General features: G+C 38.9%; 1 protein-coding gene and 1 long non-coding RNA gene across 2 annotated transcripts; both read right to left on the reverse strand.

Moving 5' to 3' along the window:
- Nucleotides 1-27,977: 27,977 nt before the first annotated feature.
- Nucleotides 27,978-102,679, reverse strand: LOC145795772 (uncharacterized). Its single transcript, XM_082880673.1, has 5 exons — nucleotides 102,315-102,679; nucleotides 30,606-30,876; nucleotides 28,968-29,111; nucleotides 28,592-28,650; nucleotides 27,978-28,413 (listed from the first exon to the last, which is right to left on the reverse strand). Exons 1-5 carry the CDS (start codon nucleotides 102,677-102,679, stop codon nucleotides 28,404-28,406), a joined length of 849 nt encoding a protein of 282 aa, XP_082736799.1. The 3' UTR covers nucleotides 27,978-28,403.
- A 31,134-nt stretch (nucleotides 102,680-133,813) lies between these two features.
- Nucleotides 133,814-139,986, reverse strand: LOC114307374 (uncharacterized). The gene is made up of 4 exons (XR_014335256.1): nucleotides 139,580-139,986; nucleotides 138,330-138,881; nucleotides 136,671-136,789; nucleotides 133,814-134,085 (listed from the first exon to the last, which is right to left on the reverse strand). It is a non-coding gene; the product is annotated as an uncharacterized LOC114307374 (long non-coding RNA).
- Nucleotides 139,987-144,179: the final 4,193 nt, after the last annotated feature.

Below are 144,179 nucleotides of genomic sequence, written 5' to 3' on the forward strand. Positions count from 1 at the left end.
GCCATGACGCGGGATCGGTTTGCCGGTGCTGTGGAGACCTCGCGTTTCCGGATCTTACTGGAGGGCCCGGTCTGTCGGGCTTGGTACCTGGGTGAGCGTTTCCTACGCCAGACCCTAGGGTTACCGGATCAGATAGTCCCGGTTTACCCTCCCGCGGACATGAGGGAGACCGAGAGGCTCACCACCGAGCAGATGGCCGATTATACTATCGGCTGGGAGGCGACCCGCTTTAGAGGCATCGGCGACTACCGAGAGTACGTGCAGATGTACCTTATGCGACCTCTGAGCGGCGGCCGTCGAGCGGAGGGAGCCAGGCCCGTGGCGCCAGCGGCTGGGGCAGGAGCGGGAGCTGGAGCAGGGGCTTCGAGGAGGGCTCGAGTCCGTGGCAGGGACGGAGTTCAAGGAGGACGGGGGGCTGGCTGGCCCACCCTGCCCGCTGCACTAACTTTCCGAGGGCAGGGTGGGGCGACCTATCAGATCCCCTTCGCCCCTCCGCCGGCTGATCACGAGTTCGTCGGCGTCCCCGACTTGCCTCCGGTATGTATTACTACATTTTGTACAGTCATTTCAATTCAGTTTATTTGATATTCCACAGAATACTGATGCATCTGATACTTTTGCAGGCTTCTTCTGAGTATACCCGGCAGTCATTGGCGATGAATGCCTCTATGATGGGGATGCTTCAGCGGACTTTTGATCTCCTAGCCCTCTACAGCATTCCGGTATGTCCTTCTGACACTGGCCTCAAACCATTTATACACTGCTTCACATAATCTGATGCACGGCACAACACCTGATACACTGATCTCACAGCATCTGATACACTGCATACACTGCATTCTGCACTGTACTCTACAGTGATAAACTGCTCACGGCATTCACACACTGTACTCCATCACTGCATTCTGCACTGATGAACTGCTCACGGCATACATACATTGTACTCAGACACTGCATTCTGCATTGATGAACTGTTCACGGCATTCTCACACTGTACTCATACACTGCATTCTGCATTGACCGACTATCCACAGCATACTGATGCATTTGTCTTTTATGTACTTTTCAGCCTCATTTCCAGATTCCCATGGCAGGAGGTGCTCCAGCTGGACCTTTCGTCCCCGCCCGAGGGAGAGATGAGGAGGGCAGAGCGTTCCCCCGCACCAAGGCGGGGCGCACTCATATCGGGAGCAGCTCGCGAGCTCCAGTCCCAGATGATGATGATGACGAGGAGTCAGAGGCGGAGGCAGAGTCGGAGGCGGAGTCATCGGAGGAGGAGATCGGAGGCGGTTCTAGCTCGGGTTCTGATGACGATGCTGATGATGCTCTTGGACCTTCGTCCAGGAAGAGGACTAGGACAGACTGATGGCCCCCCGGAGTGCTCGTCATGGATACAGATTTTTTTTCTTTTCTTGTACTTTTCTCTTTTGTTGGTAGTTAGATTACCTTGTACTGCCGCAGGCAGGTTTTTTGTTTCCAAAACTTGTATATTTGAAAAGATGATGAAATGAAACAGGCTTTTTATCTGAAAAAGTGTTTACATCCGTATATCTTTTTCATTTCATACTTTGCATCGCATCACACCATACTACACCTCAATATAAATGAAATTGATTGGTTGTCTGAAAATTGAACACTTGCACTGTAATAATCAGATAACTAAACAGCCAACAGCAAAATAACCCAAGCAACCCACTGCCTGATTCTGGACACGCAGCCCTTACTCTGTTGGGGATTAATCTGCATACAGCCCATAACACAGCATTCGGTTCATTCTGCACACAGCAAATCCCAAACAAACAGCCCAATCTGACAAGACGGCCTACGGAGGTGAAACCAGCTAGAGTTGAAGCACAATCGAATGTAGAGAATGGCACAACATTCTGAGCATAAACGATTAACTTTCGGAAAAGGGGTTTTCTTAACCGGGGTATCGAGCCTACAACTGAACACAGCGGGGAGGGCTCAAACAAAGAGGTACACGACCTAAAACACAACGAGACACGCTCGGAAGAGACCTAAAATGAAGGTTGAGGTAAATAAAAACAAGGGACACGACACACAGACGCGTTAACGACGACGGGGGACCTCAGATTACGAGGAGCAAGTTTCTCTGGGTATTGTTTCCCACCCTTTTCTCATTTGTGATTCTCACATCACTCTGGCACTCAAGCTCGGTTTTTTTTTTTCTTAAAACCCTCTGGCTCGCTTTTTCTCTCAACTTACACCTCTCTATTCTTTATTCTCTCATTTTTCGTCCCTCCTCGAGGTGATTAATGGATGAATAGAAAGTTGCGGATTCATACCCGATGCCACTAGCTCACGGCTATTTCTTCTGGTGGGTGGAGTGCCCTCCTAGCAAGTACGTCGATGACGGGGGAAAGACAGAACGCCTGACTCAACTGTGCCCCTAGTTCATCATTTTGACCATTTTTTTTTTTACTAAAATAGTTTTTGATCAAGATGAGAGTCGGATTAACGTACTCGTTCGATTTTTGATTTGAAAACTAGGCAAGTCAGGCTGTAAGCACTGAAAATTTTCCTTTTTTGGATCCAAGAAAATGGTCCAGTTTTGGAAAACGAAATAGTTTTCGAGAAAATAGTCAACTTCAGTAAAAATTTTCAAAAACTATTTTTGCAAACGGCTGATGCTCAACGAGCATGAAACTTACTCTTTGAGATGTGCAACCTCAGATTGGAGGCAATGGAACATTGCCCCTGGCTTGAAGAACGCCGCACGGCAACGGAAAGTTGCCCCTGGTTTGAATGGCGGCTCATGACGACTCGTGACAACGGAAAGTTGCCCCTTGTTTGGATGGTGCAGCAGCAGTCCGCAAACAGTCTTCATTGGTGGTGGTCGAACTCTTGGACATAGAGATGATGAAGACAGTTATAATAGATATATGGACACAATGACCTTGGAAGGTGTTGGCGACTAGACTTTGGGATGAAGTCAAAACCATTGCATGGACTGAGATGCTATAAAAGCGTTGGGGGCTGGACTTCATGATGAAGTTGCCTACGTATCCCAAACATGGGAATCAAGCCTTACGTAGTTCCGGTTAAGGTACACTCGGGTATTTTAACCTTCACTCTTCAGGCTCTAACTTTTGCCAAGGTGCCCGATGCGGGTTTTCGACCTTGCGAGCTTCTTTTTTTTTCATTTTCTTTTGTTCATTTCTTTTTCTTTTCTTTTCCGCATTTTTTTCTTTTCTTTTCTCTTTTTGTATTTTTTTTGCTTTTTTGTGTTTTTCTCTTGCTCTAACTTTTGCCTGGGTCGCCCTTCCGGATTTTCGGCCCAGCGAGCCTCTCAAGGGTAAAAGTGTAACAAGTCCATGCCAAATGGTTTTTGAAGTTGAAGCTTCTCTGTATCTAGGAGAACAGCTGTTGTAGTGATTTGTAGGAGAATCCATCATGGCTGCTCCACGAGCTTCTTCCGGTGAGATTTACTCTTTTGATTCGACTTTGGTGCCTCTTGCTCGAGGGCTGCTTTAAAACCGGCCACACGGGCCTTCTTCGACAGTTGACCGTTCGAATGTTCCGGATGAGTCCGTGTTTCAAAACAAACAGGTCGAATCTTGAGGCTGAGAGCGATCCTAGGCTGCACAATCTCAAGAGCAGTTCCACACAGGTCTTCACAGGGCCGTGTAAAACATTTGTTTTTGAAAGTTTTTAAGAAAGCGACAAATCGCTCGCGCCGAAGATAGTGCGGAACCAATCTGGATCAAGCCAGGGTCCTTCCCAGTACTAACGCCGACAAGCATGGTTTCAATCATTAAAAGGCTTGGCACGCCTCTCTTTCCCTCAAAATGATCAAAATTTTGCAAAACCCGAGGAATTCCTTCCTCTTTGTTTTTATCACCGCAGTGTTAAAAGGGGGTTTTAAAAAACTTAGGCTAATGCAATGAGTTTGGCGCACAGGAGAGCAGGTGAGATGTACTGTCAGCCCATTCAAGTCTTCTGGCACAATTAACTTATACTGGAAGCAAGCATGAAAATGAGATAGCCACAGCTGTTTCATTCAGATCTGTTGGTATAACTGGCCCCTCGGCGGAAACAGACTCAAAAAACAAAAACGGGTAATTACAAGACAAAACGGTGTTCGAGGCAACAACCCCAGAATCACCTGGTATTCTATACAAAGGGGGACTGACTCGATACAACAAGACAGGCCCTTAAGCAAAAAGACTGACTCAAGACAAAGAGACAGACTCAAAACAAAAGACTGACTCGATACCCAAGCCAGAATTTACAAAACTAGCATTTACCGATGCTCAAAAATGCGTGCCAGACGCCACATCCAAAATATGCCGAATGCCGCCCGCAGGTGGTTCACTTCACATACTTGCAGTATCTGTGTCCTCAAAATCCAGTAACTGGGTGGTAACGGACTTGGCTGAGGTGGGCGGGAGGATAACCTCGTTGTCAATTAAATCTTGCACCTCATGACGGAGGCGAAAGCAATTGTCGGTTGCGTGGCCTGTCTGCTGGTGGTACGCGCAGTACAAAGCAGCATCATGCGTGGCAGTGAGATTCTTCGGGAGAGGCCGAGGCTCCAAGGGTTTAAGGTGTCCCCTCTCGGCAAGGATCTGAAGTGCCTTAGACAGAGGCATGTAGAGAGCATGAAAGGCCCTGTGCCCTCGGGGCTGGTATTTTGGAGTCTGAGCGCTTTTACTAGCCGCACAGGCGAAAGGGTCGGCAGGCGCCGCTTTGGCTTTCTGATCTTTCCCAGGTGTAGGGGCGGGAATAGGAGGAACTGTTCTGGCATGACGGGGCCCATCCCGATTTTCCGACTGACTTGAGCTACCCTCAGGTGGAGTGGGGAAAGCATCTTCCACAGTTTTTGCCACAACTGCGGTTATCTGTTGCTTGTTCATCCCCCCGGCTTTCAAAGCCTCGACTGCCCACAGCAGTTGTTCGATGGGATCGGCGTCTACCTTCGCTTTGTCTTTTCCCCTGGCCTCAGCCTGATCGAGGGTTCGGGTTGATGTTGGCATGTCATTGCCATAGTTGGAGGCCATCTCCGGTTGGCTAAGTTCGATCACAATTCGCCCCAACAACGGGGGCTCCTGGGGTACAAAACTCCCGGCATATGGTGCCGCTGGAGGTGAAGTTGACATTCCGTAGGCGAGATCCGCCACAGATCTCTGGAGATCACCTATCATCCCCATTAGTTCAAAGGTGGTGGGCTCACGAGCCTGATACAACTGGGGGGCCCAGACTGGGTGCACGACAGGCGACCTGGGAGGATGTGGCATATCCATGTTGGTCTCACTTTGCAGAGTGATCCCTTGATCTAATGCAGTCGTCATAACCACGAACTCCTCTGAATTCTGCGTCGTCATAAGTCCTGCCTCAGCAAGGGGGGAACATTGGCTATTCTGTACTAGCTGTCCGAACTGAAAGAGACAACAAACAGCATTTCAGCCCAAACAGATCAAACACGGGTGTAGCTGAATAACTGCACTCTACTGCTGATCACTGTTCCCCAGAATCACTATTCCCAAAACTGAGCTGATACTCGCAGATAACTGATTCTCAACAGTACTGATACTGGTGCCCTCGGGCCCGATACTCAAACTTGCAAACTGATATGTACTTTCCTGTAGAGATACATTCTAAAAGCACATAGCAAGTAAAGAGAGCCAAAACACCCTTATGTTGGGGTAGGGTTTCCTTGTCCTATTTTGTCAGGAGCTAGGGTTTCACTACGCATGCAGCGGTTTTCAAACAACCTAACATCGGGTAAGCAACCTGTCCTAGTTTGGAATGGTCACTATGGATTCCGAATATGCACTAGGTCGAATGGTCAAAAAGGGTGCCCCGGTAAAACCGGGGTTTGTGTTCCCATACTGTCAGAGCCCATAACCGGTCAGCCTTATGGTCATGCCTTGACAAGACAAGCCTCCAGCAAACCGTTCAGGAATGGCAGATGGCAAACACTGTGTTCCTAGGCGCACCAATGCACATGCAATGCAAAGAAACACATAAGCGAAATCAAAATAGGATATCACGAGTTCGAGTCAAGCTCTCTAAATTTCCCCAGCAGAGTCGCCAGAAACTGTAACAAGTCCGCGGGGGCCTCATGCTACAGTTCGGACTCTATTTGGTTTCGCGGTTCTTAATCTTGAACCAAAGAGTCCAAATCCGGAAAATCGTTTTGAGAAACAGATTTTTTTGAAAAGAAGTGCCAAACATGGACTGTTTTTCCAGATACAGAGTCGCCACCTAAATATTTTTTTAATGGGGAAATTTAGGAAACCCTGACTCGGTGCCGAAGGCCACGTGTCCGTCATCACCGGAGTTGTCTTGGCTCGAGAGCTTGGGTATGATCGGGGAAGGTCAGCTATGAGCACCCCCTTTCGCCCGGTCCGAAGACCGGCCTCTACTAACCGTGATATCTGATTTTGAAAACGTTAGGTGTTCTTATTCCGGTTATTAGCCTAGAATTACTATGTTATGCGCACAACAAACAAGTATAGACTAGATTGCCTAATTTGGAAATAAGCATTGCATATCCGTTTGTTTTGAAAAGTGCTTTGGAATTTGCTACCCGCAAGTAGGCTAAAACACGGATTTCAACGAGTTTTTCCAACTCAAACAACCCAACCCTCACCCACAGGCATTCAAGCAATTTAACACATAAGCATCTAGCCACATGGTAGGCATGGTATTAGGTTAACATTCACACGCATGCGAGATGCTAAAGCATAAATACTTACAATGTACTCCATGCCAAAACAGTAAACTAGTTAGCAAACATGCATGCCCTAGTTCATGCTGAATTGACAAATGCAACACACACATGATGCACTTAGAATAGGCTCAGCTAACCTAAGCATGGCATGGGAAATGCAGTCAATTGATGCACGTGTTCAATTTGGAATTGAAGTACAAATGCAGTTAGCATGATGTACCGGGCCTAGTGCATGCGAGACGAATGTATGGATGCACGCATGCATAGCATAAGGTATGCTAATTTAAACGTGCCCTAATCTACCATCATAAGCAGGTAAATAAAAGGGAAGAAAGACGTGAGGTTGGAAGACATACACCCACCCACACACACTTATTACATAATTGCCCTCGCCCGGAGGGACCAAATAAATATTACAAATTAATTAACTACGCAAGCTAATTAAATATTACAAATTAATTAATTAATTAACAAATTAACTAATCTAAACTAGGAAAGCAGTAAACCGCCTCGGGAGGAGAGCCAGATGCAGCGTATGCTCAGGTCCTGCTCGGAAGTGCACCGCCATGCATAGTCTGCCTCTGTTTTCCCTGCTCTGCCTCTCTGAAAACTGTCAAAGTCTCAGGGATGCCTCTCTGGATACTGGAAATCACCACCGGCTGAGTAGAATACCTACCGGCAGTGTCATGTGGTCACCGGCACAAAATTAATCCATCGGCTGGTGATTCACTGCTGGTCGGCAATGTACACTGCCGGTCGGCAAAGAATGCCTGCAGAACCTGCAACTCACAGCAGCAGAGGACAGAACTTGCATGGCAATACAATTCAAACATATATGCACCAATCATGTCTCTTATCCTGGAAATGACTCAAAAGGGCATGTGTCTCGATTCTCGGACCACCAATCACGCATTTCCATGCATGATGGCCCAAAGAATCAAGTGTGCAACTTTCATGTCAAATGAAATGCAAACCAAACAAATGAACCAAGGCCCAATTCCTATCACCAAGTCAAGGGATAAGACATGCATGCAAGATGCAATGCAACCTAGGCATACAAGCTAAAGATGCAACATGGCATGGCAAGACACTTATGCAAGCATACAAGCAAACATGAGGCAATGCAAATGGATGAAAAGATGGACTTATACATGATTTAGGCAACTCTAAATAGGCCTAAAACAATGGCCAAAGTGACCAAAATAAAGGACTAAACACACATACACACATGCACATGTTAAAGGGCCAATGCTTAGGCGCAAAAGAGGGACTCTCAAGCACACTTGGAAAGGGATATCATGGACAATTAGCATGCAACATAAGCTCTGAAAATCATGCTAAGATGGTGTCAAACCAAGCAAACAAAATAGACCAAGCATGCAATAAATGGCCCAAGTACTTGAAGCAAGTCAAAGGGGCTTGAACCATGGCTAAGTCAACCAAGCCTCACAAGGCTAAGAGGACTTAAAATAGGTTCAAGACAGACCTAGACCAGGCAAAGGGGACTCTTAGATGGCATCTAATTGGCCCAAATTCAAAGTCATGCACAAATGCCAAAACATGGAGTATGCTACACAAGCTTTCAAAGCATTAAAGATGCATCTAAGGCAAACATATAGGCATGCAAAGGGGACTAAAATGACATGAAGGATGGTTCCAAACCACCAAATCAATGCGAAAATGTCATGCTATACATTCACATACTTAAAGCCAACAAGCCGGAATGCAAAGGGACTATACTAAGCATGCCAAATCCGACCCAAACAACTATGGATAGACCTAAAACATGGCAAAATATGCACAAAAGCTTCACAAGACTAAGCCTAAAACATGCTTGAACAAAGGCTAATAACCTAAGGCATATTAAGGCAATAACAAGGCATTACATGATAGGTATGCTAAGCATGCATGGTGTACCAAAACCAACAATAATCAGAGGCATATTATGATATAATAGGCACAAAAAACAGCCAAGGCATGATCAACATGAAGCTTAGCTAGGTGCTCCCTCAAGAGGCCAAAAATGATCCATTTCAAGGACAACAAGGAGAGGGGCTGGCCCTCCCCTTTTGGAGACTTCAAGGCACCATCTTCACCACTGAAATCCCTCAAGATTTCAGTGGCGAAGAGGCCCAAACACCAAAGTCTCGAAACTTGCACAAAATGGCTCAAAATGGGGCCTTTCAAGGCCTAAGAGGGGTCAAACACCCTCAAACCACAAAACACTCTTAATAAACAATCAAGAGGGTTAAAAAACAGAACTTTTTTATGTTATACACTAGGCACAAAAACAGTTCAAAGATGGGTAAAAATACAATGCAAAAATGGGGAATAGGACTAGGTTCTTACCCTTGAAGCCCCCTTTAACAATGATGTTCCAACAGCTCCTTTTAGGTTGAAAACAGCTCCAAAACTTCAAAACCAACCTCTTAGAACCTCAGTAGCTAAGTGAAGGTGAAACACTATGTGTTTGTGTGCAATAATAAGACACAAACACAATTTAACACACACAAGAGGGAGATATAGAGATAGAAAGTGTATGGATTCTAACCCTAGAACTCAAAACCCTAAAAATGGCTGTCTAAAAATATCTAAGGTGCCTCAAGTCTCTCCAACCCTCAAGCCAAGAGAGAAGACTCTCTCTTATAGAGCCTTTTTGTCTTGTAAAGCTTACAAGACAAGCTTCTAAAGAGAGAGATCCCTCCATACACGTGTATGGAGGGGAGCCAAAAGCAAGAAGCTGTGGCAAAATATCTGCAAAAGCAGATGCACAGTAGTCGGCCGGCCAAAGATGCCATTTTGGCAAAAAATAGTGCCGACCGGCAATATACATTGCCGGTGGCAGCAAAAACCAGCTGGTGGCCTTTAGCCACTGCCGGTGGTGTGTAGGGATGCCTCATAAGGCATTCCCTGCCCCTCTAAGGCAAAACACAAGTGTTTGGTGTAAAACCAGACACTAAACGGTCGAGTTCAAAGATCCTGAGGCAAGGCGCGTAGCCGAAACCTCCAGGAACTCCGAACGAACACAAACATGGATGATCACCGAGTGTTCAAATGGTGACGTCCAAGTCTTGAGGACGGTCAAAAATGGGATGTCTACACCTATATGCACTAGCTGCAGGTTGGACACAAACAAATACAGAAAATAGTTCGAGGAAAGACAAGAAAGATCAGTACCACAATACCAGCCTAAACTATAAAACAACACACCACTCTTCAAGGTCCACCCCTCGCAGCCCACAACCCATGATTTAGCTAGACAGTAACCTCAGCCAAGGCAGACTATAACCTGTTGAAGATGATGAACAATCTCATTGACTAAGTATACCACAGCTGGGCAAGAGGATTTGATCCACAATGCAATCCTCACCTTGATGGAATCACACAAACTTTCAACATCAGCCTAAGCACTATTAAAAAGACAGTCATTCCTTTGCTTCCATATGGACTAAAGCACAGCCAGAGGAACAACATTTCAGATTAACTTCAGCTGCTTTGACAATTTCCAACCAGGCCACCAATTGAGTAGGCTGCTCATAGACCCAGGTGTTGCCCATTGAATACCCCACCATTTGATAATATTAGACCAAATCCTCTAGGTAAAAGGACAAAGCAACAGCACATGGTTACCACTTTCTACCTCCTCATTACAAAAAATACAATTCACAGTTGATCCAGCATTTAAAACACCAAGTTTTTGCAAATAACTAGAAGAGTTAACTCTCTCTTTCCATGCTAACCAACCAAAAAACTGAACCTTGGGAGGAGATACATTCTTCCAAATGAACTCAGCAGTCTTGCTATTAGCTCCATGACCCAATTGACTCCATCTATAAGCTGATGCAACCGAGAAAGACCCTGAGGTATCTGCAATCCATCTCAATACATCCCTCCTACCTTCCCTGAGAGCCAGAGCTGTAAGTAACATTGTAGTCATTTTCCTCAACTCCTCCACCTCCCACTGAAACAGAGACCTTCTGAAATTCAGATTCCACTCCTCAGTACCAGTTCTTCTACTATACACCAAGTCCACAGATTCATCATTTCCCACTGTTACAGAATATAATCTAGGAAATACATCTTTCAAACAAACATTTCCAACCAATTTATCCTTCCAGAAAAGTGTTCTCTTTCCATCTCCAATAACAAGAGCTACGTTATTTTTGAAAAACGTTCACCAGATCAGGCTTACCCGAAGGAAGCCCCAATATATCTTTCCAGATCAAAGAGCACTTGAGATGCTCCATAGGTTCAGGCCACCATCCCCTCCCAACCTCATTATACTTGCTGCATATCACTTGCTTCCATAGGGTTTTATCTTCAGCCCCAAACCTCCACCACCATTTTAGGAGAAGATAATCATTCATAAGCCTGATTCTTTTAACTCCTAAGCCCCCTTGACTTTTACTTTTTGAAATCTCCCCCCACTTTACCAAATGAATCTTTCTTCTAAGTTCATCACCTCCCCATAAGAATCTAGACTGAACTCTATCAATTTCTTTTGCAACCCCTTTTGGCATCCTAAACAAAGATAAGTAGTAGATTGGTAAACTAGACATCACTGACTTTATCAGTGTTAATCTACCTGCAAAGGATAGAAATCTCCTCTTCCAAAAAACTAGCTTTTTTTTGCACTTTTCTATCACAGGTCGCCAGAACCTTCTTCTCCTTGGACAATCCCCTAATGGCATCCCTAAGTATTTTAAAGGCAGATTTTGATGTAAGCAGTTCAATTTGTCAGCAAATCCTTTAGTGAGGTCCTCACTAATGACAATCCCACACACCACGTTCTTATGGTAATTGATTTTCAATCCTGAAAGCATTTCAAAACATCTCAGAATCCTCTTTACATTCCCAATTTCCTCTCATTCTGCCTCACAAAATAATATTGTATCATCTGCAAATTGAAAATGGGTGATCACAAAATCATTTGAGCCAACCATAATCAATCTCAGTGTAGAGCTCTACCCAAAAGAATATTCAGACCTTCAACTACAACATTAAAAAGAAATAGAGATAATGGATCACCTTGTCTAAGACCCCTTTGAGGAATGAACTCAGATGTTGGTGATCCATTGACTAATACAGAAACTGTGGCTGAATGCACACACTCTCTCATCCAACTGATCCATTTGGCGCCAAACCCAAAATTTGCAAGCATAGAGAAGAGGAACTCCAGTTAATTGAATTATAGACTTTCTTGAAGTCAAGATTTAATGCAATGCCTTTCCTATGCTTCTTCTTCCAACCGTCAACTATTTTATTTGCAATCAACATACCATCTAAAATACTTCTACCCTCAATGAAGGCTGATTGAGAATCACTAATGATCTTTGGCATTACATTCTTGATCCTATTAGACAAGACCTTTGCAAGAATTTTATACAAAGAGCCTAAGAGGCTAATAGGCCGATAATCATTAAGACAAGAAGGATTTTCAGATTTTGGAATCAAAGCAACAAAGGAACTATTAATTCCACGAACCAACTTAGAGTTTTTGTGGAAATCTTCCATGAATTGAATCACATCCCCCTTAACAATCAGCCAACATTTCTTAAATAACATCAAATTAAAACCATCCGGATTAGGTGCTTTATTAACTTCACACTGCTTCAAGGCTCTAACTATTTCCGTTTTTGAAAATTCAGCTTCAAGTGCTTCCCTAACCTCTGCCCCCCTAATGGATTTGTAAGGGCCAGATAAACTTGGCCTTCTTGACCAACTTTCAGCAAAATGTTTCCTAAAATGATCCAACACTGCAGCCCTTATGTCCTCAGGATCTTCCAAGACAACTCCATTCACATTAATTGAACATAAGGCATTCCTGTTGTAACGAGAAGTAGCCATAAAATTTGTATTTCTATCTCCTTTTAATGCCCAATTCACTCTGGACTTCTGCACCCATATCCACTCCACCATTCTACTCAATTTCCAAGCTTCCCATTTTGCATCCTTTCTTCAAGTTAACTCTGATTCAGATAATGAACTTTCTTCTGTTTTCAATTCTAAAACATGTAATTCCTCCTCAAGGAGTTTGAGCTTAGATTCCACATTTCCAAACACCTCAACATTCCATTGTTTCAATGCCAATTTAAGTGCTTTGAATTTTCTAAGACATTTGAAACCACTCTAACCCTCCACAATGGTCTCCATCCAAACTTTTTCCACAAAGGCTAAGAAACTAGGGTGGAGGGTCCAAGCAATTATGAATTTAAATGGTTTTGAACCCCAATCCCTCTCATCTTCCATGAGAAAATAGGACAATGATCAGAGACCCTTCTTGGTAGCCTCTATAGCCTCTTTAGTTTGAAATTGAACTTATTCATCCACTCAGGATTGAGCAAAAATCTATCAATCCTACTCTACTTCTCATCAGCCTGAGAATTACATCAGGTAAATTTCCTCCCCAACATTGGAATATCACACACTTCTAGGTTGTTAATTAACTCATTAAAGTCCCTCATACCCTTATCTCTCCTATAGCAGCCCTTCCTCTTTGATATGCACTTAACTTCATTAAAATCTCCCCCCAAACACCAAGGTTTTTCATACAATAGATTCAATCTAACCAAAGAATCCCACACACTGCTCCTATTGGCACTATGATTTGGACCATATATATATTAACTATGACACATTCAAAACTGAAATAAAGGGTACCTGACAAGATGATGAAGTTCTTAGTGAAACAACAGTCCACCAATTGAAAGACATCTGGATTCCAAATGTATAACAACTCTCCAGCTGCTCCCATTGAACCTACTTCCATGAAATCCATATTTTCACCATGCCAAAGTGATCAAACAAACTCCTCATTAATTGATTGTTTTTTAGTTTCTTGTAATAGCACCATCTCCATCTTTCTTTCAAAAAATAGATTTTTTATTTTCCTCCTTTTAGCAGTCTTACCTAGCCCTCTTACATTCAAGGATAATAACTTTATTAAGGAAGCAGATACAAACACCAACCCACCTTGAGATACAATTCAATCTGCTCCCCTATCCCTCATCTTCATCTTCTTCTTATCCTTTGCTTCCAGCTCTATTAGTTTGCTTATCACTTCCTCCTCCTTCCCATCACAATTGAGCCCCAGAGCGTGGCCAATTTGAAGTGTTGCTTCAGCCTCATTTAGCAGCAATTGCTCAGAACCTAATTTGCTTGCCATTAATAGTGAGATTGCCACAACAGCTGATCTAAAGATAGCTCATTTCCTCAAGTTCAAAGAAGATCCTGCACCAAATTGAAGAGGTCCTTTTCACTTACCATGAAATTGAACAACTCCTTTAGCTTTCTTCTTGTTAGCTTTCCTTTTCTGAGTTTGTGAGACAGACTGACGTAAAACCCCACTGTTACCCCTTTTTGCAGCTCCAACCTGCACTTTCTTACCACTTGTGGCTTGTCCCAAGTCTCCCTTTATGGGCTGCACCATCATTTCATTACTGTCAGATAAGTTTTAGGCCCCCTTCAAATCTTGGGCCTTATCTAAACATATTTCAATATTGAGCCCAGGTCTATTAACCTCAGACCCACTGATGCTCCTCATAAAACCAGGAGTTACAAATTCATCCACAACGTTTCGGTTGCCTCCATTTTCAATCTGCATAGAACTCTCCACTGTTGTAGCAGTCCTGCCAAAGCATGCACCCCCAAAATTTGTCCTTCCAATGCTGTTGTCAGTCTCTGGAACCACAGACATGCTTAACCACCTATCTTGATTATCTATGTCATTATGCTTTACAGGCCTTAGCTCAGACCCTCCTACTGCCATGCCACTTTCCTTGTCCAACTCACCTACTACTTGGCCCTCCACCTGAGCCACATCATCCTCCTGATTATTCTCTGCCTCTGGCATCAGAGGAGTGGATCCTCCATTAGAGCTGTGACTATCTCCATTACTCTACATCTTATAACACTTACACTGTTTGTAGACCAAATTCGAGATGACAATCTACTCTTCACAAACTTTCACTGGATAAAGCTTCCCCTTGCAGCTCAGGCGAATAGTTTTGTTAATGGATTCCATACACTTTGTGGCTATCCTCACCTTTCCATAGTGTAGGGAAAGCATTCTAAAGGTATCATCATCCAATCCAATGACTTCCCCCCACAATTTTCCTATACTACTGAAAGTGTTGCTGCTCCATAAATTTAACGGTACTCCAAAACATGATAACCAAATGAACCATTCCTGTTCAATATCCATCCCCTCCTTCCATTCCTTTATCGACTCGCTCCATTCATGTATCCAACCCTCCATGGACTTCAAACTCTGTTGCATGCCTTCCACTGAGTCAAAAGTCATGACCATGTCTCCACCACCTCAATTTCTCACCTGGATACTTCTCATTCCTCTACTTTTCAATTCTTATTTAAAGTCTTCCGCATCACGCATCAGTTTCAGTCTAACAATTGCATTGGTATACAGCCACCCATTACCTTCTTCAAAAGCCTTTATGATTAAAGAGGAATTGGCTACTAGCCCTCTGCCATTCATAGCCTGCGCATATGACTTTCCCCCTTGTACCAAACCAGAAATTGCCCAAGCACTACCTATATTACCCCTTCGAAATGGTTGTGCTACTGGCCTCTGCTTTATTTCCGTACCTTTACCAAAATCTACAACTTTTACCTTTAATGCTCTTTTATCACACCAGAGTCCATGAGCTTTCTAACATGCCATCCTGGTTGCTATAGAGCAGCCATAGCGTACGAATCCAAATCTTGATCGTGTCAGCTTCCATCTTTTGTTTGGGATGAACACATCTCTCACAGCCCCAAAGTTAGAGAATAATGCATACAGACTTTTTGGACCCATAGATTCTGAAAAATCATCCACAAATAGCGTCTGAACAACGTCCTCTCTTTCTTTGAACCTATTTCCTTGTCCACCATGTTTGCGTAGCACCAGCCTGCATTCTCCCTCACACTCTCTTGCTCTATTTCCTCCATCTTGCTTCTGTATCTATCACAAACACATTTGTATCCCTATGTACGTATTATCAAAGGAGAAACCCATCTTTGATTATTGATGTGTTACTTTCTCACATTGAACACACACAATTTCTCCCAGTTTTTTTATAATCAATGCAAAGACTTATAATAAAGCCTTTCCAAAGCTCTCGAGGCCTGAAGTATTTTTCTTATAAATATTAGTGGCTTTTGTTTTTGTCATTTGTTATAGAAATTAAAAGTACAAGGTTTAAATTGATCAAACTAAAATTATGTTGAGCAAATTAAATTTAACTAAAACTAAAAAGGCCAAGTAATTTACCCTAATTTTTATTATTATTATTTCACATCCAAACACTTAATTTAGCACAGTAACTTAAGTTTTAATTGGGATGGCTAAAACTTTATGTTTATCTTTTTAGAAACCATGGAAGAGTGCTCTCAGAGTAATTGAGGTTGCACTCGTAGCAGCTGGCAATGCCTGTAACATTATGTGAGACATATCCACTCCAAGCAAATTGCCCCTATGGAAGAAGTTCACTGCTGGAAATTAGACTTATAGTGGCGTTTAAAAAACGCCGCTAATTGTTTTTGAGGCGTTTAGTACCAAACGTCAAAAATGCGGCCGTCGCTGTAGCTTTATGACCCTTTAAAAGCGTCTCCATGTTAGTATAGCTAATGTGCTGCATAACGATACAATGATGTCACACTTATTTAGCGACGTTTTAAAAACACCATGATAGATCTTTTTATTTTAAAAATATAACCGTTGGCATTATTTAATATTGGCATTTAAAAATGCTGTTATAGCTTCATTTGTTTTTTTAAAAAAAATTGTGCTAATTCTGAGATTTAACTAAAAAAAAATACCTATAATAAAGCTCAAAAATATTCAATATATTGACTAAATTTAGGTAAACAATATTAGTACATCAATTCATACTTCTCAATATGCAAAAATATTTCAATTCCAAGATGAAATAAAGTTAAACTAGTGGCTAGTGATAAGTTGAAAGTTATTACAAAACAGATCGACACAAAAATGCAATTCAATTTTGTTACTGAAGGATTTATTTCTACCCCGGAAATTTATCACTATAGTTAGTTGGAGATTTCCATCTGCACCAACCAAGAAAACAAAACAAATTGGACAATATATGCAGAAAGAAACAAATTGATAGAATTAACTATCGAGAAACATACTTGGGAAAGTAAGTAGTACTTGATGCTCCATAAAACCGGCAGGTGTCGGTGACAGAGCCCACTATAAAGCCCTGCATTGATAAAGGAAAAAGATACAGAAGAAACCATCGTTAGAGTGAACTTCATAAGTTGCAATATATTATTAGTAAAAGCACAAAGTAAAAGTAGTATAAAATAATTCAAGAGATGGAAATCAAGTGTACCTAAAATATGTAAAATTAGGAAGCTATAACTCACATTAGATTTGGACCAGGCCAGATCCAAGACATCACTAGTGTGGCCATGAAATTCTTGCAGTGGCAACTCCTCAATCTGATGAATTTTTGATGATTTTTTTTCCACCAACTCCTCAATAACTCCCATCCTCTTGTTTTGATAATTTTTTTCCACCAATTCCTCAGCAGAAACACAATTGGTAGCAAATCTTATAATGGTCATTTGAATCTACAAAAGGATGCAATATTAATGAACAAAAAATTAGTCTTTATTTCCTTTCCCAATAAAGAAAGGGTATCATATCTCTGTTTTATGAGTTCTCTTTTCAAACATGGTATAGTGAAAAATGTGTTATAACACCAAAAATATGTAAAATAAATATGTAAAATACTAAAGCATCTTACCATTTTGTTTGCTTTCTCACACAGACATGGTTGGCCCTCTTTGACCACTCAAATTGATCCCATTCACTTGTCCAGCTATCATAATGAAAAAGCATAATTTGAAAATCCTCAGAAAACTATCAAAAAATAATATAAGATTACAAACCTCTACTTGCAACATCATAAAAATAATACATACACATAGTGGAATGGTCCATTTGTGTAACCATTTTAGCTGCTGCATCAATGTTGTTCCTCTTATCCAAACCAACTGTGAATGTTACCAAGTATTTTGGCTTCATTGTCAAATCATGAAAGTTACAGAACATTCTCCAAAAGATAATTGGAGTTATGAGAGTAGTTACACACATGCCAAATCAATGGAAATGTCATAGTATGAGACAGTTTCTTTTTGCACTTATTCCAATTTTTAGTATTTTATGATGTGAGGGTTTCTCACTCTCTTGTCACCAACAATGATAAGCCAATTAAATCTACAAGCAGCCAACCCAACCGTACCAATCTTAACAAATCTAAGCATCACACATTAAAAAATAACCAAAACCTGAAAAGTACAGTTTAGCAAACAGGTTCCACACAATTTCAAAAAACGATGATAAGAGTACTATCCATTAAGCCTTTGACAAGAACATCTCAAAATGAGAAAACTTTAGTTAAAGAATTATTTAGTAGAATATGCCATGGTCTTAGATATGTGATGAATTTTTCATTTTTTTTTAATTTTTTGATATTTACTCGCTAAACAACAATGTCTACTCTATTAGGACTTCCAAAATCATATATGGTCATAATTGAGTTGGAGAGTTAACAAGAAATTAAAAACTTTACAATGATAAAAACCAATTCCACCATCTAAAATAGGTAAATAATTGCAAGCTCCAGCACCATAACACAATTACTTGTGTTGAACAACATACCTCACTGGGTTCACCCCATAACCTTCGCAAATAAAAATCGGACTGAGAGACCACAATTGCTGGAGGTAAAGACTCCGCACCACGAGGATTTGTTGGAACATATATCTGGGAGGAAAACCAAACACGAACAGGTTATCAACCTAAGTAAAAATTAAACATGAACCATGGGAACACATTTTGTTGTTGTAGCAACTGAGAAAAGATATGGGAAAAGCCTGTTGATCTAGTATTTCCAGATAAGCTATAACACAAATTGAGAGGGAGAGAGAGAGAAATCAAATACCTCGTGGTAAAACTTTGAATTCTCAACAGGTAATTATAATAGTGAAATGGAAATATAAGCTACAAAGACTAATTCTCAACAGGTAATTATAATAGTGGAAAAACCTCCTGATACGTTCAACTATTACACAAAATGTAAGCAACACAAATACCTTTGGACTCTGTTATCAGCAGCTTGTCTGCAGAAACTACAATAGTTTAAAGCATCATCATTATATCTCATGCCAAAATGATATAATTCTTCAAACAATGTGTGCATTGGAGCCTAATAAAACACCGATAACTGAAAAGCATAACAAGACCTTCTATGCTTACCTCTTTTCTACTCTTCAGAAGCTACAGAACATTGCCTAAGATATCTTTTATGGGCCCCACCTTTAAGGAAACCCATCTTTTTGCTTATATGAGGAATTACAGCAATAAAATTTGTCAGAAGAAAGAGGCTAACAAATATTTTGATACATGGACTTTTTAAATACAAAAGAACAAATTTGATTGCTAAATAATCAAAGATTATAAGATATAATTTGCAATAAACCCATTTTTTTAATGCATGAATCTTGTGATAGTTTGTGAAAGGTAGATGAAGATCTAATAAATGTTTAAAATTGATGAAGTACACGCTTAAATATAATAAAATTAGCAAAAATGTACCTCGAGAGAGTAAATTGCAGCAGGGAAGCTTTGCTTCTTTATTTGCAGGAATCTTAGCCCCATTTTCCATGAAGGTACCTCCATGCTGCGTTCGGCAATAGGGAACCCTTAGAAAAAGTGAATATCTCGGGATCAATGCTATACACAAACATACACTTGTGCAGAAACGATGAAGTAAAAAAAAGGGAAGTGCAAAAAATTGAATGTTCCCCATTGTAATTGTTTTACAGAATAGTAGTAGTTTGAACGTTGATCATATATTAATGGAATGCCAATGTGTGACCTTTAACAAAAATAAGAGAATTGAATCCAGAATAGTTCACTATCAACTGTATTGAAGCACCACAACATTGAATCCAGAATTTATAATCATCAGTCTCCTTCAAAATGGTGTTGATGATCTATGGTGAAGCTGTTTCTAATGTCGAATTCTATTATTATGAATCTCACTAACTTGTACACCTGGAACTGGTTTGCCAACAGTGCCTCCTTTCCTTATGCCTCTCAAGGGAATAGAAATTGCCATCACAAACTACAATTATCAAATAATTAAAAAAACAAAGCCAGAATATCTGCAAATAAATAAAATTTTAAATGCCCTTCCCCTTGAAGCCTATGGCCTGCAAAAAGGACTTCATGCAGACAACTAGTACACACCTCAGTCATACCATATCGTTCTAAAAGGCGATGTTTAGTTATGGTTTCCCACTGTTGCATGGCAGGATAAGGGAGTGCAGAGGAGCCACACATTTGGAATTAGGGAAAAAAATAATTAGGCCATTGTTTCAGCATTCACCATTCTGTTCAGGTATAGCTATATAGAAGAACAAGAGAACGAGATTGTACGGAACAGTATTACACAATAAAAGAGTTACAATTTTATATCAAGAAAATAATATTTAGAAAGGAAAAAACCACGTAATATTAATCGAGTATACATAGTTGGAACCTAAGAAAGAAAGTGTTGCAAGATGATTACCATGAGACGCAATTTGCTCGCAGCTGAGGCAGAAGTCTCTTGTAATTCTGGATCCATTGCTTCATAACCTTGTATCAAATCGAGTATACATAGTTGGAACCTACATATTACAAAAAGCATTGCAACAATAACATTACGACAATCCTACGAAATCTGGAATCAACACATTGTGGGCCATAATGCTTCATAGTTTTTTTAATTAAACTATTACTTTGTCCAAAGTGTTCCCTTATGAGAAAAAACCAAACCAAAAAAACCAAAAAAACAAAGTCCCCAAACTGGGCCATAGGTAGTGAGAAAATTGGCAAATATAAACGACAATCACTGAACCACACATAACATAGTATTTTAATTCATGCCATAAAATACTCGACTTACTACCGTAAACACATTTTCAGCATGAATTTGTTGACTAATAATTTTCCAGAGTAATGAAGATAGTAAACGACTACCTTGACCACATCGGAACTAGTGAAGATAATTTTCCAAAGTGACAGTTGTTCAAAGTTAAATTGACATTTTCAGCATATAAAAATAGATTACTGATGTTGGACAAGTGTGATGAACACTCTCTTACAGGCACCAGCAACAACGAGGGCTTTTTAGGGATGAATATTGTTAGTCCTTTCGTAAATCATGGAGTTTTCTACATTTATAAATGGAAAAGGAAACTAAGAGTTTGGGGTTAAAAAACACATCAGGTGTACTTTACCTCCTCTGTGGTGGGCATATCAGTACCCTACAAAGGCAAAAGCACACAATGCATTGGCCGGGACATGGATATTGTAAACACCCCATTTTTTACCGTCCTCAAGACTTGGATGTCACCATTTGAACACTAGGTGATCATCCATGTTTGTGTTCGTCTTGAGTTCTCGGAGGTTTCGGTCGCGCGCCTTGCCTCAAGACCTCTCGACTTGTTTGTTTTGTGCTTGGTTGTACACCAAACACTTGTGTTTTTGCTTCTGAGGGCAGGGAATGGCTTGTTGGCCATCCCCACACCTCACCGGCCTTGGCTTGAGGCCACCAGCTCTATTTTCTTGCTATCGGCCAAATATTTTGGTCGGTCGGCAATGTTTTTGGTCGGCCGACCATTTTTGTTGGTCAATCGGCCATATTTTCCAGTCGACCCCTTTTCATCTGCTTTTGGCAGATATTTTATGCCAGCTGTCACAGCTGGCATCCACTTTCCCCGCCCCCCTCCATACACGTGTATGGAGGGATTTGCCTCTTGTTTAGCTTCACTTAGAAGCTTGAGGATTTGAACCTCTATAAAGAGGGAGCCCCTCCTCCCTCCTCCCTCCTCCAGGTTCAGAGAATTAGGGTTAGGAAGTTTATATCTATCTATCTCTATAATTCCTTCTCTTGGCCTTTGTGTGTGTGTTTTGTGCCCTAAAGTGACTTTTGTTCACATTATTCCACACAAACACCTAGTGTTACACCATCCTTGGTTGCTGAGGCTCTAAGGAGTTGTTGCTAGGGTTCTTGGGCTGGTTTTGATCCAAGGAAGGTGCTAGAGTGGTGTTCTTGAAGAGGTTCTTCAAGGGTGAGAAACTACCCTCTTTATTCCCCATTTTTGCACAAGCTTTTAACCTATCTTGCATATTGTTTTAAGCTTCGACTATAACTGATAAAAGTTCTGATTTTGTGTGCTTTAGAACTTTGTTTAAGGTCACTTTGAGGTTTGGGGTTGTTTCCCCCCTCCAAGGCCTTGTTAGGCCTTGTTTTAGGCCATTCATTTTGGCCATTGTTTTGGTCTTTGCATTGCTATATTTGAAGGCAGACTTCAAATTGTTCTCTTCGAAATAATTATGAGTCATTTAATTTGTTGAAATCTTGCAAAATATAGTTCAATTACACAACCAAGAGCTCGATGTCTTACCTAGTGACGTGAATTCTCAAGGGTTGAAGTTAAAGTTCTCTAATTTCATAATTCACCGACGATCATCTTTTACATCAGTTTGGGTTGGAGGTTGCGCACAACCATCTGTATCTGATCCTTCTCGACCGGCCTGGTGGTCATCATAAAAGCTTTGGCCCCAAACAGGGTGATTTTTATTTTTATTTTTATGGATATCTAAAGGGCCCCGAAAAATTATTTCGCCTTAGGCCCCCGAAAACTCAGGGCCGGCCTACGAGATTGTTGCCGTAATAGATGAGGCTTCAGATAAAAACCCTTCTACATTCCTAACAATGTGCATTTTAACATGTCAATGTGAATATTCACATTGTCAACGGGCCGGGCTGCTTTCAAATTCAATTGCATCAAAGCAAATGCAACATTACTAAATGAACTTTGTTGTGATCCACCAAGAGACTCGGGAGAACAGTAATATGGAGTTTATGATAATTATATATCATCCGGAGCTTGAGTAATCCAATCAAAAAATCATGATAGAAAATAATGTCACTGCTTCGAAAAAAATCCTTCACATGTATAATCTTATGTATCATCTTCCAAATGCAAACATTTTTTTTTAAATAATGACATATTTTTATAATTCATTCATTTTATTATTAATTTAGTGATTTTCTTCATATTGTGGTTTTGAGGTCCCAAATAGGAGAGGGTTATCCCCTTTCCATGTTGTCTTTGATGCTTACATAAATGGCTTGTGTTGTAGCATGTTTATAGCGACCCCGGTCTTTTCTCTTTAAATTATTGTATCCGGACTTAGGTTCCGTGGATCCTGTCATTACTTATTGGTTGTTGTTGTCCTTTAATCTCTTTGTATTTGAAGTATAGGTTGTGTTGGACGGGTCTGTTACAGGTTGGTTGATTTTAGATGCCGATAGGTGATGCCCAGATTTTGGCCTTCACGCTCGAGCGGAAGTTTTAACGCTCGAGCGGTCCCTTCGTTGTTGCTTCTCCGCTCGAGCGGGATTTTTGACGCTCGAGCGGGATTTTCCATCTCCCAGTATTTTGCTCTGCAGTTCTTCCGCTCGAGCGGTAGTTTTTACGCTCGAGCGTGATCCCTTGTTTTTGCTCCTCCGCTCGAGCGGGGAGTTTGACGCTCGAGCGGGTGCAGCGCCTACAAAACTTCTGGAAGGGTGCAATCGACGCTCGAGCGGCTTTCTTCACGCTCGAGCATGATTCTGTGTCTTACGCTCGAGCGGGGCTTTCTACGCTCGAGCGTAGAGTCGATTATATCAGTCCGTGATTTCACTTTTTGGATCACTTTTTGACCTACTTTTCCTTCATAACCTTCTAAAAACCGCCCCTGGAGTGTTTTTATCTCTCTCTCTCTCCCTCTACACACCTTCTCTCTTACGATTGATCTACTTAGAGTGAGTTTCTACCTTAGATCCTTTATTAAAAAGTTAGAGTAAGTTGAGGGTTTCGTTTTAATCTGAGAAACTTGGGATTTGGAGCACGTTGGTCTTTGGTCTTCATCTCCATCTTCTCTATACGGATTATTTTCTTCGAGGTAGGGATTTCCTACTCCATTCTATAAGTTTTGTTCTAAGTTTTTGGTATTTTGATATGTTGGGGATACTTTGGTAATTTTGGGAAAAACCCTAGTTGTATTAATAAATTAATTTGTATAATTAATTTAAGGGAATTTGGTTAAATTCATGAAATTGAGGAATTCATTGATTAAATGGTGTGGTGGGATAATTTAAACCACTCGCCTAGTGAATTATTGTTATATTTATTTCCAGTCTAGAAATAACTGTTTTGGGCTCGTGATTGTTGTAGACATTGCATGTGGATTAGGAATAACTGAAACTAATCACATTGGTTAAGTCATTAATTTTGACTATTGCATTAATACAGAAAATACGTGTATTGATTGAGCATTGCATTTGCATACATTGTTTTGTGTGGGAGGAGATAGGGGATGTACTCCACGATTTAGGGGAAGATAGGGGATGGACCTCTAAACCGGATTTTTGTTTGGGAGGAGATAGGGGATGGACTCCATTAGCACCATTTTTATGTGTGCTTATTATATTGAAGTGTTTTTACATGATTATTGATACAGCACTAAAATGTGTATCAAATGGGAAGTATGAAGTGTTTTGATATGAGCATGAGTCTCGTTTGTTTTGTTGATATTGGAAGTAATGTGAATATGAGATACAATTCACTGTTGTAAGTTGGCCAGGTTCTGAGCCATGTTGATAATAATGGAAAGTGAAATGTGTCTTAGACATTAGTGTCATGAGACTGTTTAATGATAAAATTGATTATCTTAGTTAACCATTTATTGAATGCTATAGCTTTATTCAATGCTTATATTTGGTTTAGTATTTTTCTACTGGGCTGTGGCTCACCCTTTATGGGAACATCATTTTCAGGTTCAGGTGATAAGCTACCTCCACGGACTTAGCCTGGAAGGATTTGATGTTTGGGATTTTGAAGACTTGTCTTTAGTTATATGTTTTATTTTGTTATTTTTGAGATTTCATGTAAACATTCAAGCCTAGGGCTTAACTTGTAAATGAGTTAGTACTCATCCTTTTTGTGTCCAAGTGTTAGCTTGGAAAGATGTAAGCCCTTAGGGCATTTATTTTGATGTTGCAGGATGTTACATGTGATGTCTTTCAATAAGAATACTCTGATGAATAACTCAAATGATTCATTTTCTTTTATAAATGCATGTTAATGTTATGGTTATTATGGGTTTATTTTGAGGGCGTGACAATGTTTGCCTAGCTTGTTTTAGCTCCATTTCAGTATATATTAGGCTTTGTTTTGCCATGATATAACACTATTTTAAGTTGATTTAGACATGCCATGTATGCTCCATACACTTGTCTTGTAATCCCATGTTTTGGCCTTAAACATGCGTCATGTTGTAACATGTGTTTTTAGCATGATTTTGGCTTGGCTTCAAGGAGTTTTTATCCATGTTTTGGTATGCTTAATGTCTGATTTTGGTTGTTTGAGTCATCCATGACTTGCTTTGTGTAGCTACCATGCAATCTAGCTTGAAGGCTTTGAATTTTGAACCCCCTAGCATGCATTACTTGGCTTATTTCAGTGATTTGGAGTCGTTTACCATGTCATTTTAGTCCATATGGCATGCTTGTTTACTTACATTTGATGCTCCTTTAATGCTTTAAAGAGTTGTTGTTTTATGCTCCATGTTTGGACCATTGTGTATGCCATCATGTGTAGGCCATTTAGATGCCATCTAAGTGGGTTTTTGGTCTTGATTAGACCTGCCTTGGGACTGTTTTAGGTCCCCATGGCCCTTTGGGGTTTACTTCATATAGTCTTGGTTCGAGTCCCGTGGCTAGTTTCCAAATTTTGGGCTTGGTTGCATGCTTTGCTTGATTTGTTTAGTAGGTTTGGCACCATTTCTAATATGATTTCAGAGCTTAAATGTATGCCATTTGTCCATGTTCATCCTCTTTTAAGTGTTCTTAAAAGTCCCCTTTTATGCTTAAAGTGATGGGCCATTAGCATGCATGTTTGTATGTAGTTTTGTCCTTTATCCCTTAGCATTTTGGCCATTGTTTTGGACCTATTAGAGAGCTGTCCTTCTTGGTGTAAGTCCATCATTTGCATGTTGTTGCATGCTCTCCTTGTATGTTGTTGCATACTTTGCTCATCGCATGTCGTTGCATGCTTAAGTTGCATTTTGCATCCTTGTTAGCTTGCATCTTGTCATGTATTTGATATGTTGATTACATGCTTGCATGTTTGCATGCTTGTTCACATGCTTGAGTTGTTTGCATGCTTGTTTGTATGCTTAGGCTGCATAGCATTGTGTGTGCATTGCCTTGCCTCTTGATCACACATGATAGAGGTTAAGGTCCCTTGTGTGTTTTGTGCGTTTCATTTGATATTAAATTGCACGCTTGACTTTTTTGGGCCATCATGCATTGAAATGCGTGATTGATGGCCCAGGGTCGAGAACCATGCTCCTCTAAGTCTCAAACATGCTGAGGAGGGTAGTAGTGCATAAATTGCTTTGAAAATGCATCGCCATGTTCTGTCTGTCCTCTGTTGCAGCAAACCAGTGTTCTGCAGGAGGAAATGGCCGGTTGGCAACTTTCAGTGCCGGCCGACTACCAAAATAGTGCCGGTGATCCCATTTTTGGTCGATGACCATAACTCCATGGCCGGTGTTGTTTTCTCTTGGTCGGTGATATCCCACTGTGCTCAGGGAGTGATACTGAAGCTTTCTTGGGACTTGTGAAGTTTTCAGAAGTACAGATCAGTGTAAACAGAGGCAACATGAGCATGGCGACAAATTTCCGAGCGAAGCCGAGCACTCACACATTTGTTCCTCTTCCCGAGGTTGCTTTACTGCTTTCTTAGCTTAATTAATCTGTTTAATTAGTTAAGTGTTGTGTAATATTTAGTTAGCTTGTTAGTTAATTAATTTGTATTATTCTTTCGGTCCCTCCCTCGAGAGGGCGCAATTGTGTAATAAGCGTGCGTGTGTGTGATGCATGTCTTCCAACCTCCAATTCTTTCTCCCTTTTACTTAACTGCTTACAATGGTTAGTTCTAGGGCACGTTTCAATTAGCATCCTTATGCTATGCATGTTTGCATCATTCATCAGTATTGCATGCACCAGGCTCGGCGCATCATACTAACGCATTGTATTTAAATTCCAAGTTGAATACATGTGTTGAATTGTCACATCTCATATGCCATTTTAGATTAGCCGAGCCTATTCTAGTTGCATTTTGCCTGCGATGCAATAGCCATCTTAACATGGATTTGGATCATACATTTGATTACTAACATATTCCTTGTTTTGGCTCGGAGTACTAGGTAAGTTTTTATGCTTTAGCATCTTACATGAGTGTGAGTTTTGCCATGATAGCATGCTTACCATAAGGCTATATGCTTATGTGATATAACTGCCTGAATGCCTATGGGTGAAGGTTGGATTACTTGAATTGGAACAATTCATCAAATCTGCATTTTAGCCTACTTGCGATTAGCAAACTTCGAACCATTTCCAAACAAACGGATATGCGATGCTTTATTCCAAATTAGGTAATCTAGTCTATACTTGTGTGTTGTGCGCATCACATAATAATTCTAGCTACTTAACCAGAATAAGAACATATATGTTTTTCAAAACTCGATATCATGCTTAGTACAGGCCGATCTTCCGATCGGGCGAGAAGGGGTGCTCATAGCTAACCTTCCCCAATCGTACCCAAGTTCCTGAGCCGAGGCAACTTTGGTGATGACGTACATGTGGCCTTAGGCACGAGTCAGGGTTTCCTAAATTCTCCCAAAATAAAACATTTAGGTGGCGACTCTGTATCTGGCAAAACAGTCCATGTTTGGCACTTCTTTCTTAAAATCAGTTTTCCAAAACGATTTGCCGAATTTGGACTCTTTGGTGATTTATCAATCTCATATTGCACACTGTGAGATTAGATTAAGAACCGTGACAATTTGAGTCCGAACTATGGTAGCAAGGCCCTCGGGGCGCGTCCACAGATACCTGATGTAATATTAAAGTACAATGAAAGACAACGTATCCACTCCAGTTACAGAAAAATCATATTTACGCATGTGTTGTTACAATGAAATAAAAATCAACAACTACTGAATGTTAGACAACAGCTAAAATGAAATCTAAAATCCTTATCATCTACGAAGATAAAATGAAAAAAAACACCTTGACCTAATCACCCGGATGAACAGATGATGGTACACAGCTTTAAGCATAAACTATAACAAAATGGCAGAAAATTCAACGCGACACTGTGGATCTTCAAATTCCATTTGTCAAAGTGAAAAACTGAGAATTCAAACTTGCTTATAGAAGACAAATTTCAATTGATTGTCTGGTTATTGGTTTCAAATTAAATAATAGTATAAATAAGAAATATTCATAGTTTGAAAAAAGTACCAAATTTACCACACAACCAATAAGTACAGAGAATACACATGTAGTTGCCTAAACAATCACAGTAGTTATCAACAAGAAGTTAATAATCTAAAATGAGATCAAGACACTAACCTTAACAAGAAGGCTGCGGAACCTTGGCTTAACCCAACCCACCCATTTTCCTAACTAATCTTGATCAGAAGCTACAAGACATATTTTGACAAATTGTGTGTACTTTTTTGTATACGGAAAAGGCTCAAATAGGCATGCCCAACCAAAATCTGGTCTCAGGATATCCTGCAATGCCAAGAAAAAAGATAGCTTAAGCAAATCCATATATGACTAATAATAAAAATAATAAAACTACACTCTCAGATTCCAAAAATACATCACAAACAACCATTGAAAGTAGTTATTAGTAAAAGGTACAAGAGATATTATAATAATGATATCCATTTAAAAAAATGAAAGGTACCTTCTCCAGCTGGTTTCATCAATGTTGCTTAGAAAGAAAGGGTTGAGTATGTCCACATTCTGCAGATCATAACATGGCAAGTCAAATCTCCAGCAGGAAAAAAAAAACACAGAAAAAGAACAAATAATGCACAGAGTTTATATAACAAGATTGTTGAAATACTAATTTCCAACATGCTGATGAAAAGAATGAGGGAATTTATTAAAATCAGCACCCAAAAAATAAAAATAAAAAGATCTCTTGACAGGTATAGTTTTAGATAGAGAATTCTACATACATGAGATCCTTGTGTATATGCAGAAACAACTGTAGGAACTAACTGTTTTGAAAGATTTGGTTCAGCATGCATCACACTCAGCTCAGGAACAATCATGACTTTAAGTTGAGCATATGGAAGATCAATTGAAATCCCATCAAGTTTAAACCGCATTAGAGGAACTTTTGCATCCTTGACGCAGTGGACCTCAGATACTTCTGATTTGCTTGTAAGCATGTTGTGTAGAACAACAAAAAAATCCTCCTGCATGGTTCACAAGATAACAAGTCAAGAGATACCACCTACACAATATCATATATGATGTATACGAATAGGAAAATAAAAAGGCTTACTGTCAAAGTAGCGAAGCAAAGGCCAACACATAAAGCATCAATATCTGACTCTGAATTATGAACGTGAATAGAACCCAAAAAAATTAAAAAATCAGGTGAGAAGAAGGATGTGTAAATTTATTTTTCCAAAATTTCCAGTTGCCATGTTTCCACTAGCTGTATTTAGGCTTTTCCTCTAAGAGGAACCCTTTATATGTAAAACAAAAAAAATTAAAACCATATTCAATTGCCATCCTAGTAAGTGATAAGAGTTTAGTGAACATTTGGATGTAGATTTTCCTGCTAATGCCATTTAGATTTCTCCATGGAACAGAACCCCTATGTATGAGGAAACTTACAACTACTCATTGCAAACCTATTAAACACCAAGAAATTATTAGATAATAAAATCACAAACCAGATCAGTCATCTTTTATCTTCCAATGATTGTAGCTAGATCTAGTCGTAGTAAAAAAAAAAAAAAAAAAAAAATTTACAAAATGAAAATGTTTCTCTACATTTACGTGTCAATTCTAGTCATTTAGCTACTTGCAAGTTGTTAATAAGTGAAACATAGTATCATGAATTCCCCCTCCCCATCTATTCCTGACAATAAAAAAACAAGGAAACAAAAGAAAGAGAAAAAAAAGCTTTTTTTTTTAACAAATTAAATGAAAGAAAGACAGCTATACATAAGAGTTCATAACACTTTCACACTGATTCACATTGACATTTTCCTCTAACCAATCTATGTTGACACTCTGTGTGTGAATCCTTTTGACAGAATCTTACTCTTCCTCTTCAAGCCCCCAATACATGTGTGTGTGTATGTGAACAACTGGGAGAGAGTAGACTTGAAAAAGGTTTCCTTCACATTATTTTCCCAAGAAAACAGAGAAGAATTTTCTTCTCTCTTCCTTGTACCGTGCTTCTTCAAGAGTCCAACTCACCAACAACAATGGAAGCCAAAGACATCAAAATGGGAAAGAGATATAGGCTGTTAATTCAAATGTATTTCAAAATCACCAATATGTTCACAGGTAACTCAGGATTAAGCTGGAAATAAGGATTTCAAGTTTGAATAACTCAAATTACAAAACTGATTCAACACTATTGACCGCCAACTATAACTAGATTAGTGGATCATTGAACATAGCAAATTCATGATAAACCAAGTCAACTAGCAGCATCAAGAACATCAAAACATTTCACACAAACAAAACCTCAATCACTGAAACAGAGCAATACTATTGCATTACAGAATCAAAACTTGGCAACAACCAAATCAACAAAACAGAAGAGGGTTATAGTATATACATATATATATAATCACTGAACCAACAAAAAAAAAACAGAATCACTGAATCAGATTTACGATAGTCATATATATATATAGAGAGAGAGAGAGAAAGGGGTAGATCCGAACCTTTCTGCCTTCTCTCAATGCCTCTCTGTATATGCAATGCCTTGATCTGCACAAACAAAAATCAACAACCAAATCAAAAGAGAGACCTTCGAAATCGAGAGAGAGAGAGAGAGAGAGAGAGAGACCTTCGAAATTGAGAGACAGAGAGAGCTTCGAAATCAAAATCGAAATCGCCGAGATGTCATTCTGAGATAAATCACGGAGCTGAAGCAGATTTTGAAGGATTTCATTGGTTTTTCTGAGATTGTAGACGGCAGTGCTCAAAATCGAACTTCAAAATCGAAATCAAAATCGCTCTGAGAAACTACAAGATTGAAGCCATACGGATGCAGATAGGTTGGCTCTGAGAAATTTCGAAATCGCAATCGCTCTAAAGAAAAATCGAGAGAGAGCAAGAGAGTGAGAGATTTGTGAGTGATAGATTTGAACTAGACGGCGGTGGGTTTTGAAAATAAAGGTTCGGAGTGACAAAATAGGGTTTGTGGGGAGACAGGATTTGGAGGCACTTCAAAGCATCTTCTATTCATAAAATGGGGTCGTTTTGATTCATATCAAATGCGACGCTTAAAAAACGCCGTTAATTATTAGAAAAAGTGACGTTTAATAAAACGTCGTTAAATCCCTAATTTCTTGTAGTGGTTTATGGTCTTAAACCTAAATAAATCAATACTTTAGTTCTTAAATTTTAGGTCTATGAAGTGAAAAGAACTCAAAATGAAAAAGTTAAGAAAATTTAATTTTTATTTTATTTACTATTGCACCACAGATCTAAGCTTTAAACACAGTTTGAGAAATTGCATCTTGTATGGTTTATACGCATCTTTTTCTATTGCATGGTTTATACGCACCTTTTTCTTTTGTATTTGTTTGAAACTTTTTTATTTGTGAGATTGTTCGGTTTATGGCTTGTCAAAGGATTGCGATGACTTCTTTTATAGGAGAAATTTACGAACTGCACTCCTAAAAGATGCATATCATAAGTGAATTGTGATTTTCTATGGTTAAGAATGTTTGTGATGCGTATTTTGCTACTTTGTGGTAAAGTTGAGTTCAGGAACGGCCCAAGTGTATGCCATTGGCTTGAGCCCCAAGTTGATGAAGGTTCCCAATGCCTACATATGTAGTTATTATTGTTTTGATAAATTTCATACCATTTGACTACATAAGGTATGAAAAAAAGCTTGGGATGAGTTCTTCTCCATTTCTTTATCTCTTCATGCTTATACTTATTCCTCTTTTGGATTTTAATTCGAATTCACATCACGATAATCCAAACCGTCTAACTCATAAATCCTACAATAAAAGTCATCCATGCAAATATCAATTTCATCAGATATCTATAAACACATAAACAAATCACATTTTGTTTTATAAATAAATGACAAATATGATTGTAAACTCAAATCATACATTTTATAAAATAAAATATGATTTGTAACATATTGTTGCCTAATAAAATTGATTTTTACATAAATAACTTTTATTATGAAATCTACGAAGTAGATGGTTCGAATCATTTGTATATACCTGGGCTATAGCACAAAAATATATATATATATATATATAAGTACGAAAAGATGGAATATGGATGAACGCTTATCCCAAAAAAACTCTCATAAGAGTAGTTAAAAGGCATCCTCTATTCTAATTATAAGTACTCATTGCTCTTGTATCTAAAGAGAAAAGCATTGATTCTTAGTTTTTGTATTATAAAACCTTTCCATAAACTTATAAGAGTAGTGTTACATGTATCAATTAGTATTGTGTTTTTTGCAAATCTGATTTGGAATCTTCTAATCATATTTTATTTCTCTACTCTTTTGCGTGGAAGGTGTGGGTAAGCATAATTGAGTGGTGGGGACTGGAGTGGGTAACACCAGATTCAGTAGAATGTTTAATACAATGGTGGTTGAGTTGGAATTTTAATAAAAAAGAAAGGATGTTTTGGAGATCTATTCCCTCAGCAGTGCTTTGGTCTGTCTGGAAATGTAGAAATGAGTGTATTTTTTCTGCTAAGCATCTAGATTTGGTGGAGTTATGTGAGACAATTAAGGTAAGGTTAGCAATTTGGTGGAAATCACATAATTCTGGGTGTCTTTATTTTGTAAATGATATTGTGAGTAATTTTCAGGTGGTGAAACAAAGCTTATAAATCAGATTGGGTGTGAAGATGCATGGGTAGTAGGAGCAAACGCCCTAGGAGAGTAACAGTAGTATTGTGGGAGGGTCTGGTACATTCTCTATTCAGCATTTCTTCAGTAGGGTGGGAGAGCAGTAGTATTATTCTGTCATGGAATTGGTATGTAATCTACACTGTCCTGTTGAGCAGCAGCTGTAGCAATATGGGATCAGTTTGAAGAATTGCTGCTTTGGTGGGCTGGGGGTTCGGGACTTGTGTAGACTCGACTTTCTTCGCGCGCCTCCCTTTCGGGGAGGCGCGAATTGGTCTCCTACAATTTGGACTCCTGTTACGGTTCTGAATCTAGTCTCACAAGTGCAATGTGAAACTGATAAACACCAAAGAGTCCAATCCGGCAAATCATTTTGAAAAATCAATTTTAAATCAAATAATGCCAAAACTAGAATGCTTTGCCAGATTACAGAGTCGCCACCTAAATATTTTGTTTTTAGAAAATTTAGAAAACCCTGACTCGTGCCAAAGGCCACGTGTCTGTCATCACCAAAGTTGCCTCGGCTCGGGAACTTAGGTACGAGAAGGGAAGGTCCTGAAATGAGCACCCCCGCTCGCCCGATCAAAGATCGGCCTCTACTAATCATGATATGTTGTTTTATAAACACATGTGTTCTTATTTTGATTATTAGCTAACTTTACTACGTGACACATACAAGCAAGTATAGACTAAGTTGCAAGACTTGGAACAAATCAACTCATGTTTGTTTTTGAAAATGGTTTAAAAGTGCCACTCGCAAGTGGGCTAAAGCACGGATTTGCCACCCTCAAGTGGGCTTAAAACATGATTTGCCACTTCGCAAAGTGGGCTTAAAACTCACATTCGTCGAATTGTTCCAATTCAAACAACAAAGCCTTCATCCACAGGCATTTATGTTGTTAAGCTCTTATGCAAATAGCCTCATGGCAAGTTTGCTAATCATGGCAATCACTCACACTCATGCAAGCATGCTAAAGCGTAAAACTTATCGAGTACTCCAAGCCAAAACAAAAGCTAGTTAGAAATATGCATGCTCCTAACTATGCTAAGATGCCTAATGCAACACATGCAATACGCAATTAATAGGCTCGGCTATCTAAGATGGCATATGAATGCAACAATTTGATAACATGCTTTGAAACACGTATTCAAATAAGTGTATTGAAATGCAATGCAGTTTGAATGATGCGCCAAGCCCGGTGCATGCAAGACAAATGAATGATGCAAACATGCGAGCATAAGGTATGCTAATTGGAAATGACCTTAAACTAACCATCAAAAGCGGTAAGTAAAAGGGAGAAAGAAGTGGGGTTGGAAGACATGCACACACGCGCGCACGCTTATTACAACATTGTACCCTCTCGAAGGAGGGTCCGAATAAATAAGCTAACTAGCTACACTAATTAAGCTAATTATTACAAAACAACTAATTAACTATTCTAAGCTAATTAATTACAACATAACGAATCTAATTAACTAACTTATTCTAAGCTAATTAATTACAACAAATGAAATTGAATAACTAGTTACACAAACTAGTTATGATATTACAAAATGAATTAAATAACTAACGATGCTAAACTATTTAAAATAGTTTAAATAAAGCGAGTAAAAGGCCTCATAGGCAAGAGAGACATGCATGCTCAGTTGGCTCCTCTCAAAAATCCATCGCCATGATCTCTGTTGCCTCTGTTTGCACTCGCCTTGATCTCTGAAAATTGAACCAATCTTCCAGACTGCTTCTGCCTTAACTCAGATACTCTTTTGCACAAGAATGGACTGGTGGCCGGTTGGCCACAGAAAGTGGCTGCTGACCACCTTAACTGGCTGGTCGGCTAGTCTAAGTAGCCGGTCGGCTACTGCAAGTGGCCAGTTGGCCACCCCTTTTTCCAAGCTTCTGGTTTCGCTACAACAGAGAACAACAGAGGCACAGCAATGCATTTTGCAGGGAATGTGTGTACTACCACATTCTTATCATTTCTCAAGCTCAAAGGAGTATTGCACTTGGCTCTCAAGCCACCAATCAAGCACTTTCAATGCATGATGGCCAAAGAACCAAGCTTGTACAAGCTTAATGAATGCACAAATAAGATTCAAAGGGGCGCCACCCTATCATGCATGATCAAGGGTGATGGCGACCAAGAAATGTGACACGTTTCATCACTTTGAGTATGAAATGTCCCCCATTTCTTGTATTTGGATTGACGTCTGATCCAAACACATGCAATGCAACACGAATGCTTATCTTGTTCATGTTTTACTTTGCTCATTTTGTTTACACATTTTAGCATTACCAAGCCATTCTTTAACCGGTTAAGTCCAAGATGATTGTCCTCTAATGAGAGACGGGTCAACCAAAGGATGGTTTAAGACATGAGAGAGATCGTGCATTTGGCTAGGAGGAACCCTCATAAGAGGGTTAAAGCCATTGAGCGCAAGCTCTATCTCAAGCTTAAACACAATCATAAGGTTAACCAACCCTCAAAACAAATGGAAAAATGAAGAAATGAGGGAGGTTGTAGACTTTTTAATGCTGAAATGGCATGCTAAAGACCTTAAATCATGCAAGCAACACATGCATAACATGCTAAGAGCCAAAAGCATTAAAGCTAGTGAAGAGCATCACACTAGAGGCATGCAATATCAAGCTTAAATGACCAAACCAGTTCTAGATATAGCTTAAACATGCCAAAACAGTGGCTAAATCATGCTGGAATGGTAGCATAGAAGGCGAGAAAAACATGCTCATGTGTTGGCTCAAAAACAAGGCTCAAAGCACAACTCTCAAAAGCAATGAAAGAGTGAAATAAGTGAGAGTGTGACAGAGCTATACACACTGAAATCACATGCTAAATGATGCTAAAACATGTAATCAACACATGCACAACATGTTAGGGGCCTTGAAACACAAAGCTAGTGAAGCCATTTACACTATAGCTATACAAAGTAAGCCTCATATGACCTAGAAGGCTCAAAACAGAGCTAAAGCATGCTAAATCAATAGCAAAAACATGCCGAGATCAAGTCTCAAAAGGGTAGAAAAACATGCTCACATGCTAGGCCATCTACACATGCAAACATGACACAAGGAGGGGAGGCCACCCCCTCCTATTTTGGACCTCAAAACACACTTTTTGGCACTAAAATTCCCCTGGAATTCAGTGGTTAAAAGGCCAAAAAAGTGTTGCTTGAAAAGCTTTAAAATATGGCTCAACACTTAGCAAACAAGCTACAAAAGATGGTGGACCACGCCTAACTCCAAAAAGACCTTAAACCACCATTTTTAAACCTTAAAAACAGAGGTTTTTGTAGTTGAAGAGTAGGCCAAAAACCACATGCAAAGGTGGCCAAACAAGCAACCAAAAATAAGCTTAAAAGGGGTTAAGCCTATACCTTTGAAGCATAGCAACAAACAACCACTTTCTGAGCCAAAACCAGCTTTGATAGCTCAAATAAGACCTCCAAAAACCTGAGCTACAAGGTAGTCTAATTTAGTTAAGGGGTTGTATGCAAATATGTAGAGAAAACTCACTTTCAAGCACAAAATAGGAAGAGAGAGAGGATTCTAGAGAGAGAGGCAGAAATTTTGCTCACAAAATTCTATCAAAAATTGTAGAGAGAGAGAGATTTTAGAGAGAGAGGCTCTCAAACTTTCTAACCTCCTAAAATGAGAGATATGGCCTCTATATATAGCAAAATACAAGCCTTGGTCGAAATATCTGCAAAATAGACAGCTGGAGCCTGTGGGAGACAACTGGAGGTAAATATCTGCAAAATATCTGAGTTTGGGACATTAGTGGCCGACAGGCCACTGTTGGTGGCCGACCGGCCACTTTTTTGGCCGACCGGCCACCCCTGGTGGCCGACAACCCACATTTGTGGCCGATAGCAAAAATCTACTCTCCTTCAAATGGCCATATCTTCTTCGTCTGGACTCCTTTTCAGGTCATTCTTGTGCCTAAATTGAATCCCCAAAAGTCTTCTTTCCAATGGTGGAAGCCTCACATCAAAATTCCAAGTGTGCTAAGAGATATGCCTCTTTTAGTGCAGACTGCTCAGTTTTGGTCCTCATGGATTGATGCCTAAGTGCTCCTCAGCTATTTTTCTTCTCTCCTCTCTCATTTCTTCAACTCCAAATCTCCAAATAAGGTGTTTTGAAATATTTTTCAAAGAGTTCACCTCTCTTTCATTCATTTCTACTTTGTCCTTGCTTGGTTTACCGAAAAGCGCAACATTTAACGAAATGCAAGCCTCGGAACATCGTAGAAACTCTTTTTCAAAGATTATTTTGAAAAAGAGAGTTTTAAGGTCTAAAATATTTTGGTCAAAATGGTTTTGGTCCAAAAAGGGATGTGAAGTTGGGATTTGAAGCTCCTCTTGCTAAAGAAATCGAATCTTTGCACTGCACATCTTTCATCACCAAGTAAACAATCAATAGCGCCCAAGTCTTAAGGGCGGTCAAAAATGGGGTGTCTACAACATGGTTTACTTGACGTGTGGTGATCACGGAGCATCAGTGCTAAGGATTAGTGGTGTTTTTTATTTTTGTTATTTTTTTGTGGTTGTGTTTTGGTTGGTCGCTCACCAAATTGATGCGATGTTGCAGATGATTGGGCTTGTTCTACGGTGTCAACCTAGTTGGGATCATATTACTTAGCTATGATGCTTGTGCACCCATCCTTTTTATTGATGTATGGTGTAATTCATTATTCATCTGTAAAATTTCTCTGTGGCTGATCAACAAAAAAAAAAAAAAAACTAGTGTATTAACACTAGTTATGACATTATTATTGACTCCACTTATTATACAAATTACAAATACCAAAAATATCTTAAATTATGTCACATCATTAATTGATACACTAATAAGTATACTAATTTGTGCATATTGCATTACTCAACCTATAAACTATTAAAAACCTTTCCGTAAAACCACAAAAAAAAAAAAAAGAAGAGGAAAAACATAACAAAAAATTTAAGGTGAAAATTTCATAAATGGAAAAAAATAAGAGTATCTACTAGCAGAGAATGGTTTCACAAGGCATCCTCCAATCTAATTATGAGTATTAATTGACCTTATATCTAAAAAGAAAAGCATTGATTGCTTTCTCAATTTTTGTATAATCAATGCAAACACTTATAATAAAATAAACCAATAAACTAATTAAAAACCTTTCCATAAAACAAAAAGGAAAAAAAAAAAAAAAAGGAAAAAACATACAAAAATTTTAAGGTGAAAATTTCATAAATGAAAAAAAGAACAATAAGTCTACTAGCACAGAGTGGTTTCACAGATAGGACTTATTTTAAGTCCTTTTTAAGAAGTGGCTTATAAGTTAATTTTTTTTGGTTTATGTAGATCACATCACCTATCTACTTTTTATATTTTCTTGTAATTAAAAAAAATAAAATAAAAAGAAGCTTATTTAGCACTTTCCAAAGTAGGTCTTAATAAATTTTTGGTTTTTTTAGTTAAAATATGAAGTAAAAAAAATTAGTATGTTTGTGATTACTTTTTGACTTTTTATGAAAAAATATGTAAAAGGTACAGAGAAAAGAGAATCTTTGACTTTTTGGTATAATTTCTTTGTTTTTTGATTTTTCAAAACATTTTGAGTTTTAGACTAAAATTAAATGTTACCAAACAAGGCCTAAGTAGTTACCCATGTCAGTTGCAGATCCCATTTTCCACTCTCAGTTTTCCATTTAAATGCAAAATTTTACACAAACTCAATTTTAATTATAATAACCAATTTTATACGGTCTCTATTTGTGAAATACTTATTTTCTATATATATAATTATAATTTAATTATAATGATATTTGAAAAAAAAATAATTTGTCTCGATATATACAAATAAATAAATAAATAAATAAGACAGAATGTGCTTAATTATGTGCATCACATGGATCAAATTAATTTTGATTATATTTTTTATTTTTTTCTATCTTATTGATGTCTTAATATTAATTTATATTTAATTTTTTATTTAACAGTAAATTATTTATGACAAAACATTTATGTTTACTTTAAATTTTATATACCTATATGCAATATGTGTGAATAATACAAAAAGAATATTAAAGAAAAAACATCAATACTCTATATAATTAATTTAATATATATCATATAAATTATTATATGATAATTATATTTTTATAGCACAATAGAATTAAAATTATCAAAATAAACAAAAAATTTAACTAAATCTGTGATGCCCCAAAAATGGAGAATATCAAGAAATATATTAACAAATAAATACATGGTTTATCTAATGTTATAAGTCCAGGAAACGTCACTAATAAGTTCTTTAGTCAACAACCAAGTAAAATCTGAGGAATGTCGGAGGAATATTATAGTCTCCCTTCAAAGTCCAACCACCTTAGATAGGAAAACTATTGTAGCTTGACTTTTCATGCTCCTTTCGGAAGACGACTAGCCCTACAGTTCAGACTCCCGTGGTTTTGAATCTGATTCCACAAGTGCAATGCGAAATAGATAAACACAAATGAGTCCAAATACGACAAATCTTTTGAAAAATAAATTTTGAATCAAAATGCCAAAAATAGACTGCTTTGCCAGATATAGAGTCGCCACCTAAATATTTTTGAAAAATTTAGGAAACCCAAGACTCGTGCCAAAGGCCACGTATCCGTCATCACCAAAATTGTCTCGGCTCAGGAACTTAGGTACGAGAGGGGAAGGTCATGAATTGAGTACCCCCGCTCACCCGATCAAAAGATCGACCTCTACTAATCATGATGCGATTACATTATATTCTCTTATTCCGATTATTAGGCTAACTTACTACGTGTTGCACACAAGTATAGACTAATTTGTAAAAATTAGAACACTTTGATTTCATGTATGTTTGAAAATTATTTTGAATATGTACCCCTTGCAAAAGTGATTTCATGTGCACATTAATCAAAAACATTCTAATTTAAGCAAAAAGCCTCCATCCACTGGCATTCAAACAATTATATAAACTAAGAATTTAGCCTCTTGGAAGTTATGCGAGACATGACAATAACCACATACATGCGATATGCTAAAGCAAATAAAAGCTTACCCCAATTCTCGAGGCGAGCCAAAAGAGAAACTAGTTAGAAAAATACATGATCCTAACTAATGCAAATATGCCTAATGCAACACATGCAATATACAATTAGAAGTCCGGCTACTAACATGGCATGTGAGTCAAGTTAATAGTATGCGATTTAAACATGGGGTTGGAAGACATACACATTATTACAACTTTCCCTCACACAAGAGGGCCCAAATAATGGTCTAGCTAAGCTACTTAACTAATTATTACAAACCAAATGAAGTAAATTAGCTACTCTAGCTAATTAAATGGTTACAATTCCAAATTGAAAACTAACTAATTAATTACAAGTTAGAATTAACTAACGAATTACAACATGAATACAACCAAAAGAAATAACTAAGCTAAGTAATTAACTGCGCTAACTAATCAGCCCCGGGCAGCGAGGAATGCTCATGTATGCACGGGGATTTCCACCCGAAAAAGTCTACTGTTTTGTTGTCAGAATACCTCTGTTGCACAGTCAGAAAATTACACTGTTTTTTCACCTCAGCCTCTAGGGGTGGGCATGGGTCGGTTGCGGCCACGGAACCTCCAATCCGCCATCCGTCCACCAGATTGGCGGATTGGAGAAAATCAATCTGCATCCGTCCGCCAATCCAGCGGATGTAGATTAAGCGGATTGGCGGTTTGGCGGATGGATGCGAATCGGTTTGGCGGTTTTAAATTTTATAAATTTTCAACATAATTCAACTTGTGCACTTCCTCAAAAAAAAGAAGAAGAAAGTATTACAGTCAATGATTTTAAAAAATATTACAATCACTGCATGCCTCATCCAAAGTAAGAAAATTTGAAACTTTAGAATATTACAATTACTGCATGCATCATCCACATACTACAATCACAGCATGCCTCATTTACATAAAGTATTACAATCTGTGGTTCTTAAATATAAAAACAATTCATACCACCAAAACCATGAACAGAGCAGTAGTAGAGATTGTATGTCTCTGTATTGTTACATCTATATCTGTTTTTAAAAACAAAAACTAACCAGCATATATCATATTTTCTATTTATTATTTTTAGAGATAGATTTAAAAGCCAAAAAATATAGATAAATAATACGTTTAGTTTTTTCAATTCAAAAAAGATATTCAAATTGAAAACTTTTTTTCAACAGAATATTTAAACTTTTTTTTTAATTGAAAACATAAACAGAGTATTTAAACAAACTGAAAACACAGGGTATGTTTGGTTTGAGTTTGGGAGATGAGTTTTAGAGATAAAAAGTACGAAAAGTTGTTTGGTTTGGTTTTTTTCAAAAGATGTTTTGGAAAATTATTTTGAGAGAGAGTTTTGGAAAAAGTGATTGATTTGATGTGTATGAGAGAGAGATTTGTTTGGAAAACTTGTAGACCAAACAAGTTTTGGGAAATTTTTTTGGGAAATTTTGTTTGGTTTGATTACTTTTGAAAACTTAATTGTAGAGAATTTTTCCCAAAAATTTTTGGGAAACACAAACCAAACAAGGCCACAATGTCTTATAAATTACTAGAGGTGCTCGCGGTTTGGCGGTTCGGTTGCTGCCAAAGGAATCTCAAATCTGTCATCCGTCCGCCAGATCGGCGGATTGGAGAAAATCAATCCACAACCATCCGCTCATCATCACGCATCCGTCCAAAATGCGGCGGATCGGTTCGGTTCGGTCGGTTTTGGCGGATTGGTATATCCACTGCTCATCCCTATCAGCCTCTGCTCTGTTCTGTGACAAAAAGGTACTGCCTAGTTTGACAAAGGTGGCCAGCAGGCCAGAAGTGGTGGCCGGCCGGCCACTAATGCTTGGTTCCTCCTGCTACAATAGAAAGCAAACAGAGCACAAACAGAGTATTCTTAGGGGATGTTTGTCCACCCTACCTCTCCTTATCATCAATCAGCTCAAAAGAGGGATAAGCTTAATTCGGGAGCCATCAATCGACGCAATTTCATTGCGCAAAGACTTATGAACCAAGGGACACAATTTCAATAAATAGTAAGAAAAGATCAACAAAACCTTCTCCCTATCATGGATTGATCAAGGGAAGTGGTTGACCTTGGAAAATTAAACCATTTAATCACTAGCAAGTATGAAATAACTCAAGTTTCCATGTGTTCAATTAATGTCAATTGAACACCAAATTGCATTATTATCTTGCATCTCTTTTAGTTCCAATTTTATTACTCCATTTTAATTACCATCTATTCATTAGTCAATTAAGCCCAATAATGAGCTTTAAGTCCACTAACGGAAAAAAGCATCAAACAAAGAGTTTTTTTGGGCATGAGAGAGACACCATGTCGTTGGTAATGCACCCCCAAGGAGATTAAACCATTAAACACAATACCTCTATCTCAAGCTTAAACAAGCAATTGGTTTGAAACTACTTTCAAGGCAACACAAGGAGCTAAGAAATGAGAGACGTGCAGAGGTGATTAGAGATGAACACAAGTATGGAAAGCAAGAAATAAACACTATCAACTCAAATAGATTGGTGGCTAAGGCCTAAACCACCAAAACTATGAGGACCATTACACTACAAGCCTACAATACAAAGCATGAATGGAACAAACACATAAAAAAAAAATCCTAAATAAGGCTAAAAAAGAGCTGGAATTGAATTCAAAAGAGCTAAAAAAGTAAATTACAACATGGAGCAATTTTAGCTAGTAAGCAAGCACAAGGAGGGGAGGCTACCCCCTCCATTTTTGGGACTTCAAAATGTGATTTTTAGCCTCTAAAAAACTCTTAAAATCAGTGGTAAAAAGCTCAAAAAAATTGGATAAAATATGGGAAACACAAGGGCAAAAGCCTATGAAACAAGGTTCAAAGAAGGGTGATCCACCCCTCTACCTTTAATGGCTTTCAACCACAAGTTTCAACCCAAAAATATAGGTAATAAACAACTCAAAAATAGCAAGAAAAGATGAGAAAGTGATGGTACAAAAGACTTAGAATGTATACCTCTTGAAGAGGAATGATCCCTTGAATTCCAAAACCACTAATTCCACACTCTCAAGTGTTAAAGTGCAAGCTAAAGCACCTCAGCCAAGATCCCTGAAGGTTTGGTTTAGAGTGTCTAGGCAAAGGCTATGTAAGTTTCAAGGGAGAGAGAGAGAGAGAGAGAGAGAGAGAGAGAGAGAGAAATGTAGAGAGAGAAATATTTTTCAAAACTTTTTGCTCTTCAATTTTTTCTAACCCTCAAAAAATAGAGAGGAAATCATCTATATATGGAAATATATGAGACCACCCCTGAAATATCTATACAGACACGTATAGAATGGTGCATGCATCTGTGGAGACAACTGGCACAGCTAGCAAAAAGATTTAAAAAATTACACAAGTGGCCGGTAGTCCACACCAGTGGCCAGCTATCCACACTAGTGGGTCTGCAGGTCCTAGGATGTTTAGGCTTGAAAAACTGTTGTTTTGGTCCAAAAACAAGGCGCAAGGTTCGTAGGGTTTTGAGGCTCAAAGTCGAGGCTTTCTGCCATGGACTTCAAGCATTTGACAAGCATACACATTCATCATTGAGTGATCAACCAGTGGCACCCAAGTCTTAAGGGTCATTAAAAATGGGGTGTCTACGACTATATTTTTGACTGATCTTAACAAGGTATTAACACAAGGTCTACATAAGTCGACAAGAAAATAAGGGATAGATAATACAAAAGATATGTATAGATATATAAGCAAAATAATAATTACAAATCATGTCTAAAATACAATAGGAATTTAACACTTACAATCCCAAAACACGTTTAAAAAACTAGTTTCTAATTCTCCTAGGGTAGGCATACGTCTTCAAATGCTTCAACTTCGCCTTCGATCGGCTAATAGTCTTCAATACCTAGCATTAAGTGCCATGAGTTTTGAATGCCCAGTAAACGCACGCACACCCCGTCCTTTTTTTCCAATCCAATACGCACTAATGGCATGATCATAATATATAGTGGAAGTAACAATCAAACAGAGTTTATATTTAATTTCAGTTCTCAAGAATAACGGCCAATCAAGTTAGTTCTAAGCAACTCCCCGCAAAATGCGTTCTTACCCAACCACTAACACTGGACATGGGCAATTTTAACTCTCCCTTGGTTAAACAAATATCAATGCATTACTTATTGCATAATCACCTGCGTGTCCCTTGTCACACAATTATCAATGATACCCATGCACCTAGGTTACATACCCAAGTGGTGACATCACGGTCTGTCCCAAGGGAACGAGTTTCCAATGATACTCTCCCTGTGTGAGACCCTCATACCTCCCAATTTCATTAAGCAGCCAGAATACCTCCAGTGTCATGTTAGGGTTCGAAAACACACTTGTGCAATACTTAAACCCCGAATAAGGAACACATCTCACCACTCAATACTTGAAATCAACATTTCATTATCTCATAAAATTTACCTTAGTGATCGAAATCCAATACCACCCTTATTGAGTTTACCGTTATATTAGGTGTATTATGTTAATGTTAGAACAACAATCGAAATAACATTTGCTACACAAGTATAGGCATTTTAGGATAAAAATATAAAGAGATACAACCAAAAATACATAAGATGTCATACAAAAGCTTGAACAAACAATAAGAGGCACATTCAAACAGATAAGAGTATGAAACTACTAAAATTTACAAATTTTCATATTTGATTTACTTTAAAGATAACTATTAAAATGGTATTTTTAGAATTTTTTTTTTCTGTAGCACTATGTACTTCCTGTTATAATGAAATTACATTTGACTTTTTGATTATCTTGATTGAGAACCTTCTTAGTCGATATTTGAGCCTTGGTTGAGGTGTTACCATAGTGGTTGGGCGAGATTGAGTCAAAAACTCCAAATTCAAATAGTTATTATTGAGTAGTCTTCACTCTTTTATCATTTTCTCTCTCCACACTTTGAATCTTGATGTGAGGCTCAAACCATTGGAAAATTTACTTCCGAGGCTTCAATTTGGATACAAGACCGACCCTAAACGGAGTCTGGACGAGAGAGTTATGCCTGTTTGAAATTTACAAATCTATGCTTTGAGCATAGTGCGCTCGAGGGCAACTTTCAACCCTCGAGTGTACTACGCAGAATCAGGTCTTTAAAAGTCACTTTTTGGGTCAAATCTAATCACTTTTCACTCCACTTTCTCTCTCATTCCACCATTTTTTATTTCTTAAACTTTTTAGGCATCATTTCCTCTATTTCTATACATCTTTGACCCTTAGTTCCATATACCAAAGCGTACAACACGACGAGGGCTTCCATTTAATCTCAACGGATCGTCGTTTCGTGGCCGGTGATTTTTTTCCGACTTGTTTCCTTCTTTCTTCAAGAGGTAGGATCTATTTCTTAAAATCAATATGAGTTCGGTAGTGTATTTGTGGTGTTTTTTAAATATATAGATTTCATTGGTCTTGGATTGATTTTTGGAAATTTGTTTTGTAAGTGAGGGTTTGTTCCAAATGGGATTGTTGAGCTATGGTTTAGCTACAAAAGTTTATTTTTGACTTACAAAAATGCAGATAAGTTTTTAAAAGTAAAAAGTCCTAATTTGGAGAAACCCTAAAATGTTGATCTTTTGGAGAAATTATTGGATTATTAAATCAAAATGTAAAGGAGGGGTTTTTCAAATTTTTTCTTGAAAAAGGTTGTGATTATGAAATTGGAGTTGATGTACGTTGAAATGAGTTATTTCTTGCATTGAAATGGATTTTCAAAGAGGAAAAGTTTTATGCTAAAAAATGTAAATGTTGAGATTGTAAAGAGGAACTAGAATGAATGTTGTGAAATGTGAAATTGAAATGATGATTTAATGATGATGGTGGAGTTGGATATGTATTATCACTCGCATTTGAGATTTTGAAAAAGTGTATCCTTGATGAAATTTATTTATCTGTTTAGAGATATTTATTTTGAACTATCGGTGGAGGATAGCTATGATTATTGTAGGAATTACATGTGGACTAGGCAAACTGTACTGTTCATAAATCATGCATATTATGAGCATGCAATGGATTTTGAGAATTTAAACTATATGTTTTGGAAATTCTTATGTTATGTTTTAAGAGCATTTGTTTCATTTTGAAAATCATATTTTGGATCACATGTATTGTGCTATTTGAAAGGATAAATAAAATGGTAAATCTGAGAAATTATTGTTGTTATATCAAACAAGTTGGCCTGTGTGCCCAGGGTGAAAGTCCCGAAAACCGCACGAATACATGGGTGTCGATCCTGCAAATGAAATTTCCATAAAATGGCAATGGTAGTGCTTGTATGGCCTACATTTACATGGGTCCCGTTTAATGATTTCTCGCAGACAAAATTTTCGTGAAAGGTTGTATTGGTTTTGGAGATTTACCCATTTTATTTATTATCATCTTGGTTTTGGAAATGAATGATTTGGAATCGGGTTTTAGCAATGTAATTGTTGTTGGTTAACGATGTATTTGTATTTGATTTAGCAATGTATTTGCTAGTTGGTATTGAGATACCTGGATTGACTTTGAAAATAGATTTTATATCATACTAATGTTTTGAATTCAGAAAATGTTTTGAATAAACAAAAGGTTTGGAAACTGGGAAGAAAGGATTTTATTGAGAAAGCAAGTGGATTTGAGATTGCATTTGGGCATATTATATATGTATGTATTGCATTCGTGATTATTTACACTAGTGGAGCATATTTAGTTTTTGAAATATTTCCTACTGGGATTTATGCTCACCCTATGTGGTTGAAAATATTTTTCAGGTATGCTTATGCAAATGTGGACAGAGACAATGAAGTTGTGTTTGGAACCGTGTATAGTGGTTCCTTTATTTGTCAGCCAAGGGCCATTTACGTATATGTTGGCCATGTGCCATTCTTGTAAGGGTTCCACCCTTTGCATATGATGTAAGCCTTTGGGCCTTTTAATTTGATTTATAACAGCTTTGTATATTTTTGTTACAGAGCATCCATTTGGCTTAGATGTTGTATTTAAGAATGTACAAAATTAAAATAACACATGTACTGTGTGCTTATATTATATACATCTGCATGAGTGTTGTTAGTGATCGTCTATCGTTAGGTGGTTTACTCACATAGGCCAGACCTCGTAAAATCTAGGGCATGACAACTTAGTATCAGAGCTAACTGGGTTTGAAACCTTGGGCTCGCAGGAACTGCTTAGCTATAATGGGTTTATCATGCTTGGTGAGGACATTTGTATGTTGGGTGCTAAATGATAATATACTTGTGTGTTGCATTTTATATGGGCATGATGTTGAGACTCATAGATATTATTCGATGTCTAGTTGACTAACTTGGAGGTCTTATTGGAAACGCGATTGATCAAAGTTGTTTCTAATGAGAAATCTAAGCGAGTACTGGAACGAATGGTTATCTTTGTAGACTTAGCGCGATTACGTGTTATGTGGCAGATAGTATGTAAATTAATTGGAGTCTCAATGGGGTTGTTTGAGTAATTGTTATGTGATTGTGTTGTGTCAGTATTTTGCGAAAAGGTGCCAGTGTTATGTATCCTAAGTTGTGTGTTTCCCTTCTTATAGAAACATTTTGGATTGAGTAATGGACTCGGAGTGGGCACCTCGGTTCGTGCTACACTGGTGATATGTTGTGTATTAGCATAAGTTGTAAGTTGGTGTTGGTAACCTAGAGGTTAGTATTATGGAGTGTGGTTGGTTAGGATGTGAGTGTGGTTTGACTTCCCTCGGGGTTGGTAGAGCCTATTAAGAAATTTAGGATTGAGGTTTCTCTTTATAGATAATGTGTGGTTGGAAGAAGTGAAGTCGTTTTCTCTACAAGTTGGATGAAGTAGTTAGTTGAATACCTAGTAGGATTTATAGTTGCTTTGGGTAATTAGTTTTGGTTATCTTGTTTTGTGACTGGAGGATAAACGTTTAAAATTATTATGTGGTCTCTTTGTTTTGTAATCGATACGGTGTGGACCGTTGAAATATTATGACTGTGTTCATGAATATATGGTGGGTTGTTTATTTTATGAGCTGTTGTGGAATTGGAAAATCTTCATATGGACATGTAAGAACTATTTCATTTTGACTTGGGAATGTGAAGGTCGGAGAGCCTTATTTTGATTAGGGTTTGTATGCTATGTTAAATAATTTGTGTTTGGTTGAAATTGATTTAGAATGGATGGACGGTAAAGTTGGTTGTGGAAGATGAGTACTTTGAGGGTCATTGTGACTTGTTGGGTTATTGCGAGGTTGGAGTTTTACTAGTCAATATATTCAGTTTGGTTGATGTTGGTTATTGGTTTATGTTAGAGATATGATGATTTTGGTTTAGACCCAACTTATTTGATGCTTTTGGATTCGGATTTCCATGTCTTTAATGGTTGTTCATATCCTTGTTTATCTTATTCCTTGTTGATTTGAGTTGTTTGAGTATCGTGATTGCATTTGGAATAGGTCGGAGGTTTGTTTATAATAGAAATTTTGTCCAAATTTTGGACTCAACACTCGAGTGGTACTTTCTATGCTTAAGCGGTCTTTGAGAACTCTCAGTACTTTGGCAGGTCTGCAAAGATACTAGGAGGGTGTATTCTTAGCTCGAGCAGTGTCTTCGGCGCTCGAGCGGTGGTCTTCTATTTGCAAAACTTCTGAGAGTTGGTATTCTTCATTTGGGCGGTGTTTCTTGCGCTCAAGCGATGTTGCGCTCGAGTGGTACTTCTTGCGCTTGAGCGGTTAACTTATGTTTGTAATTTCTAGAAGTGTGGTGTTTTGATCGCTTCAGTGATTTGTGCATATTTGGAACCCATTGTGGGGGTGTTTGGTATTAGAGTATTGTTGTTCATACCAAGAAGTGAGTTAGATGGATCGATGTCGTTATAACATCTTTAAGAATTCCTTATCAGGTCTTTAAGAGTTGGTAGTGTTGGTGTTTGAGTTAGTAAGAGTGGTTGGCATGAGAGTGACTTGAGTTTCTTTTGTGGGGCAGTTATTTCTAGTCTACTAAGGGAGTTGTTGGTTTTATGGAATTGTTTTTAAGTATAGGTTCTTTTGTTTTGGATTGGCGGTATCTAGAAGTATGTTGTTAGGAGATGTGTAGAAAAGGATTGGTCATGGGACTATCTTGGGAGGTTGCCTTGGTGTGGTAATATTATGCTTATTTTATTGTTTCGTGATTTAATGTGTGCTAAGTTAAATTACTTTCGTCATAAGTGGAGGTTGTTTATGAACCCCATGTAAGATCCTTATTGTTGGGGTGATTTTATGTTGTGGTTTTAGTTTGAGGATGAAACTTCTAGTGATATGGTAAGGTTGTGTGGAGCGGGTAGTGAGTTGTGTAAGTTTGTTATTTACTTAATTGGTCTTGGGGTGAGTGTGTATTATGATCTTTGGGAGTTCAACTCGAACTCAAGTGTGGTGCGAGGAAGTGTTGCCATGTAGGCATAAGTGCAGGGGATGGGCTAAGATTTGAGGTAATATGGGTTGACTTGAGAAATCCGGTGTGATTCGATGAGAATGTAAGATTGTGTAAGGAGCTCCATCTCAGAGTTGATTTGGTTAGGTAATATGTGTTGGTGTAGTGTTGAGATATGGAGTTAAGTGGTATGTCGGTGTTTGGATGCTAATATGGGATAATGGTGTTGAATAATAGATTGGTTGGCATTTGGATTGGTTGACATATAGTCACCTCAGGAATAGGATGGAATTGAATGATTGTGTAATTGATCGATATCTTAGTGTGGCATGTAAATTCCATATGAACAGTTGGGAAGTTATTTTGAGTTTGAGGTAACCAATTTGGGGTTATGATTTTACTATGCTTTTGTGCCATTATGTGATTGTGAGTGTAAAATTTCTTTTTCTTGTGTTAGTGCATTGCTGGCATTTTTGAAATTTCTCAGGATTCTCATCATGGAAATTTGGTTTTGGTATTGTGGCATCACCGTGGGCGTGATGGGTTTTGTTGGGTGACCGTGTTATGGTTCACCGAAGGAAAGCTAATGAATGATTTTGAAAAAAAAAATTCTTTTGATGTTGTGGCCTTGGGTATTTTTCTTGAACTAAAACGGTTTTGAATTAAAACGCAAGTCTTTGGTTTTAAAAAAAAAAATTGAATCCAACAAATCAGAAACAAAATGAAAATGGTTTTGTGTTATAAATATCATCTATGGTTTTCAGAAAAACTATAGCGACCCCGGTCTTTTCCCATTTGATTATTGTATCCGGACTTAGGTTCCGTAGATTCTGTCATTGTATAATTGTTGTTGTTGTCCTTTATTTTCTCTTTTGGAATTATAGGATGTGTTGGGCAGGTTTGTTTCAGGTTGGTTGGGTTTAGAAACCAAGTGTTGCTGTCCAGGTTTTTGGTGTTTCGCTCGAGCGAGGAGTTGGTTGCTCGAGCGAGATGTCATTTTGGTTCTTCGCTCGAGCTGGGGTTTGGTCGCTCGAGCGAGAGTTGGCGTCCTGTATGGACCTGTAGCTTTGCATTCTTGGCTCGAGCGAGCTTTTCTTCGCTCGAGCGAGTTAGTTCATCCTTCGCTCGAGCTATAGTTCCTTCGCTCGAGCGTGTGTCTGGGTTCAGACCTGAGGGTTTGAGTTCTTCGCTCGATCAAGTTTTCTTTCGCTCGAGCGAGCTTTTGGGTTACTGGCTCGAGCAAGGCTTCCTTGGCTCGAGCGTAGTTTCTTGTGTCTGGTCGCTCGAGCGACCAAGCCTTCGCTCGAACGAGCCTGTCCAGTTTATATACACAGCAGCGGGTTTTGATCAGTCTTTTTCATCTTCTTTTGATTCCAAACCCTAGGTCCGACTTCTCCTTCTCCCTACTCACCTTCTTTCTTAGATTTGATCCACTTAGGGTGTGTTTCTACCCTAGATCCTTCATTAAAAAGATAGAGGGAGTCGAGGGCTTTCATTTAATCTGAACATTTGGTGAATTGGAGCACTTTGGTAATTGGGCACTCATCTTTGTCTTCACCATTTGTGTTGTTTTCTTCGAGGTAGGGATTTCCTACTCCATTTTATAGGTTTTGTTCTAAGTTTTGGTATTTTAACATGTTGGGGATACTTTGGTAAATTTTGGGAAAAACCCTAGTTGTATTATTGAATTAATTTGTATAAGTAATTCATGGAATTGGGAAAAGAGGGTTAAATTCATGGAATTGGGGAATTCATTGATTAAATGGCGTAATTGGGTAATTGGTATCATTTGTCTATTGAATTGTTGACATAGTTATTTTCAGTTTAGAAATAACTGTTTTGGGCTATCGGTGGAGGATAGTCGTGCTTGTTGTAGACATTGCATGTGGATTAGGAATAACTGAAACTAATCACATTGGTTAAGTCATTAATTTTGACTATGGCATTGATACAGAAAATACGTGTATTGATTGAGCATTGCATTTGCATACATTGTTTTGTGTGTGGGAGGAGATAGGGGATGTACTCCACGGTTTAGGGGAAGATAGGGGATGGACCTCTAAACCGGATTTTGTTTGGGAGGAGATAGGGGATGGACTCCATTAGCATCACTTTTATGTGTGCTTATTTATATAGAAGTGTTTTATTAATACAGCACTAAAATGTGTATCAATCTGGAAGTATGAAGTGTTTGATTTGAGCTTGAGTCTCATTTGTTTGTTGATATTGGAAGGATGTGAATATTATATATGTGATTCACTGTTGTAAGTTTGGCCAGGTTCTGAGCCATGTTGATAAAATTGGAAAGTAAAACGTATCTTAGACAATAGTGTCATGAGACTGTAAAATGAAGTAATTGATTATCTTGGTTAACCATCTGTTGAATGCTATTGCTTTATTCATTGCTTATAAGTGGTTTAGTATATTTCTACTGGGCTGTGGCTCACCCTTTATGGGAACATCATTTTCAGGTTCAGGTGATAAACTACCTCCAAGGACTTAGCTTGGGAGGGTTTGGCTTCTGGATTGGAGAAGACTACCTTAGGTTAATTGTCTTTAATTATTAGTACATGTAAACATTCAAGCCTAGGGCTTTTCTTGTATTGAGTTAGAACTCATATTTTTGTATCTAAGTGTTGGCTTGGAAAGATGTAAGCCTGTAGGGCGTTTTATTCGATGTTACATGTAATGCTTTATTTAAAAATACTCTAATGAATGAATTAATAAATTGTCTTCTTTAAATAATGCATGTCAATGATATATAATGGGTTAATTTTCAGGGCGTTACAAAAACAGTTTGGAAATCTCTGAGTTTTGTTATGGACGGTTGAAAATGTATCTGGATTGTGACGGTGCGTTGAGTGCCTTTTGGAAAAGCAAAGTGTTTTGAGACAAATGGGAAAGTAAAATTTTTTCTTTAACTTGGATGTGGTACCTTGTGTTGTGCGGTGCACTGTGATCTAACCTAAGTTGCTTGTTATGTGCTATGTGTTTACTTTACCGGGGTTTAGAAGTTGTCCGAGGCTTGTTATACCACATTCGTTATTCTTTAGCCGTATTTTACCTTGTGCTCTCATTCCGAGAGTTGATCAAGAGTCTGGTATGTGAGAAGTTCTCTTATTCTTTGTGTTTGAGCGATTGAGCACTCGATGGTGATTCGGTGTTGTAGGTGATTCAGGCGTGATTGACGTCTTTGAGTCAGAGTTGTTATCGTTGTTGCTGTGGTGGTTGTTGTTTCTTGTCTCATAGACCACTACAAGTCATGTGGGTCGAAGAGGCATCTGTGTTTGTTCTTTGGTGTTTTGTTGTTCGGGCGTCTTTAAGGCCCCGAGGTGTTGAACCTAGAATCTGGGAATTTATCCCACGATGGATCTGAACATAGGTTGGTGTTGTATCCTTTATAATCGTTGAGTGGCTTTTGGGTGTTAGCGTTTCTTCAATTTTAGGGATGAAATTTCCTAAGGATGGGAGGTTATAGCACTGTGTACTTCCTGTTATAATAGAATTATATTTGACTCTTTAATTATCTTGATTGCGAACCTTCTTAGTCGATATTTGAGCCTTGGTTGAGGTGTTACCATAGTGGTTAGGTGAGATTAAATCAAAAACTCTAAATTCGAATAGTTGTTATTGAGTAGTCTTCACTCTTTTATCATTTTCTCTCTGCACACTTTGAATCTTGATGTGAGGCTATAACCATTGGAAAGCTTACTTCTGAGGCTTCAATTTGGACACAAGAACAACCCTAAACGGAGTCCGGATGAGAGAGTTATGCTTGTTTGAAATTTGCAAATCTATGTTGTGAGCATAGTACGCTCGAGCTCAACTTTCAACGCTCGAACGTACTGCGCAGAATCAAGTCTTTGAAAGTCACTTTTTGGGTCAAATCTCTTCACTTTTCACTCCCCTTTCTCTCTCATTCTGCCATCTTTGATTTCTCTAGCTTTTTAAGCTTGATTTCATCTATTTCTATACAACTGTGACCCCTAGTTCCATATACCAAAACGTAGAGCACAACGAAGGCTTCCATTTAATCTCAACGGATTGTCGTTTCATTACCAGTGATTTTTTCCGACTTGTTTCCTTCTTAATTCAATAGGTAGGATCTATTTCTTAAACTCACTATAAGTTCGGTAGTGTGTTTGTGATTTATTTTAAATATATAGATTCCATTGTTTTTGGAATGATTTTTGGAAATTTGTTTTGTAAGTGAGGGTTTGTTCCAAATGGGATTGTTGAGCTATGGTTTAACTACAAAAGTTTATTTTCCACTTACAAAAATGCAGATGAGTTTTTAAAAGTAAACGGCCCTAATTTGGAGAAACCCTAAAATATTGATCTTTTGGGAAAATTGTTGGATTATTAAATCAAAATGTAAAAGAGGAGTTTTCAAATGTGTTCTTGAAAAAGGTTGTGGTTCTGAAACTAGAGTTGATATATGTTGAAATGAGTTATTTCTTGTATTGAAATGGATTTTCAAAGAGGAAAGGGGTTATGCTAAAAAATGTAAATGTTGAGATTGTAAAGAGGAAATAGAATGAATGTTGAGAAATGTGAAATTGAAATGATGATTAATGATGATGGTGGAGTTGGATATGTATTATCACTCTCACTTGAAATTTTGGAAAAGTGTATCTTTAATGAAATTTATTTATCTGTTTAGAGATATTTGTTTTGGGCTATCGATGGAGGATAACTATGATTGTTGTAAGAATTGCACGTGGACTTGGCAAACTAGATTGTTTATAAATCATGCATATCATAGAGCATGCAATGGATTTTGCGAATTTAAACTGTATGTTTTGGAAATTGTTTTGCTATGTTTTAAAAGCGTTTGTTTCATTTTGAAATCATATTTTGGATCACATGTATTGTGCTATTTGAAAGGGTAAATAAAATGGTAAATTTGAGAAATGGTTATTGTTGCATCAAACAAGTTGACATGTGTGTTTAGGGTGAAAGTCCCGAAAACTACGCGTATACATGGGTGCCGATCTGAAGGACGAAATTTCCATAAAATGGCAATGGTAGTGCTTGTATAGCCTACATTTACATGGGTCCCGTTTGACGGTTTCCCGAGAACGAAATTTTCATGAAAGGTTGTATTGGTTTTGGAGATTTACCCATTTTATTTATTATCATCTTGGTTTTGGAAATGAATGATTTGGAATCGAATTTTACCAATGTAATTACTGTTGGTTAACGATGTATATGTATCTGATTTAGCAATGTATTTCCTCGTTGGTATTGCGATACCTGGATGGAAATAGATTTTATATTAGACTAATGTTTTGAATTTAGAAAATGTTTTGAATAAACAAAAGGTTTGGAAACTAGGAAGAAAGGATTTTATTGAGAAAGCAAGTGGATTAGAGAATGAATTTGGGCATATTATATATGTATGTATTGCATTCATGATCATTTACACTGGTGGAACATATTTAGTTTTTGAAATGTTTCCTACTAGGCTTTATGCTCACCCTACTTGGTTGAAAATGTTTTTCAGGTATGCTTATGTGGATGTGGTTTGAGACATTGAAGTTGTGTTTGGAACCATGTAGGGTGGTTCCTTTATCTATCGGCCAAGGGCCATTTATGTATTTGTTAGCCGTGTGCCATTCTTGTAAGGGTTACACCCTTTGTATATGATGTAAGCCTTTGGGCATTTTAATTTGATTTATAACAACTTTGTATATTTTTGTTACAGAGCATCCATTTGGCTTAGATGTTATATCTAAGAATGTATAAAATTGGAATAACACATGTACTATGTGCTTATATTATATACATCTGCATGAGTGTTGTTAGTGATTGTCTATCGTTAGGTGGTTTACTCACATGGGTCGGACCTCGTAAAATTCGGGGCGTGACATTTCCGAACTCGGGTTCTTGAGGGTTTGCAGAGAATTTTGTCTAATTTCAAAATCAATTTACAAAAGTAGGATAGCATTTCTAGATTTTAGTTATTAATAAAATACTCCAGCTCTTTCTAGATTTGTTAACTGCTACGAAAATTAGATTTTCTCTTAAACCGCTCACTCTTTTTCGATAAAAAATTTTTTCCATGAAAGCTAACACTTTAAGGAAGGTTTTGACATAAAAATTGTTGGAATACAAACTTAATTTGAGTTTGGAGAAGAAGCTATTGGAGAGTTGGAGCTTCATCACTGTGTGAATGGAGGCTACAAAGTTCAAATTAAAGAAGAGAGTCTAGAATGAAAAAGAAGCTCCTGGAGGGAGGAGTTCAATTTGGTTTTGGTTTGCTGCTATGTTTCTTATTGTGTTTAGATTGTGTGTTTACATTGTAGGATTAACCTATAAATAGATGTGTTGTGTGATTGTGTTAGATAGAGTGGGAGAAAAAAAATGCTCCAATTTAGGATATTTCTAAGAGAGTTGAGAGAGTTTTTGAGTTTACAAAGAGTTTGCCCTGTTTGTGAGTTGTTTGAGTTTGATTGAATAAAATGAGTGTCTATTCAATTTATTTATCACTTTGTGAATGACAAGTGATTTATGCCCCTCTTCCACTTCCAACAAAAATAAGATTAAGGCCTCGTTTGGCAACTACAAGTTTTAGCCAAAAAGTCAAAAAGTTGTCACATAATTCTCTCTACTGTTTTGCACATCTTTTTGTAAAATCCAAAAAGTTACTAAAATAGTTTGTTCCCAAACGAGACCTAAGTATATTTTTCTTTATTTTTCTAGAATTTTTACAAGTGGACTGTAATTATCGATTCTTTGAACACAAATCTTGAAATAAGCGAAAAAGTAAGAAAATAGAGTAACTATGGATAATTTTTCACTTTCATTATGATGAAAACATGCTAAATAATATATATTCAACAAAGAATTTTTGTCTCAAGTTGTTTTTTGGAAATCATATGAGATAGGTGTAGAAAAAGATAGTTTTGCACCTATTAAAAGAAAACATAAGAGTGGAACAAGACTCAACTCTTTTCATTTTTAACACAAGAACACCATTAAAACACCTCTGAAAATAATATTTAAAACCCCTAAGAACATGTATTTGAAAGAGAAAATATGAGCGATGGTATTGTGGTATACTTGAATGTCTAGTGAAATGCTGCTCAAGAATTTCCTTCTTTTTTCTCTCCTCCACCACTAAAGCTTTCTCTCCCTCTCCTCTCCCTCTCTAACCATGTGTGTGTGTGTGGTGTTTGATATGTGAAGAAAATACAAAGGGGTGGTGGGGTATTTATAGGAAAAATAGTGTGAAAAATCTATACTGCCCATTGGTTGGAAATAAATTGAATAGTTTGGATTTAGTTTAAATTCAATGGAATATAGGATGCTTAGGTACCTTAATTGCATCCTTAAACATGATCTAGTTAGGATTAGAGCCTAAGCAAACTAGAGGTACAAACAAAATTCCTAATTTTGGGAGTGCAAGAATATTTTTTGCCATGATTTCATGGATATTGTTTCACCAAGTACCTATAAGAATCCTTTAGGGGTGGAAGGCCATATGGGCTTGGATTTGAGGAAGATTTTGTTTGATTTTCAAGTACAAATTGTATCTAATTAGAAGATATTTGTGTACAAAAAAAAAATTCTAAATAAATCTAAAAGTATAAATGTGTATATATATAATGGTACTAGTTAGGGTCAAAATGTAATTAAATTTAAACATGAGGGTTAGGGCTTTAATTTATGATTTGGAAAATCTATTTAAGTGTAGAATTTAATAAAATTAGAGTTTGGGAATTTAGTTCGGTTAAAGTTTTTATGTTTCGAATTAAATAGCGATCAATTAAACGAATGTAATGTAAGCTGGAACTTAGGGTTTTGAGTGATCAATCCTTAATTAGGGAGTTAATTAATTATTATTAGGGCAATAGAAATGATTTATATGCTATCGGTACTAGTTAGGGTTCGCACGGTTCTGATTGCGACGCATTCTTAATTCTAGGGCTAAAATTGCAAGTAAACGAGGGAATCGATGGTTCTTATTGAAATAGTTCAAAAGTAAAGGCCTTAAATGGAAATACAAAATTCAGGGGTCTCACAAAATCTAATATATAACTATTCAAGCAACACTTTACAGAACAAGAAAGCTAAAATTATTAAATAATTAAAATTAAAATTTTTTTTAAAATTAAAATTAATATTATTCTTTTGTAATACATATCATAATATAAAATATCATTACATTAATTAAAATTAACTCCATCATATATGTATTATAAAAGTAGTTCGATGCAACAAATCGATTTGCAATTAGGCTTAGAAATTTCTTGACATTTCCATCCTCAGACATTACACCGCGATTCAAGTATTCCCACTTTTCATATGTAATTTTATATCAACTGCAATTTTATTTATTTTATTTTTTTTGATTAGCAAAGAAAATTTTATTGAAAATGGGAGAGGTTACAAGAAGATCCAATGAGAATTGCATCATAGCTAAAAAAATATATCCCAACTAGGTTGTCACATATTTTGGAGCCTAATGCTGTGCATACCAAGATCGAAGAAAAATAAAAAGTTGGCGAGAGCCCAACTGATACAAACACAGATTAAATACGCATGAAAAGAGAAGAGATCAATTCAGCTGACCTTGGTTTGGGGGATGAACTTGAACAAATTTCAGGCTTTGAGGCAAATAGATAAAATCATTAATTGTATGATATGTGATGTTAGAATCTTACTTCACCCAAATTGCAACTCAAATCTTAATAAGTTCAACGAGCTCCACCCAAATAGAAGCTTTATGTTTGAATACCTTTTGGTTGCATGCAAGCCAAAGTGACCAAAGAACTACTAATGGAAGAGCATTCCAGATGATTCTACCTAGATGATTATGCTTAAATCCGTACCACCTAATTAAAAGAGTACACTATGGAGTACACCATGGAGATGTCTAGTAGTTTTACCAGAATGAGAGCAATAAAGTTTGAATTTTCTGATGAAATTCATAATTTTGATTTCACTTCTGGCACAATTTGGTCCCTTTAAAATTAATTATAAAACTTAAAGAGAAAAATGGACTCTTCGCTCATTGCTTAGTGTGTGCCAGAGGAAGTGAGTCTAAAATAAGAAAAGAAAAAAAAGTGTTTACTTGATAATTTTTCACATGGCAATTCGGGACACTAAGGAAAAGGAAAAGAGATAATAAAGTAAGGAAACTACAGATGATAGGACTTCACAGGAAAAAGTGCAACAGAAATAGAATAAGGTTATTTTTTGTTTCTTTTGCAAGAAGGATGTTGGCCATGTGAAAAAGGATTGTCCTAAGTACTAATAATAGCTCACAAAGAAAGGCAACAATTTATATTTTCTATTTGTTTTGGATTTAATTTAGTTGAAGTACCACACCCACACTTGCCTAATGGATACGTGAACTACTATTCACATTAGTGTTACTATGCAGAGTTGCCTAAGGAGTTGTCTGCCCAGTAAATGCCGAAAGGTTTATTTACATGAGAGATGACAATAAAGATATGTTGGGGGCAAATAGAGTCTATAGATTAAATTAGCATCTGATTTTTATTTGGATTTAGATGAGACTGTTTATACGTCATCATTTGGATGGAATTTGATTTCCTTTTCCCGTTTGAAAAAATCCAATTATACTTGTTCATTTGGAAAAAGAAAGATTTAGTCTCTTTCAAAATTCAAATTTTATTGGTAATGATTCTTTAATTGATAATCTACATAGGTTAGACTTGGATGCCTCTCACTAAAAGTCAACTAAAACTTTGCATGTGATAAATTATGGTACAAAGCAAAGATTAATTAACGAGAAAACAGGGACGCGAAGCTCGCTCTTAATTTTATCATCTACATAGGTTAGACTTGGATGCCTCTCATTAATTAATCTTTGCAAATTTTAAAATTTGTAATGAATGTGAAAAAACTAGAAATCCCCTGCATATTGATTTGTGATTATGTATCAATTTTAATCAATAAATAGCAATCCCAATCAGACAATCAAAGACAAATCAACATAACAATTTTACGTGGAAAAACCACAATTGGAGCGCCTCCAATTGTGATAAAAAAACCACGGACAAAACCACAAAACAATCCACTAAAAAGGCATAAAAGAATTACGCAGGTATACTCTCAATTACCTAACGAATCTACGCCCAAATTGAACCAACCCCTATGTTCCTCTTCCAGCCCCGTCTTCACCTCGGAATTGTCTTGCCTAACGTTGAATCCACAACGTCGATGTCGAATCATGACGATGAGCCACTCCAAAATCCACCAAAGCTTCAGGCTCGAATTCTCCAGAATCCACCGAAGAACAACTCTCTCTTTTGTATAGAATAAACAAGCAATTCTTTGATGTATACTTCTTAAACCATGAGTTGAATACTCAATCAAACATCAAAGAAAACTAGTAAAATAGGCCCAGATATAAACCCTAATATCCAAGAAGAAGATCTCAAAAACGTAATCCTAGATTTGGACTAAAACAAGTACTTATAGAAAACAGGGACGCAAAGCCCGCTCGAGTGAAGACTCTCTCACTTGAGCGAGGAAACAAAAACGCATGTTTTTCTCAAGAAGCGTCGCTTGAGCATACAATCTTCCTTCGCTCGAGCGTACAATCTTCCTTCTCAGGTTTTTGGTAGACAGACGCAGCTCCTGAAAGCAGGACTCCTTCGCTCGAGCGAGCAATGGCAGACAAGCAACTTCGAATGCATTTTTGCATTTTGCTTCGGGGGCTCTGCCCCTCAACCCCGCCGTGGTGCTGCCCTTTGGACCCCTGCGAGCTGACCGGGCAGCTCGATCCCCGTCATAGTCAGCGAAGTGGCAAACATGAAAGAATTATCTTTTGAAACTTCTCTGCAAGGCACAATTCGGGTTGGATTCGCGTCTAAGTACTCATAACCTCACTGAAATAAAAGAGCGAATAAAAGTACAACTGAAAGGAGTTTTGTCAAACAAGATTGCCAAGAATAAAAACCTAACAGAATGTATAAAAAAGGAAGCAAACAAACATAAGGAAGTTAGGTGCCAACAGAAGTTCAAACGTCTGAAAAGTGATTTATATCGATATTTGCGATCCATTCCCTACAGTTTCTTGGGATGGTCAACAACATTTTATCACTTTCATAGATGATTGTTCTCATTATGAGTATCTATACCTAATACATAAAAAAAATCACAAGTACTGGATGTATTCAAAGCATTTAAAGCTGAGGTTGAAAATCAGCTTGACAAAAAAATTAAGGACGTTGTATCTGATCATGGTGGTGAATACTTTGGTAGATATGATGGATATACATATGTCATCTTTTGTATAAGAAAAGAGTATTAAAGAAAGAAATATAAATGTGTAAGTTTCTTCTATTCTTGGAATATTATGAAATGGGTTGTTACTATTATTCTGGGGCATTACAATTATAAAGTTGAACCAGTTGAAAATAGACATGATAACGGATCATTTTACATGAAATTTTCGTGCTACACATTCATACTTGATCTATGTCACTAATGACATTGGTATTTGTGACCACGGATGGGTATGATCCTATATTAATGTTTTTAGCGGACCAGATTATTTCAAAGATGATACTCATAAATTTTGACAATATATATATATATATAAATAAAAAATTGAACTCATAAAGTTAACAATGTTTAATATCAAGTTGACCTATGTGGCCCAACACTATAATATATAAGAGTTTTAGAGACCAAATATTTTGGTCTCTAAAAGTGAAAATTTTGTTGTAAAAACATTTAGGGACCAATTTCCATCATTATGAGAATAGTCGCTAAAAGGTCGTCCTAAAAAATCAAAAACAAGGTTTTTAATGACAAAATTTTGAAAATGTCACTAATAAATAGAATTTTAGGGATAAAATAATTTGGTCTCAAAATGGTTTATTTTTTGAGACAAAAAACTTGGTCTCAAATGGATAATAATTCATCACTAATGTCCAATTTTTGTTGCTAAAAATATAATGACGACATTTTTCACAACAAAATTATTTGGTCCCTAAAAAATAATTTTGTCCTTAAATTTTGGTCTCTAAAACTTTAATTTTTTGTAGTGCAAGTAGGAGATTGTAAAGAATTTACTGTAGGTGGGCCTACATAGATCAAATAATTATACATTGTATATTGTTAAATAAAGTATGAGTGGTGTTGGTTAGACCTATTAAATTATGATCCATAGAGAAACATGACCGGGTCATGGACACATCTCTAATAGCACATATTTTTGGTCATGCTATGTGCATAAAAGAGTATGGGTTAAACCATGTATGTAGAGACTAGTTTAAGCCTACTTGTAATTCCATTATTTATGATGGGCTAATATGGAATTGAAACTTTATAAATGTGTAGTTAAGGGTCCTCACTCCAACTCTAGCCTCCATCTCATATTTTCCCATCAGTGTGTGAGAGAAACAATAGTAGAATTTTGGAGCAGAAGACAATAACCACTAAAAAATGTACCGCTTAAATTACCTTCATCAATGATCTCAGGTACACAATTATTATTATATATTTTTTTATACATTATATATTGTTAAATAAAGTATGAGTGGTGTCGGTTAGACCTATTAAATTATGATCCATACAGAAACATGATTGGGTCATGGACACATCTCTAATAGCACATATTTTTGGCCATGCTACACTACAAGAAAAGTGGGTATAAAACACGGAACTTCTTGCGACGGCGTGTATACCGTCACAAAAAGTGCTCTTTTGCGACGGCATATGAAGCCGTCTCAAATAATGTTTTCTGCGACGTCAGTTTCCCCGTCGCTAATAAGCACACAACAAAAAGTCACTTAAATACGGAAGTATTCGCGATGGCACTGTGTCCCTTATTAAAATGGCGTCGTTTTTATAAATGGATTTGATCATTTGTGACGGTTTTTCCATGCCGTCGTAAATAGTACTGAAAAATTTCATCTCCCTCCTTCAGCTGAAATGGTGCTCGATCAAATTCCCTAAATCCCCAAAATCCCTAAAATCCCTAACACCTTTCTCACTCAAAACCCCCAAAATCCCTAACACCATTCTCCCTCAAAACCCCTAAAATCCCTAAATCCCCAAAATTCCTAAATCGAGTTCGTGTATCACAATCACAGAGACGAGTTCGACGACGATCTCTCTCCGTCTCTCGGTAAGCGACGACGGTGATGGCTAGCGGTGTTCGAGTTCACGATGATCACAGCGACGACGGCAAGTGTTCACCGACGATCTCTCTCTCAACGAGCGACAACGGCTAGCGATGGTGTGGCAACGGCATATTACGATCTCTCTCTCTCGCGCGAGCTCAGTCAGTATGCTCTCTCTCTCTCTCTCTCTCTCTTTCACGCGTGAGCTCAGTCAGGTAGGTGATGGATCTGTGTTTTGTTGAATTCAATCTCTAGTTGAGATTGGAGCATATGGAGAGTGTCTGTCTATTCTGTTGATATTTGCTATCTTGATTTGCCAATGAATTCAATTCGTTAGTATCTTTCATTTTTTAGTAAACATGGAAGTCAAGTAGTCAAAAATTTTGCAGGAAATTGATAACTCTTGTCTTTAACTGATTTACATTGATAACTGACTGATTCTTTTGTAAATTATTCCTTGTAAATTTATTGGAATGTAAAATCTCCAATTGAATAGGTGCTAATTCATTGCCTCATGAGAGGTCAATTTTTTGCCCAAAAATAATGAATCTACTATCTTTTCTCCCAGCAGATTGATCCCCAAGTAGTTCTTGCCTACTTTGTTATGTTTGCATATGGAAAGTAGTTATCATAACATTGGCCTCTCAAGTACTTTGAATCTTCATCTGCGTTTAGTGTCATTCAAATCATTTGTATCTTGTCCCTGTTAATTGTTTATATAACAAAAAAGGAAAAAATAAGAGAAGTAAATACTTTGGGTTTATATGAATCTCGTCCATAGTTCATTTACAATTGCTCATGATACTTTCTTGTGGTTGTAGATTATGTATCAGATATTCCATTTGGGTTTATATGAATTTATTAGCAGTATGAGTAAACATAGTAGTTTTAAGAAAAAGCATTCCTTTAGGGTTGTTTATGATTTCATATAATTACCAAAATTAATGGGGTATATGTTAATTTTTTGGGGGGTCTAATTTGGTTGAAAGAAAGAATATAGTTTTATGAATTATAAATAGATATTGGTAGAAGAAGTTCTTGATGGTTTGACACAGATTTCAAAACTATTAAAAAGAAGAAAAAAAAATGGACAATCTGACTTGTTCTTTATTGGGTTGCAAGAATAAAATGTGTTAGCCTAGTAGGTGATCTAAGATCATTAATTTTGCCAACTTTGTACGGTGAGGATTTTTATTATAGCTGCGGTGAAAGATTAACTATATGACTAATTATGGCTAATTTTGCCATTCTTTCTCTATCTGTCTCCCTTATAATCCTATATCATTATGACCCTTACATTTTTGTAATTATATTTTTTTCTAGGGCATATTTGTTTTGCATGTGAGATGTATATCACCCAGTAAATTTGCCTGAAGCAAATTAATGGTGGGAAACACATATGCATATGGAAAACGACTGGCATTTAAATATATTTATATATATTGTTGAGAAGATTACAAAAGAAGTGAAGTGTGCATTTGAGGGAAGTACAGATGATGGATAAGAGTTGGATTGATTTTCCAAATAGGATGACGAGGGAATACATTAATGGGATTGATCAATTCCTTGTGTTTGCCTACACCAATAGGGTTGAATGTTCGGTGATTAGTTGTCTGTGTAGAAAATGTGAGAATCGATACCATCTTGTACGAGAGGGTATACGGGAGCATTTGATTTTGAATGGTTTTTTAAAAAAGTACAAACATTGGATTAATCATGGGGAATCTTACGTATCTCTGCATGGTAATCGAGAGAATGAAACATTGGCTAATTTAGACATTAGGGATGATATGGTTGGAATGATACAAGGGGCTATGGGAAATTCACATGCCGGTACAAGTGTTGAGGGTAATGAACCACAGGGGCCTGATCCCCATGCATCTGAACCCCAACTCGGTCCAAATGCAGAGACTGCAAAGTATTTCAAACTTCTTCAAGATGCACAAAGTGAATTGTATCCGGGTTGTCAGAAGTTCACATCTTTGTCATTCATTGCTCGACTTCTACATCTGAAGGTTCTTAATCAGTGGACGACAAGTCTGTTGACATGTTGCTTGAGTTATTGAATGAGGCGTTCCCGTTGGGTGTGAAACTCCCGGACTCATATTATAAAGCTCAAAAGGTCACAACAGATTTGGGCTTCACGTATGAGACGTAGGATGCATGTCCCAACAGTTGCATGTTGTTTCGAAACGAGGATGCCAATCTTGATAAATGTGTCATATGCAACAGTTCAAGATGGAAATCAAATGGTGATGGTGGTTCAAATGGTCCTAACAATGGTGGCAAACAAATAGCTGCAAAACAAATGAGGTATTTTCCTTTAAAGCCAAGGTTGCAGAGGTTGTTTATGTCATTCAAGATGGCTAAGTTAATGAGATGGCATGCAGAGGAACGAGCTGATGACGGTGTCTTTAGGCATCCTGCAAACTCCCTTACATGGAAAGATTTTGACCGTCGGAATATTGATTTTAGTAATGATTGCAGAAGTGTAAGGCTGGGCTTAGCATCTGATGGTTTTAACCCATTCAGGACGATGAACATAGTTCATAGCACTTGGCCTGTTGTACACATTCCATACAACTTGCCGCCATGGATGTGCATGAAGCAACCATTTCTAATTTTATCTATACTTGTTGACGGCCCGAAAGGACCTGGTGACAAGATTGATGTGTATATGCAACCGTTGATTGAGGAGTTGAAAGAACTATGGAATGATGGTGTCTCCACATTTGATGCATCAATAAATCAAATGTTTCAGATGCATGCAGCTTTACTGTAGATAATTAGTGATTTTCCTGCATATGCAAACTTGTCAGGATGGAGCACTAAAGGCGAATATGCATGTCCTTGTTGCAATAAGGAAACTACATCGTGTTGGTTGAAGCATAGTAGAAAACAATCATACTTGGGTCATCGCCGATTTTTACCTAGTGGCCATAAATTCCGAAAGGATAAAGTATTATTTGATGGTAGTCGGGAAGTCAGACTCGAACCAAAATTGTTGTCTGGAATTGAGATGCTTCTACAATTAGAATCTGAGGGTATTTTAACCCAATACAAGAAGGATGACCTTAAGGAGAGGCATAGGAGACAAGTAGAGAAGGAGAAAGCTGGACATCGCACCCATAGCTGGAAGAAAAAGAGTATCTTTTATGAACTTCCATATTGGGAGCATAATCTAATAAGACACAACCTTGATGTGATGCATATAGAGAAGAATGTTTGTGACAATGTGTTGTGGACAATATTAGGGGTTGTAGAAAAATCGAAGGATGGTGTTAATGCTCGGCGTGATTTACAAGAAATGAATATTAGAAAACCCCTACATTTGCAGTTAAGAGGGTCGAATAAAGCTTATTTACCACCAGCATAATTCACGATGACTAATGATGAGAAAGATTTGTTCTTGAAAGTATTGAAGGAAGTTAGAGTTCTCGACGGGTATTCATCCAATATATCGTGTCGCGTGCGCTTACATGATAGAAGTATTGGGGGTCTTAAGAGCCACAATAGTCATATTCTGATACAACAACCAATTCCATTAGCTATTCGAAGATCGTTACAGAAGAATGTAATTGAACCTTTGATTGAATTGAGTAATTTCTTTGGACAATTGTGTTCCAAAGTGAATCGTGCGACGGATTTGCAATATATTCAAGATCGTATCGTCGTAACACTTTGTCATCTAGAGAAAATATTTCCTCCAACATTTTTTGATATAATGGAGCACTTGCCTATACATCTAGCTGACGAAGCATTATTGGGTGGAGCGATTCAGTTTCGATGGATGTATCCAATTGAGAGGTATCTTCTTACTTTAAAACATTATGTGCGTAATAGAGCTCATCCAGAAGGTTCAATTGCTAAAGGATATCTTATGGAAGAATGCATGAATTTTTGTGCACAATATCTCAATGATATGGAAACCAAATCTAGTCGACCCGTGAGAAACTACAGTGGTGATAATAATCTGGGTCGTGCTGTTGGTGAAAGCACAAGCTTTTATCTTGATAATACTTCTTAGGTACAAGCTCATCAGTATGTCTTATTCAATATAAGCGCGGTTCAACCAATCATAAAGTAAGTTATGTCACTCACTCAATATTTTATTATGTTTCATTGAATTTTGAACCAATTTTTTTTTATTGATAAATTTTCAATATACACAACAAACACCTTGGAGTACTTAAGGTCAAAATGCCTCGGGTTGACGATCATTAGCTTCGGCGTGAACATTTTGAAACTTTTCACATTTGGTTCAAGGAACATGTATGTATTTAAATCTACAGATTCTATTTACCTAAGTCAAACTACATTTTAAATTTTACAAATTTTTTTTAAATAGGTTCAAACTTTGCGAAGGACTAGTGATGTCACATTTTCTGAAGAGATTATTGTATTGGCAAATGGTCTTCATAATCTGGCAAGGAGGTTCAACGGGTATATAATGAATGGGTTTCGATATCGAGTAAAGGCCATGGATGACCGTCGAGCCACACAAAATTGTGGTGTAGCTTTGAAGGCAGATACCATAAGTTATGCTAGTCGGAAAGACAAGAATCCTCGTGTGGGGTCAGTGTATTATTATGGACAATTGACAGATATTGTTGAGATTAGATATTCCAATGAGAAGAAGCATGTGTTATTTAAGTGTGATTGGATTGACAACAATCACAAGAAGATACAAGATGTCTTCAATTTCATGTTGGTCAATTTCAATCATTTGTTGTACCGAGATGATCAAATTACCAATGAACCTTTCATCTTGGCATCCCAAGCAGAGCAAGTTTGGTATGTTGCGGGCCTGTTAGAACCAGACTGGCAAGTAGTGGTGAAGATGTCTCAAAGAGGTTTATTTGATATGAATTCGATTGATCCAGAAATCGAGCCATATATGAGCCAACAATTAGAAGAACATATTGCTCCGTGATGAAGAAGTTGGTTAGGTAAGGGAAGCCGCAAAAGGAGAAACACTTGATGTGGAAATAGACTGATATTTAATAAGCATCAGTAATTGAATTAAGGCCAAGGTTGTAGTTAATCATCAGTTTCTTAATTTACTTTGTCTTTGTAATTGTATTAGTTCAATTAATGTCATATTATAGTTGATTGAAAACCATTCTCTATGTTTCTAATGTCAATTAATGTGACGGCACTTGCAGATTATTATGGCAAGGAACAGGAAGCCTGATCATCCCTTACGCATGATGTCTGATGTGGTACGTAAGGGGACATCAGTGGCACCACCATCAGAGGAGGCATCACATCAACCACTATCAGAGGGGCCGTTAGTGCTACCACTATCTGACCAGCCACTGCAGCGACCACCATTAGTGGCACCACCATTAGAGGAGGCAACACAGCGAGCACCATCAAAGGAGCCATTAGTGCGACCGCATCGACCACCATCAGTGGCACCACAGCAGCTATCATCTACTCAACCTCCACACCTACCATCGGTGCGTCCACCATCAGTGCCACCACAGCAGCTATCATCCCGACTAGAGTCATCATCTTATAAGCCATCTGCAGGTATATAAATTTGCTTTGATTTGTATGAAAATTATTTAAATTATAGCGACCCCGGTCTTTTCCCATCTGATTATTGTATCCGGACTTAGGTTCCGTAGATTTTGTCATTGTATATTGTTGTTGTTGTCCTTTATTCTCTCTTTTGGAATTATGGGTTGTGTTGGGCAGGTTTGTTTCAGGTTGGTTGGGTTTAGAAACCAAGTCTTGCTGTCCGGGTTTTTGGTTGTTCGCTCGAGCGAGGAGTTTGTCGCTCGAGCGAGATGTTATTTTGGTTCTTCGCTCGAGCCGGGGTTTGGTAGCTCGAGCGAGAGTTTGCGTCTGGGTTGAACCTGAAGCTTTGCATTCTTGGCTCGAGCGAGCTTTTATTCGCTCGAGCGAGTTAGTTTGTTCTTCGCTCGAGCAATAGTTCCTTCGCTCGAGCGTGTGTCTGGTTACAGACCTGAGGGTTTGAGTTCTTCGGTCGATCGAGCTTTCTTTCGCTCGAGCGAGCTTTTGGGTTGTTGGCTCGAGCAAGGTTTCCTTGGCTCGAGCGTGGTTTCTCTGTGTCTGGTCGCTCGAGCGACCAAGTCTTCGCTCGAGCGAGCCTGTCCAGTTTATATACACAGCAGCGGGATTTGATCAGTCTTTTTCATCTTATTTTGATTCCAAACCCTAGGTCCGACTCCTCTTTCTCTCTACTCACCTTCTCTCTTAGATTTGATCCATTTAATGAGTGTTTCTACCCTAGATCCTTCATTAAAAAGATAGAGTGAGTTGAGGGCTTCCATTTAATCTGAATAGTTGGTGATTTGGAGCACTTTGGTATTTGGGGTATCATCTCTGTCTTCTTCATTTGGGTTGTTCTCTTCGAGGTAGGGATTTCCTACTCCATTTTATAGGTTTTGCTCTAAGTTTTGGTATGTTGATATGTTGGGTTTACTTTGGTAATTTTTGGGAAAACCCTGGTTGTAATATTGAATTAATTTGTATAATTAATTTAAGGGATTTGGGGAAATATGGCTAAATTCATGGTATTGGGGAAATTATTGAGTAAATGGTGTAGTTGGTTAGTTTAATCACTCACCTATGAAAATGTTGGAATTATGTTAGTTGATACATTTATTTCCTGTTTAGAAATAACTGTTTTGGGCTATCGGTGGAGGATAGTCGTGATTGTTGTAGACATTGCATGTGGATTAGGAATAACTGAAACTAATCACATTGGTTAAGTCGTTAATTTTGAATATTGCACTGATACAGAAAATACGTGTATTGATTGAGCATTGCATGTGCATTTGCATTTATATTGTTTTGTGTGGGAGGAGATAGGGGATGTACTCCACGGTTTAGGGGAAGATAGGGGATGGACCTCTAAACCGGATTTTGTTTGGGAGGAGATAGGGGATGGACTCCATTAGCATCACTTTTATGTGTGCTTATTATATAGAAGTGTTTTTATTGATACAGCACTAAAATGTGTATCAATCTGGAAGTATGAAGTGTTGTGAATTGAGCTTGAGTCTCATTTGTTTGTTGATATTGGAAGGATGTGAATATGGTATATGTAATTCACTGTTGTAAGTTTGGCCAGGTTCTGAGCCATGTTGATAAAAATTGGAAAGTAAATTGTATTTTAGACAATAGTGTCATGAGACTGTAAAATGAAGTGGTTGATTATCTTGGTTAACCATCTGTCAAATACTATTGCTTTATTCATTTCTTATATGTGGTTTAGTATATATCTGCTGGGCTGTGGCTCACCCTTTATGGGAACATCATTTTCAGGTTCAGGTGATAAGCTACCTCCAAGGACTTAGCTTTGAAGGACTTGGATTCTGAAGACTATTTTTTTTAGTTGTTTGTTTTTGGTTGTTAGTACATGTAAACATTCAAGCCTAGGGCTTTTCTTGTATTGAGTTAGAACTCATATTTTTGTATCCAAGTGTTGGCTTGGAAAGATGTAAGCCTGTAGGGCATTTTATTCAATGTTACATATAATGCTTTATTTAGTAATACTCTGATGAATGAATTAGTAAATTGTCTTCTTTAATTAATGCATGTCAATGATATTTAATGGGTTCTTTTTGAGGGCGTTACAACTTGGTATCAGAGCGTACCGGGTTTGAATACTTTGGGTACGTGGGAAGTGATTAGTATCACATTGGGTTCGTCTCGTTTGATAGAGACTTAGTGTAATGTTATATGCTTATGTGATAACATGTTTATGTGATTATGTGGGTATGGAATGTAGTTCTAGGATGTTGATTGGACCCTTGAGTTTCTAGTAGTCTTGTTGGAAAGGCACTTGATCACTGCTGCTTCCAATCGGAACTATAGTAACGCATTGGGACTATCATTATCTGGGAATGAAATTCGTAGGTGCTTATGTGATTATGTGCTTACGTGGAATGAATTATTGTTGTCCATTGCATTAGGATGCGAGTGTTTAGCTTCGGCACATTTATTAATGTGCTAATGTCTTTGTTTCCTTTATTAGGATGTCAGGACGAGGACGAGGACGCGGTAGGCGTGGTAGGACGGGCAGGCAGGAGGTGCCTGTGCCAGGAGAAATTCCGGCTGTTCAAGAGGGAATTGGCCAGGCCAATGTGGCCGAGCCAGTAGGCCAGCAGGCTATGGGCGCTCTAGCCCGAGAGATAGCAGGGGCATTCAGGGAGTCAGTAGGTATTCTCAGAGCTGAGAATCAAGCTCAGGTTGTTGTTGCAGATGCAGGACCTTCCTTTCTGAAGAGGGAGTTCTTCCGGTCTAATCCGGATGAATTTGTGGGTGATCCTAAAGAGCCGCTTAAGGCAGATGAATGGCTTGAACAGACAACGAAGACGTTTGAGATGCTTGGCATCGAAGACGAGGGGTTGAAAGTGACCTTGGCATCTTTCCAGTTGAAGGGGGATGCGGGTCAGTGGTGGAAGTTTACTAAGGGGCGTATAGGAGGTACGTGGGAGGCTTTTGTGAATGCTTTCCAGGAGAAGTACTTATCTCCAGCAGTTAGGGAGAAGCTACGAGACCAGTTTTGTCAGCTTAAGCAGGCGAGTTCTTCAGTGGCCGAGTTTGAGGCTGCATTTACCAGTTTGTCCAGGTTTGCACCTGAATTGGTGGCGTCTGAGGAACGCCGTTGTATTGAGTTTGAGAAAAAGTTGAGGCGTGGCCTCAAGCTGAGAGTAGGGGGAACTATGATTCGGGATTATGGGCGTATGGTTGATGCTGCAGCCCATATGGAGATTATGATGCAGGAAGAAGAGGAAGGACAGAAGGGCTCCAAGAGGAGTCAGGATAGTCAGAATGATGGTAGGAGACAGAAGGGTTTTAATCCCCAGCAGTCTCAGGGTAGCTTTGCTAGATCGACTTTTCCTGTACCGAGTGCTAGTTCGGGAAAAGGCAGTCAGGGAGACATTACCTGTTTCAAGTGTGGCCAGCTGGGCCACAAGTCTCCAGTTTGTCCTCAGAGGGGAGGAGTTCAGAGAGCAGCATCTTCTTCGGCTCGATCACAGAGCCAGAGTCAGAGTAGAGGTCAACCACTCTCGTGTTATCAGTGTGGTCAGCCAGGGCATATGAAGAGGTATTGCCCACAGTTGGGTGGCACACCTAGTGCATCTGGTTTGAGGCCGATTCAGGGTCAGCAGCCAGCTCAGTCGGGTCAGGCCTCGAAGGCTAATCAGGGGGCTTCATCGTCCCAGACAGTGCAGCAATCTTATGCTCCTAGGGGTGAGCAGGTTGATCAGAGGTCGTCTGGGCGCGTGTACGCTGTTACCACGCAGGACCTTGTACCGACTCCATCAGTTGTGAGAGGTACCTTCTTGTTTTGCAACTCGGTTGCTAATGTTTTGATTGATACGGGTGCATCTCATTCCTTTGTGTCTGCTGCATTTGCATCTGTTTTGGAATTGGAGTTAGCACAGTTAGCATCTCCTATATGTGTAGTGTCACCTCTTGGGGGTGAATTGATTTTGAAACAAGGTGTTAGGGGTTGTGATATAGAGGTTGATTATCATAGAATCCCATTTTCCTTTGTAGTTATGCCTATGAGGGGTTTCGATGTTATTTTGGGTATGGACTGGTTATCGTCATACCGGGCAGTTATTGATTGCTACCGCCAGAGGGTCACTTGTTGTACCGTGAGCGGAGAGTATTTTCATTTTTTGGGGGACCGGGTTGGTGATGTGTTGCCACCGGGGTATGTTCCGCGAGGTCGGAGTGAACTTAGTGGTTTACTTGCTAACCTTTCGATTAGTGAGGGTGATGAGACTCAGATTGTGTTACCAAGGGTGGTTTGTGAGTACTCGGATGTCTTTCCCGAGGATCTTGCTGGTTTGCCACCGCATCGGGAGATTGAGTTTTCTATTGACCTAGTACCTGGCACGGCGCCGATTTCTATGTCACCCTATCGTTTCGCCCCAGCCGAGTTAGTTGAGTTGAAGACTCAGCTCCAGGAGTTGCTAGACAAGGGTTTTATACGTCCTAGTGTTTCACCGTGGGGAGCACCAGCCCTCTTCGTTAAAAAGAAAGGTGGTGCTTTGAGACTGTGTATAGATTACCAAAAATTGAATCGGGCTACGGTTAAGAATAAGTATCCGATGCCTCGTATAGATGATCTGTTTGACCAGTTGAAGGGTTCCCGTTGTTTCTCAAAGATAGATTTGAGATCAGGTTATCATCAGTTAAGGGTCAGGGAGGAGGATATTCCGAAAACGGCATTCCGTACGCGGTATGGCCACTATGAGTTTCTGGTGATGCCATTTGGGCTCACTAATGCACCGGCAGTTTTTATGGATTTGATGAACCGGATATTCCGGGAATTTTTGGATCGTTTTATAGTCGTTTTTGTGGACGACATCCTTATCTATTCGCCTTCTGAGGAGGAGCACGAGGCACACTTGAGGGTGGTGCTTGAGTTACTTAGAGCCCATAGGCTGTATGCCAAGTTTGGGAAGTGTGAGTTCTGGCTGAGAGAAGTCAAATTCTTAGGCCATGTGGTATCCGGGGAAGGAGTGTCTGTTGATACATCCAAGGTAGAGGCAGTGCAGGATTAGGCACAGCCTAAGAGTGTATTTGAGATTCGCAGTTTTCTGGGATTAGCTGGGTATTACCGTCGATTTGTGAAAGATTTCTCCAGGTTAGCATCACCGTTGACTAGATTGACTCGGAAAGGAGTCAAATTTGTATGGAGTGAGACTTGTGAAAAGTCGTTTCAGGAGTTGAAAGTTAGACTGACTACCGCTCCAGTGTTGATTATTCCAGAGAGAGGGTTGGGTTATGCAGTCTATTGTGACGCCTCACGAGAGGGTCTGGGTTGTGTATTAATGCAAGAAGGGAAAGTAGTTGCCTATGGTTCACGTCAGTTGAAAATTCACGAGCAAAATTACCCTACACATGATTTAGAGTTAGCAGCTGTGATATTTGCCTTGAAGATTTGGAGGCATTATCTTTATGGTGAGAGATTTGAGGTATTCTCGGATCATAAGAGTCTGAAATATTTGTTTACACAGAAAGACTTGAACTTGAGGCAGAGGCGGTGGATGGAATTTATAGAGGATTATGATTTTGAGTTGCATTATCATCCAGGAAAAGCCAATGTGGTGGCCGATGCCCTTAGCAGGAAACCTGTTGGTGTCATAGCTAGTATAGCTATCCGAGAATGGGAGATGTTGGGGGCACTTGGGGAGTTTGATTTACTTTTGGGCGAATCCGTTGAGGCTGCGGCCTTGTTTTCTGTTGTTGCACGGCCTACACTTGTGACACGAGTGTTAGAGGCTCAGAGAGGTGACCTTGAGGTAGAATCTCTCCGTGAGAAGATTTCCGGTGGGAAAGTTGAGAAGGGTTTGACGGTGTATTCCGACTTGAGTGTGAGATACCGAGACCGTCCGTTTGTGCCGGAGTCTTGCCGAGAGGAGGTACTCCGAGAGTTTCATCATTCACGCCTTGCAGTGCATCCGGGAGGCACTAAGATGTACCGGGATTTGGGTCGTCAGTTTTGGTGGCGGGGTATGAAGAGAGATGTGGCAGTTTTTGTATCTAAGTGCCTTACTTGTCAGCAAGTGAAGGCTGAACATCAGAGGCCAGCGGGTTTGTTGCAACCTTTACCTATTGCTGAGTGGAAGTGGGAGCACGTCACTATGGACTTCGTTGTGGGTCTTCCGAGGACTCAGCGGGGTAGTGATGCTATTTGGGTGGTTGTAGACCGGTTGACTAAGTCGGCGCACTTTATTCCTATGCGCGTGAGAGATTCGGTAGATCATCTTGCTGACTTGTATATTCGGGACATAGTGAGATTGCATGGGGTCCCAGTGACGATCGTCTCAGATAGAGATCCTCGTTTTACTGCCAGGTTGTGGCAGAGTTTGCAGAGTGCCTTAGGCACTAAATTGACCTTTAGCACGGCTTATCATCCTCAGACTGATGGGCAGTCCGAGCGTACTATTCAGATCCTTGAGGATATGCTTCGGGGTTGTGTTCTAGACTTTAGTGGGTCGTGGGAGAGGCACTTGCCGTTGGTAGAGTTTGCCTACAACAACAGTTTCCAGTCTAGTATCGGTATGGCACCATTTGAGGCCTTGTATGGCCGACCGTGTAGGTCTCCTGTTTGTTGGGCCGAGGTGGGGGATGCACCTCTGTTGGGTCCGGAATTGGTGAGGGAAACGACGGAGAAAGTTGAGCTTATCCGTAAGAGGCTTGTTACAGCACAGAGTCGTCAGAAATCTTATGCCGACCGTAGGAGGAGACCTTTGGTGTTTGAGGTGGGCGATCATGTTTTTCTAAAGATATCACCTAGACGGGGTTTGATGAGGTTTGGGAAGAGCGGGAAGTTGTCCCCTCGGTTCATTGGTCCGTTTGAGATCCTTGAGAGGATTGGCGAGGCTGCTTATTGTTTAGCTTTGCCGCCGCAGTTGTCCGGAGTACATGACGTGTTTCATGTGAGTATGCTTCGGAAGTACGAGCCGGATCCATCACATGTGTTGGATTGGACCGATTTAGTGGTTGATGAGGATGTCTCGTATGAGGAGAGACCGGTTCGGGTATTGGATAGGCGGGATCAAGTTTTGCGAGGCAAGACCATCCCTTTGGTAAAAGTTTTGTGGAAACATCATGGAGTGGAGGAAGCCACTTGGGAGCGTGAATTGGAAGTCCGTGAAAAATACCCGGACATGTTTATTCATTTGTAATCCTGTATTTAGATTTGTAATGTTGTTGAACTTAAGAGCTTTACATAAGTCTTAAGTTGTAAAATGTTGAGTATGTTTTGGTAAATGGGTGTATCTTGAAACTTACTTCATTATAGAAGTTTGGTATAGCATTGCATATGTTGATTACATTGCTGAGTGTGTTGTATATATCATGCGATTTAATATGATATGAGAATTGTTAACATTGAAAGGAATAATGCATGATATTGATACAGGTTGAAATATATGTTATTTTGTATATGTTATGAGATGCCTCTTGATAAAGAGATGAAGTGACCAGCATTGGGTCAAGCTGTCTATTATTGTTTTATAATATCATTGGGAGTTGAGAAAAATCTGTTTTCAAAAACTTAAGCTTAATTTCGGGGACGAAATTCTTTGAAGGGGGGGAGGTTATAGCGACCCCGGTCTTTTCCCATCTGATTATTGTATCCGGACTTAGGTTCCGTAGATTTTGTCATTGTATATTGTTGTTGTTGTCCTTTATTCTCTCTTTTGGAATTATGGGTTGTGTTGGGCAGGTTTGTTTCAGGTTGGTTGGGTTTAGAAACCAAGTCTTGCTGTCCGGGTTTTTGGTTGTTCGCTCGAGCGAGGAGTTTGTCGCTCGAGCGAGATGTTATTTTGGTTCTTCGCTCGAGCCGGGGTTTGGTAGCTCGAGCGAGAGTTTGCGTCTGGGTTGAACCTGAAGCTTTGCATTCTTGGCTCGAGCGAGCTTTTATTCGCTCGAGCGAGTTAGTTTGTTCTTCGCTCGAGCAATAGTTCCTTCGCTCGAGCGTGTGTCTGGTTACAGACCTGAGGGTTTGAGTTCTTCGGTCGATCGAGCTTTCTTTCGCTCGAGCGAGCTTTTGGGTTGTTGGCTCGAGCAAGGTTTCCTTGGCTCGAGCGTGGTTTCTCTGTGTCTGGTCGCTCGAGCGACCAAGTCTTCGCTCGAGCGAGCCTGTCCAGTTTATATACACAGCAGCGGGATTTGATCAGTCTTTTTCATCTTATTTTGATTCCAAACCCTAGGTCCGACTCCTCTTTCTCTCTACTCACCTTCTCTCTTAGATTTGATCCATTTAATGAGTGTTTCTACCCTAGATCCTTCATTAAAAAGATAGAGTGAGTTGAGGGCTTCCATTTAATCTGAATAGTTGGTGATTTGGAGCACTTTGGTATTTGGGGTATCATCTCTGTCTTCTTCATTTGGGTTGTTCTCTTCGAGGTAGGGATTTCCTACTCCATTTTATAGGTTTTGCTCTAAGTTTTGGTATGTTGATATGTTGGGTTTACTTTGGTAATTTTTGGGAAAACCCTGGTTGTAATATTGAATTAATTTGTATAATTAATTTAAGGGATTTGGGGAAATATGGCTAAATTCATGGTATTGGGGAAATTATTGAGTAAATGGTGTAGTTGGTTAGTTTAATCACTCACCTATGAAAATGTTGGAATTATGTTAGTTGATACATTTATTTCCTGTTTAGAAATAACTGTTTTGGGCTATCGGTGGAGGATAGTCGTGATTGTTGTAGACATTGCATGTGGATTAGGAATAACTGAAACTAATCACATTGGTTAAGTCGTTAATTTTGAATATTGCACTGATACAGAAAATACGTGTATTGATTGAGCATTGCATGTGCATTTGCATTTATATTGTTTTGTGTGGGAGGAGATAGGGGATGTACTCCACGGTTTAGGGGAAGATAGGGGATGGACCTCTAAACCGGATTTTGTTTGGGAGGAGATAGGGGATGGACTCCATTAGCATCACTTTTATGTGTGCTTATTATATAGAAGTGTTTTTATTGATACAGCACTAAAATGTGTATCAATTTGGAAGTATGAAGTGTTGTGAATTGAGCTTGAGTCTCATTTGTTTGTTGATATTGGAAGGATGTGAATATGGTATATGTAATTCACTGTTGTAAGTTTGGCCAGGTTCTGAGCCATGTTGATAAAAATTGGAAAGTAAATTGTATTTTAGACAATAGTGTCATGAGACTGTAAAATGAAGTGGTTGATTATCTTGGTTAACCATCTGTCAAATACTATTGCTTTATTCATTTCTTATATGTGGTTTAGTATATATCTGCTGGGCTGTGGCTCACCCTTTATGGGAACATCATTTTCAGGTTCAGGTGATAAGCTACCTCCAAGGACTTAGCTTTGAAGGACTTGGATTCTGAAGACTATTTTTTTTAGTTGTTTGTTTTTGGTTGTTAGTACATGTAAACATTCAAGCCTAGGGCTTTTCTTGTATTGAGTTAGAACTCATATTTTTGTATCCAAGTGTTGGCTTGGAAAGATGTAAGCCTGTAGGGCATTTTATTCAATGTTACATATAATGCTTTATTTAGTAATACTCTGATGAATGAATTAGTAAATTGTCTTCTTTAATTAATGCATGTCAATGATATTTAATGGGTTATTTTTGAGGGCGTTACATAAATATACATTTATTTATTCTCATTATATATAACTTGTTTAATCTCATTGTATTTTCCAGACCCTTCGACTTCTTCATAGCCCACCTCAGGTATTAGAATTCGATTTGTATTGATATTATTTTAATTTGTATTTGTTTATTAGTGATGCATATTGTTTATTCTTATTGTATCTCACAGGTCATGTTAGTTTTTCATCAACCTCAACTAGACATGGTAGAGGATATGCCAAGGGCATTAGGGAGTGGGGTACTGGAACAAAGTTAGACATACAGTTTGATGAAAATTACTGTCCAATAGGGGATAACGTGTCTAAGTTAACTACTCAACTTGGCATTATTGTGCGGAATGGTAACATTGTTCCTCTTACTTTTCTTGACTGGAACACTGTGCCTGATGATATTCTTGATGCTATCTGGAAGGATGTGAAGGTAAAAGTATATTTTTGTCCAAAAATTCAAATTCCAAAATTGTGTTATTATTACTTAAACTTTGAAATTGTGTTTTATAGGACAATTTGAATATATGTCCAGAGGAGTATAAGCCAATCTGCATGAAAAACTGCAACAGCATATGGAAGGATCACAAGAATAAGATTAAGACTAAGTATTTCAAGCCTAGAAGTTTTGATCCTAATCTGAAGGATGATGTTCCTTTGCACATTGTGCCAAGCCAGTGGGAAGAACTTGTGGAGTATTGGCGTACTTCCGATGCTAAGGTATACAAATCATATTTATATACTTACATTTGTTGAACATGTTATAGAAAATTGCAACTAGGAATGCTAAAAATCGGCGAGCTCATGGCATAGCTCATACTACAGGGCGTACTACTTTCGCTCAGATACAGCCTGAGGTTTATATTTTATTTTTTTATTTTCGTATATAAAAGAACATTGCATATTTTCAAATTATTTGGATTCTAATTTTCGTATTTCTAAAAAAATGTAGCTGAACAATAAGGGGGAGTCTACTGATAAGATGAATGTTTGGCTTATGACACGTAGAGTAGATGACCCTGAGGTTATCCAGACCTTGGTAGTTTCCAAACACCTAACATTGCATTTAAAGTTTATTTTTTATTTGTTGTGTGTCAACCATCTTAATTTCACATATACTTGTATGTCTTATTCAATACAGGATGAGTTTAATCATCAACTCTCCATGCTACCTGAGAATTATCGGACTTTGGAGGCTAGGAATGCCATTTTCCATGAGTTGATAGGTCATGACGGACATGGATATTGTCGCACATACGGGAGAACTGTACCTCGGAGAGCGGTGTATAAAGATAGTGCTGGGCCATCACAGTCAACACCCCAGCCATCGACTATTGTTCAGATCACCCAGCAGGTTCGTGCGGAGCTAAGGGATGAGTTGAAGGAGGAGCTAAGGAAAGAGATGCGAGCAGAGTTCTCTACACATTTACAGCAGATGAGAGCTCAGATGATGGCCCTTGTGTCACAGGGGGCGAGTGTAGATCCCAACAGACAGGTACGATATAAATTAAATTGTTTGATAGTTAAATTTTCACACAACATATATGTACATATATATAGTAAAATTCGAATATGATTAACACATTATGTATTGACTATCATAGGTTCCTGATGCATCGAATGGCCACCGAGCCTTTAGAGAATCTACAGAAGATGAGAATCCATATACACCACCACCAGAAGATCAGGTATAAAATGTATATTTGCATTCTAAGCTAAGAATAACCATAAATTAACTGTGCACAGCCCAAAAGGAAAGAGGCTAGGCGCGAGAAACTTGAATTCGAGGTGTTGACGCCCCAAAATCACCAAATGGGGTCGGATTAGCACGAAACTTGGCACACACGACCGCCTAGGCACGAGAGACTTGTGGGAGAAGACAGGACTCGAATCGGGTTCCCGGTTTGGGAGTTAGAGTCGGATTTCACTTTAGGCGAACTAGGTCCTTAAGAAACTTGAATTCGAGGTGTTGACGCCCCAAAATCACCAAACAGTGTCGATTTAGCATGAAACTTGGCACATATGACCGCCTAGGCACAAGAGACTTATAGGAGAAGACGGGACTCGAATCGGGTTCCCGATTTGGGAGTTAGAGCCAGATTTCACTCTGGACGAACTAGTTCCTTAAGAAACTTGAATTCGAGGTGTTGATGCCCCAAAATCACCAAACGCCGTCGGATTAGCACGAAACTTGGCACACACGACCGCCTAGGCACGAGAGACTTGTGGGAGAAGACAGAACTCGAATCGGGTTCCCGGTTTGGGAGTTAGAGCCGGATTTCACTCTAGGCGAACTAGGTCCTTAAGAAACTTGAATTCGAGGTGTTGACGCCCCAAAATCACCAAACAGCGTCGATTTAGCACGAAACTTGGCACACACGACCGCCTAGGCACAAGAGACTTATAGGAGAAGACGGGACTCGAATCGAGTTCCCGATTTGGGAGTTAGAGCCAGATTTCACTCTGGACGAACTAGTTCCTTAATAAACTTGAATTCGAGGTGTTGATGCCCCAAAATCACCAAACGCCGTCGGATTAGCACGAAACTTGGCACACACGACCGCCTAGGCACGAGAGACTTGTGGGAGAAGACGAGACTCTAATCGGGTTCCCGGTTTGGGAGTTAGAGGCAGATTTCACTCTAGGCAAACTAGTTCCTTAAGAAACTTGAATTCGAGGTGTTGATGCCCCATAATACCAAACGGCATCGGTTTAGCACGAAACTTGGCACACATGACCGCCGAGGTACGAGAGACTTGTGGGAGAAGATGGCACTCCAATCGGGTTCCCGGTTTGGGAGTTAGAGCCAAATTTCACTCTAGGCAAACTAGTTCCTTAGGAAACTTGAATTCGAAGTGTTGATGTCCCAAAATCACCAAACGGCATCGGATTAGCACGAAACTTGGCACACACGACTGCCTAGGCACGAGAGACTTGTGAGAGAAGACGAGACTCCAATCGGGTTCCCGGTTTAGGAGTTAGAGCCAGATTTCACTCTAGGCAAACTAGTTCCTTAAGAAACTTGAATTCGAGGTGTTGACGCCCCAAAATCACCAAACGGCGTCAGTTTAGTATGAAACTTGGCACACACGACCGCCTAGGCACGAGAGACTTATGGGAGAAGACGAGACTCCAATCGGGTTCCCGGTTTGGGAGTTAGAGCCGGATTTTACTCTAGGCAAACTAGTTCCTTAAGAAACTTGAATTCGAGGTGTTGACGCCCCAAAATCACCAAACGGCGTCAGTTTAGCACAAAACTTGGCACACATGACCGCCTATGAATAAGAGACTTGTGGCAGAAGACGGCACTCCAATTGAGTTCCCGGTTTGAGAGTTAGAGCCAGATTTCACTCTAGGCGAACTAGTTCCTTAAAAAACTTGAATTCGAGGTGTTGACGCCCCAAAATCACCAAACAGCATCGGTTTAGCACGAAAATTGACACACACGACCGCCTAGGCACGAGAGACTTGTGGGAGAAGACAGGACTCCAATCGGGTTCCCAGTTTGAGAGTTAGAGCCAGATTTCACTCTAGGCGAACTAATTCCTTAAGAAACTTGAATTCGAGGTGTTGACGCTCCAAAATCACCAAACAGCACACGACCGCCTAGGCACCAGAGACTTAAAAAACAGGACTCCAATCGGGCTCCCGGTTTGGGAGTTAGTGCAGGATTTCTGTCTAGCCAAAATTGTTTACTTAATTATCTTTGTAGTTATATAGTAGTTAATTTTTTTATGTTTTTTTGTAATTAAAATATTAACACATAAATATATTGTCATTAATTATTTTTATTTTTTGTTTACAGATATTTCCCGAATAGCAGTTTGCTTCTTGTGGAATATAGGCAGGAGTTAGATTGCGACTAACTTTTGTTTTTGTTACCTACGGAAAAATCATGAGGAAAACTTTTGCTTTTGATTTATGTTATTTTGATTTGTGAACAACATTATGTATTTAAACATTGTACATGTATTAGCAACATTATGTAGTGGGATAATTTTGCTGGTGTGTTGTTCTGAATGGAAGAATATCTTTATTATGGATGAATTGTTGTTTTTATACTGGAATTTTTTTATTATTATGTAATTATCGGTTTCTTTTTTAGTTATTTTTCATTTAATACAGGTAATTTTCATATTTTTAATATTTTTATTGCTTTTTTTTTTTTTGAGACGGCAACACACTGTCTCAAAATAACATAAGAACTATTTTTTTTGCGACATCAGCATTGTCGTCGCAAAAGATATTGCCAATAGTTGGAAAAACCTTTCGCGACAGTTTGTTTGCCGTCGCAAATAATTTATTAGCGACGGCGTGTCTGTGTTGTCTCAATAACTTTTAGCGACGGCAAGTACCCCAGTCGCAAATAACAGTTTTAGCGACGGCATTTTTTGCCGTCACAAATACCACCTTTAGCGACGGCAACACAGTGTCGTCTCAAAAAATCCCAGATTTTTACGTATTATTGCCGACGACATATTTCCGTCGCAAAAAGGCAACTTACCGTCGCAAAAAAATTTCCCGTCGCAAAAAACTTTTAGCAACACCCTTTGTTGTGACCTCCCCTTTGCCATCGCTAAAAGTCAGTTGCCAACGCAAAAAAGTTTTTGAGACGGCGTTTTGAGAATTCGCGACGGCAACTTGCCGTCGTAAAAAGTCAATTTTTTTGTAGTGCTACGTGCATAAAAGAGTATGAGCTAAACCATATATGTAGAGGCTAGTTTAAGCCTACTTGTAATTCCATTATTTATGATATGCTAATATGGAATTAAGACTTTATACATGTGTAGTTAAAGGTCCTCACTCCAACCCCAGCCTCCATCTCATGTTTTCCCATCGGTTTGTGAGAGAAACAATAATAGAATTTTGGAGCAGAAACAATAACCACTAAGAAATGTACCACTTAAATTACCTTCATCAATGATGTCAGGTACACAACTATTATTATATTTTTTTTATTAATTTAACTTGAAATCTTAGGTTTAGATTTCTATTAAGAAATCCCACAAAAACTTGTTGATATTATATAAACATTTATTATTTGATATAATCATTTCATTTATAAATTTTTTTTTAAATACAGCTTTTCTTTTGTTTGGTTTGCCCAATTCAAGTTGGTGAGGTCATTGCCGGACGCGTTTCAATAATCTAATCCTTTTTTTTTTTTTGATAAGTTCCTAACATACTCTACAAAGTTTTATTACAAAAAACACTTGATTTTGAAACACTAAAATATCTCAACTTTTTATTTTTATTTTTTTAATGAAGGTTGTCTTTTGAGAACGCTCTTGTCACATTTATGTTGACCATAAAATTTTGGAAAAACCAAAAAATAAAAATTTACTATCCAAGTTAATGTTAACATTAACAAATTAAGATTATTTTAAATTAACATTAACTTAGACTGTGAAATTCAACAACCACCACCACCATCTTGTTGCTTTGAACAGTGTAATTCCACCAGCAGCATCACTAATCACCACAATAATCTCAACATTTTCTTATTTTTCAAATCAAATTCATTATGATTTTTAATATATAAGTCTACTAAACAAAACCTAAATTTGATATTAAAGAAATCAACTTATTGTTCCAAATATCATTAAATTAATTCTGAAAGTTCATAAATATATGTTTATCATGCATATGAAATATTTGTCAAAAATTCAGTTCTATTAATTAGATAATAAATAAATAAAAGTCTCTACACAATAAAATTTTACTATACAATTATAAAATTATTTGAGAGCAACTCCTCTTGAGTCTGACCTACCATGGAACCACATTAGTTTCATCTCATTGATCCAAACCGCTCATCCAAATCGTAAAACCAGGGTAAAATTTCACAATGCAAATATAAGAACATTTTTTATAACCTTTTAACACAATACCATCATTTTTACCACCATCACTAACCACCAAATTATCACAACACTTCTGACTTTTAATATCAAATTTCTTATTATTTTAAATAAAAATCAAACCAAAAGACCCAAAATTGATTTTTTTTTTTTTTTTTGTAAAAAAAAAAATCAACTTACTCCAAAAATTATGAAATTAATTATGAACGTTTCTAAATGGGATTTTTATTAATAAGTCCAATTTAGAAGTGTTTTAACCCAAGAAGTCCATGAAGGAATTTTTTAACCCATTTAGTCCCATGTATGTATAGTTTTATTCCATAAAGTCCATTTTCTTGATTTACACTATTTTCTAGGACACTTATGCCCTTATATTTAATTTTGATACCCTTATAAATATTTTTTCAACGATTAGCAATTTAATGATGTGAACATTAATATTTTAAAATTCACATTTGTAGGAATGTAAATTGGCCCGTGGGCGGCCTGAAACCTGCCCGCGAGCCAGGGCGGACCCGGCCCGTTGACAATGTGAATATTCACATTGACATGTTAAAATTCACATTAATAGGAGTGTAAAATTGGCCCCCGTCCCGTGGCGGCGCGAAACCCGTGTGCGGCCCATGGGCGGCCCGGGCGCGGGCCCGATCCGGCCCGTTGACAATGTGAATATTCACATTGACATGTTAACATTCACATTGATAAGAGTATAAAATTGGGCCGCGGCCCATGGGCGGCCAAAAGCCCGCCCGCAGCCCGGGGCGGGCCCCGGCCCGGCCTGTTGACAATGTGAATATTCACATTGACATGTTAACATTCACATTGATAAGAGTGTAAAATTGGCCCGCAGCCCGTGGGCGGCCCGAAGCCCGACCCCAGCCCGAGGCGGGCTTGGCCCGACCCGTGACATTGTGAATATTCACATTGACATGTTAACATGCACATTGATAGGAGTGTAAAATTAGCCCGCGCCCCATGGCTGCCCGAAACCCGTCCACGGCCCGTGGGCGGCCCGGGGCAGGCCCGGGGCAGGCCCGGCCCGACCTGTTGACAATGTGAATATTCACATTGGCATGTTAACATTCACATTGATAAGAGTGTACAATTGGCCCGTGACCCGTGGGCAGCCCGAAGCCCGACCTCGGGTCAGGGCGGGCCCGGCCCGTTGGCAATGTAAATATTCACATTGACATGTTAATATTCACATTGATAAGAGTGTAAAATTGGCCCGCACCCTGTAGGCGGCCTGAAACCCGATCGCAGCCCGAGGCGGGCTTGGCCCGACTCGTGACAATGTGAATATTCACATTGACATGTTAACATTAACATTGATAGGAGTGTAAAACTTGTCCGCTGCCCGAAGCTCGCCCGCGGCCCGGGGTAGGCCCGGACCCAAACCCGGGCCACCCACGAGCTTCGGGCCGCCCATGGGACGCGAGTCAATTTTACACTCTTATCAATGTGAATGTTAACATGTCAATGTGAATATTCACATTATCAACAGGCCGGGCCGGGCCCGTCTCAGGCCGCCCACGGGCCGTGGGCGTGTTTCGGGCAGCCACGGGGCACGGGCTAATGTTACACTCTTATCAATGTGAATGTTAACATGTTAATGTGAATATTCACGTTGTCAACGGGCCGGGCCCGCATCGGCCCGGGGCCGGGCTTCGGGCTGCCCACGGGTCACGGGTTAATTTTACACTCTTATCAATGTTAATGTTAATATGTCAATGTGAATATTCACATTGTCAACGAGTCGGGTCGAGCCCGCCCTGGGCAGCGGGCGGGCTTCGGGCCGTCCACGGGCCACGGGCCAATTTTACACTCCTATCAATGTGAATGTTAATATGTCAACGTGAATATTCACATTGTCAACGGGCCGGACCGGGCTCGCCCCAGGCCGCCCATGGGACGCGAGTCAATTTTACACTCTTATCAATGTGAATGTTAATATGTCAATGTGAATATTCACATTGTCAACAGGCTGGGTCGGGCCCGCCCCGGGTCGCCCATGGGCCGTGGGCTAGTTTCGGGCAGCCACGGGGCGCGGGCTAATTTTATACTCTTATCAATGTGATTGTTAACATGTCAATGTGAATATTTGCATTATCAACGGGTCGGGCCGGGCCCGCCCAGGCAGCCCACGAGCCGCTGGCGGGTTTCGGGCCGGCCACAGGCCGCGGGCTAATTTTACACTCTTATCAATGTGAATGTTAACATGTCAATGTGAATATTCACATTGTCAACAGGCCGAGCCGAGCCCGCCCCGACCCGGGCCCGGGACCGGGCTTCGGGCTGCCCATGGGTCATGGGCCAATTTTACACTCTTGTCAATGTTAATGTTATTGTTAATATGTCAATGTGAATATTCATATTGTGAACGGGCCGGCCCGGGGCCGCCCCGGGCGACGGGCTGGTTTCGGGCCGCCCACGGGCCGCAGGCCAATTTTACACTTCTATCAATGTGAATGTTAACTTGTCAATGTGAATATTCATATTATCAACGGGCCGGGTCGGGCCTATTTTTTTGGCTTGTGGGCCGGCCCAGCCCGACTCGAATTTTTCCGAGCACCCACGAGGATCGACATGAGCCGGGCCCCTATACATTGACGATATAAACATTTATATTGACGGTGTGAACATTCACATTAAGGGTATTTTGGTAATTATGTCACCCATAGGACTTATTGAAACATAAGAAACTAATGTGAACTAAATGGAACATAAGTAGATGAAAAGGGTAATTTGGTCTTCTTATCTCAAATTAGACCTAATGGAATAGTCAAAAAGAATATGGGTTGGATGGAATAAAACTCTTAGAAAATGGATTTATCAAAAAAGTTCCCGTTTCTAAATATATATTTAACATATATGAAATATTTTTACAAATTTAATTCTATTCATTAGATAAAATAAAAAATAAAAAATAATCTGTATAGTAAAATTTCACTCAAGTTTTTCAAAGAGACAATGTGAAAAATTGTTTTGTGAGAATTAAATAAGAGACACATACATACACACACATTTTTAATGTCACATCCGCAACTTTCATCTTCGTATATCCACTCACATGGGCTTGGCACTAACTTTTCTCTATTTTTAAGCCAGCATGTTATCTTTTTTTTCTTTTTTGCCACCTCTCTTTCTCTCTCTCTCTATCTCGTCGGTGGTTCATGTTTATATGTACTTTTTAGATATGCTTAGCTTCAATGGTGCCAGTTTCTATTTTGTGTGTTATAGAAATGCAATGGAAAAGTCTTTAAAGCAACATCTTACCTTAATATAAGAGAAAAACTAAAATTGTTTATAAAAATAAAGGTCCGTGATAATTATGTCATTATTGCATGAAAAATCTATTTTGGAAGACTTTATACATTAAAAACCAATTAGGGTGTTCTTTTACAATTAGAAAATTATGTTGAGGAATTTTTTACTAAATTTCTATAAATTAGAACTTGAGGACTGGGTTAGTGGCCTAACAATCCAATTTGACTCATTGAGGACACAGTTGTGTTTGATTGGAAGATCTGATAAGAAAAATGAAAAGGGAAATAGTAAATGCAATCCCACTTTTTGTTTAGTTATAATAGAAAGCACAAAAAAGAAGAAAATAAGAGAGAAATGCAGTCATACTTTTTGTCTTTGGGATTTACTTAGGCTCTTTTGTTTCTTCACTTTCCAACTTAACCAAAGATAACTTGAAATTTGAAATTTATTAATTTTTTAGCCTTTTTTTTTTTGTGAAAACTTACGGAACTAGCATGAGACTCCCGGTTTGAAAATTAGGTTTAAAAATACGTTTTTCCAACACTTAGGCTTATTGAAAGTAGGCCATCAGGGGGCCAAAATCGTGAAACAGCCTCGAGAAGGCCCGAGGAACACCCCGAACACCTCGGAAGTGACCAATATAAGTTTTGAAAACTTACGGAATTAGTATGGGACTCCCGATTTAAAAACTAAGTCAAAAAATGTATTTTTCCAACACTTAAACTTGAACATAGGCCATCGGGGACCAAAATCATGAAACAACCATGAGAAGGCTTGGGAACACCTCAAACACCTCGAAAGGGATCATTGTAACTTGTGAAAACTTACAAAACTAGCACAAGACTTCCGGTTTGAAAACTAAGTCAAAAAATGCACTTTTCCAGCACTTAAACTTGAAAATAAGCCATCAGGGGCTAAAATCGTGTAACAGCCACAAGAAGGCCCGGGAACACCATGAACACCTCTAGAGGAACCAATATAAGTTGTAAAACTTACGGAACTAGCACGGAACTCCTAGTTTGAAAAATGCACTTTTCCAACATTTAAGCTTGAAAATAGGCCATCGGGGGGCCAAAATTGTGAAACAACCACGAGAATGCCCGGAGAATATGTATTTTGGTTACATTGTAAATTTTATATTTTTGTGGGTATTAGGGGACATGTTTGGTAATCTGCACTTGATATTATATTTTTTTAAATACTAGAAGACATGTTTTTTGTGGATATTAGGAGACATGTTTAGTAATCCACAGCTAATGTTGAATTTTTGTGGATATTATGAGACATTTTAACTGTAGTGTTTATGAAAATAAACAGATTTTGGTATTGATCTGTGATAGATATTTTATTGAACAGGTTATTAAAATGCACAGGGAATTTTTTGTGAAAATAAAATTTGAAAATTGAAAATATTACTCCCATTTTTAAAAATTTTAATTATTATTAGTGACGAAATAAAAAACCGTTGCTATTAGTTTTCAAACAACATGACGAATAATTTTGTCACCAATGATATAGTTCCAAACAAATAATTTCGTCACATTTGCTAAATATTTCGTTACCAAAATTGAAATATTTGGCGACAAAATGTTTTTGGTCATTGAAGAATTTTGTTTTGTGCTCATTTTAGTGACAAATGTTTTTATCACCTTAATCTATATCATTGGTAAGGGTAAATTTCATTACAAAAACCTCTATCTTCATATTTGGTGATGAAATATTTCGTGGCGAAAACAATTAAAATAAAATATTATCTAATTCTAGTGACAATATTGATGTTATAAAGGACGAAAAATGCAACATTTAGAGATGAAAAATTTCGTTGCCAAAAATGAAAAATAGGCGACGAAACGATTTTTCGCCACCAGCTACTTTCAGCGACAATGTATAGGCGACAAACGTAGCGACAAAATTATTTCGTTGCGGATCACTTTGGTGACGAAAATTTGATTTTTGGAGACAAAATGAGTTTGTCACCAAAGACCTTTTTGTTGTAGTGAATATTTTTCAAACTAAAGTGTTATCAACACTACCAAATTACCAACACTACCACCGTAATCATCACCATTGCCACCACCACTACCTTAATTTACTACCCCACCACTGTTACCACCGCCACCGCCACCGCCACCACTGCTAGTATAACCAAACGACAAGGTTAGAAATTTTGCTTAGATGGACCAAGGTAAGCCTAACAATAAGTTACTTTTTGTAAAATAAATTTTACTTACCTAATTATTATTACAAAAGCTAGTAAGAAAAATAATAAATCTATGTTTGTCAATTCTTAACAGTTATATCAATTCTTTTATACAATTTTTGACAAATTCTTAGTATATCATATAGCACTCTGTGCTTCCTGTTATAATGAAACTATAATTTGACTCTTTAATTATCTTGATTGAGAACTTTCATAGTTGATATTTGAGCCTTGGTTGAGATGTTACCATAGTCGTTAGGTGAGATTGAATCAGAAACTTCAAATTTGAATAATTGTTATTGAGTAGTTTTCACTCTTTCATCATTTTCTCTCTCCATACTTTGAATCTTGATGAGAGGCTAGAACCATTGGAAATCTTACTTTCGGGGCTTTAATTTGGACACAAGAACGACCCTAAATTGAGTCTAGACGAGAGAGTTATACCTATTTGAATTTTGCGCTTTTGTGCAGAAAGCATGATCGCTCGAGCGAGCTTTTCTTCGCTTGAGCGAACTGTGCGAGTTTCAGAAATTCTGAGAGCTTATTTTGTATGCTCGAGCCAAGCTTCCTTCGCTCGAGCGACCACGTCGCTAACAGGCATTATAAAGTGAATTTTTGGCCCTAAAACTCTATTTTTTCTCCCTCTCTCCTCCTCCCATCCTCCAAACCCGAAACCCCAACCTTCCAAACTCTTGATTTCTCTTCTTTTTAACCAAGATTCACCCCAAATCTTTCAAGAAGATTGAAGACCAAGCATAGATCAAGACTTCTATTGATTGTTTTGCGATTTAATTAGAGTTTCAAGTTGGGTCTTCATCTTTAGCTTCGAAGAATCTTGAGGTAGAGATTTCTTTGCTCCTTTACAATACCTCATCTATAGATAGATATGTGGTAGATTTTATTACATAAAAATCATATCCATTATGAATTTCTTTCAAAATCATGAAAGGGGATCTAGGGTTTGTCATTTGGGATTGAGATTGTTAAATTGATTGTTGTTTGGGTTAATTGGGGAGTAATCTAGCATGTTTATGTTGAAAGAAGAAAAAGCCCTAATTTAATGTTTTGACTTGGTGAATTAAAAAGGGGTAAAGTTGAATAATGTTTGTAAATCGTTGTTATGGTTTGTGTAAATGGGTTAGTAGTTAAAAAGGAGAATTAACTATAACTTTGGAATTATTTTAGATTGATTATATTAAGTTGAGTTAGGTTGTGACTTTGATATCCATGGATTTAATTTTGTGAAATAAAAAAAGAATGGATTGGGATAAGGGGTGGAGCATGTTAACTTGGAAAACAAGAGAATTGAATCTTTAAAAGGAAGAAGGAAATCATATGTGAATTTCAGAAATTAATTTGAGGTTGGATTATGAATATTTATTTTACTATTGTTGTTGTTGGATTTAAAATTTCATAAAAGTTGAATCATTATAATACGTGTGTTGAAATACGTACATTTAGAGGTTTTGTCCTTGGTCATCGGTGGAGGATGACATTGTTCTGTTGAATAGTTTGTGTATGCATTACACTTGTTGATTGTACTTTGTCTTGTTGTGATGATTGGTATACTGCGCTGAGAATAAGAGGTACCATTACCTTCCTGCTAGCGCCTGGAGAATTGGTTGCGCTTAAAATGAGAGGTACCAGAACCTTCCAGCTAGCGCCTGGAGAACTTGACAGAGGTACCATTACCTTCCAACCGGTGTCTGGTAAATTGGCATTTCATTGTGGAAAGATGTATCATTGGCTTACCATGCTTAAGGCAGGTAGAGCAGAATTTATTTATCATTATTGTCTTAGTGTATTTGGGTATGTCATGGGTTATGATGGCTATCGTTCTAGAAGGTCGTATTGCCTCAATTGTTGAAGCAAATAGTTATTGATTGCTTGTTGTTTTCCTTTTGTATTAAAGGCATACTTGTATAGTTATGAATGTGTTGAAACGGACGTAAGTATTGTGTTAAGATTGTGAAAAATGTGAAAGACTTTGAATACTTGTGAACATGTTTTGAAAATGCAAATCAGGTATAAGTCTGGAAAGTGAGAGAAAACGTAATGGGCTTGGTGAAATTGTTTTTCTTCAAAAATTTTTTATAGTCATATGAATATTGGAAAAAGGTAACAAGAAGAAAGAAAAGTGAATTACTTATGTTATTGAATGAAGTGAATGACTTTGAGAAAAGTTCCTATATATGTATATTTCTGTATAAACCGTCACCTTATTTATATAGTATGGGACTAAACATTCATTATCATAGTTATCTGTAAGTTGTTATTGTTTAGGATCATGTTGAGATCCCTACTGGACTTTATGTTCATCCCACTTTGCTAATCCTTTTTCAGGTGAACATCGAGAGGTGTTTCAAGGTCATGGATCTTCTTTACCTATTGGCCACAGGGCCTTTTGTTTGTGGGCCGAATGTCATTGATGTAAAAGGGTTAAACCCTTTCTCTTCATTTAGAAGATGTAAGCCTACGGGCAATTTATTTAATTATAACTCTTGTTGCATTCATATTATATTTGGATGAGAGAATCTTTATTTATGTGTTCTTGTAAATATAAAGAATTTTCGTATGTTATTTCTGAAATTGAATCTATAATAATGGTTTGGTAATGGAATCCGAGTAATAAAAAGGCGGGGCATTACATATCATTTCTCAAACAATATAATTTATATAACTAAAAAATTTACCTCTATGATTTTCATAATTAAAAAAAAAAATTTGATATTTACATATCAAATTAATAGAATTATGTGAAATAATTGTGGTCGCACTATAATATGGTAGAAACATTTAGGCCAACAAAAGAATTTTAAAAATCTAAGGGCCATTTTACATTCATTATAAAAATATTTGAAAAACTTAGGGTGGCCCGCCTAGCAGATTATTCATATAAAAAATAAGGTTAATTGAACATTGTTAGCAAAAGTGTGCAAAATACTGTCCAATCCGCTAAAACCACCCAATCTACACCGATCCATCCACTAAAAGCGGGTTAGTTTGATTTGCGGTTTAAAACTTATAATCTGTCTTAGAAACCACTCCACTCCGCCATAGTTAATACATATTTTTTTTAACCTCTAATGATATACTAAAGTAAAAATCAGTGTCAAAGAGATTTAGAATGTTTAATTTGTTGCAAATTAGTTATATTTATCAAAAATATTATGTAAAATTAGTTAGTATTATATATATGAAAAATATTATACAATTTAGTGTTGTATATTATGCAAATAATTGATAATGGTTTAAGATTATTCTTCAATCAACTAAGACATTGAAACCACCCAAACCACACTTTTGTTATTTGCCAATACATCATTTACAGTTCGGTTCATAATTTTACCTTTAACCCATAGTAACCGCATCGCGTACACCTCTATTGTTAGCCACATTGAATCATATTCGTCTAGACAAAAATAGGTTAAATTACACTTACTTCCCTTGAGATTTGAAGAAAATACATTAAGTCCCACAGTTTTTCTAGCGACTCCGGTTTTGACCCTACATTTTATTTTGTTCCGGACTTAGGTTTCATGGTTCAATGTTGTTGTCCATCTCTTATTACCCTTGTTGTTCCTTGGATTAGTCATTTAGATTGTAGCTGTGTGTTTGGAATAGGTTGGTTGCTTGATTTTTCAAACCTATGTTGTCCAGATTTTAACTCCTCCGCTCAAGCGGCCATTCTTACGCTCAAGCGGGCTTTGCAAATTTTTCTGCTCCGCTCGAGCGGCCATTCTTATGCTCAAGCGGAATTTGCAAAATCTCAGTATTTTTTGTAGACCTGCAAATACTGGAAGACCGTATTCGATGCACGAGTGTCGTTTCTTACGCTCGAACGGAACATTGTGTCTGATGCTCGAGCGTCACTTTCCACGTTCAAGCGGACTACATATATAATAGTCCGTGAAGATGACCTTTTTCCATCACTTTTTCATTCCTCTCTCTCTCTGTAAAACTCTCCAAAACCCTAGATCTTGAGTTTCTCTCTCTAAAACTCATCTTCTCCCTACTATTTCACCTAGATCCATTGGGTTCTTCACCCCAGTGCCTTTGAGAAAAAGGTAGAGCACGTCATGGGCTCTCTTTTCATCCGAACAAAAGTGGGTTTCGATGTCTTTGGAGTTTCAACCTTGCTTTGCTCGTCTTCTCTTCTTAAGGTAAGGATTTTCTACACTTTCATATAGTCTTTAGCTTTGTTATTTGTTGTTGTGTAACAATGGTCAGATTTGGGAGTAGCTTGAACAAACCTAGAGTTTGGGTATGAAATAAAAAGAGGGGTGTGGGCTCACCTTTTTTCGCGCCCCCGCCTTTCGGAAAAGGGTTTGAAAAGAAGGCCTCACAGTTCGGACTCCCGCGGTTCTGAATCTAGTATCACAAGTGCAATGTGACACTGATAAACACCAAAGAGTCCAATCCGGCAAATCATTTTGGAAAATCGATTTTAAATCAAATAATGCCAAAATTGGACTGCTTTGCTAGATTACAAAGTCGCCACCTAAATATTTTATTTTGGAAAAATTTAGGAAACCCTGACTCGTGCCAAAGGCCACGTGTCCGTCATCACCAAAGTTGCCTCGGCTCGGGAACTTGGGTACGAGAGGGGAAGGTCCTGAAATGAGCACCCCCGCTCGCCCGATCAAAGATCGGCCTCTACTAATCATGATATGCTCTTTTATAAACCTCATGTGTTCTTATTCCGATTATTTGCTAAGTTTACTATGTGACGCACACAAGCAAGTATAGACTAAAATCGCAAGAATTGGAACAAATCGACTCATATTTGTTTTTGAAAATGGTTTGAATTTGCCACCCTCAAGTGGGCTTAGAAATGCGGATTTGCCACCTCAAGTGGGCTTAAAACATGATTTCGCCACTTCGCAAAGTGGGCTTAAAAGTCACATTTGTTGAATCGTTCCAATTCAAGCAACAAATGTGAGTTTTAAGCCCACTTTAGCAAATAAGCATTCATGCAGTTTAGCAAATAAGCACATAGCCTCATAGAAAGCATGCGAAACATGGCAATATGGTAATCACACTCATGCAAGTATGCTAAAGCATAAAGCTCACCGAGTACTCCAAGCCAAAACAAAAACTAGTTAGAAAAATGCATGCTCCTCACTTAGGTTAAGATCACTATTGCAACACATGCAATAATGCAACTAAATAGGCTTGGCTACCTAATCATGGTTTTTGCAACACTTTCATAGCATGCTTTGAAACACGTATTCAAAGAAGTATTGAACTAACAATGCAATTTGAATGATGCGCCGAGCCTCGGTGCATGCAAGACAAATGAATGGATGCAAACATGCAAGTATAAGGTATGCTAATCGAAATATGATCCTAATCTAACCATCGAAAGCGGTTAAATAAAAGAAAGAGTGACGTGGGATTGGAAGACATGCACACACGCACGCACACTTATTACAACATTGCGCCCTCGCGAAGGAGGGTCCGAATGAATAAGCTAACTAGCTACGTTAATTAAGCTAATTATTACAAACCAAAACTGATTAACTATTCTAGCTAATTAATTAATACAAACCGAATTGAATAACTAGCTATACTAAGCTAATTAAAGCAATTAAACTAATTAACTATCTAAGCTAATTAAATAATTACAACACTTGAATGAATGAATTAGCTACTACTAACTAATTAAACAAAACAAGTAAATGGCCTCGAGGGCGAGGGACGCATGCATGCTCGGTTGGTTTCCTCTAGAAAATCCACCGCCTTGCCATCGGATGCCTCTGTTTGCACTCGCTTGAACACCAACAATGCTGCCGACTTCCAGAATACCTCTGCTCCAACTCAAGAACACACTTGTGAAAAATTTCATTTTTGGCCGGTCAACTACTGCTGGTGGCTGATCGGCTAGTGCTGGTGGCCGGTCGACTACTGCTGGTGGCCGGTCGGCTGATACTAGTGACCAGTCGGCCACCCCTTCCCTGAACTTCTTTTTTTTGCTACAACAGAGAGCAAACAGAGGCAAAGCAGTGTATTCTCAAGGAGTGTATGTACTACTACCCTTCTTATCATCACACAAGCTCAAAGAAGTGTAGCTCTTGGCCTTCGAACCATTAACTAAGCATTTCATGCATGATGGCCAAAGAACCAAGCTTGCTTGTACAAGTTTAATGAGTGCAAAACAAGACTCAAAACAACCACAACCCTATCATGTATGATCAAGGGTGATGGTGACTAAGAAAAGTCACACGTTTCATCACTTTGAGTATGAAACATCCCATTTTTCTCGTGTTCAAATTAACGTCCGATCCGAACACATGCAATGCAATATGAAAGATGCTTATCTTGCCTCTTTTACTTGTCATGTTTTATTTACCCATTTTAGCTTACCAATCCATTCTTTAATTGATTTGTCCATTGGGTGAGTGTCCTCTAATGGAAAGAGGACTTAAACCACAAGTACCTTGAGCATGAAAGAGTCCTCATGCCGTTAGTTAGTAGAAACCCTCAAAAGAGGATTAAAACCATTAAGCACGAGTGTCTCAATTTCACATTCAAGCCAACAAGGGGTTCAAAACCACTTTCAAAATAAATGAAAGAGTAAAGAATAGAGGGAGATTGTAGAGATTTCGGCGCTGAAATGGAGTGTAAAAAGACACTAAAACATGCAAGCAACTCATGCAATTCATGTTTAAAAGCCTAAAACATTAAGCTAGTGAAGGAGATTGCACTACAACCACACAATACAAGCCTCAAAGGACCAAACTAGCTCAAAACAAAGCTAAAACATGCTGAGATTGAGGTACAAAATGCTAGAAAATCATGCTCACATGTTAAGCTATCTAGGCTTGCATACAAGGCACAAGGATGGGAGGCTACCCCCTCAAATTTTGGACTTCAAAACCAAGTTTTTACCACATAAATAACTCTAAATTTCAATGGCTTAAAGGGCCAAAAAGTTTGGTGTGAATATGCTAAAGATGGTACAAAAGCTTACACAACAAAGCAACAAGAAGGGCAGACTATCGCTTTACACAAAATGACCTCAAACCATCATGTTAAGGCTCAAAAATTAGAGTTTTTTGTAGTTGAAAACCAGGCCAAAAACAGTATAAAAAGATGGCAAAACCAGTAGTTAAAACAAAGCCTACAAGGTAAGTCGTATACCTCTTGAAGCACAGCACAAAACAACCACAATTTCAGGCTCAAACCTCCTTCCAAAAGCTCAAGTGGGCTAAAGCGAAACTTAGAACATTTCGATTCATGTTTGCTTTCGAAAATGGTTTGAAAATGCCACTCGCAAGTGGGCTAAAGTGCGGATTTGCCACCCTCAAGTGGGCTTAAAACATGATTTTGCCACTTCGCAAAGTGGGCTTAAAACATTCATTCATCGAATTATCCCAATTCAAACAACAAAGCCTTCATCCACAGGCATTCAAGCAGTTAAGCAAATAAGCACATAGCCTCATGGCAAGCATGTGAATCATGGCAACACTCACACTCACGCAAGTATGCTAAAGCGTAAGACTTACAGTGTACTCCAAGCCAAAACAAAAGCTAGTTAGAAATATGCATGATACTAACTATACTAAATGCCTAATGCAACACATGCAATAATGAAACTAAATAGGCTCGGCTATCTAAGATGGCATATGAATGCAACATTTGATAACATGCTTTGAAACACATATTCAAATAAGTATTGAAATAGGATGCAGTTTGAATGATGCGCCGAGCCCGGTGCATGCAAGACAAATGAATGATGCAAACATGCGAGCATAAGATATGCTAATCAAAACGTGCCCTAATCTAACCATCGAAAGCGATTAAGTAAAAGGGAGAAAGAAGCGGAGTTGGAAGACATGCACACACACATACACGCTTATTACAACATTGTGCCCTCTCGAATGAGGATCCGAATAAATAAGCTAATCTAATCTAAGCTAGGCTAATTATTACAAAACGAATTAAACGAATTAATTAACTATACTAGCTAATTAATTATTAGAACACAAATGAATTCGAACAACTGGCCATTCTAAGTCAATTAAGTACAATACTCAAATCAAATAATTAGCTAACAACTAACTAATTAAAGCAAGTAAAGCGGCCTCGCGGGCGAGGGAGATATGCATGCTCGGTTGCCTTCCTCCTGAAAATCCATAACTTTGCCACCGGTTGCCTCTGTTTGCCCTTGCCTTAACAGCTGAACATTGAACCAACTTCCAGACTGGTTCTGCCTCAAAACAAGAACATTTTGGCACAAAAATGGACTGATGGCCGGTCGGCCACAAAAAGTGGCTGCCGACCACCTTAACTGGCCGACCGGCCATTGAGAGTGGTCGGTCGGCTACCTCAAGTGGCCTGCCGGCCACCTGCTTTTCCAAACTTCTGTTTTTGCTGCAACGGAGAACAACAGAGGCACAGCAATGTATTTGCAAGGAAATGTATGTACTACCACCCTCCTCATCATTTCTCAAGCTCAAAGGAGTATGGCACTTGGCTCTGAAGCCACCAATCAAACATTTTCATGCGTGATGGCCAAAGAACCAAGCTTGCACAAGCTTAATGAATGCGTACATAAGACTCAAAGGGTCACCACCTATAGACCGCCCGGAACTCTCGCTCCATACGCGAGGGTGCGAACCGTGGTTCTTAGCTACTACAGTTCGGACTCGCATCACGGTTCTGAATCTAATCTCACAAAGTGCAATGTAAGACCGATAAATCACCAAAGAGCCTAAATTCGGCAAATCGTTTTGGAAAACTGATTTTTATAAAGAAGTGCCAAACATGGACTGCTTTGCCAGATACAAAGTCGCCACCTAAATGTTTTATTTTGGAAAATTTAGAAAACCCTGACTCATGCCTAAGGCCACGTGTCCGTCATCAATAAAGTTTCCTCGGCTCGGGAACTTGGGTGCGAGAGGGGAAGGTCATGCAATGAGCACCCCCGCTCGCCCGATCAAAGATCGACCTTTACTAACATGATATTTTGTTTTTGAAAACACCTGTGCTCTTATTCCGGTTATTAACCTAGAATTACTATGTGATGCGCACAGCATACAAGTATAGACTAGATTGCCTAAGTTGGAACAAAGCATTTCATGTTCGTTTGTTTGAAAACGGTTTAGAGGTGCTACTCGCAAGTAGGCTAAGTCGTGGATTTTGCCACCCTCAAGTGGGCTTAGAAAATATGATTTTGCCACTCTCAAAGTGGGCTTAAAACTCGTATTTCGATGAATTGTTCCAATTCAAGCAATCCAACCTTCACCCACAGGCATTCAGGCAGTTATATCAAATAAGCAGTTAGCCTCATAGCAAGCATGCTTTCATGGCAACATTAACACACATGCAGTATGCTAAAGCGTAAACACTCACAGTGTACTCCGAGCTAAAACAAAGAACTAGTTAGAAATCATGCATGATCCTAGTTCATGTTAAGATGGCTAATGTAACACATGCAAAATGCAACTAAGATAGGCTTGGCTATTCTAAGATGTCATGTGAAATGCAACTTGGTATATGTATTCAAATTGGAATTGAAATACAATGCAGTTAGTATGATGTGCCGAGCCCGGTGCATGCAAAACAGATAAATGAATGCACGCATGTGAAGCATAAGGTATGCTAAACAAAATATGCCCTAAAACTAACCATCGTAAGCGGTTAAGTAAAAAGGAGAAAGAAATGGGGGTTGGAAGACATGTATCACACACACGCACGCTTATTACAACAATTGGCCCTCTCGACGGAGGGTCCAAATAAGAAGCTAAGCTAGCTAAGCTGACAAAACTAATTAACTAACAAGTTAACTAATTATTTACAAAACAAGCTAATCAACTAACAAGTTAACTAACTAGTTATTACAACACAAATTAAATAGCTAAACACATTAACTATTTAAGTACAAAACAAAGCATAAGCTAGCTATCTAAGCAAAGCAATAAAACAGGAGCCTCGAGGCGAGAAGTGTATGCATGCCCGGTCGCCTCGTTCGGAAATCCAACGTGATGCCCCAATTTGCCTCTATTTGCAATTATTCTCAGAACCTTGCACCAAGCTCCAGATAGCTTCTAACTCACCTTGGGGACCTGTAGGAGCATGGCCGACCACCTAGGGGTGTTGCCAACCACTGGCCGACCAATTACCATTGCTGCAGACCAGAAAAAGTGGTCGGCCAGCTAGTTTTTCTGGTCTGCCGACCACTTGTTGCTGCACTTCTCCAGTTTGCTGCAACAGAGAGTAAGAAAGGGCATGGCAATGTACTTGCAATGTATGTGTGCACAACCACACTCCCTATTATTTCATAAGCTCAAGAGAGTGCGATTCTCGACCCTCGGGCCACCAATCACGCATTTCAATGCATGATGGCCGAGAAGCCAAATATGCACAATTCAATATGAAATGAATGCACACATAAACACATAAAGCCTTGACCTCTATCATGCTTGATCAAGAGGGTCGGCGACCGAGAATTGAGGCACATTTCGTCACTTCAAGTATGAAATGTCCCTCGTTTCTCATGTTTGGACTAACACCTAATCCAAACAATTGCAACAACATGCATACTCAATGCAATGCAACATGGCATACACAACGTAAAGAACATGGCGTACACAATGCGATGTAACATAGCATACACAATGCGATGTAACATAGCATGCAAACAATCATACACGTGTATAGAGATGAGCCTCAGTGCTCAGCAGCTGGCTCAAAAGATCTGAAAATATCTGAAAAAGGAGAAAATTGGCGGTCGGTCACATCAGGTGGCCGGCCGGCCACCTCCCCTAGCCGACCGACCACTTCAAGTGGCCTACAAGAGAGAAAAGTGGCTAGCAAGTGCCAAAAGTGGCCGACAAGCCCTTTTCCCCCTCCAGGCAAGAGGCACCAAGGTTTGGCCCAAAAACAAGGCCCAAACACAGAGGGTTAAGAGGCTCAAAAACAAGGCACTCAGTCGAGAACTTCGAACACTCAAAACGAGCACAAACATGCACAATCATCGCGCGCACAAACGATGACGTCTGAGTCTTAAGGTCGGTCAAAAATGGGGTGTCTACACCCTAGTTCCAAGGCGGCTTCCAAGCCAGCGATACATGCCTCATATTCTTCTTTGTTATTAGATACCTTGAACCGGAGTTTGAAAGCTAAAGGTATATGGGAATTGTCAGGTGCTATCAGCAACACCTCTATCCCATAACCGTACTGGTTAGACGCTTCGTCAAAGTACATAGTCCAAATCTCTTCCTCGACCTGCAGAATGGCCTCATCTAGGAATAAATACTCTACTGCTTTGTCTCCCTCCACTGGGTGATCGGCTAGGAACTCCGCTACTACTCTCCCCTTCACAGACTTGCGAGTCATATACTTTAAATCAAATTCGGAGAGGAGAAGCAGCCAACGGGCTAGCCTACACGTAAGTGCTGGTTTCTCGAAAAGATATTTGATAGGATCTAATCTCGAAACCAGAATTCTCAAAACCAGAATTATAGAGTGAGCTAATAGGTAATGCCTCAACTTCCTGGTAGCCCATACCAAGGCCAAGCAAGCCTTCTCCAGCAGGGTGTAACAGGTCTCATATTCCAGCATCTTCTTGTTTAGGTAATAAATGGCTTTCTCCACTCTACCCTCAGATTCCTGCGCAAGCATGCAGTCCATTGTCATGTAGGTTACTGACAGATACAAAATCAACGGCTTCCCCGACTCTGGCGGTAACAACACGGGTGGGTTCTGTAGATATTGCTTGATATGCTCAAAAGTAACCTGGCATCGGTCAATAAATCGTCTTATGAATTGCACTTTACCTAGAAAGCCTCCCACCTCTTTTTCAATCCTTCGTGGTGGCATTTCCAAGATGGCCTTGATTTTGGAAGGATCAACCTCAATGCCCCTTTGTGTAATCAAGAACCCCAGCATCTTCCCTGCTATGACGCCAAAAGTGTACTTCTGTGGATTTAGTCTCAACCGATATTCTCTGATCCGTTGGAAAAATTTCTTCAAGGTGGTGTAGTGGACCTCTCTTTCCTTGGACTTGACAATCATGTCGTCCACATACACCTCAACCTCTTTGTGGATCATATCATGCAAGATCGTGGTTGTAGCCCGTTTATAAGTAGCCCCAACATTTTTCAAACCTAACGGCATCACCCTGTAGCAGCAGGTTCCCCACGGTGTGGTGAAGGCAGTCTTCTCTCTACCCTTGGGTGCCATCAAGATCTGGTTGTACCTGGAAAATTCATCCATAAAAGAGAGCAACGCATGGCCTGCGGTGAAGTCCACCAATTCGTCAATGTGCGGTATAGGGAAGTCATCCTTCGGACTGGCTTTGTTCAGATCTCTGAAATCTACACACACCCGAATTCTACCATTTTTCTTCAGCACCGGAACAATGTTAGCCAACCAAGTAGGATACTCAAATACTAGCAAGAACCCTGCATCTATCTGCTTGGTGACCTCTTCCTTGATTTTCAAAGCCTAATCCGGGCGTATTCTTCGAAGCTTCTGCTTGATGGGTCAGGCCTCAGGGTTAAGAGGAATCTGGTGCTATATAGTCTCAGGATTGATTCCAGGCATGTCTTCGTAGGACCATGCGAAAATATATTTGAAACCTTTTAATAAAGCGACTAAAAGCTCGCATTCCTCCAAAGACAACGTGGACCCGATTTGGACCAGACGCAGATCCTTCTGAGTATCTACATTAATTGAAATGATTTCATCAACTAGGGGTTTTACAAACCTCTCCTCCTCTCGATTAATCAAATGTTTCAAAACCAGAGGAATTCCTTTCTCGCCATTTTTATCAAAATTTTGAAAGTCATGATCAATGCAATACACAAGTGGCACAGAAAAGTACTCAGAAACTGCAGTGGTACCATTCTCATTCAAAGCTTCCAGCTCGTCCAATTCCTTGGTTACAACCGACTCAAAAGAAAAGGAAAAAGATAACCTGGACAAAACAATGGCATCCGGGTTATCAACCCCAGGAATACCGGACTCCAACTCAGAAGAACTGGAATCTGATTCTGACTCCACAGACTCTGTGGAATCAGATTCTGATTCACTACCTGATTCAGAATTGCTGGACAAAAAAAGCCCTCCTCGAACTGCCAAACGAGGGATGGTGCGATAGATACATCCAGAATACCACCGAAAGGGTCCACAGCCAATTGATCTCCGATCATGGATCCAGTGAAGTCATCCCTCAAGCTCTCCAGTTTGATCTAAGTATCCGAAAGGAGACAAGCCAACGCTGCTCCTATCTCAAGTTCAATGCCATTGGACTTATCCTTTGTACTCTATTCAGCCTCAGCTGGTAGGTCAATCTGTTCTTCTGCAACTTCGTCCCCTTGCAACTGTAGGTCGAAGAAGATCTCAAAGTCGGGCAAACACCGCTTCTCAGAGTTCAGCCATGGCTCAGGAAAGCCGCAAAATGGGAAATCTTCCCCCTCCCAAACAAAGCGACCGTTCAGGGTTCCGACCGTTGCAACAATTCCCGTTTCCAGCTGTTCCTACTTTGGTTGAGACCCCTCATCAACATCCAGTTCATCACTGAGCCATCCCGTATTATCCGTTGATCCGTTCATATCAAACCAGCCAATCTGTACATTCCCCAGATCTTGTTCATCAAAGAACTGCAGGTTACTGATGTCCTCCTCTAGATCGACTAAGTCATCTAGTCCCTGGCTTGGTTCGTCCTCCCGGACTACATTGACCTCCACTCCCGTCGGCAATTCCACTCCTGGTCTGGCCTGACTGGTTAGCACAATGTAGCGCCACGGGTTGTATTCCTCTTCAGTTAAGCTCACGGAGCCCTCAGGCATACCTTCTTCTACCACAGCCACCACCACAGGTTCGGGTTGGGATATGGACGTGCTCATCATGCACAAGTATGTGCTTTCTGGGATGAACATTGCCGGCTTAGGTAGGTGGAAGGGGGTGATGTATATACTGGGGTCGTAAGGGACGGCCAGTGTTTGGATAAGGTTTATTTACCGGGGTGGAGGGGGTTGGTTATGTGGTGGGAGAGGATTTAAGTGACGTTAGGCTTTTGAGGAGGCGCTATCACTTTGTTGTCAATGAAATCCTAAATCTCATGACGTAATCTAAAGCATAGGTTGGTGTCATGACCATGTTATTGGTGGAAGGCGCATTACTTGGCCGGGTTGTGTGTAGGAGGGAGGGGATTAGGCAATGGGCGTGGCTCTAGGGGCTTCAGATGCCCTTTTTTTATTAGGACCCTCAAGGCTGCAAATAGAGACATGTAGAGTGGGGTGAAAACCCTCTGGCCTCGGGGTTAGTGCTTTGCAGGTTGTGAGGTGGTTTCGGATGTACCAGCAAAGGGGGTGGCTGTTTTTAGTGTGGTGGTGACCATACCAACATCAGAGGTCCTTGCAGCTGCATTACTACTCATAGCCGCATTGGAACCGCATGTAAAAGCCCTCTTAGTGTGACACCCCTGTACTGTATTATGCTAATTGGTCCCAAATGCCAATGTGATTATATGTTTTGATATGATTTGTGTGCCATTATGCGAATATATATATGATTTTGAAATTTTATCTGTTCATCGTAGGAATATCTGTTTGAATAACCTGCTTTGGAAATTAAATTGAGGGCCTTATTGGCCACAGAACCCGAAATTGATTACGCCATTGTGATTGGCATAATTTTTAGAGCCTACAGTGAAATTTAATTGAAAAATTGATTCGGACCAGATTAAATCGATTAAATTGATGAATAGTGCCAAATTACATTATTATTATTATTATATTGTGAGTGGGGATTTATGTAGAGGCATTTTACACTCAATTCCCTTCCTTTAACTTTATTTGGGCTGATCAACTCTCTAGAGAGAGGCAAGGCCGGCTGTTAGAGTGAGAGAGGAGAGAATTGTGCAAATTTAGCTTAAAGCTTGGAAGTTTTGGAGATTTAGCTCAAGAATTGACTAGGGCTTAGAAGATCAAAGCTTCTAGGTGAGTAATTCTTGGATTATAGTTTGTAGTTTTGTGTGTTCAAGCTAATTGGGTGATCAAAAGTAAGATTGAAATAAAATTAGGTTGGTTTTGTTGGATTAAAGCTTGATATATGCATGCATGTAAGGAAATGTTTTGAAATAGCATGTATAAGCTTAAAATACATGATTCATGTAGAGTTTTGGTTGAAACTCATGTTTTGATCACCATTTATGTTATCTAAGTTGAGAATGTGGCTAATTCATCACATGCATGTACAAATTGAGAAGATATGAGCTTGAATGCATGAATTTGTTATGATGATGTTGAGTTTGACATATTTTGGGTCATGCATATGGATAAATCAAGAAATTGAGCTTCATAATATTATAATCTTGCATTGGTGCCATGTTAGTATGATTATATCGAGATTTGAGCCATTGCATGCAAGTAATGTAGCTGGAAAACCGATTTGGAGCTCAAGAACACAATCTGGGAAACCCAGAATTTTGATGTCCGCTCGAGCGGGGTAATGGCCGCTCGAGCGGGAAAATCGTGCTCCCAGCACTTTTGCAGAGTTGGATGCCCGCTCGAGCGGGATACCTCACGCTCGAGCGTGGAGTTTTTGTAGACAGGCCATCAGCTCAAGCGCTCTATTCCACGCTCGAGCGTGTTTTTCATGCAACCAGTACTTTTGCAGGCCTTGAAGGTCCGCTCGAGGGGGAAATTCCACGCTCGAGCGGGGACCCTGTTTTTTGAAATTTCGTTCATGCGTTCTGTGTTTTGTTTTCCGTTCTCTTTCACTTGTAAACACTCTTAGGCATGTGTTAAACATCATAAATGAGATTAATGAGATAGGAATAAAGCCTAAAGAGAAATATGTGAATTAAAGAACAGATTGAATTATTAATGACCCTCTTGTGTTCATGCAATGTGTAGGGTCAAGCTCCAGGGCAAATCCGCAAGCCGATCACTGTGAGTAATATCAATATTTGAAAGCTTGTCAATGTCCAATTGTTTATTCCCTTACAAACTTTATGAGTTGTTAATTGGGATTGTGGACAAAAGTCTGGCAGGAATGAATGAATGGACCAAAGGTCGTTTTGATAGGAATGAATGGACCGAAGGTCGTTTTGATGTAAATGAATGGACCAAAGGTCGTTTTGATACAAATGAACGGACTGAAGGTCATTTTGACCTATATGAATGGACCGAAGGTCGTTCTGACATGAATGAGTGGGCCGAAGGCCGTTTTGACAGAAATGAATGGGCTAAAGGCCATTTTGACAGAAATGAATGGGCCGAAGGCCATTTTGACAGAAGTGAATGGGCCGAAGGCCGTTTTGACATAAATGGATAGGCCAAAGGCCGTTTTGACATAAATGAATGGGCCGAAGGCCGTTTTGACATGAATGGAAATCTGAATGGGCCAAAGGCCAGTATGTTGGAACTACAGTCACTTGATCTAAATTTTGTATAAGTATATATATATATGTAAGTAGAAATGTGAATTGGGCCAAAGGCCGTTTGGAACATGTTGTTTTACATTGTTATGTAATTTCTGTATTTGATATTATTCACTAGGCTATTGCTCACGCTCATTCATGTGTTTGTAGGTGAGCCAAGAGAGGTCCAAACCCAGCCCCAGTGAAGTCTGCCAGGATTAACATGAGTTTTGAAAAGTCAGCCTTGTGTCTCACGCACGAGACCCATCCTTGCCATTTTGTCATGCATTCATAGTTTGTCTTGTTGGCAAGGACTTTATGTATATCTGTATATAGTTTTGATATGGGTTGACTCAGTTGGATGATCCTGTTTGTAAAGGATTTTATGGTATTGTATTTTGTTGTGGGTTATTAACATATACGTGTATGGTTTGTTTGATGTGCATATAAGCACGGCTCTATGGACAAAGTTTTTAATTATTGCTTCCGTTCGGCCCCTTTACTCTGACGAGTTATGTCTGTTTTGGTCTGAGGCCGTAGGTAATCTCCAGATTACTGGCCGGTTATGTCCTTAACCCATAGGGGCAGGTTCGGGTCATGACACTTAGGCTACTCTTTCTCATGGTCTATCAGACCCTATTTCATTGCATCCTCTATCTGCACCACTATTTCGTGGAGGTCAGCAAATGTAGGCAGAGGTAAGACTATCATCTTCTAGAGCAGCCTCGGTTGTAGATTACGGATGACCATTCTAATCTGGTCCTTTTCAGCTGGTCGAGTGGTCATCATGAAGGCCTCAACCCTCCACCGAGTGAAGAAATTAGAGAAGTCCTCGTTCGGCTCTTGGCGAGTTGCTTTAAGATCACGAGTCATGACCTCGATTTGAGTGTTATAGAAGTTTTGAGTGATAAAGGCCTCAGTCATCTCTTCCCAGTTCCTTTTTATAGAATCCTCAAGTTTTGCATACCAGATGGCCGCAATACCTGACAAGGTCCGGTCGAAGAGGGATAACTTATGCAGTCTAGATAGGCCCATCGGCCGTAGAATATCGAAAAATTTCCGCAAGTGGACCACAGGATCACCCGAGCCATCAAAGCGGTCTATATGCAGCATTTTAAACCTGTCTGGCAATGTGACCGCCGCATCAGTATAGCCGTCCCCTATATCTAAGATCGAATTAACTCCCTGATCTCGTTTAAAAAGCTTCTCAAGCTTGCTCACTTTCAACGCAGTAGGGTCAGCCTCAAACTCAAAGGACACCTCTGTTGGGTAAACCGGTGCTTTGGAAATCTAGGGTGGAATCGGATCCACTGGGATGTCCGCATTTTCCTGGACATTGGCTGTAGGAGCAGGAGCTCTGGGTACTGGAATATCTGCAGGAGATGGATGGAATGCAGAAGCTGTTGCCTGTTGCGACTGTTGTTGCTGTAGCCTAGCAATCAACTCAGCCTAATGGGCTGCAATTTTCGCTTGGCGGGCAACATCTAACTGCATATTCTCAATAGTCTGTTGAAGTTGGCGCATTATATCCTCCATGTTGACTGAGGGGTGCTGGTCTATCCGAACTGGTGTGTACTCTCTTTTTGAAGTAGATACAGATAACTAGGTTCGACTGAGCACAGGTGAAGTAGTTAGTAAGTGCCGAATTGGCGAGTGCTGAACTGGTGAGCTATGCCTAACTCTCCTCTATCTGGTAACCAGGGGTAGCGAAGCAAACACTGGTTGTCCTCCAATAAGATCCTCAGATCGGTAAATCTGCCTTCCTCAAGTCTAGAGTGCTCGGGGGGTAACTGCCTCGTCTGATGCAATTGTGAAACACTACCTTACAAGAAAGAAAAATAAAGCAAAAGAAACAAAAATTAGAAAATGCACAGCACCTCGGCTCAGACAAAGACAACACACAGTTGAAATCTTAAGCTAGACGACTATGCTCAAACACTAATTTCTACCCCAAATTTTCTGCCTCAAAACTGATACCCTCAAACTGATACCCAGACTTGCAACTGATACATACATGCCTGCAGAGTTTCACTCTAAAAGCACATATCAAGCAAGTAAGAGCCAAAACACCCCCATGATGAGGTAGGGTTGCCCTGTCCTAATCTCGTCAGGAGCTAGGGATTCACTACGCAAACAAGCGATTTCATATAATCCTACATTCGGGTGAGCAACCTGTCCTAGTTTGGAACAGTCTCTATGGCTTCCGATATGCAACTAGGCCGATTGGTCAAAAAGGGTACCTCAGCAAGACTACCTAATATACCTCTCGCACCTAACACCGAGAAGTGCAAGGAAGATCAAACAATACAGCGGTAGTCCAGATCCAAGGCTTTTGTTCCCATCATGGCAGAGCCCACAACCGGTCAGCCTTATGGCACGCTTTTCCAAGCAAGCCTCTGGCAAATCGTTCAGGAATAGTAGATGGCAAACACTGTGACTTCAGCGCACCGATGCAAATGCAATGCAAAGAAACGCATAAGTGTAGATAAAAAAACATATCATGAGTTCGAGTCAAGTTCTCTAAATCCCTAGCAGAGTCGCCAGAAACTGTGGGCTCACCTTTTTTCGCACCCCCGCCTTTCGGAAAAGGGTTTGAAAAGAAGGCCTCACAGTTCGGACTCCCGCAGTTCTGAATCTAGTATCATAAGTGCAATGTGACATTGATAAACACCAAAGAGTCCAATCCGGTAAATCATTTTGGAAAATCGATTTTAAATCAAATAATGCCAAAATTGGACTACTTTGCCAGATTACAGAGTCGCCACCTAAATATTTTATTTTGAAAAAATTTAAGAAACCCTGACCCGTGCCAAAGGCCACGTGTCCGTCATCACCAAAGTTGCCTTGGCTCGGGAACTTGGGTACGATAGGGGAAGGTCCTGAAATGACCACCCCCGTTCGCTAGATCAAAGATTGGCCTCTACTAATCATAATATGTTCTTTTATAAACCTCATGTGTTCTTATTCCGGTTATTTTGTAACTTTACTATGTAACGCACACAAGCAAGTATAGACTAAAATCGCAAGAATTGGAACAAATCGACTCATATTTGTTTTCGAAAATGATTTGAATTTTCCACCCTCAAGTGGGCTTAGAAATGCGGATTTACCACCTCAAGTGGGCTTAAAACATGATTTCGCCACTTCGCAAAGTAGGCTTAAAACTCACATTTGTTGAATCGTTCCAATTCAAGCAACAAAGCCATCATCCACAAGCATTCATGCAGTTTAGCAAATAAGCACATAGCCTCATGGAAAGCATGCAAAAAAATGGCAATATGGCAATCACACGCATGCAAGTATGCTAAAGCATAAAACTCACCGAGTACTCCAAGCCAAAACAAAAACTAGTTAAAAAAATGCATGATCCTAACTTATGTTAAGATGCCTAATGCAACACATGCAATAATGCAACTAAATAGGCTCGGCTTCGTAATCATGGTATTTGCAACACTTTGATAGCATGCTTTGAAACACGTATTTAAAGAAGTATTAAAATAACAATGCAGTTTGGATGATTTGCCAACCCTCGGTGCATGCAAGACAAATGAATGGATGCAAACATGCAAACATAAGGTATGCTAATTGAAATATAATCCGCATCTAACCATCAAAAGCGGTTAAATAAAAGGGAGAAAGACGTGGGGTTGGAAGACATGCACACATGCAGGCAAACTTATTACAACATTGCGTCCTCGCAAAGGAGGGTCCGAATGAATAAGCTAACTAGTTACGCTAATTGAGCTAATTATTTCAAACCAAAACTAATTAACTATTCTAGCTAATTAATTAATACAAACCGAATTGAATAACTAGCTATGCTGAGCTAATTAAAGCAATTAAACTAATTAACTATCTAAGCTAATTAAATAATTACAACACTTGAATGAATGAATTAGCTACTACTAACTAATTAAACAAAACAAGTAAATGGCCTCGAGGGTGAGGGACGCATGCATGCTCGGTTGGTTTCCTCCCGAAAATCCACCGCCTTGCCATCGAATGCCTCTGTTTGCACTCACTTGAACACCAACAATGTTGCCGACTTCCAGAATACCTCTGCTCCAACTCAGGAACACACTTGTGCAAAATTTCATTTCTGGCCGGTTGGCTACCAATGGTGGCTGTCGGCTACCATTGGTGGCCGATTGGCTACTGCTGGTGGCCGGTCGGCCACCCCTTCCTTGAACTTCCTTTTTTTTGCTGCAACAGAGAGAAAACAGAGGCAAAGCAATGTATTCTCAAGGGGTGTATGTACTACTACCCTCCTTATCATCACACAAGCTCAAAGAAGTGTAGCTCTTGGCCTTCGAACCATCAACCAAGCATTTCATGCATGATGGCCAAAGAACCAAGCTTGCTTGTACAAGTTTAATGAGTGCAAAACAAGACTCAAAACAACCACAACCCTATCATGTATGATCAAGGGTGATGGTGACTAAGAAAAGTCGCACGTTTCATCACTTTGAGTATGAAACGTCCCATTTTTCTCGTGTTCAAATTAACGTCCGATCCGAACACATGCAATGCAACATGAAAGATGCTTATCTTGCCTCTTTTACTTGTCATGTTTTATTTACCCATTTTAGCTTACCAATCCATTCTTTAATTGATTTGTCCATTGGGTGAGTGTCCTCTAATGGAAAGAGGACTTAAACCACAAGTACCTTGAGCATGAAAGAGTCCTCATGCCGTTAGTTAGTAGAAACCCTCAAAAGAGGATTAAAACCATTAAGCACGAGTGTCTCAATTTCACATTCAAGCCAACAAGGGGTTCAAAACCACTTTCAAAATAAATGAAAGAGTGAAGAATAGAGGGAGATTGCAGAGATTTCGGCGCTGAAATGGAGTGTAAAAAGACACTAAAACATGCAAGCAACTCATGCAATTCATGTTTAAAAGCCTAAAACATTAAGCTAGTGAAGGAGATTGCACTACAACCACACAATACAAGCCTCAAAGGACCAAACCAGCTCAAAACAGAGCTAAAACATGCTGAGATTGAGGTACAAAATGCTAGAAAATCATGCTCACATGTTAAGCTATCTAGGCTTGCATACAAGGCACAAGGATAGGAGGCTACCCCCTCAAATTTTGGACTTCAAAACCAAGTTTTTACCACAGAAATAACTCTAAATTTCAATGGCTTAAAGGGCCAAAAAGTTTGGTGTGAATATGCTAAAGATGGTACAAAAGCTTATACAACAAAGCAACAAGAAGGGCAGACTATTGCTTTACACAAAATGACCTCAAACCATCATGTTAAGGCTCAAAAATTAGAGTTTTTTGTAGCTGAAAACCAGGCCAAAAACAGTATAAAAAGATGGCAAAACCAGTAGTTAAAACAAAGCCTACAAGGTAAGTCGTATACCTCTTGAAGCACAGCACAAAACAACCACAATTTCAGGCTCAAACCTCCTTCCAAAAGCTCAAACTAGGCTCCAAGGGACCTCAACTCGAAGGTGGGAGTGTTTGGTTAAGGCTCTATGTGCAAAGGTGTAGAGAAACTAGAGTTTAAGGCACAAAATAAGAAAAGAGAAAGAGAGAGAGAATTCTAAAGAGAGAGAGAGAATTTTGATCCAAAATTTCTAACCCGCCAAAATGGGGGAGGACACCCCCTATATATAGAAAAACAAGATTAAAGCTTGTATTCATCCCTCTATACACGTGTATGGAGATGCACTTCAGTGAACAACAGTTGGCACAGCTGGTAAACAAATGTCTAAAAAAGGAGAAAAATGGCCGTCGGCCATCACCAGTGGCCGACCGGCCACCACTGATGACCGGCAGGCACAAGCCATGGCCGATGGACTGTGGGGATGGCCGACAGGCCACCCTCTCCTCCAGACTTGAAACAACAAGCTCTTGGTCCTCAACCAAGCACAAAATAGACAAGTTTAGAGGCTCAAAGGCAACGCGCTCGGCCGAGAACTTTAGGCTCTCAAAATGAACACGAGCATGCAAAATCATTGAGTATTCAAACGATGACGTCCAAGTCTTGAGGACGGCCAAAAATGGGGTGTCTACAAGTGGTTTTTGATGAATGGAAAATAAAATGATTATGGAGTTTGTAAATGAGATTGTATTGTGTCAAAATTGTTGATTTTGGAACTTGGGTTAATATTTGGGGAAAATTGGGTGTTTGCCCTAAAATGATTATAATATTTATTTCGTATAAATAAATGAAATTAGTGTTGTAAACATGAAATTGGGTGGACATTGAGATAGATGGTGGAGTTAAGTATGTAATACCTCTCACCTTCAGAAGTTTTTAATAAATTATCTGTCTTGAAATTGAATATATGTTTAGAAATAACTATATTGGGCTATTGGTGGAGGATAACTATGATTGTTGTAGAAATTGCATAAGGATTAGGTTAATTAAAACTAATCTATTGTTGATTGTCAATGAATATGACTATGTTCTAAATACATTGTATATGTATGATGTTTGGGAAGAGAATGGGGATGTACTCCATGTTTGGAAGGAAATAAGGGATGGACTCCATTGAAATTAAGTTGGCTGAAGTGTCCAGGGTGAAAGTCCCGAAACCTTGTGTATACATGGGTGCCGATCCCGCAGATGAAATTTTTGTAAAATGGCAGATTGAAGTGTTTGTGTGGTAATTGTGTTGATTAAATAACCACTGAGTTGTAGTCTTAGTTGGGTTGTTGAAAGAAAATTGAATTGGCTCATGAGTTGAAAAGGGTAAATTAATTTGAAAAGAATGGATGGAAAATGAATTGAAATACGAACTTTGATACTCTACGACCTTGTGAAAATGTGAATGTTTTGTCACAAGCGTTGTGTATGCACATTATACTTATATCTCTGTTAAATCTCATATATTGTGTTAGATTATTCCTACTGGGCTTTGGCTCACCCTGTTTGGGAAAACCATTTTCAATTGCTAGTGACATGCCTTCGCCAAGGCAATAGCTTGGAGGGACTTTTGGGAAGCAAGGGCTTCTTTATTTTGTTTTACTTTTGTGTAGCCAAAGGCTTAAATTGTGTTGAGCTAGGCTCACTTTTGTTATAACCAAGTAACGACTTGGAAAGATGTAAGCCTATGGGGCATTTAATTACCTGTTTGGCTCTTAGTTCTCTTATCACTGTAACACATGTTGTAGATTCAGGATGAACGATTTGTGAATATATATAGCATGTGTTATCGTTTGTATACGAACTTTAATGAATGAAAGCATATTATTTCCATTATTTTTCCGCTTATGGGTTGTATTTATGGTATAATTTTGGGGACGTTACAACTTGGTATCAAAGCGTACCGGGTTTGAATGCTTTGGGTACATGGGAAGTGGTTATTACCACAATGGGTTTGTCTCACTTAGCTGAGGCGTTAGTATATAATGTATGCTTATGTGATTATATGGGTATGAGATTTAATTTCTAGGATGTTGATCGAGTCTATAGGTTTCTAAGAGTCTTATTGGAAAGGCACCTGATCACCGCCATTTCTAATTGTAACTCTGGCAATGCCGCGGGACGGTCACTATTCGAAAATGAAATTCGTATGTGTTTATGTGACTATGTGCTTATATGGAGTGAATTACTGTTGTCCACGCATTAGGATGCGAGTGAGTTAGCTTCGACACATTTGTAAATGTGTTAACCTCTTTTGTTACTTTCATTAGGATGTCAGAACGTGGTGGTGATAGGCATAGTAGGCCTAGAAGGCACAAGGTGCCCATATCGGATGATATTCTGGCACAAGAGGAGGGAGTTGGTCAGGCCAATGTGGCCAAACCAGTGGTTCAACAAGCCATGGGTGCCCTAGCCCACAAAATGGCCAAAGCATTACGAGAATCCATAAACATTCTCAAGGCTGAGAATCAAGTCCAAGCCCAAGTAGCTGAGGCAGGGCCTTTTTTCATGAAGAGAGAGTTCTTCCGGTTGAATCCGGACGAGTTTTTGGGTGATCCCAAGGAGCCACAGAAGGCAGATAAGTGACTAGAACAAATAGTGAAGACGTTCGAGATGCTTGGCATCGAAGAGGACTAGTTGAGGGTGACCTTGGCATCTTTCCAACTGAAAGGGGATGCGGGTCAATGGTCGAAGTATGCGCGTGGGTGTATTGGGATGACTTGGGAGGCATTCGTCAACGCCTTCCAGGACAAGTTTCTACCTCCCACAGTTAGGAAGAAGTTGAGAGACCAGTTTTCCAAGCTGGTACAGTTGAATACACCAGTGGCTGAGTTTAAAGCCGCGTTCACTAGCCTCTCCAGGTTTGCTCCTAAGCTTGTGGTGACTGAAGAGCGCCATTATTTGGAGTTTGAAAAGTGATTGAGGACCGGGCTCATGTTTAAAGTGGTTGGATTCATGATTAGAGACTATGGGCGCCTTTTGGAGGCAACAGCCCATCTTGAAACCATTATACAGGTAGAGGAAGAAAGGATGAGGGGCTCCAGAAGGAGTTAGGATAATCAGGGGGACAGCAAGAGGCAGAGGGGTTCTAAGCCCTAGTAGTCCCAGGGAGCACAGTCGAGGTCTACCTTTCCAGTGCCGAATTTGGGTTCTGGGAAAGGTGGATAGGGAGATTTTACTTGTTTTAAGTGTGGTCAGTTGGGCCACAAGTCTCCAGCTTGCCCGCAGAAAGGAGGAGGGCAGCGAGCAACATCATCTTTGGCTCGTTCCCAAGGCCAGAGTTAGGAAAGGGGACAGCAACCCACTTGTTATCAGTATAGGTAGGCGGGGCACATGAAAGGATTTTGTCCACAGTTGGGTGACACATCTAGTGCGTCTGGTTCTAGGCAGGCACAGAGTCACCAGCCTACACAGTCAGCACAAGCCTCAAGGGCCAATCAGGGAGCCTCTTCGGCTTAGTCAGTGCATTAGGCTTATACTCCGAGGGGTGAGCAGGTTGAGCAGAGACCTATGGGGCGTGTGTATACTATTATAACCCCAAATCTTGTACCTGCTCCTTCTGTAGTGAGAGGTACCTTCTTGTTTTGCAATTCAGTTGCTAATGTATTGATTAATATGGGTTCATCCCATTTTTTATCCCGTCTGCATTTGCATCGATTTTAGGATTAGAATTGGCTCAGTTAGCATCTCCTATCTATGTAAAGTCACCTATCGGTAGTGAGGTTATTTTGAAACAGGGATGTCAGGGTTGTGACATAGAGGTTGTCAGTCGTCAACTTTCATTTGCATTTGTATTGATTGACATGTCTAGTTTTGATGTTATTTTGGGTATGGACTGGTTATCGTCATGTCGGGCTATTATAGATTGCTACCGTCAGAGGGTTACTGTATGTACCTTGAGTGGCGATTGCTTTTATTTTTTGGGGGACTAGGTGGATAGAGTCTTATCACCGATATATGATCCGCGTGGGTAGAGTGAACTTAGTTGCCTTCTTGCTAGCTTTCCGAGTAGTGAATGTGATGAAGTCGGGGTTAAGTTGCCAAGGGTGGTTTGTGAATACCTCGATGTCTTTCCCGAGGATCTTATTAGTTTACCACATCACCGAGAGATCAAGTTCTCTATTGATTTAATGCCTAGCACAACACCGATTTCTATGGCGCCGTATAGATTTGCACCTGCTAAATTGAGTGAGTTGAAGATTCAACTCCAGAAATTGCTAGATAAGGGTTTCATCTACCCTAGTACTTCACCTTGGGGAGCGTCGGCTCTCTTTGCTAAGAAGAAAGATGGAGCGTTGCGACTTTGTATAGATTATCAGAAGTTGAATCGGGTAACTATTAAGAACAAGTACCCAATGCCTCATCGTAGACACCCCATTTTGACCAGCCCTAAAACTTAGGTGCTTTCTGTTGATTACTCGATGATGACAATCAGAATGTGTTCCCTAGCAGTCCTCAACAAGAAAAATGGAATTTGAGCTTTAATCCCAATCTTCACACATTTTTTACCAAACTATTTTAGACCTTAAAACCCTCTTTTCAAAATATTTTTCCAAATGTTTCTACGATGTTCCGAGGCTCCCATTTCAATTAAAATATTACACTTTTCAGTAAACCAAGTAAGGACAAAGTATAAATAAATGGAAGGCAAGTGAACTCTTTAAAACAATATTTAAAAACATCTTCTTTATAGGTTTGGATAGGTTTGGATTTGAAAGAAATAGGAAGGGATTGTAGAAAATTGGTTTAGGGAAAGGATGAGCATCAAATTGCTAAGAAGGAAATGAATAGCCATCACTAAATTAGGCATATCTCTTTGTACACTTAGAATTTAGATATGAGGCAGCACCATTGGAAAGTAGACTTCTAGGGCTTCAACTTAGACCCAAGAACCACCCAAAACCAAGTCCAGATAAAGGAGATATACCGATTTGGCATAAATGCAGATTTTGTTGACGTAGCCCGAGGGAAATAAAAAACCCTCACTAAATTAGGTATATCTCTTTGTACACTTGGAATTTAAATGTGAGGCCACCACCAATGGAAAAAAGACTTCTGGGGCTTCAATTTAGACCCAAGAGTCACCTAAAACCAAGTCCGGATAAAGGAGATATGCCGATTTGAAGTTGGGCTTAATAGCAGATTTTATTAACTCGGCCCAAAACAGCAGCAAACCCGTTTTTTTTTTTTTTTGGTTTTGCTTCGGTTGGGACACCCTATTTACCTATTTTCTGATCGATTCAAGTGCACCCACTCATCCTCCATTATTTCCACTTACCCTCCATTATTAAAAGAGGTTTTGGCCTTGTCATAAAGGATGAATCAAAAGCAACAAAGTGTTGATCATCATTGCCATCCTTGTCATGCCCATCACCTTTGTCTCCCACCTTGTCCCCCATTCCTTGACTTGTTTATTCCTACACGACTTATACATTCAGATCATATATTGAAGAGGAAGAGGATGGAATGAATGAGAAGAAAAATCATTTGAGAGAGTTAGAGAGAAATGAGAGCAAAAGAGGAAAAATTGTCTGCATTGCAACCTTGAGCCAAAACACTTCCAAGCTTCCATAGCTACTGAAATTCCTCATTTCCATACACCAAAACCACTCCAAAAATTCTGATATAGCCAAAGATCAATTGCCTTGATCATAAGGAAAAGTGTTTAGTGATTGAAAGTGAGAAAAACTAGAGAGTTAGCCAGTTTCCATACCATAAACTCCATAATTTTGAATTGAGAATTTGAGAACACACTTCTTACACTTGAGGGTGATCAAGAGGAGTTTGTGAACTAAGGAGTTCATCCTTTTCTTGGAAGGTGAATTTCACAAACTTTTCATTTTCTTGCATTTCTTACTTATTTTGCTTTTTTGCTTTAAGTTCTTTACTCTGTTGCTTTGATTTCTTGTTATATTATATATTTTTGTTTTCTAATTGAAAGTGGTGAGTTAAGACTCCCATATATATTGTTTTTAGTTCTATTTTTGTTGTGGAAATCTAAAAAAACAAAGTTTGGCTGAGCCTACCGGGCTACCCGGCCCGTTAATTGATCGGGTAGCCACCTAAAAGTACACCATCGCATCCGCGACCTTCATGACCGTGCCCGCGACCTCTAGGAAAAATCGGGCAGCCTTCCAACGTTGAGAAGATCAACCTCCGATGGTGTTTGAGGCGCTTGAAGCTGCAATTTTTTTATGCTTATTTTATTTTGAGTGGTTGTGAGGATTTTTATACTGTGTTGTAATATTTATTCATCTTCCTTGGATTTGTAATATTTAAAGTGTTGTAATAATTCCCCATCCCCACTTCTTATCTATCACATTCTTTAATCGCTTTCCATAACTGTGCATATGTATATATCTTACATGCCATCCATGCTTTTATATACATGATTCATACCTAGATCCGTCTAAATTTACATCTTTGTGCTTTAATTGATTATTACATGTTTTTGTGCGCTATCGCATGTTTTGCAATGTTTCACATGTCATGTTTTAGAAGCCGGATCTTTAGAAGCGTTCTTGTGTATGTATTGCATTAGGATTTTGTATATAGGATCATGCATATTTTACTAACTTTGTTTTGTAGCTGTTCCCGGGACGTCGGTAAATATGCAAGTTATTATTCTTTAGCATCCTGCTTGTACATAATTTTTTTATTATGTTTAGCATCTTACCATGTGGCTATTTGCTTATGTGATATAATTGTATGAATGTCAGTGGATAGAGGTTATGTCGCTTAATTTGTAATGATGTTGATTTTTTATGTTTGTAAACTCAATTTATTTTGGTTGTACATCTTAAAAACTCTTTCAAAATACATAAAATCAAATTGTTCCAAAATGAATGGCATAGTCTATACTTGTATGCTTCACATAGTAAATTTTTGATTTATTAAATAATCAAAACATGAACATATAAAGAAAATAAAATTCATATCATGGTTTAGTAAAGACCGATCTTTTGATCGGGTGAGCGGGGGTGCTCAATTAATGACCTTTCCCTCTCATACCTAAGGTTCCGAACCGAGACAACTTTGGTTACGACAAACAGTGGCCTTGGCACAGGTCACGGGTTTCCTAATTTTTTCAAAATAAATATTAGATGGTGACTCTGAGATCTGATGAAGCATTCCATTTGTGGCAAATATCTTTTTGCAATAAAATGGATTTTCTCAAAGTTGCCATATGTGAACTCTCGTCTACGTTTCACATTGCACTCATAAGACTAGATCAAAGAGATCGAGGGTCCAAACAGTTTAACGCACACAGGTACCCCCCGAGCATGTTACACTCGTAGAGATGATATGTTTGATCAGTTGAAGGGGTCTTGTTGCTTCTCTAAGATAGACTTGAGATTGGATTATTTTCAGTTGACGATAATGGAGGAGGATATCCAGAAGACAGCATTTCGTACGCGATATGGTGTAGACCGCCCGGAACTCCGCTCCGCACGCGAGGGCGCAAATCGTAGTCCTAGCTACTACAGTTCGGACTCATGTCACGGTTCTGAATCTAATCTCACAAAGTGCAATGTAAGACTGATAAATCACCAAAGAGTCCAAATTCGGCAATTGGTTTTGAAAAATCAATTTTGAATCAAAAAGCGCCAAACATGGACTATTTTGCCAGATTTCAGAGTCGCCACCTAAATATTTTGTTTTGGGAAATTTAGGAAACCCTGACTCGTGCCTAAGGCCATGTGTCCGTCATCACCAAAGTTATCTCAGCTCGGGAACTTGGGTACGAGAGGGGAAGGTCATGTAATAAGCACCCCCGCTCGCCGATCAAAGATTGGCCTTTACTAACATGATATGTTGTTTTTGAAAACACATGCGTTCTTATTCCGGTTATTAATCTAGAATTACTATGTGATGCGCACAGCATACAAGTATAGACTAAATCACTCGAGTTGGAACAAAACATCTCATGTTTGTTTGTTTGAAAAATGGTTTGAAGTTGCTACTCGCAAGTAGGCTAAGTCGTGGATTTGCCACCCTCAAGTAGGCTTAGAAAACAACATGATTTGCCACTCTCAAGTGGGCTTAAAAACTCGTATTTCGATGAATTGTTCCAATTCAAGCAATGAAACCTTCATCCACAAGTATTCATGCAGTTAAACACTTAAGCAGTTAGCCTCATGGCAAGCATGCTAAACATGACAATCACTTACACTCATGCAAGGATGCTAAAGCGAAAACACTCACAGTGTACTCCGAGCCAAAGAAAGAAGCTAATTAGAAATCATGCATGAATCCTAACTATGCTAGATTCCTAATGCAACACATGCGAAATGCAGCTTAAATAGGCTCGACTATCCTAAGATGTCATGTGAATGCAACTTGATAACATGTATTCAAATTGTTTTTGAAATACAATGCAGTTTGTATGATACGCCGAGCCCGGTGCATGCAAGCACAAGTTATACTAATCGAAATATGCCCTAAAACTAACCATCGAAAGCGATTAAGTAAAAGGGAGAAAGAAATGGGGGTTGGAAGACATGCATCACACACACACACACTTATTACAATAGTTGTGCCCTCTCGACGGAGGGTCCGAATAATAAGCTAACTAGCTAATCTAAGCTAATTAAACTAATTATTACATCACAAGACTAATTAACCTATAAGCTAACTAATTAGTTATTACAACACGAATGAATAGCTAAGCGCATTAACTAATTAAGTACAAAAACAAAACATTAGCTAACTAAGTAAAGAAGCTAAGTAAAGCAGTAAAAGAAGAGGTCCTCAGGGCGAGAAGTGCATGCATGCTCGGTCGCCTCGTTCGGAAATCCATCACGATGCCCCAACTTGCCTCTGTTTGCAATTGTTCTTAGGACACTGCACAAAGCTCCAGATAGCTTCTACTCCATCATGGGAACCTCCAGGAGCATGGCCGACCACTTATTGGTGTTGCCAACCACCTGCCAACCACTTACCTTTGCTGCAGACCAGAAAAAGTGGTCGGCCAGCCACTTTTACTGGTCTGCCGACCAGAAAATTCTGCACACTTCCAGTTTGCTGCAACAAAGAACAAGAAGGGGCACGGCAATGTATTTGCAAGATATATGTGCACAACCACCCTCTCTATCATTTCTTAAGCTCAAGGGAGTGAGGTTCTCGACTCTCGGGCCACCAACCGAGCATCGCAATGCACAATGGCCGAGGAGCCAAGTTTGCACAATGTCAATGAATGCACAAATAACACGTAAGGGCCTTAAACTCTATCATGCACGATCAAGAGCGTCGGCGACCGAGAAATGAGGCACGTTTCATCACTTCAAGTATGAAACGTACCTCGTTTCTCATGTTTAGACTAGCACCCTATCCAAACACAATGCAATGCATGCATGATCAACTTAACAAAGCTAATGGCATGCAAACAATGCTAATGCAACATAAGCATGCAAACACCAATGCAATGTAACATGATCAACTTATCTATGCTAATGGCATGCGAACAATGCTAATGCAACATCATCAACCTAGCAATGCTAATGGCATGCAAACACAATGCAATGCAACATAAGCATGCAAACAACAATGCAATGTAACAACATGCAAACAACATGCAAACACAATGCAATGCAACAACATGAAAACAACATGCTATATGGACTTAAACCGAATATGGACAGACCTCAATCATGCCCAAAATAGTGGCCAAAATACTGAAATGATGGCATGAAATGCAAGAAAATGCATGCTCATGCATTGGCTCACCAATTAAGCATAAGAGCACAACTCTCAAAAGTGCTCAAGGAGTGACAAATATGGAAGTGTGACAACACTACAAGCTCTGAAATCATGTATGAAATGATGCCAAACCATTCAAACAAAGCAAGCATAGCATGCTAGGGTCCTTAAGCATTAAAGCTAGTGAAGGGGACTACACAAGAGGCATGCAATACATGTCACAAATGGATGAACCAGCCATGGTCAGAGCTCAAATAGGTCAAAACAAAGACCAAAACATGCTGAGATGGGAGCTCAAAGGTCTAGGCATGCATGCATACAAGTTAGGCCACAAACAAGGCAACAATGCATGACCCTTAGAGGCACTGAAAGGGTGAAAGAAATGGGAACATTGCAGTGCTATATGCTCTGAAATAACATATGAAATGATGCCAAATCATGTACATGTCACAAATGAAGCATGTTAGGAGACTCAAAGCTTGACACTAGCATAGGCACTTGCTCTATAGCTATGCAATACATGAAGCATATGACCAATGCAATCCAAAACAGTCCTAGAGCATGTCAAATCAAGGCTAAAACATGCACGGAGTGTAGCCAAAACAAGCTAGCATGAAGAGCCAAAACAACAAGCATGCAAGGCCAACAAGGAGGATTACACTACACCTACCAAAACCAAGCATGAGATGACTTAACCAACAAAAATCAGAGTTGTATCATGGCAAAATAGGACCAAATACACACTGAAATGGTGGCCCAAAAACCTAGCCAAGATAGCATACACATGGGCTCATATTTAAGGCATAAAGCACAAACCCTCCAATGCATTGAATGAGTGAAAGATGTGAGGTGTATGGCCACACTACATGTACTGAAATCACATACCAAATGATGCCAAATCATGTGAATAGCCCAAGTAATGCATGCTAGTGGCTTGAGAACTCAAAGCTAGTGAGCTAGAATGCACTATGGCTATACAAAGCAAGGCATGCATGACCAAAACAACATAAATCAAAGCTTAATCATGGTAAAACATGAAGAAAAGCTTCCTGGAGTAGAGCCAAAAGCATGCTAGAATGATGGCTCAATGCATGATGCATGTTAGGCTAGTGAATGAAAATGCACTACAAGTGCAAGGAGCATGCAAGAGGCTATCAAACCAAACCAAAACAGAGCTAGGGCATGGAAAAAAAACACCAAAAACATGCTGAGATATGACCAAAACATGCTAGAAAGACATACTCAAACATGAGGCATACAAGGCTAGTTTGCAAGACACAAGGAGAGGGGATGACCCTCTCCTATTTGGGACCTCAAAACACCCTTTCCACCACTGAAATTTCTCTGAGTTTCAGTGGTGAGAATGTCAAAAAGAGGTGGTCCCAATAGCTTAAAAGGATGGTACAAAACAAAGCCAAACAAGGCACAAGAGAGGGGAGACCAACCCCAACACCAAAGAGGTCTCAAACCAACATCTTAAACACTTGAAATCAAAACTTTTTGTAGTTAAAAGTTAGGCCTAAATCAGCATGCAAATAGGGCCAAAAGCCTAAACAAAAACCAAGGTTTAAGGGGTTAGAAACTCACCCTTGAAGAACAACTTCAAAGCTGCAACTCCAACAGTTTTTCTGAGCTCAAACCAATCCAAAAACACTAAAACCAGCTTCTAAGTGCCTCAGCTCCAAGAGTATGGTGTTTCACTATGTGTTTGTGTGCAAAAGTAAGAAGAAAATGGACTTTTAAGCACAAAACAAGAGAGAAAGGAAGAAATATAAAGATAGATGATATGTATAGCTCAAAGCACTTTTTTCTCAACCTGAGACAAAAGGGAGGGGGATCCCTCTTTTATAAAATCAAGAATCAAGCTTCTTGAACAAGCTAAGAGCTTGAATCAATCCATCCATACACGTGTATGGAGGATGAGATCTGTGCACTTCAGCTGGCATAGCTGGCATCCACAACACCTGCAGAAAGTGAAGGAAAGCTGCCGACCACTCGAAGTGGTCGGCCAGCTACTTACACTGGTCGGCCGACCACCACAAGTGGTCTACAAGGGGACCAAGTGGTCGGCAAGGGGGGAAGGTGGTCTGCACAAGGAAATCAAGGTGGTGGCATGGTGGCCTACCACTTTTGGTGGTCCAAAGACCACCAAGACCAGTTGGCCGACCAAAAAACTGGCTGGCAGGCAGGAAAAGTGATTTTTAGGGAGAGAAACTGGTCTCCAACCCTTATTCCACCCTCCAAGCAAGGAAAACAAGATTTGTGCCAAAAAAAACCAAAAATGATGAAAGACGAAAGTCTGCGAGTCAAGGCACGCAGCCGGAAGCCTCGAAAACTAGTTTACGGGCACCAAAAGTGGTCTACGGGAGGGAAAAGTGGTCTACGGCCACAAAAAGTGGTCTACAAGACCTCTATGTCCCTCTAGACCAAGGCAACAAGATATGGTCTGAAAACCAGACCAAAAGGAGAACGTTAAGCGGTCCCGAGATAAGGCGCGCGGCCGTAAGCTCCGAAAACCAGAAACTAGCCTACAAGAGAGAAAAGTAGTCTACAACTACTAAAAGTGGTCTACGGACCTCTCTCTCCCTCCAGGAAAGGTCAACAAGGCTTGGTCCACAAACCGAGCCAAAACACAAAGAGTTCAGAGGCCCGGAGGCAAGGCACTCAGCCGAAAACCCCGGAAACTCGAAACGAGTACAAACATGCGCGATCACCGCGTGCTCAAACGATGACGTCTGAGTCTTAAGGTCGGTCAAAAATGGGGTGTCTACATATGGCCATTAAGAGTTTCTAGTGATGCCTTTTGGGCTAACCAATGCTCCAGCTGTGTTTATGAATTTGATGAACCGGATCTGCCGTGAGTTCCTAGACCATTTTGTGGTCGTCTTTGTGGACGACATCTTGATTTACTCACCCTCCGAGGAGGAGCACGAGGAACACTTGCAAGTGGTGCTTGAGTTGCTTAGAGCCCATAAACTGTATGCTAAGTTTGGGAAGTGTGAGTTCTAGCTCAGGAAAGTTAAATTCTTGGGCCATGCAGTGTCCGGGGAAGGGGTAACTGTAAATTCATCCCAGATAGAGGCAGTGCAAGATTGGGCACAACCTAAGAACACTTTTGAAATTCGTAGTTTCTTGGGATTGGCCGGGTACTACCGTCGATTTGTGAAGGATTTCTCTAGGCTAGCCTCACATTTGACTAGGTTGACGAGGGAAGGAATCAAATTTGTATGGAGTGAGTCTTGTGAGAAGTCGGTACAAGAGCTTAAGGTTAGACTCACCACTACTCCAGTGTTGATTATCCCGGAGAGGGGTTTGGGCTATTTGGTATATTGTGATGCCTCATGAGAAGGTTTGGGTTGTGTATTGATACAAGAGGGAAAGGTAGTAACCTGTGGCTCACAGCAGTTAAAGACACATGTGAGGAATTATCCTACCCATGACCTAGAGTTAACAGTGATGATATTTACCTTAAAGATTTGGAGGCACTATCTGTATGGTGAGAGATTTGAAGTGTTTTCTGATCACAAGAGTCTGAAATATCTGTTTACATAGAAGGACTTGAACTTGAGGTAGAGAAGGTGGATACAGTTCATAGAGGATTATGATTTCAAGTTGCATTATCATCTCAGGAAGGCCAACGTTGTGGCCGATGCTTTGAGTAAGAAATCAATTAACAGTGTAGCTCGTATCGCCATTCGAGAATGGGACATGTCGGGTACCCATGGTGAGTTTGACTTACATCTGGGAGACTCTGTTGAGTCTGCAACCTTATTTTCGATAGTTACCCAACCTACACTTGTGAACCGAGTGATAGAAGCACAAAGGGGTGACCTTGAGATAGAATCTCTCCGGGAGAAGATTTTCAATGGGAAAGTAGAAAGAGGCTTGATTGTGTATCCCGACCAGAGTGTGAGATACCGTGACCGTTTGTTCATGCCGGGGTCTTACCGAGAGGAAGTACTCCGAGAGTTTCACCATTCACGCCTTGCGATGCATGCGGGAGGCACAAAGATGTATCACAACCTTAGTCGCCAGTTTTAGTGGAGGGGTATGAAGAAGGATGTAGTTGTGTTTGTATCTAAGTGCTTTACTGTCACGACCCAAACTCGGCCCTATGGGTTTAGCACCGTAACCGACCAGTAATCCGAGATTACCGAAGGCCTGCTTAACAGTAGTACAGTAAAACAGAGTACAGGGCCTGGCGGAAGCCAATACAGTAATTAAACAATGCCCAATGAGCTGTGACAGTCTGTATGCAAAACGACTTTCCATACATATATACAGAATAGTAGGCACAATATATACAATCATTCAGAATAGGGACCCAATCCCTATATAACGGTACAGTAAACATTCAGTCTATACAATCCATTCGGTTATTACAAAACGGTAAGACAGTACAGAAGGGGGAGTCCTACAACACCCCTAAGCCTTAGCAAGATAGGCTCGGAACCTCGCAGTGAGGCACATAGGCTGGCTTGACAAAACTGGAGTAACCCTGACGCTCCTAGCCACGGTCTGGTGCCTGAACACCTACATATATATATGAGCAGTGAGCTAAAGCCCAGTGAATAACATAATGCGTAAAGAGGTTAAGAATGAATGTCCTTACAGTAATGAAAACAGTTCATTAATCAGTATTGCAGTCATTCAGTCAGTACAGTCATATGTGGTACATCCATTAGCATAACAGTACAGTAAACAGTAGGTCTTAAAAGACCGAGCAGTAAATGATGGCCATCAGTCAGTAACAGTAGTGGTTCCAACGAGGGAACCAACAGAGATCTCTGTAACAGTAACAGTAAATAGTAGGTGCTAAGGATGCCACAATACAGTTCAGAATATAGGACATACATTCATTCAGTTAACAGTAATCAGTTCAGAAAACAATACAGTTCAGTTGTTCAGAAGATAATCATTTGTGAACATATCTTTACACAATCGTTACTCACAGAGTTTGGGCTACAGTATGCTAGAGCGTGTCTCCCCAGTCGCCAACCCTACACAGTTAACAGATTGAACACACTAAGCTACACAGCTGGGAAAGATAATAACTTAATCCCTAATTTGCCTCGGTGTGTTCTACATCTATATCCTCAATAAGATGTCTTAAACTAGGCCTAAGAATGCCTAGGATGAGATGAGGATGCAAGGATGTACTCAAAAAGCAATTTCAAAATTTTCAGAAAATAGAGTCCCGCTCGAGCGTAGGTTTCCCCGCTCGAGCGGTAATGCAACAAAGGTACACGCTCGAGCGTCAAATATCCCGCTCGAGCGTACTGTAAAAGTACTGGATGGGTGAAATCTCCGCTCGACGGACGCTCGACGTCCGCTCGAGCTTAAGACACGTGACTCCGCTCGAGCGCCCAATCCTCCGCTCGAGTGAACTGTAAAACAGTGCAGAGATACTGGATGCTCGGATTCCACGCTCGAGCGTCACTCTCCCCGCTTGAGCGGAAGTGCAGAATCTGGAAAACCCAGATTGCACCTCCAAGCTCAAACCAAATTCAAAAGCATCAAAACTCGACCTCTTGGGCTAAATTTCCAGAAAACATTTGTAAACACATAGAATAACATGGTTCAAAGCTCAATTTTGAGAATTCAAAGCCCAAGGGTGTTTAATTCAAATCCAATTTCAAACCATTTTCCAAGAACAATCCTCAAACATGACATGCATGACCTTTAAACAACTTTCAAGCTTCAAAACATGCTCTAATGAGCCAATTGATCCAAAAACAAGTTGAAAACATGAACCATTACAAAAGTATGGACATGCATGTACCATTTTACCATGAAATCAACTCACAACTCAACAATTCAAACATGCAAGCATGAACTATGCTCTATATCAACATGTATGAACTAAAACATGGCTTAGCTCTACAATTTAACATGGACCATGCAAGAATTAGTTCAAACACAAGAATGAGAAGATGAAATCCTTACCTAAGTCTTGAATTAGAAGACTAGGAACTCAAACATGCAATCTATACTTCAATCCAAGCAACATCAAGCAAAAGAGATGAAGACACTCTCACTCCCCAATCTCTCTCTCTCTCTAGTCGGTGGTGTGCTCAAAATGAGCTGAAGAAACGTGTATGTATGAGTGTGTACAAGGCTCAACATGTGTATAGATAGTGGCCCACTCAAGGGCAAAGTTGTAAATGAGTCAAACTCTGCAATCCATCAATATTTAATCTAATTTAATCATACCTAATCAGTTTTCATATAAATATACTACAAAATCACATTAATTATGAGGGTCGTGGAACATCAATCAATTCCGGATTCGGCCGCCGATAAGGCCTTCAATTAGCAGTTTAAACACTAAAATACGAACAGATCAAATAAACAATCAACAGATAGAATACAATTCAAACGTACATACTCAGTCAATTCAATTCCAGTTTTCAGTCAGTCAGTTCAGTACTTTAATCAGTTCAATTATCAGTCATAATCAATTCAGTTATCAGTCATAATCAGTTCAGTTATCAGTCATCAAGGTTTATCGGTAAGCAGTGGTGAGGGCTATTACACTTACTTGTTAGCAAGTGAAGGTTGAGCATCAGAGGCCAGTAGGTTTGTTACAATCCCTACCTATAGCCGAGTGGAAGTGAGAGCATGTCATGATGGATTTTGTGGTGGGCCTTCCGAGGACTCAACAGGGTAGTGATGCCATTTGGGTGGTAGTTGACCGGTTGACTAAGTCGACACATTTTATTCCTATGCGTGTAAGTGTCTCGGTAGATTACCTTGCCGACCTTTACATCAGGGACGTAGTGAGATTGCACAGGGTCCCTGTTATGATTGTTTCGGATAAAGATCCGTGTTTTACAGCTCGATTGTGACAGAGCTTGCAAAGTGCCTTGGGCACCAGACTGACTTTTAGCACAGCATATCACCCTCAGGCTGACAAGCAATCTGAGCGTACTATTTAGATCCTTGAGGATATGCTTCGAGATTGTGTCCTTAACTTCAAGGGGTCGTGGGAGAGGCATTTGCCCTTAGTGGAATATGCCTATAATAATAGTTTCTAGTCCAGTATTGGTATGGCACCATTTGAGGCCTTGTATGGCTGACCGTGTAGGTCTCTAGTGTATTGGGCCAAGGTGGGTGATGCACCTTTGTTGGGTCCAGAGTTGGTTCGGGAAACGACGGAGAAAGTGGCACTTATTCGTAAGAGGTTGGTTACGGCTCAGAGTCGCCAGAAAAGTTATGTCGACCGTAGGAGGAAACCTTTGTCTTTTGAGGTGGGAGATCATGTCTTTTTGAAGATATCACCTAGGCGAGATTTGATGAGATTTAGGAAGAGTGGGAAGTTGTCCCCTTGGTTTATTGGGCCTTTTGAGATCCTTGAGCGGATCAGGGAGATAGCTTACCATTTGCATTACCGCCACAGCTTTCTAGGGTTCATGATGTGTTTCATATTAGCATGCTTCGGAAATATGAGCCGGATCCATCGCACGTGTCGGATTGGACCGACTTAGAGGTAGATGAAAATGCCTCGTATAAGGAGAGATCGGTGAGAGTCTTGGATACACGGGACCAAGTTTTGCGAGGCAAGACGATTCCCTTGGTTAAGGTATTGTGGAAACACCACGGGGTTGAGGAAGCAACTTGGAAACGTGAATTGGAAGTCCGAGAGAAATATCCAGACTTATTTGTTGGTGTTTGATTATATATGGAGATTTTGATTATGCGAATGAAATGTAAAAGCATTGTACATGTTTTAAAACATGGGGAACATTGCATATGTTATGGGTGCTTGGGAACATGGATTCAATATAAGCATTGCATATTGTGGACTCGTCTTTTCTCGCGCCCCGCCTTTTGGAAAGGGTGTGAAAGAAGGCCTCACAGTTCGGACTCCTATGGTTCTAAATCTAGTCTCACAAGTGCAATGTGAAACTGATAATCACCAAAGAATCCAATCCGACAAATCTTTTTGGAAAATCAATTTTAAATCAAATAATGCCAAAATTGGACTGCTTTGCCAGATACAGAGTTGCCACCTAAATATTTTGTTTTAGAGAAATTTAGGAAACCCTGACTCGTGCCAAAGGCCACGTGTCTGTCATCACCAAAGTTGCCTCGACTCAGAAACTTAGGTACGAGAAGGGAAGGTCCTTAAATGAGCACCCCCGCTCGCCCGATCAGAGATCGGCCTCTACTAATCATGATATGTCATTTTATAAACATTATGCATTCTTATTCCGGTTATTAATCTAACTTTACTATGTGATGCGCACAAGCAAATATAAACTAGTCGCAAGACTAGGAACAATCCAACTCATGTTTGTTTACGAAAATGGTTTGAATTTGCCACCCTCAAGTGGGCTTAAAAATGCGGATTTGCCACCAAACATAGTGGGCTTAAAACATGATTTTGCCATAACAAAGTGGGCTTAAAACTCAAATTCATTGAATTGTTCCAATTCAAGCAACAAACCTTCATCTACAGGTATTCTAACAGTTTAGCATTTAAGCACATAGCCTCATGACAAGCATGCGAAACATGGCATTGTGGCAATCACATTCATGCAAGTATGCTAAAGCATAAAAACTTACCGAGTACTCCAAACCAAAACATAAACTAGTTAGAAAAATGCATGATCCTAACTATACAAGATGCCTAATACAACACATGCAATAATGCAATTAATAGGCTCGGCTACTAATATGCCATATAATTCAATTTGATAACATGCGATTAAATACGTATTCAAAGAAGATATTAAAATTGCAATACAGTTTGAATGATACGCCGAGCCTCAGTGCCTGCAAGACAAATGAATGGATGCAAACATGCAAGCATAAGGTGTGCTAATTGAAAATGTCCCTAATCTAACCATCAAAAGCGATTAAATAAAAGGGAGAAAGACGTGGGGTTAGAAGACATACACACACGCACACACACTTATTACAACATTACGCCCTCACGAAGGAGGGTTCGAATGAATGAGCTAACTGGCTAACTAGTTATTACAACAATTGAAATGAATTAACTAACTATTCTAAGCTAATTAATTATTATAAACTCAATTAATTAGCTAAATACTAAGCTAATTAAGTACAAAGCAATTAAACTAATTAATTAGCTACCACTAATTAACTAAACAAAGCAATTAAATGGCCTCAAGGGGCGAGGGATGCATGCTCGGTTTCTTCACTCGAAAAGCCACCGCCTTGCCATTGAATGCCTCTGTTTGCAGATTTTTGAACACCAAAGAAGCTACCAAACACTTCTGCTTAATGATAAATCACATTTTTGAAGATAAATCACATTTTCATCTTTTGAAAACCATCATGCTCAATGATATCATGCAATTTCAATTGTTCAAAACTTAACAATTTATTTCAAGAGCAGTAAATTCGAATTTGGTAATCCCTAGGTCGGTGTCTACAAGTAGACTATACAAGTACTACCAAATTGTCATTTTTATCGGTATTAACCGGAAGGCTCGACACCTATCTGCGCGGATTTTCGGTCTTTCACCCCGGACTCTCAGGCCAACTTATTCAATATCATCTACACCACCTATCAAGACTTACCAACGTATTTATCCCAAAACCATTCCATGAAAACTTGTTTCTCAACATTCTTTTCTCAATGCAAGCTTTCGAATCAACTTTCAAACTTTAATGTAATCAAATGAATTGATATGCGAATTTCACAAGATCAATATAAATACTTTTATTCCCATTCATCATCCAAGGAATAACATAATTCCCTCTTCTCAAGTATCCTCAACAATTAGTTATTTCAAGACTATCCTCAACAATTTCCAAAATGAACAACAATTCTCATATTCCCTGAAATTCATCATTTATATAAATATAAATAAGAAATTTTCCAAACATCCATTTATTTTGACACACAAAATAAATATAACAATATCATTCATGGATTTTCAGTCTCCTTTAAAAAAAATCCCCAAATTCTAGGTTTTCTCACCAAAACTATACAACTAAAATCTTTTGAAAGAAAACTTTCCGAAACCATCTTTTCTTCAATCAACAAAGATCAAAACCCATAATATCATTTTAAAAGAACAAGAGACAAACCCACTTTCAAAATCACTCAACTTCTTGAATCAACAATCAATTTTCAAAGCTATCAAAAGATGATTTCGAAAATCATATAGATCTTGCAAAAATATATATTATAACTCTAAGAAAATCCCTACCTCAAGTTTTGAAGAAGAAATGAGATGAAGCCCCCAAAATCAGCGATGTCGAAACTCGATCTTCATCGCACACAATGAAACCCTCGAGAAGTTAACCAACTTTGATGAAGAACCTATGGCAGAACTCTAATGGATCTTGAGAAATCAAGGTTTTGATCCAATTTGACATAGGGAAATGTAGAGAGAATAGAGAGGAAAGGGTTTTTAGAGAGAGAGAGATATACAAAAGTGATCTGAAATATCAGATTCACGAACTGATATAACATGGTCCGCTCGAGTGTGGAAAGCCCCGCTCGAGCGTCAAATACACTTTCCCAGTACTTTTGTAGACAGGTCAAACTTCTGGAACCAAGCATTCTCCGCTCGAGCGCATAAACGGCCTCTTGAGCGGACAAGCAACTTCTAATGCATTTTGCATTTTTGCTTCAAGAGTGCTGCCCCTCAACCCCGCCAGGGCGCTGCCCTAGGACCTGCCAAAGGGCGCTGCCCCCTGGACCCTCACGAGCTGACCAGGAACTCGATCCCCGACATACTCAGCGAAGTGGCAAAACTGGGATCGCTACAAGTACTATTCAAAAAGAAGGATTAAAAATGTGCATAGACTTGAAACTTAGTCAAATAGCTGCTAAAGATAAACATAAAGCTAAATATGAATTAGGTAATTTCTGTGAACAATATGGTCTACCTCCTGTAGCACCTTCACGAAGTAAAAACAGTAAGAAGAAATCCTCTTACAAATACTCGACTAAATATAAAAAGAAATATTCACCCTCTAAATCAACTGATAAGTATTATACTAAACCCAAAAAGAAATATCATAAGAAACATAATAAATTTCCACAGTCACAATCTACCAAAGATGTTACTTGTTATAATTGTGGAAAAAATGGTCATTATTCTAATAAATGTAAAGTCAAAGAACAACTTAAGAATAAACTTAATCAACTACAAATTACTGCAGAAAATCAACAACAAATATTTGATATATTTAACCTAACCAATTCTCCCAACCACTCTCATAATCATTCTACTCACTCATCTAGCGACACTGCTTCCCCTAGTGATACTTCTACCTATTATTCTCCTAGTGATAATACTAACAATGAGATTGAATTAGGCTGTAATGATACTTGCTGTAAACAAGTCAATGTTCTGTAAATCTCAACAACAAGAAGATTCCTTAATAGAATTAATTAGTAAACTAGAAAATCCTGAATTAAAAAGACAATATACTAATAAGTTAAAATCTTTACTCATAAATAAAGATAAAAAGCCTCATCATGAAAAACCAATTATTAGTTTAAATCAAACTTTAGAACGATTTAAAAAAGAAAAACACAAAGAAGTAACTTTACAAGATTTACAAAATGAGATTAATCAAAATAAATCAACTATTCAAGAATTAAAAACTAAAGACAAATCATTAGAAGAAAAAATTGCAAACACCAGAGTGAAAACGAACAATTTGTTCAGATGACTTAAGAGTGACTATCTGAAGGAGGATGCCACCGTAACCAACGTCAGAGGCATCAATTTGAATAATTTTGAATGAATTTTCAGTAGGAATACCAAGACTAGGCAAAGTCTCGACATTTTTTTTGACTTACTGAACAATAGCAATATGAGTAGAAGACCGAGAAGAAGGATTATCTTTCAATCTATCAAAAAGGGGTTGACAAGTTTTCTGAAGATCTTTGTAAAATTCAGCAATGTAATTAAGGGATCCTAAGAATCTTTGTAACTTTCACATTTCACCTAATTTCACACACTTTTTCCCTTTCCCTTTCTAAATCCCTCCCCAAATCTCCCAACCAAACACAACATTACTATTTCAACTTTTTCCTTTTCTTCTTCTTTTTCATCTGATTCAAGCTGTTATCTTTTCGCTGTGTTTGATTGGGAGATTTGAAAAAGAATTTGGAAAAGAAAAGAAAAAAGGTGTTTGAAGGTAGAAGAAATAGAGATATATTTTATTCACATTTCTCCTATCTTTTCTCTTTTTCTTTCTAAATTCTTTCTCAAATCTTTCAATCAAACACAACGTTAGGAATTTCATAGTTTATGAACTAAACAATTTGATTTTCTCATAATAGCTAGTGGTTTGAATCTTGTAAACCCGAAACTTACTTAGAGCATCCCTATTGGATCTCCTAAATCTATCCCTTACTTATTTTAGGGAGTCTTTCTCCATAAAATCAACCTCATCAGCTCCCCTAAAGCAAGTCCCTATTATAAGAAATGCTACAGTTGCTCCCCAAATGTAAGGAGCAACTGTTCACCCCCAAAAAATATAAAATTATTTTTTATTCAGTCATCATTGGTTCTTGAGCATTTTCATCCCCAAAAATAGAAAATAATTAAAAATAATATTTTATTAGAATAGAAAAGGAATAAGAAGTTTGTTGGAGAAAGTAGACAAAAAAAATAATTCTTAAACTAAGAAATGAATTTTTTAATAATATTTTAACATAAAATTTTAAGAAATCTACTGAGAATACTCTTAAACCCCTTTTCATTCTCTCGCCGACATTTCAATGGGAATCGTAGTGCTTTTCCTCTCTGTAGTCTTGGATCACTTTTCTAAGATTTTTTCTACATTATTCTAGAAGAAAAAGTAGAAGAATCAACTTTGTTCCTTTATTAATTTGTTCTCAGATCAGTTTGTTTTTTGGTGGGTGTTTTTCATTCATCACAGAAAGGAAAAAGGATTTCGGCACAGACGAGATGAGAAAAATTGATAAAAGTGGGACTAATTGAGGGTATTAGGTGTCCAACTAAAAAAAAAATTTTAATTAAGGTTTCGATGTTGAAAGTAGGGGTGGTCGCGGTTTGGTCACTACAAAAAATTTGACTTTTTGCGACTGCAAAATGCCGTCGTAAATACTCAAAATGCTGTCTCAAAAGGTTTTTTGCGACGGCAAGTGGGGGGTCGCAACAAAAGGGGTCGCAAAAGGGTTTTAACAACGGCACGTTGTCGTCGCCTTTTTTTTGCGACGGCAAAGTTGCCTTTTTGCGACGGCATTTTTCCGTCGCCATTAATACGAAAAAATCTGAGATTTTTTAAGACGGCACTATGTTACCATTGCTAAAGGTGTTATTTGCGACGGCAAAAAATGTCGTCGCTAAAAAAATATTTGAGACAACACGATGCGCCGTCGCTAAAAGATTATTTGCGACGGCAAAGAGTACCGTCGCAAAAAGCTTTTGTCTCAATCTATCACCATCATTTGCGACGGCAATGCGGTGCCGTCTCAAAAAAAATTACAATAAAATTATTAAAAATATGAAAATTACCTATATTAAATGAAAAATAATTGAAAAAGAAACCAATAATTACATAATAATATAAAAATTCCAGTATAAAAATAACAATTCATCCATAATACAAATATTCTTGCATTCATTCATTACAACACATTAGCAAAATTATCCCACTACATAATATTGCATAATACACACACAATGTTTAAATACATAATGTTGTTCACAATTCAAAATAACGTAAATCAAAAACAAAAGTTTCCCTCATGATTCTTCCGTGGATAACAAAAATAAAAGTAAATCACAATCTTCACACGCCTGTATTTCACAAGAAACAAACTGCTACTCGGGAAATATCTGAAAATAAAAAATAAAAATAATTAATGACAATATAATTATGTGTTAATATTTTAATTACAAAAAAACTTTAAAAAAAATAACTACTACATAATCACAAAGATAATTAAGTAAATAATTTTGGCTAGACGGAAATCCGGCTCTAACTCCCAAACCGGGAACTCGATTGGAGTCCCGTCTTCTCCCACAAGTCTCTCGTGCCTAGACGGTCATGTGTGCCAAGTTTCATGCTAAACCGACACCGTTTGGAGATTTTGGGGCATCAACACCTCCAATTCAAATTTCTTAATAAACTAATTTGCCTAGACCGAAATCCGACTCTAACTCCCAAACCGGGAACCCAATTGGAGTCCCGTCTTCTCCCACAAGTCTCTCGTGCCTAGGCGGTCGTGTGTGCCAAGTTTCGTGCTAAACCGACGCCGTTTGGTGATTTTGGGAAGTCAACACCTCCAATTCAAGTTTCTTAAGGAACTAGTTTGTCTATAGTGAAATCCGGCTCTAACTCCCAAACTGAGAACCCGATTGGAGTCCCGTCTTCTCCCATAAGTCACTCGTGCCTAGGCGGTCGTGTGTGCTAAGTTTCATGCTAAACTGACGTCGTTTGGTGATTTTGGGGCGTCAACACCTCCAATTCAAGTTTTTTAAGGAACTAGTTTGCCTAGAGTGAAATTCGGCTCTAACTCCCAAACCGGGAACCTGATTGGAGTCCCGTTTCCTCCCACAAGTCTCTCGTGCCTAGGCGGTCGTTTGTGCCAAGTTTCATGCTAAACTGACGCCATTTGGAGATTTTGGGGCATCAACACCTCCAATTCAAATTTCTTAATAAACTAATTTGCCTAGACCGAAATCCGGCTCTAACTCCCAAACCGGGAACCCGATTGGAGTCCCGTCTTCTTCCACAAGTCTCTCGTGCCTAGGCAGTCGTGTGTGCCAAGTTTCATGCTAAACCGACGCCGTTTGGTGATTTTGGGGCGTCAACACCTCGAATTCAAGTTTCTTAAGGAACTAGTTTGTCTAGAGTGAAATTCAGCTCTAACTCCCAAACCGGGAACCCGATTAGAGTCCCGTTTTCATCAACAAGTCTTTCGTGCCTAGGCGGTCGTGTGTGCCAATTTTCGCGCTAAACCAACGCCGTTTGGTGATTTTGGGGCGTCAACACCTCCAATTCAAGTTTCTTAAGGAACTAGTTTGCTTATAGTGAAATCCGACTCTAACTCCCAAACCGGGAACCTGATTGGAGTCCTGTCTTCTCCCACAAGTCTCTCGTGCCTAAACGGTCGTGTGTGTCAAGTTTGGTGCTAAACCGACGCCATTTGGTGATTTTGGGGCGTCAACACCTCCAATTCAAGTTTCTTAAGGAACTAGTTTGCCTAGACCGAAATTCAGCTCTAACTCCCAAACCGGGAACCCGATTGGAATCCCGTCTTCTCCCACAAGTCTCTTGTGCCTAGGCAGTCGTGTGTGCCAAGTTTCGTGCTAAACCGATGCCGTTTGGTGATTTTGGGGCGTCAACACCTCGAATTCAAGTTTCTTAAGGAACTAGTTTTCCTAGAGTGAAATTCAGCTCTAACTCCCAAACCGGGAACCCAATTGGAGTCCCGTCTTCTCCCACAAGTCTCTCATGCCTAGGCGGTCGTGTGTGCCAAGTTTCATGCTAAACCGACGCCGTCTACTGATTTTAGGTGGTGTATGCCTAAGTTTCAGGAATGTATAATTATTCTTTCCAAACAACAATGTTAGTGGTGTATGCCTATTCGATTACAGGGCTATCTTCTAACATGACCTAAAAAATGATAATAACTTAAGAAAATTATCAAAAATCATTAGTCAGACACAATAAATGTGTTGATTTTGAAAAGAGTGAAAAATTTCTGGTAACATAGGTCTCTGTGAAGCATATGCCAGGAATACAAGACAAAATGTATAGTGCTAACACAAACCTCACAAGCATTCCAGTTCATTCAGGTCCATCTAAAGCAAACGATAAAAATATTTACTTCTTCAAATCACAAGTGCTCAAAGATCCAAATTAGAAAAGGGTTTAAACTGTCTCAAAAGAGCAAGATAAAAAGGACTTGAGAATTTACATATTTCAACAAGTTTCCATGAAATTCTTATTTACATAAATTAGCTCGAATGCATTCAGATTGATCCAAATGTGTTCTCGCCGCTGTAGGTCATGTACAGGAAGCCATCTTCATCCTTGTTTTCCTCATAAATTGCAGACATCATGGCAATTGTGGCATGGCAAATACACAAACGAACACAAGTACTTTAAAATGGTCATATTAAAACTTCATTTTTTTTTTCCCGCATTTTGGGTAATGGATTTTTATTGTAATCACCTTTTATATTTAATGTTATGCAGGACATAATAATTTATTTTAAATCAAGTTATTAATTAATATGAAGTTTAAAACATATACAATAGGCAATTTATTTTCATAAAACTTTTATTATAGTATCTACTTTATCTTGTATGCAATTGGTTCAACGCTAGTAAGTAAATGAATGTTGGCATACAATCACAAAATTCAGAAGCCTATGATAGTGAAGATATACATTAACAATAAAAACTTTCTCACCAGTGGGTGGCAAAATATTCTTGACAAAGATAAAGATGGCCTTCTCAGCACCAAGCTTTATCCTCTTCCGGACCACATAGACAAACTACCCAACAGTCAAATCAGCAGGTACCAGATATCTGCATGCATATTATGGACAAAAAAGAACTTCATTAGTTTTGACTAATCTCTAAAACATCTTTTCACATTTGTGACGATAATCATGATAAAACATGGAAAATAAGGTTTAAAAAAAAATAGCATTTCCAACTCCAAACAAAATTATCCTCGAATTTTACCAAACATATTTCAAATGCTGGTCAAGGTGGAGTCCCGTCCACCTCCATTTTTTTTCATAGCCATCTCTGAAAGAACATGAAGTACATTAGAAGATTAATTTCTCCTTAGAGTTTTTTAAAAAACATAAGGTGCAAAATTTACCTGTTTCTGTGCATTTTCTACTCTATTCTATCTATTATGTCATATAAAACACACAACTCACTTTTTGAAGCTTTGTCACACAATTTTGATTTTCCAAAAAATACCCATAGAATCGCTAACTGAATTAAGAAACATACCACATTCAGTAAATAACTACTAATCAATTTTCAAACCAATCCATATTTCTCATTCAACCAACTATCCAAGAAACTAGATATAAAGTTGCACACGTGTACCGTGCAGACATAGCATGTGCACCCACCACTAGTCATTCATTATGACCATAATGAAACAAAGCCCCCCAAAATATAGAACAGAAAAATAAATATGGGTCAGTTACACTTTTCACCCTTATAGTTTGACTCAAAATTCACTTTCATCTCCATAGTTACCCCCCTTTCTTTTTACCTCCTACGTGGATTCAAACGAACCATATGTATAAATATAGGACCTATCATATCTAGAAAATAATAAGGTTCACTATTATTTTTCAAAGGATCATGCTAATGATAACCTATAGTCTGTCTTTAAGGGGGAGGTAATACCAAAATAGTTTTTTACATATTTTTATACACATTTAGCACGTATATCAAGACTAATACTAATCATTGGGTGATCATTAGCATATATTTTTGTAAATACGGTGTGTATCAAGACTAATACTAATCATTGTTACAATAATTTAATATGTATTGTGATGATCCCTGACATGTTTAACATTTTGTTCTTTATTAAATAATATGCTTTTGTACTTGTGGTGAGAACAGGGCACAATCGTTGAGGGGACTTGAGAGATTGATGAGGACCAAGAACAATTCAACTAATTTGTCACTGGACATCGACATTTTAACTAGAAGGCCAAAGAATTCAATTAACCGTAATATGATTGGAGATGATGGTGATTTTCAGGCACCAAGCAATAATGGATCACTTGATATGACTGCCCAAAATTTAGATTTCAACAATATGGCAGAGGTTTGCCAGGATAACAGCCCTCAATCATATTCAGTAAGTGAAAAAATGCAGCATGAGTTAATAATTCAACTAAATCATATAACTAACCACTCTCAAACAATCATAGCTCGTGATAAATTTGCTTCCCAAAAATTCATGTCCCAAATTTTTTGTAACAAAAAATTAAATGCCATTAGCATATACAGACAAACAATTAATGCGCCAAAATAAACAACTCACAACAGTCAACCAAACAAATGAAAAAATAAGTTTTGAGACCCATACCTCGTCAACTCAGGCCATGGGCAATTTAGTCGGAGATCATCCAAAAAATGATCAGGCTTTGACTCAATCAGAGTATGTTCCTGCCTCAAAGATGCAAAGTAGAATTACCACTCCCAACTCTGCAGAAAGTACAAGTCTGGTATTTTCTTCTAAACTTAATTTCTACTTTGGTGTTTCTTTCAATTCAAACAATCTTGATTGACATCCCACCTCACCCTTGTGGGAAGAGCAAAGAAATTTTTAAAATAACAAGCCCACAAGAAATCTGTGATTGTTAAAAAATTAAAACAAAAAATATTAAAATTTGATAACGTGTTCATCCTTGTTAAGCCTCCGATTTTTATTTTGTAGCCACTACCATCCCAATACTAACTTTTCCAAAATGCCAAGTTAATAAATTTAACCCAAATATATATGTATATACATTTTAAGGTCCATTACCTTCACACTAATCCGAACAAACCCTGTGAGGCCATTGGAGTGTGCAAATACCAACATGACATTTGTTTCCCGACAGATTCTATCCAACTTCACCATTGAATCTTCTGCTAGCTGATAGTGTAATAAGAGCATCCCCATTGAAGAGGAAAATTTGAGAGGAACAAAAAAAAAAAAAAAGGCAAATTACTAATCATACAAAACAGTGAATCAAGGAGCGAGAAAGCCATCAAGGCACCAAATAAGAACCTATTATTCCATTATATATTGGTATTAAATCTGAAAAGAAAATGATCAGATTTATGGACAATCAGATATAGAATTATATCACACTGTTACGTTTATGATCATTACTCATGCTAATATGTTGTTTTTCATTATCAAAGAATGAATAATAATATTTCAGTGTCAAAATAGCAAATCAAGGATAGACAATGAGTCACTTTCTTTTCCTCCGTTTCATGTGTGTGTGTGCACACTCTTTGCATGTACAATGTCAACCCACTGGTCTAAATCAACAGCAATGTTAACATGTACGCAGCATAAAATCACAATACCATTTGTTGTTGATCAAAAAATAATAATAATAATAAATAAAATAAAATCACAATACCACCAACTAAAAGGAAACAACAGAACATTAAACCCAACATATATATCAAATCCCAAAAGTTCGTAATGTTGTCAAAAAAATATGAAGAATTTTATAATTTCTTTTTAATTTTTTAGATCTGGAGGAGTCAATACATGGTTGACTGGCTCAAATCGAACACACACACACACACACAGAGCGAGAGAGAGAGAGATGGAACCTGGAACGGCTTGATAGGCATTAGCATAGGATTCGGAGGCGCCTGGGGGAGGAACAGGTTGAGGGAAGCCGATGGCGGGCTGGGGAGGAGGAGGAGGAGGATAGTTGGCAACTCCCTAGAAGGTTCCGTAGTGAGGTTGAGGCGGATCGGCGCTGGCGAGTCCTCTCTCCTTCCCCCCTTCACCCATCTTTTCTTTTCCCCAAAATACACTAAAAACTTCTAGGGTTTCTTAGATGATAAGTGAAGAAGATGATGACCAAGATCACACCCTAGTCTGCCGCCACTCGCAGTCGTCTGTCGCCGCTCGCCAGAGAGAGAGAAAGAGCCATAAGAGGAGATTAGGGATTTTTGGTTGAGGAGGGAAAACCGAGCGGGAATGGAAAAAAAAAAGGGCTAAGCCTCATATTATTTTTATTTATTTATTTTATTTTTATTTTTTTTGTCACAAATGAATATTTAAACAACAAAACAAAATGGTGCCATTTAACCTTCTTCTTTTTCTTTTTTTTTTTTTTTTTGCGACGGGAGTTGTCGTTGCTAAAAAATTTTATTTTTTGTTAAAATAATTTTTTTTTTTTGTTGTAGTTAATGACATTTTTTTTATTTTCATTTTTTTTAGTTACTAAGGTTGAAAATTTATTTGTTTCATTTTTATTTTAATGAAATTTTTATGTTTTTTTTTTTTTTGGTAGAAGTAGGGGTAATATTTTAATGAAAAATATTTTCCATTAAAATAAAGTTAATTTTTTTTAGTCAATGAAAAATATGTTTCTGCGGCCCTTTTTTCCTTTTTTTTTTTTTTTTGTTACTAAAAATCAAGAACTAATTTTTTGTGGTAGAAGAAAGGAAGTGGCAGTAGTGGTGGACAAGAGGTGGTGGTGGTGGTGGTGATGGCGATGGTGAAGGAGATTAGTGGTGAAGTTGTGGTAGTGGTAGAGGAGATGGAGTGGTTGTGGTGGAGGAAAGGTAATGGTAGTAGTAGTGGCAGTAGTAGTAGTGGTGGCGATGGTGGTAGTAATGGTAATCGTAGAGGTGGAGTGGCAACAGTGGTAGTAGTGGTGGTAGTGGAATGGCATTTGCAGTAGTGGTAAATGTGGTAGAGGAGATGGGTGGCGAGAGAGAGAGATGAGTGAGAGACAGATAGAGAAGCGAGATAGAGAGACAAAGAGACAGAGACAAAGTGATGAGCAAGAAAGAGACAAAGTGGTCGCTAAAAGTGCATTTTCTTGTAGTGGATTGATAAATTGAGAGGGAGCTCAATAAATAGAGAAGAGATGAGGGAGAGGGTGAGCAAGGAGAAACAGTGAGGGAGAGAGAGAGAAAAACAAATAGACAAGTAGACAGAGAAAGAGAAGAGTGATGAGTGAGAGAGACAGAGATGGAGATAGAAAGAGATAGAGAAGACAAAGAGAGAAAGAGATAGAGAGAGACAGAAAAAGAGAGAGAAATAAGAGATGAGCAAGAGATAAACAAAAGGAGAGAGAGAAAGCGAAAAGAGATTAACGAGAGAGAGATATAGAAAAAAAAAGATAGAAAGAGAAGAGAGATGAACGAGAGAGAGAGAGACAAAAAAAGAGAGAAACAAAAGATGAGCGAGAGAAAGAGAGAGAGAGAGAGAGAGAGAGAGAGAGAGAGCGAAAAGAGATAAATGAGAGAGGGACAGAGAGAGATGAGCGAGAGAGGGAAGAGAGAAAAGAGAGACAGAGAGATGAGAGAGATGAGAGAGATAGAGAGAAGAGAGATGGGCGAGAAACACATAGAGAAAGAGAAAGAGAGACAAACAGACAGACAGAGAAGAGTGATAAGTGAGAGAGAGAAAGAGAAGAGAGACAAGGACACAAAGAGAAGACAGACAGACAGAGAAGAGTGATGAGTAAGAGAGAGAAAGAGAAGAGAGACACAGAGAGAAAGAGACAGACAGACAGACAGACAGAGAAGAGTGATGAGTGAGAGAGAGAGAAAGAGAAGAGAGACAGAGATAGAGACAAAGAGACAGGAAGATGAAAAAATAGGTGAAAAGAGAAATGTTATATCAAAAGAGTAAGACGACGTCATTTTTTTCATTTTTTTTTTTTTGTGACAGAAAAATATATATGAAGTTATCTCAAAGCCACAATATATATATATATATATTTTTTATTTTTTATTTTTTATTTTTTTTTTGCAACAGTACCTATTACAGTCACAAAAAACTCTTTTCTTTTTTCTTTTTTTTATGACTGCAGCTGGTGCCGTTGCAAAAACTCTATTTTTTTTTTGCTATTGCTGTCGCAAATACTCTACTTTTTTTTTTGCGACAGCAATTTCTGCCGTCGCAAATACTCTATTTTTTGCGACAGCAAGTTGTGCCGTCGCAAAAAGTCACTTTTTTCGCGACGATAAGTTGTACCGTCTCAAAAAGTCAAATTTTTTTGCAACGGCAAGCTGTGCAATCTCAGAAAGGCACATTTTTCGCAACGACAAGTTGTGCCATCTCAAAAAATCACATTTTTTTGCGATGGCAAGCTATGCCATCTCAAAAAGCCACATTTTTCGCGATGGCAAATTGTGTCGTCTCAAAAAGTCACTTTTTTTGCTACGACAAGTTGTGCCGTCGCAAAAAATGACTTTTTGCGATGGCAAATGTGCCGTCGCAAAAAGTTCCGTCTTTTAAACCCACTTTTCTTGTAGTGGGTTTTGAACGGTTTGTGGATTGGTTTAGACTCACCTGCATCTGTGCGGTTTGGAGAAATTTCAATTTGCAACCGCCCGCAATGCGGGTTGCGGTTTGTGTAGATAGGGTTCGCAAATATGCGGGCAGTTGCGAGCGGTTTGCGGATTGGACTTTTTTCTTTAAAAATTTATTTTGGAGCCCTTTTTTTCCCATTATGTAAATATTTATTTTGGGTCCTTTTCCTCCCATTTTCTAAAATGCTCCAATATTAACAATTAATGAATTAAAACTTATAGAATTAAAAACACAACAAAATCAATTCTTAGCACAAACAAATTATTCAAAATCCCAAACTTTTAAATCAAATCATAAACTAACACAAACACATTTTTCAAAATCCTAAACTAGATCATCAATCTCATTCACTATCTACTACCCAACAATACAATTAAAGTAAAATCATTCAAAATCCTATGCTTACTTAAAAGAAATTCTTCATTAACTTTTACATTCATCCAAAATGCAATAATAAAATAACAATGGTCCAAGTTTTAAAAAAAAAAAAAAATCTAAGTGTGGCGGGTGCAGGTTAAATCCACAACCACAATCATGTCATATTCCAAACCACATCCGCCCGCATTGTATCTACGAAACTACCTATTTATATGCGGATCGGTTTGGGTTGGGCGGATTGTGCGGTTCGAAAAACCCTATACCCAGCCCTAATTGAAAGTAATGACCAACTTAATTTTGGAGTGCATTTAGAGTCGCCCCAATTTATTATTATTTAATGCATAAATTACATTTTACTTTTTTTTTTTTTTGGTGTGATTATTATCTTACTTTGGTCTCGTTTGGCATGCAAGTATTTTAGTCAAAAAAATTACTAAAAAAACCTATAACATATACCAAAAAGTCAAAAATTTTATTTTTTTTTCTACTCTCTGCACATCATTTCGTAAAAAACAAAAAAAAAATCATTCCAAACATACTAATTTTTTTATCTCATATTTTAGTCAAAAAGTTACTAAAATAACATGTTCCCAAACGAGGCCTTTATCTCTTAAATTTTATTTTTCCTCATTTTGATTTTTCATGTTTCATTTTTTTTAATTTATTTCAAAAATTAACTTATGTCTAAAATTATATAGAAATGACACGTTAACAGTCATGTAACAAAAAAATATTATATATAACTTACATCTCTAACACAAACTGAATCTTTAATATAACAATATATTTTTTTTATATTATGTGACAGCCTTTTTTAACAAAATTATGTGATAGTTAATGTGATATTTTTTGTCTACTCTGCAGAGAAGTTAACTTTAAGGTCATGTTTGATTAGAGGTTTGGAAGACGGGATTGGATTAGTAACCCATAAGGCTCTAGCATATTTATTTGTAGAGAAGTGGTATGGAAGTATCAATCCCCTCTCATGGTGGGATTAACATTCCCATGGGAGGGGTGAGATTATTAGTCCACTCCCATGGATTGATGGCAAAAAGACCATCTTGCCCATCATTTTACAAAATCAACAAAATATCTTCCATGTGACAATGGCTTTTATGTAATTTGTAGATTTAATCTTAAGTAATTAATATCACCATACGAGTGCACAAACAAATATATTTTATCTTACATCTCCAACCTAATACCACCACATTAATAATCTCATCACTCATTCTCACCATACTCTTAGGATTCGTTTGGGATGTGGGTTGACTTTTTAGTTTTTTGGCTATTTTAGCATGGAGTTAAAAAGTCTCATTTGGGATGAACTTTTTGACTTTTTTAACTTTTATAAGAGAAAAAATGAAATAATTATGGTTTGGATGTAATATTTTTTTGCCTGGAGCTAAAAAGCCTATTTTATCTTTTTGTGTCTATTTTAGCCCCAACTCAACACGACCCAACTTCCCAAACGAGTGTTTTATCCTACCAAAC

This window comes from Camellia sinensis, chromosome 7 (assembly GCF_055761805.1).
Source record: "Camellia sinensis isolate YWXY chromosome 7, ASM5576180v1, whole genome shotgun sequence".
Lineage (NCBI taxonomy): Eukaryota > Viridiplantae > Streptophyta > Magnoliopsida > Ericales > Theaceae > Camellia > Camellia sinensis.

Bases quoted from the DNA above. Each gene is read 5' to 3' on its own strand.
- LOC145795772 (XM_082880673.1), bottom strand. From the start codon at position 102,679: ATGAGCACGTCCATATCCCAACCCGAACCTGTGGTGGTGGCTGTGGTA. The intron at 30,877-102,314 runs GTAGGAACAGCT...TCGATTTTGAAG, and splicing joins GATGAGGGGTCTCAACCAAA to TTCGATTTTGAGCACTGCCG. The intron at 29,112-30,605 runs GTTCGGATCTAC...TGAACCATGCAG, and splicing joins CATTGAGAGAAGGCAGAAAG to GAGGATTTTTTTGTTGTTCT.